The 121896-nt window shown below is 45.5% G+C and overlaps 3 protein-coding genes and 3 long non-coding RNA genes across 17 annotated transcripts in view; 4 read left to right on the top strand and 2 right to left on the bottom strand.

Annotated features, from left to right (window-relative positions):
• Positions 1-374: 374 nt before the first annotated feature.
• On the bottom strand, positions 375-18715 carry SPTY2D1 (SPT2 chromatin protein domain containing 1). Of its 2 annotated transcripts, XM_088175401.1 has the most exons (7): positions 18559-18715; positions 9416-9530; positions 6370-7929; positions 5413-5569; positions 5205-5282; positions 3884-3990; positions 375-1943 (listed from the first exon to the last, which is right to left on the bottom strand). In XM_088175401.1, exons 1-6 carry the CDS (start codon positions 18616-18618, stop codon positions 3894-3896), a joined length of 2067 nt encoding a protein of 688 aa, XP_088031527.1. In that variant the 5' UTR covers positions 18619-18715; the 3' UTR covers positions 375-1943; positions 3884-3893. The 2 variants fall into 2 exon arrangements, with proteins under 2 accessions (XP_088031527.1, XP_014731782.2); XM_014876296.2 differs by having other exon boundaries at positions 375-3990.
• A 5761-nt stretch (positions 18716-24476) lies between these two features.
• Positions 24477-36770, top strand: LOC148221676 (uncharacterized). 3 transcript variants are annotated; one of them, XR_015807477.1, is made up of 2 exons: positions 24477-25057; positions 26454-36770. It is a non-coding gene; the product is annotated as an uncharacterized LOC148221676 (long non-coding RNA). The 3 variants fall into 3 exon arrangements; XR_015807476.1 differs by having other exon boundaries at positions 26422-36770; XR_015807478.1 differs by lacking the exon at positions 24477-25057 and adding an exon at positions 25360-25537.
• On the bottom strand, positions 33264-47290 carry LOC148221675 (uncharacterized). Its single transcript, XR_015807479.1, has 3 exons — positions 45662-47290; positions 38553-38701; positions 33264-33610 (listed from the first exon to the last, which is right to left on the bottom strand). It is a non-coding gene; the product is annotated as an uncharacterized LOC148221675 (long non-coding RNA).
• Positions 47291-47603: 313 nt separating this feature from the next.
• Positions 47604-73041, top strand: TMEM86A (transmembrane protein 86A). 2 transcript variants are annotated; one of them, XM_088175400.1, is made up of 4 exons: positions 47604-47715; positions 61098-61362; positions 65519-65946; positions 72547-73041. In XM_088175400.1, the coding sequence occupies exons 1-3, from the start codon at positions 47695-47697 to the stop codon at positions 65944-65946; spliced, it is 714 nt and encodes a 237-aa protein (XP_088031526.1). In that variant the 5' UTR covers positions 47604-47694; the 3' UTR covers positions 72547-73041. The 2 variants fall into 2 exon arrangements, with proteins under 2 accessions (XP_088031526.1, XP_014731819.1); XM_014876333.2 differs by having other exon boundaries at positions 65519-73041.
• A 6279-nt stretch (positions 73042-79320) lies between these two features.
• Positions 79321-85289, top strand: LOC148221674 (nucleolar pre-ribosomal-associated protein 1-like). Of its 8 annotated transcripts, XM_088175396.1 has the most exons (9): positions 79912-80048; positions 80908-81024; positions 81930-82035; positions 82129-82245; positions 82884-83022; positions 83728-83921; positions 84150-84254; positions 84619-84737; positions 85109-85289. In XM_088175396.1, exons 3-6 carry the CDS (start codon positions 82030-82032, stop codon positions 83859-83861), a joined length of 396 nt encoding a protein of 131 aa, XP_088031522.1. In that variant the 5' UTR covers positions 79912-80048; positions 80908-81024; positions 81930-82029; the 3' UTR covers positions 83862-83921; positions 84150-84254; positions 84619-84737; positions 85109-85289. The 8 variants fall into 8 exon arrangements, with proteins under 8 accessions (XP_088031518.1, XP_088031525.1, XP_088031523.1 ...); XM_088175395.1 differs by lacking the exon at positions 85109-85289 and having other exon boundaries at positions 84619-84981; XM_088175392.1 differs by lacking the exons at positions 79912-80048; positions 85109-85289 and adding an exon at positions 79321-79468 and having other exon boundaries at positions 84150-84981.
• A 35862-nt stretch (positions 85290-121151) lies between these two features.
• Positions 121152-121896, top strand: part of LOC148221672 (uncharacterized) — a 3078-nt gene continuing 2333 nt past the window's right edge. Inside the window, exon 1 of the long non-coding RNA XR_015807458.1 lies at positions 121152-121585. This is a non-coding gene — a long non-coding RNA (uncharacterized LOC148221672). The remainder of the gene's footprint in view (positions 121586-121896) is intronic.

The raw sequence follows: 121896 nt of genomic DNA, 5'->3' as shown, positions 1-121896 counted from the left end.
GAGACAACCATCAAGGGAGTTCAGACTCCTTACATGGGAATATGGAAACCCAAGAAGGATGCTGCTTGTGAACACTTCAAATGCAAAAGATTAAATGCAATGGGCACACTTGGGTATATTATCATTCTAGATACATTTCCTCCAAGTACAGACTATGTCACAGCCTAAACTGCAGGAGACACCAGGAACTTTCAGATCTCTCCTGAAGGCTTAAGTGACTCCATTACATTTTTCATACCTTCTTACTGACTGCATGAGAACCATTCTGGGACAACATTGAGACTGATACTGCTGTATGTGAAAGCTCAGAGGAAACAGCAGAAAGTAATTCTGAGAAATCTTCCCTGAAAGTAAACCAATGAGAAATAGCAGTAAAATGTTTAATGCCTGTAATTTATTGTATACATACTCTGCAAAATGTATATGCATTTTGTGTGTGCTAAAGTATACACTTCCTTGACAGCACCAGAGGGCAGGTAAGCTATGTACGAGTTTTTAACCTGATTTGTCACATTATGTAAAAAGACACTGTGCACACATGATATCCCCAAAGGAAAAAAATCATTGGCTAAAACTAGAAGCACCCTTATTTACACACTAACACTTTAATATTGTGTCACACCCACTCACCAAAATAAATAGAAGTACATTCATCACAATTTAAACACCAGTCTCTCCATATATTTATTTCTGACATGTTTTGGTCTCCAGAAATATGCTATATCTAGAAATATGTATCACCTACTAGATTATGTTACAAAATGCAAAAAAAAAATAGAAAATTAGTTTTCCTGGACAATATTTTGGGCTTTACACAAAAATAAATCCAGATTTCCATAAAGATCTCATATACTTCTTGAAAGATTTTTATTTTAAAGCACAGCACAGAGTTGCACACTAAGGCTTCCTGTGATATGCAAAACCCTGGCCTCCAAAAGACATCGCTGTAAAGTGAAATACAGCTCAAGTGTAAATACAAGACATTTTCAAAAAGTAGTCATCAATAGAAAGTGCCCTTCATTGATTTAGCATTAGCAGTAAAGAAGTAGCTACCTTAATTGTGCAATCAAAGCCAGACCTGGAAGGGTTTTCTGAAAATTCTGTAATGTCACACTCTCAGGTTTAAGGATATAGAATCTGAGACAGCAAAACTCAAACTTTTTATCCTCCTACATTCATTATTTTTTTTTGACACAATTTAGTAAAAAGGCACATGGTCAAATGGTGAATTAAAAATCTAAAAACCAAACCAGAATTTCCTTAAATACAATTAAATCATTAGCTGAACATCCAATCCTGATAAACCAATGTAAGCATTCTTCCAGTTTTTCTTCACCTCAAATTCAGATGCACTTTGGAAGTACTGAAATACTGTCATTAGATGAATACTATTAATCTGGCAAACAGTAAACAGGTTTTTGGATACAAGGTCAGGAATTAAGAAATTAGTTTAGCTCCTTCCTAGATGACATACAAATATGCAACAAATATGCAAGCACATTAAAAGCCAAACATTTGTACAAAATAGGAAATCCATCAGCATCCCATGCCAATTATGAGAAAGTACTTCTTGACTGTAAAATTACAAATGCGTCCTTGAATAATTTTTCATATGAAATAGACAAAATTTAAGCAATGATCACTGTGTGAAGAAAGTTATATTGTGTCTTAGGGAGGCTAGCAGAGTACATTCCAGTCACCATACAAAGTGCTTTACAGATTATAACTGATCTTGCATGGTTAAATAATCAGAAAGTGGTGAAATAATCTGGTTTTACTTAACTTGTATTTGTCTGAAATGCAGATTTCTTTCCCAACTGAACCAATTTCAACTTAACATATTTCTTTTGCTTCATAAGAGACTTTTTTCTCCCCAACCAGGCAGGAAGTTGCTCACAGATGATACAGCTGTCTGGGCTGATGGACCTCGAGTCTTTCTCCAGCTAAAGAGAATTAAAAAGTACAAACACAGAACTTGATCATGGTCCCAAAATTCATTGTCCTGAATGCGTAATTCTAGAAACCAGGAAATCTCCAACAGGAAATTTGAGATGGTCCCAATGCAGCAGAGAATACAACAAACACACTTCTAGACAATGAGGTTACACTATCGTGCATGGTCTCAAGTGCCTACACTGAGAAACAGTTTTTGATAGTTAACAGAGAAAGTTAAAACTACAGAGGAGCAACAGTGGTATCTTCACCTGGGCTCCATGTTAGCTAATACTGAGATAATCTATGGAATCTAAATCAGTAGCTTACATCACTTGGTTTGCTGAGGCAGTGAAATGGTACACCATTGACAGAAAACATCTTAAAAAGGCAAAGCTGTTTTTTCTTACATTAAAAATCAGATGTTTAAACTTGAGCAGCTTCCAAGACTGTTCCTTACAGGTTGCTATCTGAACTGCTTCCTAGAAGCAGCACTGTTAAGAACAGCCCCAATAGAAAAGGTTCCTTTGTTGTTTTCCCACAAGGTAATTTTTCCTTTTTCCTCGCCCCCAACCAATACTCAAAGCCCTTTTTCAACTTTTTAAAGTATTTCTAACATTAAAATATAATGGCCTGAAGCAGCTGAAGGCAGATGCTACCAATGGAGTCCTGGAGCTCAAGGCAAAGCCTTGAGTAGTGACACTGGTGAGCACTGAAAGGCAACTTGGGGAAAAATCCAAGTAAAAGCAACACCAGATTTGAGCTTCAAGTCTCAGTGCAACTCCTGTAGACTTACATGAGCCCTGTGTCGATTGTAAACAAATTCAGTTACTGAAACAGCTTTTAAGTGCATAGTTAGAAATAATGTGCAAATATGGGCATTAAGGTAAGTAACTGAACTAACTCTTCTGCTACACATATTATTTTAGGTTTTTGGCTTGCTGAAATCAATCACAAATATTAACTAGTTAACAATATAACAATATATTAATACTGAAAAGCTGCAAATGCATTCTAACAAAACTTAATTCTGATGTTCTTTCTGAACAGTAAAACTGATTAGATAAATGACTGCTTCACATTTTAAATAATTTAACCATCAGATGTTTAATGCAAGAAAAAACACAATTTGTAAAAGCAGCAGAAGCTGTTAAACAAATCTGAAGGTTTACAGGGCAGGAGAAGAATCCCCAAGCATCTGCTTGAGCCCAAAAGCACAGGTTACATACAAACACTAGAAATTTCTGTTTTCAGGGTGTGTGTTTCTCATACTGAATTAGACCAGCACTGGAATTCCAGACACAGCAAAAGCCAACATAATCTTCTGGCCATATCCATCACTGCACAGTTTGCAAATGACATGCACTTTTCTGTTTAGAAATAAAGAGGCTCAAATTATTTTTATGGGTCCTCAAATCAGAAGATCTGCAGCACTTTATTGCCTTTAATACCTGTGGGCTGTGGCTGAATTTACACCCAAGCTGCTCCTGTACAGAAGGTGACATTTTAACACTTGGAGGCTCGTTTTGGGAGACAGGGCAAGATATAGAGCAATTTCCCCAAGTCTCAAGAAATATCAGGGAACAAGAATGCTATTCCTTTCTTTCAAGCGAATGCAAAACTGGTTTACTGGTACGTGGCCCACACAGTTCCAAGTCAGTGCATAGCTAGTCAATATTTCTGCTGGCATCTTGAACTGGTTTAATCAATGGAATTAATGTCTATTAACTTTATTCCATTTAATATGCATTAGTGCATTAATTTCTTCATAAAAAACAACCCTGGCAAGTATTAAAAATAAATATCTTATTTAGGTCAAACTAAAGCCTTGCTTTTCAGTACTTTAATCCCTTTAAATATTCTTTTGCTCTCTAACAAGCAAATGGAAACTGAAGTAGAATAAGAGATGTATGGAGGCAGAGGGGAGCAGAAACATGAACAAAGTCAACACCATAAGTCAGTTAACGTGTCCTCAGCTTCTTCGACTGCCTCTTGCGTTTCAGTTCTTCTTCTTCCCGTCTCAGTTCTTCCAGGTCTTCCTGAACACCGAGTCTCAAGCTGCCAAACAAGATTAAATCCTTTACACTGCTACTCAGGACACTTGAGGTTTTACTTCTACATGCCCGAAAAGCAATGCTAAAAGTACTACAGCTGATCTGAAGAATGATTTCATATCAGATCTTTAATTATAGAATGAATGCAGCTTTAAGAAATCAAGATTTTTTAAAATCTTAAGATCACAATCAAATATTTCAAGGGAAAAGGACACTTTAAACTTCTGTCAAAAAATAGAGATTGGATTAAAAAATTAATACATAGGGTCTTTTTTTCCTCCCAAAAATCAGCTACTGAAACAGATCCACTGAAAAAGTAAACCTGAATTTAACTGAATTTAAGTTTCTCATCTCCACTGCCTTTATGCTACATGTGTAGTTAAAAGCAAGTCAGAAATTCAACTCTGCAAATTCTCACTCTAAGATGTCAGAGAGTTTGGTTAGCAGCAATATCACTTTAAAATTCCATTTATTTCTCCTAACTCCACTTAAGACTATAGTTTTCCATGGGCTGCAGCTATTCCTCAGGACCCAGGAGGAATAAGGACACTGACTATAACTTCAAAGAGGCAAGTTTCTAATGCTCAAGGCACCTTCTGAATAACCATATATAAATTTCAGCAGAACAAAAGAATTTCGTGACACCATGCATTCCAGTATTTGCATTTTCTACAAAAAAATCCTTATAGCTTTCATAAAGTTTCTCCCACCACTCATTTAAAAACAAAGTATCAGTTTATGCCAAAAATTGTGCTAGCCCAAAGGCCAAAACCAACATGAAAATATCTTCATAGTTTAAATCAGTGACTACAAAAGCTTATCAGCATACATTTTATACTTTTATAGAAATAGACACACACATGTATAGATAAAAACAAATAAAATTTCCAGCTCTCAAACTAGCAGAACATTGTAATGCTTGGGACAAATGAAAGGATATAGAGTTTGAACTGAAATGTATTATTTTTAAAGTATTTTTGGAAATTAGTTTTGCTTTTTATTGGTTCTTAACTAGCAAGATAGACAAGGACACACGACTTATGTAATGTATCCATCACTGGCTATATGAATTCCATCTTTTACTTAAGCTTTCTTATAAAAAAACTGTAAGGCTTATTTACCTCTGCTGTAAAAAGAGTAGATATTTGCTAGCTTAGCCCTATGACTTCAGCAACAAACAACTTTGCAATTTGCATCTGAGTTCAAACCCATGCATACCTCCTAGCTTCTTCTTTCTGTTGCTCTCTCCAGCTGCTCTCCATATAACGTAAGGCATAATCACTTTCATCTTTGTACCTGAAAATTAAATATCAGTTTTCAGCACATTAAAAAAAAGCAGCTAATGAATTAATATGCCTTCTTAGGAACAATAATTACTTGTTCTACTGCTCGTTCTTCAGTATCTTAAAACCGTTACTTTTCTTACCTTTTCCGGTCATAGCCAAATATTTCCCGAATATGTTTTGATATTTCTTCTTGAGGTTCCCCTTCATCTTCAATGAAGTCATCCATTTCAGAGTCATATTCATCATCATCATCATCTTCTATTTGTCTCTTGTAACTAACAGGTGGTCTTCCAAGACCTAAATGACAGGACAGAATATGTCAAATCATTAACTAATAACACAAACATAATTTTAACTTAACAGTACTTCTCCTTGCTATACCTTGGGCATAGTCATTTTTTGGGCTTCAAGGTGGAAAACTTCTGCCTCAAGTTAACCAACATTTCTCAGAAATTCAGCAACAGGAAATACTTCCTCTGAGTTGTGCTGGAGAAGATTACCTATCAGTATCAGCAATGGCAGCCTGAGGAAACCACTCAGCAGATAACTGTTCTTTGTTCAGGGCTTTCCAGGCACTTATTCACTACATTCCACTCCACACTGCTTGCTCCTGATCAGAAATAAATTTTTAGAACGGCTTGTCACCACTAAGATAAATCTGCCACAACACTGAAATGTAAAACCTGTGAGTGATTTTTCATCTAGCCCTTCAAGCATCTGTTATTTAAGACACTACGACGTTTTATAGACCAACTATCAAGCAATGCTGGAAGCAAATCCTTCAATTCTTTTCCTTCAAACAGCATTCATATACCAGTATCCATCACAGGCTGCTTCAGTTTTTTTTATCTGCTACTTCACACCACCCTGTATTTCAAAAATTACAAGCATAGGTAAGCAAAAATAAAATAAATTTAAAGCTGCTATATTTAATTTTGTTTCAATTATTAAACTGTTCTTATCTGAGTTTCACTTGGGATTTTTCCAGTTCTTCTCTGCACTGGGGGGACAGGGCAAGCAAGCAGCTGCATGGTACTTAGTTGCCAGCTGGAGTTAAACCACAGCAGTGAAAAACTTTTTGTTCTATAAACGCATACCTTGTGGATGAAGCACAGGTCTATGTCCTGGAAAAGGTCTCATTCCATTCATCTGTCCGTTGCTAGGTCTTGTGACAAGGTTTTTAGAAGAAATGGTTTCTGACACGACAGTACACTTGGGTTTCACAGCTGTGCCCGGGCCGCTGCCTGGTCGCGCAGGTCCTGCGCTTGTGCTGATGCCCGGCCTCCCTGGTCCAGTGCCCAAGCTGCTGCCTGGTCGCTTGGCTCCTGTGCTTGGACTGATTCCTGGCCTTCCTGGTCCTGTTCCCAGGCTGCTGCCTGGTCGCCCTGGTCCTATGTTTGTGCTGCTGCCCGGCCTTCCCGGTCCAGTGCCCAAGCTGCAGCCTGGTCGCTTAAGTCCCACGCCTGAGCTGCTGCCGGGTCGCCCAGGTCCTGTGCTTGAGCTGGCCATCAGCCTTCCTGGCCCCACGCCTGAGCCACCTGCTGGTCGCCCAGGTCCTGTGCTTGAGCTGCTGCCCAGTCGCCCAGGTCCTGAGCTTAAACTGCTTCCTGGCCTTCCAGGCCCCATACCAGAATTGCTGCTTGATTGCCCCAGTCCTGCACTTGAACCACCTGCAGGATGTCCAGGTCCTCCTTTTCCTAAGCTGCTGCCGGATCGTTTTGCATTGGAGTTGATTCCATGTTGAAGGGCTGCAGGTTTTCCTGATTTTGCATGGGCAGACTTTTTCAGGCTGGATTCTTTTGCAGATGGCATCCTCTGAGCGCCGTTGACCATGGGTTTTGAGGGTGGCACGTGAGAGCTTGAGCCAGACTTCCTAATACCATTGACAGGTAATTTATTATGACTGCTACCAGTAGAGCTTTTTAAGGAACCATTTTGTGAGTTTTTTTCCATTTGATCAAGTCTAGAAGATGATGACCGTGAGTGTTTTTCAGTCAATGCTGGTGCTTTGGATTTCTTATCAGTACCACCCGTAGAAAGTGGCAGACTGCTTTTAGATGTGGAATGTTTATCTACTGAGCTTTTATTAAGTTTTGTGTTTACAGATGCTTTTTGAGAAGATAGTTTTTTTGAAGAACTAGATATCCCTGTAGGCTTAATCTCCTTCTCACTTTTCTTATGCACTTCTACTTTTTTGTTTTTGCGCCCTAAAAACTCCCTCTCTCTCAATTCTTCTGCTGTTCTAGGCCTCTCTTCTACCTTTTTGACTGGTTTTATTTCCACTGGTTCATATTGTTTCTTTTCAGCAAGTCTCAAGAGCTCTGCAAAGTTCAGAGGTGCTGGTGCACTTTTGGGAGGCACCTTTGGTTTCACTGCAACTTTGGATGGTTTCTCTTCATATTCTTCTTGCTCATGCTCAGATTCTGTCTGACTGTATTCAAGTTGCTCAGTTTCATCCTCTGTTGCATACTCAGCCTCTGGGACCTGAGCAACATTCTCACAAGCCCTCCTCTTTTTAGGCTTCTCTTCAACAGGAACACCATTATAGCCATAAAAATTATCCTTTGTTCGTGAGGCCATAGCTCTTGCCTTTCTGTCATGTTTCAGTTCAATACGCCTCGCCAAGAGCTGCTCTTTCTTCCTTCTTTCTTCCAGTGCTGCAAGAAAACCAGGAGAAAGCTACACAAAAGCACTACTTGTTATTTCAATATTTTCCAAACTAACAAACCACTTAGGACAGTAACTTAAGGATATCTGGCTAATAGCTATCCAAAACAGACCAGAAAGTGACCCCAGGTCTGCCAACAGGGCAGGCTAACCCACCTGTGTCAGCTGCTCCAACAAAGGCAAGCAATTGAGTGAAATGCTGCTATAACAAAATCCACTAAGGCTTTTTGAGGGAAGCAGCTTTCCAGGATGTTACAAAAATTAGGAAGAATCTTTGTATAAGAAGGTTGCTTTGTATAAGCAGGTACAGAAGTTATGGGATTTCTGCGTAGTGGAGGGAATTCTGTGACAGAGCAAGGGAATCTTGAGATTGTACAGAACTTACTATCAAATGTTTAAGGGAAGTTGAGGAAGAAGAGGGAATATGAGTATTGGGGGGATAAGAACTGGAAAATGCTGAAGTATGTGTGTGTAGAGGGATATAGGGGAGACACAGAGGCAGCTGAACACAGATAAGCAAGGAGCTGGTAATTACACAAGTCTGATAGGGCACAGGGCTCTATCTCCACAGTCTGTCCCTATATCCTTACTGTTCTGGCTTAGCTGTTTTCTGCATTAGTATGTGCTTGATCTCATGTCTGTGACCTGCTGACAACAGTCAGGCTGAACTAGCTGGTGAATGAGACATCTAAATGCCAAATACTGGACAGACCAAGGAGTGGGGGCTAAATACCAGAAAGACTCAGAAAAAGTAAAAAATCCTAGAAAATTGGTTACTCATACTTTGGGTGCCTATAAAAGGTACCATTCCTCGTCTGTGTTATTCTATTGTCAAGGGCTGTGACAGCACAGAGTGTGCCAATATGCCCCATGTGGAATTCATGCTTAGTCTTGCTTCTGGCTGGACGTGGCAGCAGGGATAAGGAACAGACTCATGACTGGCCCAGGTGAGGAAGAATAACCCGGGCCATCCAGTCCATCAGATTTGGTTACCTTTATCAAAACATTAACATCAGAAGCAATGCAGTACTAGTTTATTCCACAGACTATTTAAAGGAAATATAAAAGTGGAAAAATTGTACCTCAGACTCTTTAAAATTCACTGTATTGATACACTAGATTAAGACACAACAGCAACTCTTTCCATTTCTTCACAGAGATGAAGCTTTTCAAATTTAAGCTAATGAAAAATTGAGAAAGTTTTTTGCTCTTCACATTAACTGCTTTCTCAATCTCCAGCCATAAATTCTAATGTAGCTGATTAATGTTTTAACTCCTTAGAAAAGCAAGCAAACATCCCCAGCCCTTACTTAGTTCTAGCTTTCCCTCAGCATCAGGTCTATGCATAAATTGCAGAAACAGACGTGCAGCTGCATTTGCAATTTGCAATTCTTGCATTTGCAAGAACTTTGAATAAGGTGACATATACTAAAGAAGGAATGAAAGTCTCCCATAGGAGATATTTTGTACTTTTACCTTTTTTTCTCTTTTCTTCTTCTTGTCGCCTGAGAAATGCTTGCACTGCTGCAGACTCTACACCCTTGACTTTGGGAACTTTTTTGGGAGGACCAACGGCCAAACTGTACCTTTTCTGCAAAGAACAAATAAATATGTCAGAAGAGTTAAGAAATGTAAAAACCAGTCTTTAAAACTGAGGAGTTGCATAACTGTCCTGTGCTTCACTTAAGCACAGAGATGATACAGAGTAAATAATGAATTCCCACTGAAACGGAGGTTTGTGCTGGATACATTTGTCTCACAGTTGTACTTTCAGGCTAATTAAGGAGCAACCAGCTCCAAGTCCTTGGGAGAATCTTGCAAACTAGAAAGTGCCTGGTCCAAGGGAGTAGAGATGTCTTGAAAAATTTTTTGAAAAGTGGTTTCATAACCATCAGAAGGGCAAGATAATCAAAGTCAAGCACAAGATACTCAGCACTAAGATAAGGACAACTGTCATGTCTATACCACTGGCCAGCAGCCAACTACTTAATCTTATAAATATTCTCATCAGGATGGATCTGATTTGGGCTCTGCCTGAACTGCAACTTAACTGGATGCCAGGTGACCCCTTGAGCAGGGATGCTACTCGGGCAGAAAATCTTTACCTGAAACTAAGAGATCTTTCCTTACCCAAGGTGGAAAGATTCCTTACTCACAACAGATCCTCAGTACGTGACAGAGGATGTTGCATTAGTATTATGAAACTTTACTAATCCATCCATCCCATATTATTACAAACACTGTATGGATAATTCCATTAAATATATATCACTGACCCAGTCTCAGACTAAGAATGGATCCAGCCACTCCTACACTCCAAGTTTAGAGAGCAAAGAATCCACTCAGAACCTTGTGACTCAACAGGACTGTGCTTCTTGTTCTCTGCATTGGCAGGCTCTGAGAATTACTCTAAACAAACTAATTTGAACTCGCCTTCTTTTTTGTACATTTCTTCCATTAATTAATTAAATGAATCTTGCATTAAACTTATTAAACCTTGTCAAACCACTGTTGAACTTTAATAAATTCCAGTGAATTGTCAAATCATTATTTTATCTCAAAATACATTGCTGCCTGTCTTTTGAGTGAGATACATTCCACTCATCCACAACAGGAGCTCACTCAGCTTTTGGAAGGAATGAACAGGAAACCAGAAGACAGGTAGGGAAGCAAAATGAGTGAAACGCACTGGACTAATAAGGAATGCAATGGCTGCATTAATAATGGAATAAACGTATTTCAGTTCAGCCTTAGTCTTTGACCAAAAGGAACCAAAAGCAAACTACAGCCCAAGCTGCCAGAGTCAATTCAATTCCAGACTGCAGGTTTACAGCTCCCATTTTAGCTTGCTTGTAGACACTAATTTCAGTTTCAGGTTACCTAATTCAGTAACAATGGATAAATCAACTCAAAAAACCGAATTACTCAAAGAATTGGAATGGACTTCACCAGCATAATTAATAGGCTGATGTAAAACCAACAACACTGACTTTACCTCCTGCTGGCAGTGACCTTAAATACAATACTGTTGTACATCAAGGAGTCGGTGATCTACACAGCAGCTGACCTGAAACAGTGCAGGCCTGCACTCTGCTTATCACCTGAGACCAGTGTGACCTCAGCACTAACTGTGACAGAATACACAGCCCCCACCTGGCACCTGGCAATTACAGCACTTGCACATGGTGTAATTTGCCAGGAGAAGAGGCTCCAGGGAGATCCTGTTGCAGCTTTTCAGTACTGAAAAGGAGCTTATAAGAAAGATGGGGACAATTTTTAGCAGAGAAAGTAACGAGGACGGGGGTATTGGTTTTAAACCAAGAGAGGGTAGATTCTAACTAGAAGTTGTTTGATGGGAGTGGTGAAACACTGGCTCAGATTGCCAAGAGAGCCTGTAGATTCCCCATCCCTGGAAACATTCAAGGTCAGGTTGGACAGGGCTCTGGGTGACCTGATCTGTTTAAAGACAGCCCCGCCCATTGCAGGGGAGCTGGACTAGATCACCTTTAACAGTCCCTCTTCTATGATTCTGTATCTCATTATATCCTGAGGTGAAGCTGCACATGTTCATATAACATCCTTTTCCTTGGCAGAGGAAATGATAAATTGTGCTTATAACTTCCCAGGACATCCTGCAAAAGCTCTAAAGACTACAACACTGATTACATGCATCAAAGACAGGATTTGCTCAGCTTGTCATGCCTAAAGGTCTGTCCAGTGCTGTGCAACCTGAGGTTCCACCAACTGAACAGATGCCAAGTTATCTATGCTACCCCATTTTTTGCTTCTCATATATCCAATAAAGGTTACTCAAATCAATGTTAAGTGCCCAAGTGCCTCTTAATGAGTTCTATAACAACCACTTGCATTAATGTGCTACACCTGTTCAGACACTGCCTTTCACAAATGTATCAGGTTGTACCTAAAATGGGGAAGCAAATAATTTTTTACTTCTTCCCACAAACAAAATATAGAAGAAAAAACAAAGCAGTGAGAAAGAGAGTTGCAAAGATAAATACAATAGAAGGCAGTTAAATCCAGAAGAAGAAGGAAAGCGGAATACATCCAGGAACAAAAGAAACCCAAACCCGAGCTTTGAGAAGGTGGAGTTTTTTTATTTCAGATCTAAGCCAATAGATTAAACCAAGACATTAAAATTCTCACCAAATGAAAGATGTGAAAAAACCGACCGATATTAAAAAGTAACCCTAAAGAGCCACACAAGTCAGCATATCTACAAATATCTTCTGTCCTCAAAGATGATAGCATAGGGTTAAAATGTTTCTAAAATCATGGGAATTGCATACAATAGATTCAGGGGGTGGAAAGAAAGGTTTGGTCTGGTAGGCCTGGGAAAGGGAATGAATATTGAGCTTTGTCTTTTCTAGATCATGTGAAGCTACACCTGCATAATCATCATATGATAAACGATATGACTGTTAAATGTAACAATTGTTTGGTAATTGAATATGATTATTGTTTAATTGTAATAAGAATCATGAAAAATTACGTAATGGTAACAAGAATCATGAGAAAGGATATTTGGGGGGCATGATGAAAACGACAAAAATTCATGCTTGGATAAGATCAATGTATACAATAGAACAATATGGGTTTAATAATTAATATATAGTTATATAACGAAAAGGGTATAAAAATATTCCATCTGGAATCCATGTCAGTCAGATTTGGGTCTGCACCCCTGATTCCCAGAGCTCTTCAATAAAAGCATCAGCATATAATCATCCTGTGATTATGTGTTTCAATGCTAACAAAGAGACTTACGAAACTTAACTGAAATAATCAAAATAAAATATCTGGTAAGGAAATCCACATCCAAATGTTTTAGAAGCAATAATCAGGCAGGTTGGCAGCATAACTCCCTATAAATACATCAATATCACACAATGGAAGCCTTCAATCTTATTTCTGATTCATTTATCAGCAGCATATGACTAGATCCTGGGATTACTTTAATTACTAACATTTAAACCCATAAATGAGCTTGAATGTACGTACACTAAGAAGCAAGGTTTGGAGGCTCATTTCTAAACATCCAAAACTGGCTCCAAGAAGGGCAGCTACAATACCAGCCACTTGCAGTCTCCCTGAGCAGCTTCTGAAATGACCAGAGCAGAACTACAAGGTGCACTCTCCATATACATTGCATATTAAAACCTTCCATGTCACCTCATCACATCAGAGACCTGCGACAGCCAAGCTCATTTACTGAGCTTCATCTCTCTGCAAGAAAATTTACCACAGTCTGAGAACCGATTTTCTTGTTTGCACCAAAAGCACTCCAGGACTTGACTGCTCAGGAACCCTGAACTGCGATGCAGCACTGCTTCTCAGCTTTTGCTCAAACGTGGCCCATGGCTCTGTGTCCCAAAGAAATCTGGTTTACTCCATTTGAACTGGAACAGACAGAGGCAAAGCAATCCACACATTATCAGTCAAAATCCTGTCAGAAACAGGTTGATGCAAATTAGTACCTTAGAAATTATTTGCAGTATTCTGTAGTATACTCATCTTAGTATAATGATGTCTATGTAAATTATCTCACAAAATTAAATGCGTCATGTTTTGCCACTGGTAACCTAATTTGGCAAAGCTTCATTTAATTATTGTATTTCAACTGTATACTCTGTTTCAAAATTCTGTTTAAAAGACTGTGTAGGACTCAAGCATCTTTTCCAGCCTAAATGACTTTGTGCCTAAGGAGCACCTTTGAAAACTGCTAAACAGCAGGGACAAATGTAGATCATCTATTCTGTTGGGAAACCTTATAAAGAATTAAAGTGATGGGGAAGCAGTTTTCAGGTATTGTTTTGCTGCACTGTGACCAACAGCCCTATCCAGGAGCAGGTTTGTAAAGCAGCTTGACAGACAAGCTCTTTTCTGACTGCCTCTAACATGACAAATCATGCAAAATTTAAATTAAGTCTTCCTATCAGTAGCATTTCTTAATACTGAGTAACAACTGAAAACACAGCAAAATAATTAATAAATGAATACCCATTTTCTGTCCTATTGCTGATAGAAGTCTTGTTCACCTTCATTCAGCAACAGCATAAAATAACCTTCTGAAGCGTAGCCTTTTTAAAAGCACTGAACCATACACACGTTCCACAAACACTAATAAAGTGTTTTATATACGGTCTAAATGAATATGCATCAGACTGCAGATAAAGCAGGCAAAATAAGGCAGCACAAGTCACTGTATCATCCAAACAGCAGATGCACTATTCTGGCATTCAATAACTATTACTAAGTTGGTTAAATCAGAGGAATAGGAATGTTTAGCCTTTAGGAAAGAGCAGGTCAAGCTGTTCCCAGAACACTATTAGAGTAGCAAACAGTGATTATTTACTCTGAATCACTGATTTCCTTCAAAACACGGCACATGATCCTGATAGGTTTGTAGCTGCTTTGATGTCAGCATTCAAGTACCCAATCTTGGACTGTAAAACAGAATTTATGAAATAACTTTTGGCACCCAAATGAAGCCCCAAGGGGCCCAGACCAAACACCAGCGCCAGACACAAATAACAGCAGCAGAATTGCCTTTAACAATGGTCAATATTTACACAGGTGGCAATGCAAGATCAATGCAAGTGATCAAACCCGATTCTCAAGTGGAGCACCTATGCAGTTCAGTTATTGCAATGGGCTTGCACATGCAGTGCAAACAATTCCACTTGTCTTATCCACTGCAGTCAACTTGCAGGGGCTCTCACAGGATGGGGAGATTCTTTTACTTGCTTGTTTTTCACTAGCATGTTACAACACTGCCTATTCTTCCTTATCAGCTGCTAAGACATTTAACCCTCTCCAATGGGGAGTCCCTGTTTCCCCCTAAACATTCTTCAGGGTGTAACTTCCTGAGAGCATCAGGAATGGTTCACCCACCACAAACATCCTTGTTTGTGTCACTCCTCTTGCAATGTCAGTTCTTCAGAAGGCAGCTTTCCACATTGTCAGTGGGCATTTGTGTTCACTACCCAGGGGCCTCTGCCTTTCATCCTGAACTGCTATTTCCAAAGCTTCTGCTACAGATTCACCACGAGGTTCCCAGCAGCTGACTCTGCAGTGAGACTGTCTTAGAATACACACACCGTGATTTCTTAACTGCTGCTTTCAAGTTCTGCTGTCACAACATGCAAGCAGAACCTTTAGCTGGAAAAAATGCAGAGATTTCTTCTATTAAAAGTTGCTTTACACAGAAGAAAAAAAAACAAACAAACAAAACAGATACTTTATGCTTTCCTTTCTGTAGTGGTATTGTGGTCTCCATTTTCATCTGCTTTTGAAAAAAAAAAAAAAAAAAAAAAAATCAGGAATAGGAAAAGCTGGAAATGTTACTAGTCAGAATTTAAACCTTGACAGTCTGGAACTTTACTACCAGGTCAGTCAAGTTGAGAGCAAAAGCCCTCCTCACCCCTGCCAACATTTCACACTGTATATCTTGCAGCTTCTCCTGTGGGGGCTGATCCAATCCAAAGAATTTTAGGTCCCGTTTTGAGGCAAGTTTTAAGCACACAATAAATGCACACACATCAATTGATGGGAGTCTGGTCCTACAGCAGCAATCTGCACTTCACAGCCATTGCCATTATTTCTCATGCAGGGCTTCTCTTGCCTGTGGGCAAATGCTCGATAATTCGTAGATTAGAATTCGATGGGCAGGCTCTGTAACCCAAACTCCTCTGAACAAACTCTGGGATTCTGTGAAATGTTTCACTTCACAAATGCTTAATTCCTCTGGATGTTTATATCTGCCAGTTTCACTGGAGGCTGCATTTTATCATTCTGACTTAAAGTGAGACCTCACAAGTGCTGACGTGGATGATGAGCTCTTTCGGTTTTGCGTCACCTCTTTGTGGTTAAATTGTATCCGATTTCTGTAAGTTCTGTACACCAAAGTGTCACCCTCAGTTAAAAGGAATTGGGAGCAATATGAGATGTTTATACTGTCATTAATAGTTTATTAGAAACTACGGTGAAATAAAAGAATGACTTGGTTCCAGCGGTCCTCAGGGTTCTCTATTTTTTTTAAGCTACAGTAAAATTTCATAATTTAAAGAATAGCGAGAATAAAAATAACTGAAAGTGCTTTGCCACATCATATGAAACACGTGGCACAATACAGTATACCAATTTCTCAAAAAATGTGACACAATCTATTTAAACCTCTCTAAAATCAACTTAAATCTCGTAACTATTATCACCTCTAGTCAAAGCAAGACCACACTGAAAATCTAATGAACTGCTAATATGAACACAGGTAACAAGATACAGCAGTGAAACCCTTATGGAATATTAGATGACAAAATCTGGGGCTCTACTCAGCAACTGCTGTGAAGATGATTAGCAGCACATCATTAATAGCTTAGACAGTAGTTCATATATGTACCGTCTTATTTAGAAACAAGACCTGATGCAACTAACAGGGCACCAAAAGGCTGATTTCAGCAATGTTCCTTTTGAATCTGGATTTCCATAGGGAGATGAACAAGCAGAATTGTTTTTATAGGGACATGATGTAATAGCTGCTTTATCCAGGCCCCTCTTCAACAATACAAGGCCACATTATTTCTTGGAGTTTTTATATAGTTTCCACTTTGAACTAAACACTACCTGTATAGTGTGTGTATATATATTTATATATACTTTGAATATACACTACTTCTTCATGCCACTGTTTTTCATTACAGAGGGCATGGAATATTTAGTTAGGTGCACTGTAAAGTTTAAAACAAACTTAGAAATTCAGAAGATACGCTCATTAATGCAGGAACTAACATCATGGAAACCGGGTAATTTTATATACCAGTAAATGTTCAATTAGTCTATATAGTGTTTCTATTAAAAGTATTTAAAAATAATTATATTCTTCAAATATAAACACATTTAATGTACTAGCTTTAACACAGTGGAGTTGTTTAGATGTCCAGTGATTGTAAAATCTCCATGGGCTCTCTTTTAAAGCCCAGCAGCTGCAAATAGCTTCAAGCAGTACCAAGTGCAGCTCTGCTTTTGCTCAGACTGAGGCCAGCTTCAGACTTAAAAGCTGCACCAGCAATGTGCTAAATCAAACTATGTCAACTATGGATTGAATTGCACTCTCACTCCATGAGTTAATCAGGAATTAGCAAATCCTAATTCTGCCTTTTCTGAAATGAGCAGCTAAACTCTCATCCATTGCACAACAAGGAGGATCCTCTCCCTCCACCATCCCATCCGAAATGGAGAATAGGGCAGATATTTCATCAGTTCATCATCATGACTTGAAACTACGTGTGACAAAAAAAGCAATGGCACACACTAAAGCTGCATGGGGAAACTGAGAACGTAAAGAGAAGATTTAAACATCTAAAATAAGAATTGCAATAACTCAGTGACAACTTCATGAAACAGCTTAAGACCGATCAAATTGGCATTTAAATATCCTAAAGTAGTTCTAGATATTATATTATTTATGCTATGAACCAGATTCCTATGTAGGGTCAGAGACAAATTAAATGTGCCTAAATAGAAAAAAGTAGATTTCATGAGATTTTAAACCCACAATGGAATCTGATTAATTTCACATCTAACATATGGTAGGTACATTTTATTAACTAGTCATGCTATTAGTGAACATTACCAAAGTTTTACTAACAATATAGAGACACTGAGATATTCACTGGTTCTGATAATACCAAAATGAAGACATTGCACAACAGAGTAATTTTTTTTCCGGTTTTCCCACAGTTTTTGCTAAAAAACAGCTACCCCTCATTTACACTGGGTTTAAGCAAACTAAAATAAATAGAAACAAAACTCTAGAACGCTGTTGAAGAACAAACAGAAAAAGTGTCTCCCTAGCTGGTGACTACCAAGGAGAAAATATTATTTATAAAAATAAGCAGGCATGACTCATAATTTGGGTCCTCCCAGAGGAACGAAACCCAGGATACTGATGTATGAAAGGGCCACGTGCCCTTCCTCCTGCCACACTTCATCCAGGCAAGTCAGTGGGTTATTTCATACAGAATCCACATGTTACTGATAGCTTGAACTAAAACACAAACTGCTGAAGCACATATCTCAGAACAATATAAGCAATATAGTAAAAGCCTTCCGTCAAAGCTCCCCACAGCGCTGTCCTTCACGGCGCACAGAGAGACCTCAGACAACGCAGCCCATTCCCCCAAAACTTGTCACTTTGTCTCCGAGTCGCACTTGAGACGTGGCACACTTGTGTTTTCAGAGCAAACAAAAGGACTTAGCCGGCTTTTAGGCAGTGCCTTCCCCCGCAGCAGGGCTCTCTCCCGGGATCCTGGCACTGGCCGGCCGGGAGGCGCAATCCGCGGCTGCCCGCTCCCAGCCCGGGCGTGCCGGCACCTGTTGCCAGAGGGGGCCCGCTCGCCCCTTCCCCGCACACAGACGCTTCTCCAGCTGCCAGGAGCGAGCAGCCCCGGCCGGCGAGCCGAAAGGCCCCGCAGAGCCCGTCGGCGGGCGCTGCCCGGGCGAGGGCCGAGACAGGATGGGCAGGGCTTTCCCGCGGCCGCGGGGCCCTCCCGGGGCCCGACCCCACCGCGCCTCCCGGCAGCCCCAGCCGCCCCCGAGCTCACCGGCACCGCATTCAGCCCCTGCTGCTCCGAGGCCATCACGAGAATGTTGCGGAAATCCATGGCCGGACCGGAACACGGGGGGCTGCGGCAGCCGCCCCGCTCGCTGCCCGCTGCCCCCCGCCCCGCCGCCCGCTCGGCCCCGCTCGCTTCCGCCCGCTGCCGCCTACCCTTTATATAACCTCGCCTGGCGCCGGCGTCACTTCCCCTGTGGCGGAGCTTCGCCACGGCAAACGGGGCTGGCAAAAGGGAGGGATCGGGGAGCCGCGTCTGAGGAGCCCCGCAGGACAGCGGGGCCTCGAGCGGTGGCGGGCCCGCCTTTTGAGAGCCCCGGGGCAGGCCCGGCCTGGCCCGGCCCGGCCCGGCCCGGCCCGGCCCGGCCCGGCCCGGCCCGGCGCTTCTCGCCGCTCCTCGTCACAGCTGGCGCCGATGCCGGGGATTGTCCCTCCGCCCAGCTCGGCTTCACCCCTGAAACGCTTTAGAGAGGCTGTTTGCGAGGACGTGGGGTGACGGCTTCAGGATGACAGGGAGTAGGTTCAGATTCGGTGTCACGAAGAAATTCTTTACTGTGAGGGTGGTGAGGCATCGGGACCGCTTGCCCAGAGAAGTTGTGGGTTCCCCATCCCCGGAATTGGTCAAGGCCAGGTTGGATGGGGCTTGACACAACCTGGTCCAGTGCAAGGTGTCCCCTGCCCACAACAGGGGAGTCAGAACGATATAATCTGTAAGGTCCCTTCCGACCCAAACCATTCTATGATTCTGTGATTACACCGAATGTGTCAATAAAACCTAAAAAACTACTTTTTTCTTTTATTTTTTTCCAATAGCAATTCTTCATTTTTCAGTGACAGTGGGAATTGTGCGGTTTCGAAAAGAAAAAGCCTTTTGGGCCAATGGCCAGTAGCTCCAAGCACACCCTGACATCTGCCCCTGTCCCTCCTGCATTCCCAGCTGCCAGCTCGTCCCTGAGTGGACATCAGCTAGGCAGAAATCCTATAACAAAGGAGGAATATGGATTAAGTTTCCTCAGCAATCTTTCTTGGCTTATTGAGGCTTCGAACTTGGTGCTTGACTTGTAGGGGTGTCACGGTTACTTCAGCAATGCGCTCCCCGCTGCAGGAATACTGCCTGATAAACGGGGCTCCCAGGAGCAGTGCTGACCAGCAGAGTGGCCAAACAAAATGCTCTCTGTGTGTAGGTTTAAATATTTTTCTACGTCTGACCAACCAGAAAATTGTGCAAGAACACCAGCTGACTGGACTCTTCCCTTGCATTGGTTTCCAGCTCATTTCCTGGATCTGTTATCTGAGATCCATCTGACAAAAAATCCTCTACTCCACACTGCTTCTCATAAAAACGTGGGCACCGAAAGGAACCTTTTCCCCTTCATTTAATCCTTCTTTAACATAAATTCTTTAACACTGCTAGTACTTGACAACTCTTCACTTTCAGTTCCTCCGATACCTTCCTGCTTTTTCCAGTTTCCCTTTGCCTCTCCTGTGCCTTCGCTTTTTTTGTCATATCTGATCTTCCCTTCTGGGCATAGCTATAAGTCACATGCAGCCTGGTGTAAAGGTATCCAGGCCTTAGCTGATGGGAGGCACAGGACAATTTATCTGAGTCAGGCACTCCACAGATCATTTGCAGGGCCTTTGTAGTTCTAGATGTACAGGAGATCCAAGTTGTTCCTGTAATGCTTGCTCTGGTATCTCTGCATGGCATTATCTGTGAAGGGTGGACAGTCCTCCTGACCTACACTGCTTTTTCTTGGGACAGTCCTGATTTATCCCCTTATCCTGTAAGAACTTAATCCTTCTCTCTTTTCCCCTTTTTATTCCCATCTCAATTTATTGACTTTTTACTTCTGATTCAGACCTGATCACCTTTTCTGCTTCCTGCCCTCTTTGTATTATGAATTTCTTAATTTTAAGACTTCTTAGTGTGGCTCTCTTCACAGGCAGTTGGTGGTTCATCAAATTTCTTCCCATTTTTGGCATTGTGTTTCCCTCTGTGTTACTGTCTATAAGGTTGTGATGCTGGTTTTCTGGCAGTCTTATCTGCTACCTCATCACTGCTGTGGTGTTTTCATCAGAATTTCCCTGCTCCAGCTTGAATTTCTGGTATCTCCACTGTGTCCTTCCTTGAGAGGCTTTTAGTATGACTCAGGTTCCTGTATGACAAAGTACTGACAGAGCAGTGATTGCTCTTTGACTTTTGGGCATGCTCGCTTTGGTCCATGTTAGAGTTGGCAGGAACACTTGGCTAAATGCAGACTTCATTCTGCTGACTGTGATCCTCAGAATGAGTGGAGGAAAAATCTCTCCCTGCATCGACAAGAGGAGTCACAAGCAGGCCAGGGAATGGCATTGCAGCTGCAGTGTATTGCATGTCACTCTTTGGAAACCCTTAACCACAGTTGTTGCCTTTTCCTGTAAATGACAATGCTGTGACATCACATCCCTCAGCAGAGGGGATTTACCTCTGTGTTTCTCCAGTGGGAGAAAGCACTGTGTAAATGTGTGCTGTGGGCATTTTATGGGGCAGTAGCAAGCCACACTGGGCTGTGCTGGGATTCCCAGGCTGCCCCCGTGGCATTTAAACTCAGATCTAGCACAAGTTACACATCAGCACGCTGCCTTGATGTGGCCCAGCCTCTTCTTCTGGCAGACATCCTGCAACAAATGGGAACCTCCGTGCACATGTTTACAATGTGATGCACTGATCCAGACTAGGCTTGCCAGGACTCCCAAGCCCAGCTGGTCTGTCAGCAGCAAGAGAAGAAACAACCTTGTACCTTTAAGCCAAACTGATGTTTCTATACAATGCAAACCAAGATAGATAGAAAATGTTTCTTCCCCTTTCTGTAACTCTCTGATCTCTCTGATTCTCTGCATATTTAACATCATCCTAACTTTGAAAGAATTGTAAAAGTCTGAGAATTTAAACCTACATCTTCCAGAAAACTAATACAATGCCTCTCAGATCTCCCATCTCTTCCCTCAAAGCTCTGATTTGTCCTGCTGAAAAAGTTCAGACAGATTTGTTCTTTTTGTGTGTACATTTTTAAGCAAGAACTTAGCTAAGTTTTACTTTTCTTAAATACCTTCACTTTTGGATATTACTTGTGACTAGAACTGTTTAGAAAGGACTTAGACAATGTCAGACAATATTCCACCAGAAAGGGTCTGCAAGTTTGTAATCAGCTGTGCTCAACAATAGCTCAGCCCCAGCCATGCACACTTCAGGCATGTGACTAATCCTATTAACTTAAGTGAAGTGTATTAAAGTGTTTAAAGGATTAGAGTCTTAATTACAGGCCATCTGAAGAGGTCAAATATCAAAGGCTGTTCAGAGCCTGAGTTTTAGCATTTTCTGAATGAGTGAATGAGTAATATTTGTGTGCGCTCCCCTTTCCCCTTTTCACGCAGCATCCTTTCTGCTGTAGAGTTAAATGTGTGTTCCAATATGGCATTTATTAACTGACCTGAATCATCCTGATGTCCAATAGGCAGGTCTCCAGATCATCAGCTGGTTAGACATTAGCAGAGCTGCCATATATGCTCTAAAAAAGTTTAGCACTTGGAAAACATTAATTTGAACAATTTGAATAGCGTAGTGCCAGCCTACTTTATGGCTGTTTCTGATTTGAATTATTAATCAAAATAAAGACTTTTTAACCTTATGCTATATTAAATAGAAATGGAAAGGAAGAGCCTTGGGATGATAATTAGCTGGTCTTGACAATGTGTAACCTAGACATCTAACTTAGATGTATAAATAATGGTCTTTGGCTCCAAATAGGAATATCAGAAAACTGGGATGGAAATTGCTTTCTTCCTCCCACCCAAAAAGCAGGATGAATTCCATCAAGTAATTTCTGACAGACATTTGTTCAATCTGCATTTGAAACCCAGAAACCAAGGCTGTCATTCCCTGTGTTATTCTCTCACTCTTTTTTCACCTACACCTTGAGAAAGCTGTTTCTAACATCTAACCCAGATCTGTGTTGTCCACTGAGCCTTTTCAGCTGATGAGAAGACTTTATTGTCTTCTCCATTAGCCATACAGCACACATATTTAGGGCCCTCCTACTATGTCTTCCCTTTCTCTGGGACAAACCGCTCTAATTCCTCTAATGCCTCCTCATAAAACCTCTAATTCGCTTTTCCATCCCAAACAGAATACAATTCCCCTACGGAAGGTTTTCTAGCCCCAAGCATGACAATAGAATGGCTTCATTTGCCTGGCAAACAATATTCCTCTTTATGCAGCTCCCAGTGCTATTTGCCCTTTTTGTAGTGGCACGGCTGATTGCCGTTCTGTTTGTGACCCATGCTAACCGCCACAACACTTTACACAGTGATGCTGTCAGACTAGTAAGTCCCCAGCCTGCATTTGTGATGTTGGTTGCTCTGCAGAGAGTGAAAGCACATCTTCTGAATTACTTCCTTTCCCCCTACTGTAATTTGCCAAGCGTGTTGAGATCCTAGCCCTGTCCTCTGACACTTCCTGCCCTCCCAGCCAGTGGGGCTGGCAAGAAAGTTGTCTGCTCTGCCATCTAAATTATTTAATGAAAATATCAGATTTGTGACACTCCTGCAGAATTCTGCTTGCTGTGTCCAACCATAATTAACAACATGCTCATGTTAAATATTTCAGTCCAGTTTACAGTCAGTTCTGTACTCATCTATTTGTGTTTTTCTGGACTTGCTTGTGGGATGGATGGCCATGTGAGACAGTGTTAGGAGCTCTTCTAAAATCAAGAGATGGAAATGAGCCTGCTTGACATAATTTATTCTAGGCAAAGTAATCTCTGTGAGGGTAATTTATTTTCTAGGTACTTAAATATGTCAGTGGAGGGAGAGGTTTAACTCCAGCACCTCATTGTTTAATGACTCAGCAGGTCACAGAAGAGGTACAGCTTCTCAAAAAACGAATGAGGGCAAGAGAGAACTTGAATTTCTCTGTATGTGATTGAAAACACATCACATAACAGTTGTCACTGTGTTACATCACAAAACAGTTGTCATCTAAAGTAGATGTATTTCAAACTCAGAACAATCACAAAATACCACTTTTACATTGCTGTGCACTGGGGAAAGAAACAAACCATTGAGAAACAAACTTCCCTAGTCATTAAAAGTGATTTCAAGTAATTCTCTTGTGTTCTTTTAGGGCAATTTTCAACTTTGTGCTTTAAACAAAGGCAATGAAGCTTTTTAGCCCACAGATAAGTGGGAACACGGTTGCACTCCACCAAGCAGTTACCTGTGTCACACTGTGACTGCCTATGAGCATTCAGCATACCCCAAGGATCAATAAACTGTACCATGAGAGTGAAAAAACAGGAAAAATCCCCACATGAACAAAAAAAGTAGATCTGGCAGAAAGGGAGGATAATGATACTGAATAACACCACCTGGTGGAATAGCTGTATTTGCAAAGTATTCTCCCAATCAGAGAAGAAAGAAGATTAAGAATGGGAAAAAAACAAACAAAAAACCCCAACAACAAACAGACAAACAAAAACCCACAAAAAACAAAACCAACCAACAAACAAACAAACAAACACACAAAACTCCCCAAAACCAACAACAACAACAACAACAACAACAACAACAAAAAACAACCCAAACCAATTAGTTGTTTGGTTTATTCAATATTAAGTTAATGAAAGTATCTTTAAAGTGCCTGTTGTCAAAAATCCCAAAAGATATGTGAAAAAGACAAATATAACCCCTCAGTAATATGTATTAATACTGTTTTATGAGACTAACCTTCTTTCCAAAGATGCTAAAAAGAAGGCAATGAAAAAAATCAGCATTGCAGTAAATGTGGAAAACACAGTATTTAAATATTGAACAGCAGTCATGTACCCAGATATTACAGAGTTCATAAGAAAGCAAACAACACATGTAAGACAGACTGCAGAGCAGTAAGGGCTCTCTCTCTGTGACAGGATTAGGCTGATTTTAGGTTACTGGAGAAATATGAGACATCGGGAAGAGCATCCCAGACGAGCAAACAGGGGCTGAGAGACAACGGCCTCAGTTCAGAAGCCTTTCCAAGAGCTCCATCATTCCGTGCGGGCAATATCTCTGCCCTGGGAACTCCTCTGAACCAAAATCCCTCTGTCTGCACTTCATCCGAGCTCCCAGCCAAGAGACCATCTGCAATGTGGTCTCTGAGAAACGTGTATCAAAGAGCACGGGAAGCCCGAGCAGCTGTGAGTGCCTCATGTCCATCACAGACGCGCATGTAGGCTGGCTGTGCTTCAGGTATCCCCCCATGTCCCCATCTCACACGGCAGCCAGCATTCCCAAAAGGATGCCGTGCAGCGTCACTGCCAGCTGCTCATCCACACGCCGGCTCATACCAAAGGCAAAGGAATAAATCAGAGACGAGCTGAGAACAAGGCGAGGAGTGACGCAGCTGGGACGGGAAAGGAAGGCTCGGTCCCGCGGGAGGCGCTGCTGGCTAGCCCTGGCGCTGGGGACAGCAGGTATGGCCGGGGTGGGGACAGCAGGTATGGCCCCGCTGGGGACAGCAGGTATGGCCGGGGTGGGGACAGCAGGCATGGCCGGGGTGGGGACAGCAGGCATGGCCCCGCTGGGGACAGCAGGTATGGCCCCGCTGGGGACAGCAGGTATGGCCGGGGTGGGGACAGCAGGCATGGCCCCGCTGGGGACAGCAGGTATGGCCGCGCTGGGGACAGCAGGCATGGCCCCGCTGGGGACAGCAGGTATGGCCGGGGTGGGGACAGCAGGTATGGCCGGGGTGGGGACAGCAGGCATGGCCCCGCTGGGGACAGCAGGTATGGCCAGGATGGGGACAGCAGGTATGGCCCCGCTGGGGACAGCAGGTATGGCCGGGGTGGGGACAGCAGGTATGGCCCCGCTGGGGACAGCAGGTATGGCCCCGCTGGGGACAGCAGGTATGGCCAGGATGGGGACAGCAGGTATGGCCCCGCTGGGGACAGCAGGTGGCGGCCGCGCCCTTGGTCCAGCCCAGCCGCGCGGGGATGCTGCACAGGGGCGGGCTCAGAGCAGCATCTGTGCCCCTCCCCTGCTGCCAGCCCTGCCTGTTCACGTCGGCTGCTCCTCAGCCGCTTCCGAACGGCTCTGAAAGGCTCAGCAGAGCCCTCCCCCGCAGCCTTCCCGGAGGAGAGCTTCCCGCAGAACGCTGCTGAGAGATAAGTAAACATCAAAAAGAGCATCTCAAAGGTTTATCTGTTTCATTCGGAGCTCTTCCTAATCATATATGCATGTGAAGCTGAGAAATGTGTGTTTGCCACATGCAGTTGCAGATGGTTGTGGCATCTGAAGTAGATCAAATGGATTGTACATTTTCTCATATTGCTCAGAAGCCAAAATATCTTATTTTCAAATGCACAGAGAATTATTTGGATTTATTTCCCAGTTGAGAGCCTGATTTGAAGATTGATTTCATTTCTGGGGAAGGTCTATGTAATTTCTGAAAGTTAGGCTCCTACATGATTTTACAGATCTCTACTATATTACACAGGTAAATAAAAATATACAAAGCTGCTAAATGAAAGCAACTTAAAATTAGATGTTTCTTGAAATTGCATTCCTCTACTTATTGCACTCTTCATCTCATCCTCTCCCTGCCTTGAAGAAAATCTCACCCCCGTTCCCAAATACCCCCTACCCTCCAAGACTGACAAATCCAAACGCCTTTGTGTATAAGGGAATGAGCTCCAGAATCAAGGGCACAAAAATCCCTGCCCTTCCCTTGCAAATCAGTGTTATCCTGAGTTTTCTTTGCTCATGTTTGGCAAACCCAGATAGAAGGGGAAGTTTTATTTTATTTCAATCTGTTTTCACACCTAACTTTCTCTCACAGACTGTTTTTATTTCTTCTTTCACGTGTATGAGGATGGAGATGGTAGTGGCCGTGCAGCCTCATGGTGCAAGTCAGGAGCCAAGGGAGTCCCAGCACAGGCAGTGCCTTCAGCGACTGGGTCCAGCTCCTGGACATGGCACACAGACCTGGATACTGATAACAGGGTCCATCCACTGTCCCAAACCAGGCAAAGTTAATGAATCAAGTCCAGGGGACATGCAGGAGGGTCAGGAGAACAAGGTCACCAGAGACAAGGCTTGACACTAAGCTCCATGGTCCACCCAGGAGATGGGGCTGAGGACAAAGCTGCAGCTTCACCTGGGAGTCATGGCTGGACACATTCTAGCTCCAGTATGGATGTAGGAGTCAGGACTGGGAAAAAAACTGCCGCCAGCATAGACCTACAATCCACCCAGAAGCCAACTCTTTGTTTTCCCCGGTTCCTTCAGAAGCTCCATATGCCATTCTTTTGCTCCTTCATGGCCTTTCCTGACGATTTCACACTTTTACACCGCCATTCACACCCCATTCATACCAAGATTAATGCTTGTATGTCAAATCCCTGTGGCTGTGGTGCCACCCCAGAAGAGGACTCTTTGCCTGGCCAGGTTGTAGACAATTCAATGCAAACTGCTTCAGTCGTCGGCAGGAAGGTCACCAAAAGCTGAAAGCAGCAGTGTAAGATGCTACCTGTGGGAAGCAGATTTTAGCAAACAGGCTGCTGCCTCCTACCTGAGCTCTGTGTTTTGAGCGTAGCCCCCATATTGAGCACTTCACAGCAGCATAATCTCACACACAATTTTCTCAGCAAAGTTCTCTGCAGGCCTGAGCTGTATTTACCATGCAGTTCGCATAGTCAAACATCGAGTGTTATATTTAAACAGATAAACAGATTCCTGATTATCATCTCCTGGTAAGTCTGGCTTTGTGCAGTGTGCTGAGTCTCAGTGCATGGATTGTGAACTTAGACCTAAAGAACATAAGGTCATTTGGAGCAAAATAAGTACAGTTAAGCAAATATAAGGTATTTTCATTCCAATACACTCTCAGCAAACAATTTGGCTTCATATATTTAAGCTTTTATGCAATTTCTTGTTAGCTAAACTTATTTAACCACTATTCTGCAGCTGTATCTCAGATTTCCTAGAAGGAGGTTGTAATTTGTAGAGTATATTGTACTAATTTGATATAACTTTGAGAAATAAAAAAAATTGTGGCATTGTAATGAATGATATAATTTCTAATTTACCTTCAGAAAACCTATCTTAATAACTACATTGTACATTTCAAAGTATTACATTGAAATACACCACCATTTTATCCCTGGCACAAAAAGTTAAGGGAAAAGCAACCCATTTTGTCGGAGCATACCTTGGTAAATCTAATTCCATTCCATTAAATGAACAGTGCAAAGAGGATTGGAACTTACCATGAAGCACTGAATGAAAGGTCAGATTTGCAGCAAGCAGAAATCAACATTCTTGCATGGCTTAAGCGGATCTATGCCCAAATATACTAGTCAAGAATCTGGCTCATTAACGACTGGATGAATTACAAATAGAGCATCAAGCAGGAGTTTTAGTCTTAACACCTATTTCCTTGACTTGTTACCTTAAATCAGATTCTAAATATTCTGAAGACTGTTTGTTCACTGTAGCTGAAGAGCAAGCTAGTGTGGAATCTGGTTAAATTCCCTCTCTTGAAAGCCATCTTTTCAAGCAAGGTCTCTGCAGTGCTTCTACAGCTTGAGCACAATGAATTGTTGTCAGTTTTTCCAATCCATACATTTCAGATTTTGAAATGTAGCCTTTAGGGCAATTTAAATAACAAAAAACCCGTTGATTGATTGTCCAAGGTTTCGATGATTGGGTGGTGCTCAGCAGGAGATGATTTGGTGTTGCACACTCTCTCCCTTTTGAAGCACTTTGCTCCAGGTAGTGCTCTGTGAATGTTTAAAGAGCTGCAGCACAGAACTGAGCAAAGGAGGACTACAGGGAGTAGCAAGCCCATGCTAGGATTTGTGCAGAATTGTAGGAGACTGAAAAATCATCTGAGGGTTTTGCATCCGACATAGCTGTGCCAAGCTTTTCTTGGAGCAGGCATCCCACAAGCAATTATGGATGACCTAAGCCAGCACAGCTGCTGGGAGAAGAAACCTCTGCTCAGCCTGTATCCCTGAATTATTCGTGCTGTCATGAGGATTTGTAGAATTGCACAATAAAGCTGACCAGGAACCATCCAGTTGGAAACAAACCTAACAAGTTCATTCCCCCGAGGCCACAGCTTTCAGCAGTGCAGCCAGACTTGTTCATTGAACTCTGCTCTCCCTGTGGGCTGCAGAAGGAGGTTAAGGTCACTACTTTGCAGAAGGATACTTATCTGCCATTTTCACTGTTAGATGGGCTGAAGTGCAGCTGGGACAATGCATTGCAGGCCTGGAACACTTCCGTGGCCTGCAGCTGGGCATGGGGGAGGAGGGAGAGGGACAAGCAGGAGGGAAACCTGGGCCATAGGGAATGTCTCTCCCGATAAAAGATAGAGGAGATCATAGATCAAGCACTTCACCTTTGGGATCTTTGCCAGGTGCTGGCAAAGTCAAACTTGGTTTGTGAAACCCAAAAACTGCTCACAGATTTTTTTTTTTCCCCTGGGGTATCAACTGATGAATAATGAATGCTTTTATGCTGTGCCATTCTCTCAATTTCCGTTGTTGTTACTAAAGTTGTCTGACTTAGACAGGTTTTGTTCTGTCACCTTGGTTTCTGTAGCCAGATCCCCTAGGAAAGTCAAACTCCTGGATATCACTCACTGCCACAGAAAGTGAAAAATCACAGTGTTTACTGCATATTGCTAAAAGAAGTGAATAAAAGCTCTGAAAATAAACACCATTATTGATCAAAAAGGTAGTTTTTAACTCATAAAAGTGCATTTGAAGGAGTGTCCATATTTAGGAGCAGAATAGCCTAGTTGCAAGATTGTGCCATTTTATCTCAGAAACTTCGAGGCAGGTCTGTGGTTTGAAGGGAAACTGTGTGGAGAAGCAGCAGCCACTGCAACAAGCTGTGTTGATAAGCAAGCAGGAACTCCCTTATGGCATCCCTTACCCACCTAATCTTTTAGATTAATCAAATAGCAGAGGCCACTTCCAGATGTAAAATCTCTCTTTTCCACAGCCATTGGAGTTTTGGTCTTCACGTGTGTCTTAGTTAAATGCTCTTACTAATTCTGCTTCACTCGTATACATTCCCGGGCAATTTTCAGTTCAGTTAGTTAAATAAACCATAATTTCCTGCCTGAAATGTCAACTATTGTGGCCTAGGGTTCCCTAAGGGTCTCACTGCCTTTAGATCAGCTGCTTCACAATCTGAGCACCTCCTTCTTTAAAGCATTTTTGCTGCTTGCTTTTAACATGAGGACTTCCCTCACACAGGAAATCCAAGTCTTAAAAGTAAAGAAGAAGAATAGAGAAGTCATTCTCTTCAGCATCAAAGGGATTACAGGAAGCAGTGTAACTATGGCACTGAATTGTAGATCTAGCAAGATCCAGTTCGTGTCACTCAAAGGAGACATCCTTTGGGATGATGGGGGCATTTCACATGGCTGAGGGACATTGCAAAGTTATCAGTCAAGATTTATACTCACTCTTGGAAGCTGGAAGCCTCCATGATGTTACATCATCTATTTTGGACTGTATTCCCAGGCTTCCTCCCTGTATGGGTTTCTGGACTTCTGCTTTTTGGTAAACAACCCAAAAACGTTCTGAAGATCTTTGGACTGTCCTCCATAGGTGAGGAAGTCAGGGCTCCTTTATCAGGCAAACTGCTGACCCAACAACAAGGTGCAAAGAGCTGCAGATTTGGAAGGTGCAGTTCCAATTTTTAACTCTTTCCTGAGAATTAGCACACTAAAGGTGGGGAATTACCCTTACCCTCCTTCCTGGTAAGGAACAGCTCAGGTAACAGTCTCTCCTATTCGTTGCAAATACTACTCAGCACTCAAATAAATAAATAAATAAATAAATGCAGCTTTCTACCAAAGTGCTCCTGAAGGTGCTGAGCAGTGGGGCAAAGGAGCTGATCCCCTTTGGTTTGAGTGCTAGTGAAATGCAGAGTCTGACGGGCTTTTCTCTCTTAAAGCAGCTCTCGGTGTGGTTGTTTGGTAGCTCACAGCTCAGCCAGGCTGCAGGTGCCTTCTCTCCCCACCTCCCTTTGGATCCACCCAACCTGAGCCTGGGAGCGAAGGCCACAGAGCTGCTGGCATGTTTTGAAATATGATACAGGCAGCGGCATTAATCCAAACACTGATGGCAGTTCTTATGTAATGCAATAGAAACTCTACACGCCAGAAACAACAATATCTCTTTCTTACATGGGAGAATGAGTGGCTCTGGGACATTTTTTAAAATGCTCCTAATACATGAAGATTCCAAAAGCTGTCCTGTGGAGGGACCCACAAAGTTCTTGGAGCCCTGGTTATAGAGCTGGGCAGCTCCCCATCCACCTGTGGTAGGATAAGAAGGTCTCACCAGGCCTGGGTGTCGCCAGAATGGCCCCTGCCTGCTCCTCACCACCAGGTCCTTTCTTGAATGAGCTCAGTGATGAGCACAGTGCAGACAAATTGTGATGTCATGTTTATATACAACATGTTCAGAATTAAAGGTCATATCCCAAGGTCCTTAGTGAGGCAAAGCTCCTGGCCAGGTGTGTATTTCACAACCTAGACCACACTGGGCAACCAGTTTGTAGTGGGAGACCTCCCTGATTTCTGCAGAATTACCTGAACAATACCTGACTGAAATCCTGTCAGGTGCAAAAAGATGACCTTCCTGATACCTGCTCAGTATAAACTCTTGTCCCAAAGTTTTCCCAGAGCCCACACGAAAGAGCTAGCCCCTGGATCTTCTAATTTATGCTTTTTGAATGTAAACCAGTGAGAAGCTCCTAATGTACAGAGCAGATCCTCACAGGGCTGGAGAGCTCTCTGGACTTGGCCATGCCTTTTCCTGCACTGCTCAGGGGAAGGGAGCTGTTGCTCTTTCTTTGCTGGTTTCTAGAAGATTTCCATTTTCTCTACCTCACCCTGGTTGTCTTCAATTTTATGTCACCTCCTGGCAGTTGTGAGCTGCTGTGATATTAAAGAAAACACACTCCAGTAACAGCATCATCTTTCTTTCCAAGCTTGAGTGTTTAAAAGGGCTTGCTGCTTCTTGAATTCTCCATGTCAAAAAAATCCCACCAAAATCCACTTAGAAGCCTTATCACTTTTCCTTGTAGACAAAAAGATTTGAGGTCTTACACTGCTGTATAAATGAACATTGTCAAATAAAAACTTGGTACTAGCTCTACTGGCATTGAAATTCAAGTCTGTATCACGTGGGAGACTCAGCTTGAGAGGTACCTGTAAGTACTTAGGGAAAATATTTATTTTTATTTGGAATAAAAAGAAAATTTTACCTGGCTTTGTGACAGAGAAATTTGTTTCTGGAACTAAAACTGTGGTATGGGCTTGCTATTGTAATCTCTTCTCATTCAAATTTTTACCTGAAATACAGGGAAGAAAATAATTTACAGTCAAGCTGGGCCATGTTCAAGCGTTTGCTGAAAATGCCTGGGGAAAATTCACAGCTCTGACATTTAATGAGCACAACCGATGGCTCTCAGAAGTTTGACTGGCTGCCAGATTGATATGTCTGTGTATCCCATCAGAGGCCGTTATATCTCATTTAGTTTGTTGGATTTTTTTTCTCTCTGATCTCTGTTAAATTGATTTTTAGCCAGTTTGTTTGGCAATCGTGCTGAAGATCTGCAAAGTGGACACAAGATAGGAACAATGCTAAGCAACCAGATGTAAAAAGACTGGAGCAATAAGAACGCATATTTGTTTTTCACTGATTAAACATGATTTACCAGCTGGGAAACTGCCTTGCAGGATATACTGCAGTTCCATTAAACTAATCCAGAGCACAAACACATCACACAATGTGCCCTTACAAACACGCCTCCTGCAAATACCCCTGCACGCAGGAAGTGATACAGCAGGAACGGATTAGGTGACAGTCACTGGAGACACAGATGGGAACGAAGGACTGGGACATTACGAGACATAGATCATTTTTAGGTAGAGCTACATTTCCCCATGTGTAAGGGATCTCCATCCACCTGTCAGCAGCTGCTCTGAGATCCTGTAGTACCAGAGCTGGATGAAGAGAGAGAAGGGAAAAGTGCCAGAAAAAGAGATGCTGAAGACAGGACTTCGAAGGGCTGATCACCTGGAGTATTGCATAAAAGCCAAATTTGTGCCATAAGCACAAAATTGGAGGACCTAAATACAAAATTAAGACCCTAAGTACAGGCAGCTAAAAACCCTAAAGCCCTGATGTGGTGGATCATGACAGGTACTGCATTGTTCACGATGGAACAGAGCCTGGCCCTTCTCTTCTGTCAGGCTGTCAGAGAGCATTGCTCGGTTGGCCACCCCTACAGTAGCCAAAAAATGACTCCAATAGTTTTTCTTCTGCCTCTTCCAGGCCTCCTCTTCAGCTCAGTTATTCAGAGGAGAGCAAGGAAGGAGTCAGGAAAACACTGTCCCTGCCACTGGCAGCCCAACTGATAAGGTCCCTGGCTGCTGGCTGAGCTGCTCCCCCTCTGCTCAGGGTGCCCATTGCAGACCCCACCTGGAGCTCCCCTGACCCACCAAGGTGGGACAAACCCTGGACAACAGAGCCCTGGATTCAAGGCCTTAGGTGAGGTTACTTCCACCATCGAGTTAAAAGATTTTCTCCAGTGCTGTTTTATACTTGAAGGTCAGAAAATTTTAGGGATAAAAAATGGCTATTGCCCCACTCTTGGAAAGAGAATTTTTACTTTGCTTTGTAGGATTTATTTCTAGGCTTGTGACTTTGCAAGGAAAAAATCGATCAAAATCACATTGTTCTGATTCCCGTCACATCCTTTCTGTTCTTTTCCCTCTTGACTTTCCAGGCTGTTCGCAGTTGAAATCAATGCCATGCCACACTGAAAAGGCTGAAATTCTAGCTTTCCTAAGGGAAAATATTTCCCCACACATCCCTATGGGAGAGATTCAGGCATGTGTCCAGCAGCTTGGGACAATTCTTGGAGATGCTTCATCTTGTCTCCTTCCCCATGTTGCTCTGGACATGGTAATTCACAACCACAACAGGCTTCCATGCCTACAAATACAGGAATGTGACTAAGTACAGGGGCTTCAAAGAGCTGAGAAACAGGGGAATGTGGTGGTTAAAGGCTGCTGTGTTTTTTATGTTTCTGTGGTCTATTTTTAGCAGCTGTGGTTGCTGTGTATCACAACCCTAAGTCATCTCTGAACTTAGAGTCAAAAATACGAAACTGGAAAACAAGTTAATTGGATCCACAGACTGGCCAGAAAGGAATCCTCTCTCAATATTCATGGACCAAATAAACATAAACAACTGTAAAAATGTCTTTTTGTTCTTTGTGGCTAAACACAGGCCTTCTCTGCTGCTGATCCTTTGGCTGTACAGTAAACTGTCCCAGCATCTGTGCTGTGAGTAGCTGTTGCTGGGACTTTGAGGTTTTCCAGGTCAGCCCCACAAAAATGTTACGGCTCTTACAAAGTGCTAGGGGTGACTGCCAGGCTTTGCACCTCTTCTTTTATGCTTGAACCCTTTTTTCACTTAAATCATTGGTATGTCAGTGTACTTGTACTGAAATTATTTGTTTGCTCCTGATTTGCATCAGTGGAAGTCAGAAGAGCATCAGTCCACTTGTGCTCTGTTTTCTTGGCCAGTTTGAAAGAGAGTCTACTCAAACCAACACACTTCTCTACCTGGTGAAGCAATGCAATATCTCAACTTACAGGTTGCTCTGTTGCTTTTGTTCTTTGCTGTCTGTGCATGCAGAGAGGCTTTTTCCCACGTTTGCTATTTGATTTCATGTTTTCTTGTGCCCAGTCTGTCCCTCTGTGCCTCTACTTTTCAGTTACTGTTTTTAAAAATTGCTCCAACCCCTCTCTTTTGCCATCTCAGAGAAAAGGCACAACTGCATTATTGTACTGAGTGAATGCATTTTCTTATACATGTAGCTGAATGGGAGATTATTTAAATATCTTAAACACTCTCTTAATTGGAATAATGATGTGCTAGGAATGGGAGTGCAAGGAAAATTTATATTCAGGCTCCTAAATTTCAGTGAATGAGTAATCAACACTCCATTATTTCCTACAAGGTTAAACAATTTTTAAAAAGCAAATGGTTACCGTAAAAACACCATTTGACTGCACTAAAACAAACAAACAAATGGAAACCCAAATATGGGTATTCCTGATGATCTTTAGACCATGTGAGAACTTTGTGGATCCCATGGCACAGGAGAAGCTGACTTGGAATGCTGTTGGCTGATGCCTCAGGGCTGCCCACCAGCCTCTGCTCCATGCTTGCCCCATTCATCCTGTCATTCCTCACCTTGTGCTGTCCTGGTGCTGGTGTCAACACCTGTGCCCCAAAGCCAGTGCTCCTAGCCAGATCTGGGGGCGATTTGGGTTGAAAAGTAACCCAGCAATGTATATTTGCTTGTCTGTGTGTGTGACTGAAAGGCTCCATTTCCCCCTGTAAGGGGATTCATGGAAAGGCTGTACCAAGGTCTGTGCTGGCAGGAGGGCAGGCAGGAGCAAGGGGAAAATGGAGCAAGCCCGGGAGCTGGGGAGGAAAACATCTCTGACTGATATTGCTGCCAAATATTGTATCTTCTGGAGTCACTGCCTTAGACCAGAGCAGTTGCATTGGTGCCTGTAGCCTTTACCTAGCAAGGCTGGTCTGTCTTTACAGCTTCACTTATTATAATCAACAGGTTGGTCATTTTCATGGTCAGTTTATTGCTGTAAAGTCAATTATATGCAGTTATTCAGAAGTCAGTGTGTATTGGCCCAGTATAATCTATTTTATATACGAAATCTAATTTTCATGTCATCCTGCATATTTGCAATAATTACAAAACACTTTTAATCATTTACCTAGAAGAGCCTTCGAGCAGTTCTGAGTGATTAAGCATTGTTGCCACTACTCTCTTTTGCATTCTCCAGTACTATGCTTTTCTTTTCATTGTTTCTTTCCTGCCAATTGTTTCTGTAGTTAATATCATTGGGTTTGATCTGAAGCCCATGGAGGTGAATGCACAGTCCATCATTTACTTGAATAGGCTGGTGATCAGACTTGCTGCAAATGCTTTAATAGGCACAGGTTAAGGACTTGAAATGTAATCTGTGTTCCTACTGCAATTTCAGCTTGCTCCATCAGATATTTATGCAGAAATGGAAAACTCTCCTAGGCACAACACTGGGAAGTAGAGGTCTACACTACATTTATTCCAGCAGTACTTAAAAATGCCAACCATAGCACAGGTTGCCCTGTGCCTCACTCAAGCACCCAGCAAGAGAGAGATGGAGAGAGGCAAACAGGCAGTTTGTGGCAGAACTGAGGCTTAAATCCAGGTAACATTAACTGCAAGTTTAGTGTCTGTTCTCCCTGCTCTCTATTATGCCTCTCATTTTGCTGAGGCACAGCAGCACATGTACCTGTGCAATATTCTCTAACCCTGTCTGCCTGATAAAAACACAGGAGGCAGAATATTAACCTAAAAGGAAGGGCTGACTCTGGGGTGTTTCTATCAGCCCTGGTGCTGTTTGCTTGCACAGCAGTAATTATGGACTCTGCCACAGACAGCATGAATGATTCTTTCCAGTGACTCCCTGATAAGAAGACGCTGGAAGAGATCATGTGCACACGTCTCACAGAGCTCAAAGTTTTCTAATCCTTTTGCCATTCCACTTTTCAGCATTATCAGGTGTGCTGCAATACCCAGCCTTGGAGGAGAGACTTGAGCTGAAGGGATGTTTGCTGTCCAGTTTATCCAATCTTCCTTGAAAGCAGCAATCCCTTTTACTCCCAAAGGAGTAAAAATGTAAAAATTCGAGCTCAACTTGAAGTGAATCCTTGTTCCCACTAATTACTCAAAACAAAGCACAAGCGTTAGTGCACTGTCCCTTCTGGAAAATATACCATGCTCTCAAGTTATGGGAGTTAACTCCAAAGATAGTTTAACTGCTAAAAGAGTTGTATTTTTTTTTCACAGCAGCATCATGAGCACACATGAGTTATCATGAGATGAAAAACAGGCACTCAGCAGCAGATCCTGAAGTCAGCAGTTCTGGACAGACATCTGAGCTGATCTCAGCAAAACCACATTGTCATCTTCTGACTGTTTCCACCTCTTGTAAACAAATGAACATTAACCATCCAGAAGCTGTAAAAACTAAAAGCTTTTTTTAAAAAATTAAACCCTATTTTTAGAAATTAAGGTGTCTCAAATCTCTTCTTTAAGTTTCTTGAACTTTTGTAATTCACCCATTGATCTAAATGTAGATTCAGATATTTATGCTGGATTTATTTTGCATTACCCTCTGGCCACTTGCTGACTCTCTCTCAGACACTACATGAACTCTGGTGACAAATAGAGCTTCGTCTGTGCCAAACAGGAAAAATTTAAAACTATTTATCTGATATGACAGTATTGATAATAGTGCAGAGAAGCACTTTGGACTTCTCCTAAAGGGTAGGCTGATGTTCATTATCTTCTGTTTGCATTTGTTTTTGTTCCATGGAAGAGAGATTAGGAGACAGCCATCTTAGCTCCCTGTTTAGCAGTAATAAAGAAGATGGTAACACATTGTTTGCTTGATCAATAAGAGTGACTTTGGAATGCAATCTAACTTGCTTTCTGAGTAATTGAAGTAAATAGACTTCAGTTCCCAAATGCTGCCTAACTCCCAACTGCCAAAATAGGGATTTTTAAATTACTTGCCTCCTACAGCTGGTTAGTAATATGGACAGAAATTTGTAGGCACCATCCAGATCTTCCTTTGTAAAATAATTTTCCTTCATTGGTAAAAATCTTCAATAATCTAAATAAAAATCCCAGTGTAAGCACCTCTGTCTTGTAGAAGGTGAGGCACAGGACGAGCAGAAGTATAATGGAGATCACACAGATTGTGCAAGGTACAACTCTTGTATTCTTTCCTAAAATGAAAAGTACTTGCTAAAAAGCAATCCCTTGGTAAGGCAGTCAGTCACCTCAATAAGGGAGCCAGCAGTAACCACATTTTTATGTTTCTCAGAGCCTGAAATTGTTTTCCAAATACATCAGTTAATGTCAGCTTTGCCTACTTCTGGTCTTATTTCTAACGTTCCTCTGTATTTCGCCCACCGACCGATGTTTAAAGCCTGGACATTTTCAAGGGATAGCTCTATAGAAGCTGGAAAAAATCCCAAATCACTTTAACATAGTTGAATACTTGAAACAACATAAAAAATAATGATTGAATTACCTCACATCACCAAGTTCCTAGAACAGAGTTTTTGCAGGGCAAATGTAACCTTGCTGTTCTTCCTCTGCCCGCTGCTGTGGGAGTATGAGGTGGGTCAAGATGCAGCCCAACAGCCTGGTGCCAGCCTGGTACTACCACACTGCTGCTCAATCTAAAACCTCTTCTAGCCTTCTCTCTCTGCTCTTGGCACCTGTGCAGGTGGAAAGGACAGGTGCTGGCATCTCCCCTTCCCATCAGGGCACTCATGCCCTCTATTTGCAGCACTCGTCCTTCCTGTGCAGATGTGGGAGCCACAAACTAGAAAGTGCTTTGAAGTCTAATGGCTTGGTAGCACAGTGAAATGTTAAAAAGACCTCTAAGTCTGTCAGGGGAAAATCCTCGTCTTTGAGGCTGCTACCACAGGTATTTATGGTAAAGAAAGGCTGGTCCAAATTCAAGGCTATGCCTTCCAGATTGGTAGCTTAAAAGAGGCAAAGCACAGGGGAAGCACATGGCTGACCAAGGAGCTCCTCCCAAGCTTGTGTCCTGCAGCACCCAGAACATTCACAGACAGAAAAAAAAATGCTATTCCAGGTAAAGGGGAAATGGTAATAAATATCCTAAGCACCTCTCCCTTCCTGGTGTGTTGGCATACTGATAGTGTCTGAAAGGAATCAAACAGGATCCTGCCTCACTCCTCTTATCTGAACATCCTTCTGATCAGCAATGAATGTCACCCCAGGTGGCTGGATGGGTGCATGTCTGTCTGCACTCACCTGCTGAAAACTGCCACCATGCACTTGTGGCTGGAGGAGATGGAAGTCACCACACTGGGAGCAGGAGTTCCCAAGCTGGGGCATGGCATGACTGAACTGCACTGCTGGCAAAGTGCACAGAGTCTGACAGCCCATGAGAAGAGAAAACCCTGGGGGGATAGAAAGCAAAACAGTCCAAAAATAAGTGTAAGTGAAAGGGGTGTGCAAAGGCTCCCTTCCATTGGCTGGTAGCTGCAGGCTCATGCCTTCATGCAAGGGCACCTGGGGCTCACACTGATTTTGTCCTCTCCAGCAGCCCTGGCTGTGTGATACAGTTTTCTGCCTGCCATGGAGACAGTGTGTTGGTCTTGGATGAGGACAGCCTCTGATGTTTGGCCTGGGGATCATCCCTGTGCTCCAGAGCAGGGTCTGCACCACAATTCTGCACATGAGCAGGCACCTCCTCATTGGAATGGCTCCTTCCCGTGTGAACTCACTCATTGTGGTTCTCCCTGGGCTTCTTGTAGGCTCTTAGCAGGGCTGTGGGCTCCATGGCAAGATGCTGACACAGCAAGTGGGAAGGGATAGTGGAAAGACTCGAGGTCCAAGGAACCCAGCACAGCCACATGATAACAGACTAGCAGTAAATTTGTCTGCTGCTTGCAGGTCCACCTGCTTACTTCTACCAGTTTTACTGGGTCAGATTTGGATACGGCTGCAACATTCTGTTCCTCCATTTCCTTGTCTTAAATGTGAACATTTTGTTTCAGGACATGAAAAGGGACTGGGGTTTGGTTGCTGAAATTTCAGAAAGAAGGAAACATTGTGCCTTGTCTTTCCAGTTCTTTGTAATGACTTGGCTTTCTGGGTCTTCCCTGGGGGACTTTCCACTTCCTTCTGCCAATTGTATACAGAAATTATTTACTGATTCATATCCTGGACCCTGGCACCTGCTAATTAGGTGTCCATAAGGGCTGCAAGTAGGTATGTCCTATGCAGGGCTTCCAGAACTTACCTCAGAAACATAGTTAAGTGAGGATTTCCTTTAGTGCCAAAGTTCACTCAAAAATCTCCCTCCTTCATTTCTCTACCTCAGGCTACTCATTGTCCTCCTCCTGGACTTCTCCATCCCCCAAGTTTTTCTTTATAGTACAGCAGAGCTCCACAGAGACTTACATGGGCATAATCATGACATCAAGGAAAGATGCAGGAACAGCAAGGAGACAAGTGTCCATCCTCACTGAGTCTCTGCAAAGGACTTTTAGGTTCCAGTGATGTCTCCTAAGCTCCTGCATCTAAGCTTTGGCAAGACTAGAGAACAAAGCAATTTAGACTATGTCTCTTAAGTGTTTAATGGCCAAGAGCTGTTAAGTGTTTAATGTTCTCAGGAGAACCTGTATTAGCTGTACACAGTTTTATTGCACACCCTGTGGCTCTCCCCAGTGGGCCATGTAATGCAGGGGGTTCAGACCACTCTGTGTTACTTTCACACTCCTTTTTGTTCCTCTTATTTCCTGCTGACTTGACAGCTCTCGTGATTCCTGCCTGTGTCTGTGTAAAAACCAGCTGCTGATTCAGCTGTGGCTCTCGCAGGAAGGGGACCTGAGTTTGGGTTTTGAGGAGGCAGGCCAGGATCCTGGAGCCTTCGCCTGTCCCCAGGGGAACCCCAGAGCCAGGAATGAAGAAGAAGACAAGTTTTGGTTTCAATTCACTTTTTAAAACTAGTGCCTTTTCAAAAACCAGTTTCCATAGTGACAGGGAACTGTAGCACCATTGTAAAGGTCCAAAAAGCCCTGGCTGAGTATTAGCCAGAAATTCAGCAGTGTGGCCAGCTCCTGAGAAGCTTTCCCCAGCCCCTGCTGTGCTCACAGCAGGGTTCTGCTTCAAACACCTTTCTGCCCGCCAGCCACACTTTTGGCTGCCTGTGGGCTGTGCTACTCCTGAGCATTAGGGCTTAATCACAGGTAAAATGATGTTTGTCAGAAAAAGGAATTTACTTTGCATTTAGCACTTTCATAAAAAAGGAAAAGTCAGATTTGAAGACAGCTTTCACCCATTGTTTTCTTTTGCAGAATGGTGCAGAAACCATGAAATGTGTTCACGATCATCCATGGAGCCAGCAGAGACTGCCTAGGTCCTATTTAATTCTTATTTATTAGAACGTGCTGCCTCTCACCTTCCCTTTTGCTGTCATAGGGGGTACTTCCATCCATGCTACAATCCAGACCTCCCAAAAGGGCCTACGAACTCTCACACAATCCTGTTGTTGTCCTGGTCCCCACCACAACACACAAGAAGCATGCCAGAGAGAACATCCTCCCTGCTGGGCTCAGAGCCAGGTGGTGGAGGTGACAGACACCACCACTTCCTCATGCAGCTCCTTTGCCCTTATCCTTTGTTATCTGCTGGATTATGTTGCAGTCTGTAGTATGCAAAGATACACAACCACAGCACTCTTACAAGTTAACTCTCAGGTAAAGTTACAGGCACCTGTCAAGTGATTTTGTTACCTGTGGCTTTTAGGTAACGTGCATTATGCTTGTGTAGGAGGCAGAGAAAAGTGTGGCTGTGCTATTTTACAAATCTCAGGAAGCCTTTCAGTAGGTCTGGACTTAATGCCTTTCCTCAGGAATAGCTGGGACTGTAGGGGACTGTGGGCTTCAGTGAGGGTGTCTGTGGCCTGTGTGCCACCCAGAGTGCAGAGCCAGCCTGCCAGGCAGGGTGAAGATACTGCCCAAGGGACACAGGGACATGACAGCCTCAGCATGAACCACTGTGCATGTGGAAATTCCAAAACAGAGCCCAGACACTGAAGGCAGGACACCAGCCTGACTCAAAGCATGCACCAGCCACCTCCCCCCTCCCCAAACCAAGCACTGTTATCCCTTTCAGTTTTATGATAAACTGTAATTTTTCTCAAACATTTAACAATCATTATTCCCTTCCTACTCCTCCTATTTTTGCCTGCGTATCCATGCAACAATTTTGAGGCTGAGATCACACATAAGAAAACAGAATGGCAAGTAACATAGTTTTTGTTAGAGAGTTGAATGTTTTGCATGTTGCTTCCTGTTAAACCATTGGAAATGGCATACTCAAACAAGAAATTGTCCTTCTGGTGCAAGACCTTAACACTGATGCAAAAGGCCAAGTTCTGCAGGAAAGGAAAAAAGAAAGAGAGGCATATTTGGACTGGTTTTTATGCCAGTATTTTCAACATGAGGGTAGATGTACTGCACCAAGCTAAGGGTTTGTCTATCCTAAGGTTGCCAGTGGAGCCCCAGAAGAGGCCAAGAGGCCAGAGATATTTGCTTTGTATTTCCCAGCTTCCAGCAACCAGTAGCTCAGGGAATTAATCAGACAGAGGTGAAACCGTGTCTATTACCAGGACAAGCTGAATAAAATAAGAACTCTGCATTAATCATCAGGATTCACCAAAACTTGAAAAGTGCACCACTCTGACTGTCTTGTCATTGCAAGTGAAGACATTGTTTTAGGGAGCTACTTCCTGCAGGAGACAAATTTTTCCCTTGCTTCCTCAAGACCTTCAAGTGATCCCACTAAATTGTTAAAATTCCATTAGAAAGTGACTGCTGGGAATATGTGCAATAAAATAGCTGCTAAGATCAATGGCAGTCCTGCTGATTTAAAATCAATGTATTGCTTGCTGATGGTGCTGGCAGTGTTTTCCTCTGGGAAATGTAGCAGTGATTGGCTTTAAATAAACACAGTGGTAAAAAACTTTATCTGAACTCATTAGTGACTCAGACTCGTTTTAGATTAATCTAGAAAATGCCTGTTGCCCACAACAAGACTTGGAAGTGACAAGTGACTTTGGATACTGCTGTTTATAGCGGGACACTGGAAAGCATCCTGGAACAGAGCAGAACTTCTGAAAATGCTTTCTGAAAATTAGATACTTAGGGTACCTAGACCACTACCTGGTCTGAAAGCCACCAGTCACTTTTGAAAACATGACATGAACAGCATTAGGTTACTATGGCTCTAATGACCACCAGCCACCAGCAAGCAGCTTTGAGCTTTGAGTTGGGGTCCTCTCCCTCTTTGTGTTTAAAGCCTCTCTCCCACCATGAGTGTAGGAGCATCGGTGGTCTGAACGGTCAGGACTGACGGAGAGATCTCTAAAGGCAGGTGTTGGAACTTGTGGTTTATTGCAAAGGGTGTGGGTGAAAGGGCCCTGCTTGGACCTGCCAGCCACAGCTCAGAGCAGGCCTGTGAGAACAGGAGGGCAAGAGTAAAGATAGGGGTAAGAGAGTGAGGTGTAAGAGCGTAAGAGGTAGGAGGTAAGAGGGATAAGAGCGGTAAGAGAGCGAGGTTCCCGTTACAATACAATCAATCTTCTTCTGTGTTGAATATTCTAATTTTCACTAACCAATCTATTACAAGATACAAATCCTAAAGCATTTACATACAGCCTGTAAGAATCACTACATTACCATACTGTGTTACACTTTAAACCCTAGAAACTAGTCTTTGGACCCCCTCTGCCAAGCTAGTAGGGTCTTCCCTGCCCTTTGGACCTGTCTGCAAGCAGAGGGGATTGTTCAGTCAAGAGGGGATTATTTTCAGCTGGCCATACTACTGTTTTCTAGTTGTTCAGTAACTAAGGTTTGGTATCTCAAAGATGGCTTTCATTTTGCTTATAGTTTCCATATTCTCAAAATCTTTTGCCAGGCAATCATATCTATAAGGTTTTCCAATTTCATCTTCCCCAACAATGAGTAGTTTTGTCTCAGAGGCTCAGCTAGATTGTTTTAATGAAATTAGACATTTGCCCTACCTACACTCTGTTTTGTAACCTAACCATTTAATTGCATCATGCTTTTTCCTACAAATCATCTGATGATGATTCCCAGGACAAGCCTTCACCTCTTTTCCTGCATGTTTTAATACTTCACCTATTACTATATCCTGCTTGTAGATATCACTAAATCACGAGGGGATTGGTCACTACATAAATCAGAGCTCTTTTTTAAGGATTTCTAACCTGGCAAATGGAGCATGTGAGTGAGAAACAGAAGCATCAGAACTCTGCAGCCTACAGACTGTCCAGAAAGGACAGGCAAGGACAGAGAGCAGAGCGTTTGCCCTACATGTGAAAAAATAGATAGAATGCACAGAACTGTCTTTGAAAATCAGTGATCAAGAGGCTGAGGGCTGACAAGTCAAATCTAGGGGCAAGCCAACAAAGGAAAACTCATGTTTGGTCTTCCTGCAAAGCACCAGAGCAAGGGAAGCTGTTGATGAAGTTTTCTTAACTTTGTCTGCAGGAAACGCTGTGCTCCCATGCTCTGATCCTGCTGGGGCATTCCTTGCTATCTCTTGGAAAAGCAGCTCAGTAAGCTGTAAGCAATCCAGCAGACTCTTGGAGAGTGTTGAGGACGATTTCTTAATCCAGGTGACAGCTGGATCAGAGAAGCATTACCAGTCCTGTTGCTTATTAACAGGGATGAACTACTAGAGATGACAAAACTGGTGTTAGCTCAGACTGCAGCAATCCCGCCCTGGTGGAATTCAGTCTTGAACACCTCTCCTGTGAAGAAAGGCTGAGAGAGCTGGGATTCTTCAGCCTGGAGAAGACTTCAGGGAGACCTTCCTGCTGCCCTTAAGTTTATAAGAAATACAGAGAAAGACTATAGTGATAAGAGAAAGAGCAGTGGTTTTCAACCAAAAAAGAGGCTGGACTTAAATTGAATATACAGAGGATTTTTTTTTCTTTTTAATTATTAGAATGGTTATGAAAAGGGCCAGAGAAATTGTAAATGCCCCATGATGGAAGTGTTTGAAGTCAGGAAGGAGGGGGCTTTGAGCAACCTCATGTAGTGGAAAGTTTCCTACCCATGGCAGTGGCTTTGGACTGGATGATCTTAAAAGGTCCCTCTCAACCCAAGTCATTCTATGGTTCTATGATAAACTGTAAACAATTTAGATTTTGTGATTTACTTCTATGATGAATGGAATTATTTTTTAAAATGGAGACTATTTTTCCTTCCCTGTTAATGTTTATTAATAAGATTATAATGTATTTGTTTTGATGGTGATTAGGATATAAGCCAATAAAAACAAGGAAAATCCCGTAATGGACCTGCACTCTAGATCCTCCTCAGCTATGCACACGCTCATCCCCAGAAATATTAACTTTTCCATAAACATGGACACACACACATACACACGGAGCACTTATTAAGCCCATACAGCAAAGTGGTTTTATGCCTGAGAAAAAAACCTTTCAAATAGTTAGCCTATAAATAGATGATAAGCTGCCTTTCTGGTTCAGTAAATAGTCTGAAAAAGTGCTCTCAGGAGCACCAACAGAAAAACCCCACCAAAGGCATGGCATGCACAGACAAGACAAATTTGACTGTGTTATGATGGCACCAGTCCTGTATCCCATTTCCTTTCTTCATCTGATGCTTGGTGTTTCTACACTGGGAATGGATTTGAACCAGGATCTTTTCTATCAGAGCTTGAATTTAGATGGAATGTAAAACGCTGCAATATCCAAATTCCTACATTATATTCCAAGGTACTCCTAACTTAGATTGAACATAAAATATTTCTGTTATTTACATAAAATGTAAAATGATATGCAAGCCATTTCTGCTCTATCCAAATTACTAATTTATACTCTGAGGTGTCTCTCACTTATACGGAGCTACTTACCATTGATGAAACACTAATTTTTGTAGTAGAAATATGGACATAATCCATGAATAATCTTGCAGGTCTTTGAAAGAACATAAAATTAATCTAATATTAAATAAACAATAACAATTTTCCATTTTATATTCAGTTTGTAAAATCTTTTGTCATATGAGCCATCTCTTTATTACATACAAGTACCATATTTGCCATTTAAGCTTCTGAGTCTCTATTTTTAAAAGCTTTGTGGAAGGAATTGTCAGGAAACCCCGTAAGGTCAACCCCTTCCCAAGCAAAACTAATGAGACTGAGTTTCTCAGTGCCTGTTTGAGGTGGGGAAGTCAGGACATGCACACATTTTGCTCTTCACTTTTGATAGGCTACTCTGAGAAAATAACATTGCATGAAAACCCAATCTGAGCTGTTAATGTATTTTGAATGTTCGCATCAATAACACGGAGAAATACCTTAGATGTGAGACCAGATGAAGCTTCAGCTGGCAGCCACTGGAGACAGAAACTGCATTAGAAAAAAGAACTAATCCAAAGCTGCAATCTTGCCAGTATCCTCTCACACTTTTGGAGCAGCAGAAACAATACCAAATGCAAATATGCCTCTGTCCACTGCACAGGCCTGGATCATCAGAGAGATGCTGGGATAAGCAGATGAACATTTGGCTAAGGACCAAGGAGCAGGGCTGGTTTTTTTTGGTTTTTGTTGTTGTTGTTGGTGGTGGTGGTGGTTGTTTTTTTTTTTAAGTATTGATAAGCCAAGACACAATCAAGGTCCCAGAAGGATTTCCAAAAGCAATTAGGAGCCCAGGTTCCATGAGTCCATTGGTCCTCCTGAAAATTCTGTATGGTAGCAAATGAACTGCACCACTGAACATCAAAATACCTCTGTGTTCGTGCTGCTTCTGCTAGGGTCCTCGATTTCAGAAGGGCAAAGTCTTTATCACAAAAAGGTTAGAAATTTCTTCCCCTTTTTTAGTTCACCTACCTTCCCCCAAAATGGGAAAGCTTATCCTCTTCTTGCTTAATAAAATTGTTGCTGCCCTATGAACTATTTTAACTGAAACTGTAAGATGAGCACTCAATCCCCTGGCTATGGCCACCCAGATCTTTGCTTTATAGAGGACAATTTGCTTTCATTTGATTGAGGTTTACCTAGCATAGAATTCCCTGCAATGCCTCTCTGATCTCATAGTGCAGAGTTGCAGGGCCTTTTTCGGGGGGAGAAATCCCTCTTGGACTGGTAAGTGACGCAAAGGTTGCAGTGTCCATCCTGGTGCCATCCCATGGTGGTGGGCCAAACTCTGCCCTCTCTATTTACACATCTTTACTGACAGGAATTGTGCTGCCCATGTGGGACCTCGGGACTGCTGCTCATACACATTTTGTCCTCAGAAATGAGATACCAATCTATTGCATAAAGACTGCAAAAGAACTGCAGATTTTTTTTTTTTACTTTATAGAAGAAAGTGTTCCCTCAATGTGATAAATACTGAGCATGACTTTTGCTCAGGCTGCAAATAGCAGATTACTTAATCATCAACTATTTAAGTATTTGTTTTGTCATGAAGTGAAACCTGTGAGCAAGATCGTATTACATGTAAAGTGGCTTCCTGCACCCTTAAATATTAATCCTCAAGAAAAAAATATTAAAGGTAGTCCCAGGGTCACTTTGGTAAGTCTGAGCTGATGCATCCTACTATCTTGTATCTCACATTAAATGTTCCTTGCCTTATCTTTTTGCCGACGCCAAGATTTTTGCAGCATCTGATTGGCCTTGGCAGAAGGATGGGGATGGGGATAGGGATGTAAGCTGGGAGGGACCCAGTCTTGGGAGGGCACAGGGGCCATTACCACTGGCAGCAGGGACAGGGCTGGAAAATAGTCAGCCCTGCAAAGGAAAGGGTTTGCTAAAGACCTGTGGTCTTTAGATGGAGATGATGGGAAGTATTAAGGAGGCAATTGTGAAACGAGAGAAGTCCCTGAAAATGAAAAAAAATATGGAAACATGGGGTAGTGGAGACTCAGGGTGGAGGAGAAAGAGTGGAAGGCCGCAGGGGACTGTGCAAGAAACAGCGCTGCCTCTAGCCCATTGCCTGGTACCGCCGGTGCCAGCGCCACGAAGCCCCCGGGGCGCGGGGCTGGCCCGGCCTCGGAGCCCCTCGGCTGCCCTGGGGCAGCGCTGGCGCTCGGCACGGCCCAGGCACTGGCGGCTGCTGAGGGCGCCCGGCCAGGAGGCGGAGGCGCCGCCGGGGCCGAGCGAGGCGCTCGCCCTCACGACAGCAGGCCCGGGGCTGGGGCCGCCCGCTCCGACCGGCGCCGCCCGCCCGGGCGGGTCCGGAGCCGCCCCCTCCTTCTCCCCGCAGCGCATTCGCCGCGGGGGCCCCCCTCCAGTGACGTCAGCGCCGCCTAAAAATGCGCCCCGGCAGGCAGGCAGGAGAGCGAGCTGGACAGCGGCGACAGCAGCAGCGGGCCCCGCCGCCGCCGACATGGTGTCCCCGGTCACCGTGGTGAGTGCGGGCCGCGGGCGGGAGGGGCGGCGGGATTGCCCCCCCTCCCATGGGCTCCCGGCCGCTGTCCCGATCCCGGCCGCTGTCCCGCTCATACCCCGTGTCCCCGCTCCCGGCCGGTGCTTTCCCACTCCGGGCGCTGTCCCCGAGCGCGGCGGGCGCTCCTCTCCTCCGGCCACCGGCGGCCACCCCTGCCCCCGGGATGCTCACCCCGGCCTCCCTCGGCAGGTGTTGCTCCAGCGGTGCGCCTGCCCGGGCGGCTCTGCGCTGCGTCCTCCTCTTGTCATGTGTGTTTTTAAAAACATCTCCGGCACATCTGCTCTACGTGCGCTGCATCTGCTCAGAGCGGCGCTGTCCCAGCTGCCCTGGGCTCGCATCGCGGCAGTGCCCGGCAGCATCCTCCTGTCCCCGCCGCCTCTCTTGCTCTCGCAGGCACCTCTGCCTCGCCATCCGGAGGTGGCTTTACTGTCCAGGTTCTGGTTTGGGCTGAGGCGTGTGTTGACCTCGGTGTGGGGTAGACCTTTCCGTAGGCTGGGTGACCTCTCGCTGAGACCTCGTCTCGTCTGCAAGTCATCAGGCATTTCCACCACCTAACGACATGAGATTGGGATTGGTGTCACCTGCCTGTCTTATGGGGAGTCACGATGCTTAATTAACGTAACCAGCAATAAGGTAGCAACTCGCTGCTGTCCTGTCAGTAGGTGATGTGTGCAGCAGAACTCTTGGATTGATGGAACTAAGCTCGTAATCGAAGGAGCTGTGCCTTGTGCCAGCAATACAAGGAACTGCCCCTGCAGGTGAACAGGGGCTGTTCCAATGCTGAAAGAACCGCCAGAATAGCAGAGAACCTGCACTACATGCTGCTTTGCATGTTCCCCTTTCTAGAAAGTGAGGGTTTTGTTGGAATACCCCAGCAGACTTAACACATGCTGTAAGGATAACTGTTGGTGGGAAAATTTCCTGGTGCTTTGCTGTAGCACTGAACACCTACTGCTGATATCCTGGTTCCCTGTAGATCATTCTCATCTTGTTTTGAAATACTTTGGTTAAGGGCCAGGCTATTGCATATTCTCTGGAAGGTAGAAATCTTGTCCTGATCTTAACTCACAAAGCTGGCGTTCAAAACTTTTAAATTGCTTTGCCAGTTCTGCACAGCAGGCTGTATTGTTTGATCGTTTGGATGAATTTCCCCCGTTATTAACGTGTACCTGGTAAGTTCATCAGCAGCCTGGGGATGACTTTTATCTCTAGAGAGAGAGGGAAGTAGCTTGGAAATGGTAACATTGTAGTGCCAAACTTATTTTTTGGTGTTTTTCCAAAATAATTTAAAAGGTTTGGTATCTTTGTGCTTCTATGCCATAAACTAAATTCCCTCAGTAATGCTTTTCGTTATAGTGAACTGTGGATGTGTATCTTGGAATTAAAATCTCATGTTGGGACAGTACTGGAATGGCTCAGAAACTGACAGGATTTGTTTCACGGTTTGCAGTAGGCAGTACTTGGCTGTTGTGATAGCGCATCAGAGTGGTCTTGCAGAGTGTTATTTCAACCGAGTCTTGAGGCAAATGACTAAAGCACGAGTATGTGTTGGGAAGGGTGTACAGAGTTCAGACTGGAAGGCTTTAGGAAGATAAACTGGGGAGGAAAATGAAAAAACCTTATTTTCACACTTGCCCTTTTGACATGTATCAAAGCACATTTCTGCTCTGTCTGTATCCCTGATGTGAACAATTTACTTCTCCAAAGGCAACTAATGCAGGTGTGAAGCTATGGGGAGCTGGAGGGACAATAGGACTGGGAGCTGTGACCAGAGCTGCACCTGTTTGCCATTGCAATGGAGCTGGGAGGGAAGGGCGACTGATCCTCCACACAGCTCACAAAAAAATAGAGCTGCAAGCCTTTAGTGTTGTGAGGAACAATTTTTCTCACATCTCTGTCAGTGGTTGCCAATTCGCTGTTCCTTTGAAGGAGGGCACCATGCTGCTCCACGCTGGCTGTCCCGTGGCCCGGGAAGAGCGGCTGGAATTGATGTCTTGCAGCAGCCTGTGTTGCCCAGGCGCATGGTGTGGCCCTTGCACAGCTAGGGGTGAGGAGCAGGATGGCTCTACAGCTGGTGGGCTCCCTCCAGCAAGGCTCTTGCTTGCTGAAGGGAAGGGCAGTGGCCATCGGTCTGGCCACAGCTGGGTGCTCGCCTTGGGGCCCATCCCTTATCTCTGTACTGCAGTGCCTTTGCTGCATAGATAGACTAAGTCTTTGGAGCCAGCATGGATATCACTGCCATGATGGGGAGATTCTCTGGAGGGGCAGCACCTGAGGCATAATCAAATTAACCAGAGGAATTGATTTTTCTGTAGTGTATGTCCTCTCCCAGCACACTGTAGCATCAGCCTCAATGAGGAGAGCACCAGAAGAGCACATGTGAGAGTGACAGGATTTTTCTTGCCTCTCTTAAAGTGATGGGCTTTGTACAGTACTGCAGCAGGTGGCCTTGGCTGCTTACACACAACCTGCTTTCCTGTGTCTCCCCCTTTCCTTCCTTAGGACACTCTTTAAACAAGAGTCAAAACCCATGGACTCCAAGCCTGCTGTACAACCGATAGCGGGAAGGAAGGAGGCATGGTCCATGGAGAGGATCAAGCTAGGACTGCTTGTTTGTGCCAGCTGCCAGGTGTGCGTCCTTGCCTGGAGGCTTGGAATGTCTGCCCAGTGCACGCAGAGAGACCACAGCATTGTGCAGAGCTCGTCAAGCTGTGGTCTCTGATGCTGCACAATTCCTATGTGCTGAGTGGGGAACATGTCCACAAATAAACAAGTCTGATGTCAAAGTACCTTGTAACATATTGTGCCAGGTCCTCAGCTGGGATAAAGCTCTGGAGCCCGGCTGATGTCAGAGTCTAGAGGCAGGGAAGATGCATTTGTCTGCCATCCTGTTCCATCTGGTGAGCGATGCTCACTCTGCTTGGAAGTCACCTTGGAGGGAAGTTTTCACTGCTTACTCTGCTAGGCAAGCAGGAGCATCCTGCTTTGAAATTGTTATTCTTGATACTGCTCTGATTAAGAGCTGTTTTTTCTGCATAAAGCCATGTGGGCTGAGAGCCTGCAGTTAGAGCACAGTACTGATAAATAGCATGTTTGCTTCATGGATATATGAGGTTTAATTCCATTTTTGTTCAGGCATCACTGGTCCCACCTTAATAAAAGTGATTTTTGTCCAGCTCCCCCCACACCCAACACTATTGTCTAAGCAGTTTTTAGTGTGAGCTTGTGGGAGATAGCCCTTGCCTTTAGGGCCTTTCTGCCCAGCAGGCACCATGATTGCAGGAGCCACAAGTGTGCAGGAGATGAGCCTGGAGACATGCAGTCATTCTGACATTTACATAATTCTCCTTGCTCAGAGGCACCCTATTTTGTCCTTAAAGTTAGGACTAAACTTAGTGTCGAGCTTCACAACACTTTGAGGAAAACAGGGCATGGGAAATACAGATATTGATTGCCTGGGGGTAGATCTCTTTAGGGGGGAGTTATAAACGGTCTCAGTGTGTCTTTTGATTCACCTTGCTGCAATCCTATGTAAATGTCTTGTTTCTACCAGCAGGCTAGACTTCTCTCAAAAACTAATTCCTGTAGATTACTGCAAGACATGTTCTTGCCAAAACTGAGAAAAGATGAGATAACCCTTGTTACTGAATTGACCTTGAGACTTTTGTCAAGTTTGAATGAATGGTGAAGTTTCACGTTTTACTTCTCAGCAGATACCATCTTTGGAGGCAGATATGGCATCAGGTGGCATCAGGCATTAAATTTCCTGTTATGTATCAAAATGAGTGCCTTTCTGCTGGTCTCAAGTAGCTTCTGATTGAATCGTTGCTTGAGACTGAGGGAAGTTTGACCTTAAGCCAGCTGCTCATTTTTCAGCACATTCTAGGCACACCAAACAGATCCTCAGCTGTACGTGTCTCCCATGACTTCAGCAGAACTGGGCTGAGGCCATGACTTGGCCACTGTATCCCTATTTGCCTGTGTCTTTGATTTTTTAGGATATGGACAGCAGTGCTATCCAGAGCACAATGGCTTGTGCTCCATTGCAGGAGGAGCTAATCAAGTTTTGTGGCTTTTTCCTGCAACTCTGATATAAAAGGAGTGTGATGACCAGGTTATCACTTAATTGATGTTTTAATTAAAGTTTCCACTTTCCTTGGTTGCATCTCTGGATTTGTACCCTCAATATAAAGGGCGTAATCCTGGTAAGCAACTGCATACTCATTTATGAATGTGGTCTGTATTTGTTTATGCAGCCTGATTACAGCAGGGGTTTTGCAAGTAAAAGCCTTGGTGTACCAGTGTGAGTCCTGGAAATGTGTGGGTTAGTGTTTGTGCAGGTTAGTGTTTGCACCTTCCCACTCCACATCTGTTGAGACTGGCTGGGAAGATCCAATTTGTCTTCAGGTAAGTTGTGTCTGATACTGACCTATCCAGGTCGCAGCATCTTGACACAAGAATAGATATTGGAAATAAAATCTGTGGCTCTGCTGTCATCCTTTGACCTTAACACCCTCCTCTCTCTTAAGCATATTGATCCCATGATAACATGAGGAGGGCTGCTGCTTTTTTGTAAGGTATCAGAGCAGCATATCTCTAAATACACATCTTTATTGGGATTCATTGGTATTTTTACCTTCTGATTTTCTTTAATATCAGTATTTCCCAAGCTTTCAACCTGCAGGACATGATACACAAGTAGAGTAAATCATTTAATTCAGCTTTCTAGTAGGCATAAGACAAGCTGAGCAGTCTCTCCTGGGCTTCCCAGCACAGCCCAATTTGCCTTTGCTGGTATTATTGCAATCCCGTGTGAGGATTCATACAGCAAAAGTCTCTTGTGCAGAGCCGCCAGCTTTCCCAGACACTGGCAGCCGCCTTCCCCTCCTGTTTCAGCTCTTCCTTCCTGTTCCTTTTGCAAAAGCCTCACCTTTGCCGAGTGTGCACCAGTCTGTTGTGTGAGCCAGAAAGGTGAGCTGCAAAAGTGCCTTTTGAATGCCTGAGGCGGTGTCACCCTTGGCACATCTTTTTGGCAATGGCTGGTAGGGCTGTAGAGCCTGTCGTGTGCCTTCTGGGCCGCTCTCCTGGCTCTTCAGCTGTTCCTGCAAAGGGCTGTGACGGCACCAGTGCCTGCAGTGCCCTTCATTTAGACCCACGTTATTCCCCACAGATTGTAGGTAAAATGACATTTCTCTGCTGAAGAGGTTGTTTCTGGATGGAAGGGGCTCCCTTCCCTCACAAATACTAATCCCTGGTGCCAAAGCAGCATGGGGCAGGATACAGCTTTGCCAAGTGCCCATTTCCCTTCGTGCATCCCCTCTGCCACAGTGAAATGACAGAATGGCTAGGGCCCTCCAACAAGCACATTAATGTTGCAGTGGGTTGTGGAGTGCAAATAATGCTGGAGATGGAAAACTGCAAGTAGAAGATGGATTTCAGCCCTGGTAACAAAGCATTCTCTATGCAGATCTCTCTCTGCTGTTACCTGGAGATTCAGCCTGCCCTTGGTGCTGACAAGGAAAGAACTGACAACTCTCCCTGGGGTATTTTATTTTGGGTCTGCACCAGAGACTGGAGAGAGGTTCCAGTTTTGCCACATAGCTCTGGGGGCAGATGTCAGTGGGTGGCACTTGTCTGTAGCAATGGGCCTTGCATGGATGTGCTGCTTTTTGCTGTGTATCTGTGCCTTGCAGCTCGCATGTTGGGCTTACCTAAAACTGCTTCTTTCTGGGTAACAGAAGTCTGCACTCCCTTTCACAGAAAAGTGTGATATAAATAACGATGAGTCTCCTGAGAACAAGTGCTTGTAGTCTGGAAGCCCTCTCCAGGATAGGCTGTGGAGACTTTTCTGTAAGCAGTTAGAAATTTTCTGTCTGGATTCAAGTGTGACCAAATAATTGCCTCTTCCCATCCTGAGAGGAATTGCCTGGGACAGGTACGAACTGTGCATTTCAGGCTGCTGGCTACCTGGCTCCTGAAATTCCCTGTGGTTTCTCAGCCTCCTCCTGATGTCCAGGGTAGCAGTAGGGATGTGGCCCCAGCTGACCTCACTCAGGAGGAAGGGTGTGTGCCCTTGCTGTGGCAGCGCTGCAGCTCTGATGAGCAAAGTGAAAAGATAGACCCATTGTGGTTCAGGTTTTTAAGCATCTGCCAGGGGTTCTTTTGTGAGTCTTAGAGCAAAGGAAATGCTTGGAGGGGCTTGCTTTCTGCTACACAAAACGGAAGATCTGGAATCCCAGGAGGGAAAAGCAATCTTTGCTCTAAGATGTTTTCAGGCAAATACTGTATTTTTGCTTTCATTTCTGACAGCCATTGAACTATCCTGAAAGCACTAGTCTATGACAGTCCCTGCAGGCTTGAAGAGACTTTTGAATTCTTGACTAGTTCAATATTGTTAGTGCTTGACAGTGGCACATTATTGACCATACTCTCCAAAACTCCTGACGGCTATAGCATTGCTACAGATGTGGAATCAATCATTACTACCTCAAGTTAAGAAGAGGTTTTTAAAATAGCTCTGCTTGTGGTCCTGTGCCAGGCTGGTAGACAGGACAGATGATTGGTCATGGAAAAAAGAAAAACCACCCCCCAAAAACACAATAGCAAAAAAACATACTTCCAGGCTGAGTCTTCAGGGTGAAAAGTATTCGTCTGTGATTTTTTATGAGTTAATATCTGCTAACGAAAGGCTTCACCACCTTGAAGGCTTCCCTGCAGTCTCAGAAAGCCAAGAGCAGGTACCCCAGTGACTTTGTAAGGTATTGGTGGGTGTAGCAGTGCCTGACTTTGCCTGGCTTGATAGCAGTAGGTCCTGGGTAGTGCAGGAAGGTCCCAGAGATGCTGTTGCATAGCTCATTAACTAAGCTATGGTACAGGAGATAACTTTTATGTAACTTCCTTAACAGCTGGAGAAACACCGTGCTCCAGGTGTCTCAAGATAGCTTTGGGCTATGCCACAGTTTAATAGGCAAGTGGGAGTGGGCTCCTCTTGCAATATGTGGAACAAGCAGTGCCCTGATGCCGTGGGAAGATTTCCTTGGCTCCAGAACCTCCTCCATCTACTTTAGGCTCCTAAGGGACTGTTCCCTCACATTTCTAGAGCTTCCTACAAGGAGTCTTTTGAGGCAAGACTCCAGTTTCCAATTTGTGACTTCCTTACATACAGGGTATCTGCAGATGCATGTTTTTTATCTCACGGGTGTAGCAGCAGAGAGCTGCAATGTCCAAGAGCTCCCAGGTGACAGTGGCTACTGAGCCAGCCCGGCCTCATCAGTAGCCCTGTGAGCGTGGTCAGTGTGACTGCTCAGCACTTAGTGTGTTTTATATTCTTCTTCCTTAAGCACCTGACGACAAGATGAGGCTACTGTTTTACTCACACTGCAAAAGTAGTGTCTGCAATCTCCTGCAATCTCCTGCCACTGCCACAGCACAAGTGGTGAACAGGTGCTCCCCACCTTTCCTGCCACAAACCAGCTCCTTTTTGATGCTCAGCTGGGTGGCCACACCATGCCCCATGGTGCCCGGGCATGCAGCCTCGCTGCAGGGGCTCAAGCTGCCGTTCCTTCCACCTGGGAGAGGCTGGCGCAGGCAAACATTCATTGCCCTGCTGCCAGGCATTTGCCGGGAACTTGGTGCCGCAGATTTCCTCCCTTCTCTCTGCACATGACGGGAAGTTGCTCATCTGGAAGCAGCCTCGGTGCTGACAGGTTTTCATCCCCTCTATGGTTAATCTGGACATCCCGTTGAGTGTTAATGTGACTGCATGTTGGGTAGCATTTTGACTTGGTGCTGAAAATAAGTTTTGTTGTGGATCTTTTTCCTGCTGGAGCAGCCCAGCCATGCACAGGGGGGCCCTTGTTAGACGCCAGTTTGATTGATCCTCACCCACTGCCTGCTTCTCTGTGCCTCCACCAAAGGGCGACTTTCCTGTGCCAAGAATTTGTGCAGCAATATAGCTGAGATCACCACCCAAAACCTGTGAGGGCCCGTGCCAATTTTTAAATTGTATTTTTCTGGCAAATAGCCATAGCTTGGTCTTAAGAAAAAGAAGTCAAGTATTTCTAGCTCTCAACCCTGTGTTAGTCTGTTGTGGAGCAAAGCATTGAAGTACAGTTGGACCTTACTTTGCTTAACTGAGGTGGGGAAGAGAGTCCCCAGACTGCTGAGGTAGAGGGAGGAATGATGGAAGCCAACAAATCTGCCCTATTTTGCAGGAGTTTAAGAGACCCTGGGGGTGGAAGAGCTGCCTTGGACATTCATGTGTCTGAGCCAGGAGGATGGTCCTTTTGCAGGCTGGAAGTGTTCACGCAGAGTCCTGTTACTTTTGGCTTGTGCTGGACAGCAGAGGCTCCTGTCAGACAAATCCATGTTTTTTTGACCCCTTGCAAACAGGTCTGACTGAACAGCTGAGCATGAGCTGAGTTTCACTGCATTAGCCCTGTGGGAAAAACAGAGGCCCTGAGTTATGCTGGGGAGTGCCAGAAGCTGCAATAAAGACCTGGCAAAACTCATTGCATGGCATAAGCATGATGAAGCCAGGATTACCAGCATGTGAATTCTCCCACATGCAAAACATGTACCATCTTCTGGGTGATTTATTTGCTATTTTACAAGTCCATCTTAGATGCAGCCTCTAGTCTTGTCTCCACTTGAGGGGAGGAGGGTTTATCTATCACCCTGAATTTCCTGCAGCATGTGGAGCCTGTTCAGTAGCCATCTGTCTTGGATGCTTGGCCCTTGGCACCTTCAGCACAAACATAAACCCTCATATTAATTGCAAAAATATGTTGCACCAGGACAGTTTTTCAGGCAGGTTGACTGGCTGGTTCAGTAACTCTTCACCACCCTCCATAACAAGCACTTACTTTCAGTATTTTATTTAGGAACAACTTGGGACATGCACAAGCCAGTATCTTCCTTGACAAATGACAATAGGCAATCAGTTGTCCCCCATGAGCATGTTTGTTCCTGCAGGAGAGCAGAGCTGGAGAGCCTTGCAGGGAGCCACATATTCTGGGCAATGGAAAACAAGGGCCATGGGCTTGCAGTGGCAGAAATAAATATTGATTGGCACACAACTGGGAGTGAGAGCTATTGTCACGGTAGGGCAGAACCAAGGCAGGATCCACAGTGCTGGATGCCAAAAGCCAGGAGGAGCAGCTCACACACAAAATGGTACAAGGCTGATGGGAGGGATGGGTGGAGGACAGCAGCCCAGCTTTTTCTGGCCAGTGCACACAGCTGTGCTCAAGTGTTGCTCAGTGTGGAATATCTGAGGTATCATTTTTACAGCACTTTTCCCGGAAAGCAGCACTTTGCAGCCCAATGGCTGTGAGCCATATCCCCACAGCATGTTGGCACTCAGCTGGTGTCTGTATGCTCATTTTCATTGCAGGATGATTTAGGGGGCTTTGCAGAGAGAAGAACATTAGTTGATAACTCCACATTGTTTCCTGGGACCAGTGCAAGGCTTAGGAACAGTGAACTCTGTCCAACTTTAGCATTTCAATGCAACAAGCTTCTGATGTTCTTCTGTACGTCAGGAGGAAGATGTCTCCCTCCCTGTGGCAGCTGGATTTGCTTTCTCACTTGTGATACAGGTACAGACAATTGGCTCCAAAATGTTAAAGAAAATCAGGGCACTGTCTTATAAATGTAGCTCTGTGAATGGGGCTTATTCTGAAGTAGAGGAGCCAGGTGTAAATTTTTTGGTTTGATTATATGCCTGTAGCAGTCAGAACAGGCCACATACAGCAGTATCTCAAACTGGAGCAGAATGAGCACAGATAAAACAAGAAGCGATCCTGTAAACCTATGAACAGCTAGGGAGGTGGATATCCAAGCCCCAGGCCTCCAGAGAGCTGCATGTGCCACTACCATGTTCTGTTTGTTTGAAAATCACAGAATCACAGAGTGGTTGAGATTGGAAGGGACAATTATTGGAGATTCTGGAGATTATCTGGCACAAACTCTCTTGGTGAAAGCAAAGACACAAGTTCCTCTTAGTCTGCCTGAGTCTTGGAGGGTTTCATTGGATTTGGTTGGATACAGATAATTTAATAAATAATACTTCTACTGTAATTCTACAAATACAGAGATAGTGACTTTACAGCAGTTTAAACTAATTTTTAAAGACTCTAAGTAACTTCGTACCCATAGCAGTTGAGAAAAGCAGTTGAGAAAAGCCCTAAATTATGCTCCGTTTAGAAATTCAAATCTTGGAAATACTGCCTTGTTTTTGCATTCAAGATATTTTCTATACTGCATTTCAGCACAGAGTAAATTAGCAGTAGCAGGAGAAAGGATTTGGGAAGAAAAATGCAATAGAATTTGTAACAAAATGTCAAAACTCAGCTTAAAGCCGTGACAATCACACACATTAGCAAAAAGGATCTTGTCACCTCCATCAAGTACTTCCTTTTCCAGCCCCATGGTGCAGTCCCATCTCACATTTTTCTCTGAGACACAGGGACAAAAGACATGGATGGTTTAATCCAATTTATTCACGCAGACAAGAAATAATGTTCCCCTTCCCTGTGGTACAGCAAGTCCCATCATGGATTATATGCTTGGCTTTCCTCAAGCCACAGCTTCCAGTCATATTGGTACATGGTTTTCCAATACTAGTCTTGACTTGTCCTTCAGGTGGCAAATTGCCCCACCACCTCTTTCCAAGCCTCAGCCACTTGACCAAAGAGAGGATAATCCCCAGCCTCACCCTCTGGTTGCCTCAGTTTTTCTTGGAGGACTTTTCCAAAGTATTTCCACTCATGGGGCCCTCATCTTGGTCAGAGCCATAAAAAGGTTCCAGTGAACTGCAGCATTCAGTTATGAGCAAAGGCATGGTTGGAAATAACTCATCTGAAGTATACTTGGAGAAAAAAGTGTTAAGAAATGAAGTGTCAATGATGAGAAGCCTGTAGCCCTTCTATAAGTATGAGATCATTCTTACATGAGAGTGCTGTAACTCTTATGCATGAAAAGCTCCTCAATTATTATTAGGATGGAAATAATACAAACCATTATTCTAAAATAAAGCTGTCTGGGCTTGCAAAATTCACATTCAGATAGTGAGAAAAGGTAATTCTAAGCTTACCAAGCAAACATAATGGTTCTGCACAAGTTTGTATCTTAGCTTCACTAAGGCAAGGTTCCTGGTGAAATGACAAATGTAATTAAAACCTGTCTCATCATGTGTGCACACAGGAGAGGGCAAGCCATGATGGTAATTGTAACTGCTTGTAGCAGGTGTTTTCCTGTTAAGATGAGGCATTAAATAAAACCTACCATGTTTACTAACCCAAATACTCTCCTGTATGCTTCTATGCACTCTTTCCCCTACAATACTTGATAGTTCCCAGGCAGCCCCAGTACTGTGAGGAGACTACATGGGTTTTTATGACTTTTATTTCGAGTTCATTTACTGCCAGAATTTTCCCAGAGAATGCAGACAAGGAGTGGTAAATGTTGATTAATTTAGACAGCCTAACTAGGGGACTCACCACAGCTCGGCATGTAATACAAGAAAGTTAACAGCTTGCTGATGTTCTTTTGCTAGGGAATTGTGTAGCCTGGTTGTTTAATGGAGTGTTTAAAAATTGTGTTGGCAATAGCCTATGAATTATGTATATTGAAATACCTTATTTCCAAGAAACTGCTGATATGCTGGGGAAATTTCCATCAGATGTGCGAAAAATTTTGAAGGCCCTGTCTTCTTGGGATGCCCTTTATTTATACCCTCACTGCTTCAGAAATTGCATTCCCTTTTCAGATAGTGCATGTGAAGATGTCCTCCTCTGCCTCTGTCTTCCAACTCCACCAGACTCCATTTGCTTGTGCCCATCAAAGTTCTGGAATTTTTAAGAGATTAGGCTTTATCACCTGAGTACTGTAAGCATGGAATATTTCCTGTGCAATCTTCACCTGTTCTAAGTATCTGCACCAAGGCATCAAAGGGAGATGGACACCGGTCATGACAATGTCCCATGATGCAGGAAGCAGAATAAGGGTCAATTTTTTGGGGAGGGCGAAAGAGACAACTTGGATTTCACAGTGTGAAATCAGTTTGGATGCCTCCAAATTTTCCCCCATGTCCTCCTCCAGTGCAGGAGGCCTCTGTGTGCTTTGGCAATGACTAGTGGGAAGTCATTGTGATATGTAGCAAATAAATCTTGCTTGACCAAAGAAATGAGAAGACTGAGGGTGAATCCCTGCTTGCAGGGGAGCTCTGGGGGTTGCACTACCTTAGGTGCAAGAGGAAACAGGCCTCCTGTAAGCTTTAGGGCATAGCTCAGGCAGGCATGGAAGCAGTTACAGTCTTTTCCTTTACTCCTTGTTTTGGCCCTCAGATCTTCTCCGGGAGAAAATAAAATCATAGCTTTGCTTCTCGTAGCTTTGTTTCTCATGTGGAGTTTTCCCCACCTGCACTGAAATGCAGAAATGTGCCAGGAGGGCGGGTGAACACAATATGTGTCACTGTACAGAGTGGTCTCAGCTAAGGGTTTGTCAAGAGCAGAACCAGCTTGTGGAGCCCATAGCTCTGTGCCCTGCCCCTGCTGTGGTTTTGTTATGAGTAGCCAAGTGCTCATGCTGCATTTTTGTGTCTGTATTTATACAGTAGAGCCCTAAGTAAAAATATTTCCTGCAATATGAGTACTGTACTATTAGTGTAATGCTAGAACAAAGCGACACGAGGTTGATGTTGGTATTAGTCAGCCGAAGAAGTGACATCATCACCTGGGAGGTTGATGTGTTGAGTTTTGATGCTCGTGATGCCAACAGCAAGCACCAGGCATGAGGCTACAGGGCAGAGGAAAAATGGATTAGGAGAGAGGTTGTATCCTCAGGGTGATCTGCAACTGGCTAAGCAGCAGGATTTATGAAAATGGGAGAGAAGGTTTGTGCCTTTACTGGCTTGTTTGCTGCTGGGATATATCTGGGCATGCAGTATTTTCACAGCTCCTGGAAAGGTGTATAAAAGGGGTTAGCCTAAACACAACATAGGTGACAAGGAGCACCAGAGGAGTTTGACTAATGGTTAAATTGACTAAATATTTTCAGTGGAACAAATAAAGAGAAGAGGTTCTAAAACCTCCTTCAAATCCACCACCCAATGCCCATCCTGCCAACTGAGAAGTGTTTTCAGCAGAGAAGGTTGCAAAGGTCTAGGCAGGGGATCATTGTCAAGTTCAACCAGCATTTCTTGACATTGAAACACTGCCAGCTGACAGTATATGGAAGAGCAACTTTCAAAGGGAAGAAGCCAGTTCTGTTAGGAAGTTTATTCCACTGATGCTTCCAATGATCCTATTAATTTCTTGTTTTTTAATGTTTGTTTTCTTTAGGTGAAGAGTGAAGGCCCCAAACTGGTCCCCTTCTTTAAAGCCACTTGTGTCTATTTTGTCCTCTGGCTGCCAACTTCCAGCCCATCCTGGTTCAGTGCCCTCATTAAATGTCTGCCCATCTTTTGCCTGTGGGTTTTCCTCCTGGCTCATGGGATTAACTTCTTAGTGTCACACCGGAGTGCCAGCCGCATCCTAGCAGGACTCATATTCTCGGCAGTGGGAGATGCCTTTCTCATCTGGCAGGAGCAGGGCTACTTCATTCATGGTGAGTACAGTGTCAGTCCTAACGGGATGCCACATTGCCCAGCTGTTACCCTCTTTATTTAGTAATGAGTTACTGGGCCACATGTTTTGTTTATTCATGTACAGCTTAAGCCCTGGGCGCTGGGAAGCACTCATCCTTTGACTAAAATCTGTCATGGTTTGTGGAATCACATCATGGATGAGTCTTGCTCTTGAGCTTCTCTTGAGGTTAGAGAGGTAATTGGGTCAGGTTAGGTTTCCTGGGATGTGTCACAGCATCTAGGCTGGCTGGAGTTGAGAAGGTGGAATGTGAGAATCCCTGGGGAAGAGAAGGAAATGCTCATGGCACTCGTCAGTTCCCATGAAGCTACGGGAAATATTTACCTCCTATCTCTCTGCAGGGAGATCTGTCAGTCCTTTGCTGTGAGGATTGGGGATGGAACATATTGTCCAAAGGTCCTCGGTGGAGAACAGGTGGAGAGACATTCATGTTTTGACAGACAAGCCCATAGCCTGGGGGAGGCATTAAGTGGATGATAGAAACCAAAGCAGCAGCAATCTTGTCCTACTTGCAGGTTTATCAGTGTGAATCATGCAGCCTGTTGTACAAGACATGTCTGTTTTGCAAAACATTTAAATGATGGTCAGTCAAGGACAAACCTTACTGCAGTGGCCTGTCTTCTCTACAGAAAGATCCACATCTCTCTGAGCAAAATGAGCTTGGTTTGTTTTGCTAGTTTGCAGACGGGAACATAATGATTCAGATTAGTCATTTAAAGCCACGTTGAACCTGCCTGCAGCAACTCACTCCCTGGCTTGGACTGTCACAAGAAATCAGCAGCAGTTGAGTGTTTCACTGAACTGACTGGTGGGGTTTCTGAAGGTAATTTAACCAGCACAGGGATCACACATAACACCCACCCTTAACTGGCTGCTGTGACTGTCCCATTGGAAAACGTGATGAGACGAGGGAACTTTCCTGACTTGTGCTGTTGTCAGCTCTGAAAGTCAAAGGCATATTTTTTCCCCCTCTCTCTTGAGGCTAATATTTAGTTTTATTCTGGTATTCCCACAAGCTCTTTCTTTATGAGAAGGAAGTGTGTGCAGTGCCAGATATGAAAGGCCAAATGCTCTGAATCTGATTTTTATCCTGCTTCCCAAGGGTTTATCCCCATCCCATTAAAAGTTCATGTAAAAATGTTTACTGATTTTGCTGGGGTATGGATTAGGCCCTGAGGATTGGATCTATCTGGCTGAACCTTGGGTATGTTCCTGAGGAGCTCCAGCTTTCTTGAGGTGCCATCCCTTCTGTGTTGAGTGCTGACATTCCCACCCAAGGGCCTCCTCCCAACAGGAGTACCTGGCTCAGTCACCTCAGCCCAACTGCTTTTGTCTTCTGGAGTTGCTCGTTGAGCTATGGCTTGGGAAACATTCAAGGCCCAATCCTCCCTGTGATCATTTTTGTGCATGGACTGTTCCATGCTTCTCCATTCCCATGTAACTGGTATATCTCTGAGTTTCCTCTCCATGTTAGTGCTAGAGGAGGGGTAACCAGTCACAGCAATTCAGCATGTGGTTGATGTGCTTTAATATGCAAAGGAGTTGGGTTTTCAACTATAGTCTCACAACTGAGAAGTTCTGCTTTGTGGGTTTAGGCACATCTTTTCCTCTTATAAGGAGAAGAAAAGCTCTGTTGGAGCATCTTGAAAATCTCAGGTAACTGAGCTGAGTTGAATGAATAAACCTGGGAGCTGACTCCCTTGTTTGTGACAGCCTCACCACATATCACAAAACTACCTTCTGTAGCGAAGTGTTACTATTTGCATTTCAGATGTGAGCAGATAAAGTGCACTGCTCCACTTCATCCTTCACTTTGCCTGAAAAATGTATTTTCTCCTATTTAAAACTCATCGGGTTGCTGTTGCTGACAGCTGACAATATTTTTGACATCATCAGTTGTGGGAATTTGAAGTTTCAGGAGAGAAGAGGAATAACTGGATAAAAATCTACATTCTGTTCAATTTCTGCAGTTTTTGGACTAAAAAGGGTTGGAAACTGGGCTCATTTGAAAAGCTTTTGAGGCAATGAGTTTATAAAAGGACATTTGTTCATTACTTTATAGAGAAGTGAGAGCCTGGGAACCTACTTCTGGCACGCTTGACTTTTTTCATATTTGCTGTTTCAGTCTGCTAATAGCATGTTATTTTCTGACTAGTGTGTTACTGCATGTGGAAGATGCTTTACCATGTTGATATCCACCTCCTTTGATAGCAGGTAGTTAGAAACAGTTTATGCATTTGGTGAAGAAAGCAGAGACTAGCAAAAAGGCCTTATTACCAGCCTGAGGAAACCCAGAGGAAGAAAGTGGGAGAACAGGGCTGATCTCCCTGATGTGGTTAAGAGGGTCAAACTAAAGGCTGAGAAATGCATCCCCTTCCCTGTGCAGCCATCAGAGTTTTCCCCAGTTCCTGGTTTGATTTGTGGGTGTTGAATGAGTAAACCTGGGAGCTGACTCCCTTGTTTGTGACCAGCCTCACCACATATCACAAAACTCCTCCTGCCTTTCCATGCTCTTTGCCTGCCACATCCTGCCCTCTCCTTCTCCTCCTCACTGCCAGATGCCTGCATGAAGGACAACACATTCTTCAGTCCCCTGTTGCAGAATGCTCCATATACTGCCACTGAAGGAAAAAACCATTCCTCACTGCTCGGGCAACATATCCTTCTTACCACCTCACTGGGCTCTAACCTTTCCTGCACTATAACCTTATAAAAAGCTCTTGTCCTAAATCCCCTCTCAGTTTCTTCAGTGTTCTGTCCATGAGGTGCAATAGCTCTATGAAACATCAGCTCCTTGTTGTCCTCTTTTGTGCTTCTTTTCTTTCTCCTTCACACTGTCCATTTTCTCTAGCCTCACCCTGCAAAACACCAGACCCCTCCCTTCTGTGGATTTCTTCCTCATCCCACCATGGCTGAGCTCTCTATGGGTGTCTGATCTGGTCCTCCCCAAAGGGAGGGAGACACTTGGACTTCCTTGGGCTGCCTCAACACAAGAGTAGTAGGATGAAGCAACATCTGCCAGCTGCAGGTTTCTGTGACTGCCCTTTACACCAGCGCATCACGTGTTAAAAGTTAACAAGTGTCCTGCTGGATGACTCAGCTTCCCAGATCCTTTTCTCCATTTGATGCTGTAGAGTTGCATGAAGACTTTCAGCTCCTCTAATAACCCTGCCAGGATAAAGCTGGAGAGCCTGCAGCTGCACCATGTATGTGTCTGGGAACTAGAAGACCCAAGGAGCTGGGCTCTGTTTGTGGCCTATTATCTACAGTTGTCATGACAGCTTGGAGACAGCAGCTGTACCAACACATTGGGACATACTTTTGTCAAATGGATTAGTGGCAAGTGAATATCATATGGGCAACACCTTCCAACACCCACATCTGGCATTTCTCAGGGGTGTTGCACTTCAAAGGGAAGCCAGCATTTTATTTTCTCTGACTGATTCCTGGTAAGGTTCATCTGAGTCTTGCAAATAGCCAAAAAATTGTTGGCAGATCACATTGGTGCAGTCCCATATGAAATATGCCAGCTGCTTCTTTCCAGCTTAGGTTTCTCCCAGCTATGGGCAGAGATGGAGAAGCAGCCAGATTTAGTCCTCAAGTGCCTTTGGGATTGTGGCTAAATATGGGCAGGCTTTGTGTCAGTGTTCAGAGGGATTTGTGTCTTTTGTCACATTTTGTTCCTACACTGCTGTGGTTCCAGTCTTCCTGTTCCACATGTGACCTATGAGCAAAACACTACGGATAGTTAGAGGGGGTGATCTTTGGTCTGACTTCCTCTCAATGTTCCATCCAAAGCAGGGGAAGAGGAACTACCTGAAAAACAAGAACAATTCCTTCTCAGTCAGGTTCTATCAGTTCCACACAGCTTATCAGCAGAAAGGCTTTTCTCACAGCAGAGCTGTACTTGGCTGCAGCTGTAATTGTGCTGGGGCTTTTTTTTTTAGGTTGGGGGGTTGGTACTATCTACCATGTACAGATTTTTGTAATAAAATGGTCCCAAATGGTCAGTATGGTTATCACTGGTAGTGTTACTGGTAGGTAGCACTGCAAGGAATGTTTTCTTCTGCCAGTCACTGATGAAGGATCCCACTTTCTGTGTCAATGCCTCTCTTCAGGTCTGCTGATGTTCGCCATCACACACATCCTGTACTCTTCAGCCTTTGGCATGAAGCCTTTGGACCTCAAAGCCGGCTTGCTGATGGGCGTTGTTTCCAGCTCCTGCTATGCCTTCCTGTACTCCTACCTCTCGGGCCCCTTCACCTACCTGGTGGCCGTCTACATCGGCCTCATCGGCTTCATGGGCTGGCGGGCAGTGGCGGGCGTGCAGCTGTGCAATGACCTGTGGACGTGGACCAAGCTGTCGGCCTGCGTGGGCGCCATGCTCTTCATGGTGTCGGACCTCACCATCGCGCTCAACGAGTTCTGCTTCCCCGTGCCCTACTCGCGCTTGATCATCATGGCCACCTACTACGCCGCCCAAATGCTGATTGCGCTGTCGGCCGTGGAGACCAGAGAGGAAGAGGACTTCAGGAAGAGGAGCTAGGTGGAGTGCCAATAGTCTGTGAACACATGGGTTGTGTCTCAGGTGCTGTAGCTGCATTCGCCCCTGAGAGAGATCTCCATTTCTCTAGGCACACTGGTGATGTTGATTTTGCTTCTTTGAAGCATTACCTTTGGGAATTACGTTTTTTTTCATTGGCTTTCTCTGAATACAGCTTACTTCAGTGTGAAGTCCACATCAGAAAGCTTAGACTGTCCCTGCAGTAGTTACTCATTCAACTTTTTCTCCTTGGAAGTGCTGTACTACTGCATTTTACTTGTTAGTCTCGAAATTGATGCTGAATGTCTGGGAAGAGGAGGGCTGGTGGAAAGGAGGTTTGGCCATGCACTGTGCTAAAAGGCTTGCTCTTGACTGTAGGCAGACAGGCACAGATCTCTTCTAAATTCATAGGTAAAAGTTAATTTAACCGATGTTTGTCTCTTTTTGTGCATTACAAACTCAGTATGCAAACTGGAGCTATTCCCTGCTGAAAGGAAGCTTGGAGGGAGACTAAAAACATACCCAGATGGGAGCTGAGCTCTGGAATCAGTGGCAGCATGTGGGGCAGTACCCAGCAGAACCAGCATGAAGGCAGAACCCCAAGCAGAGGGCACAGAGCAAGAGGTGTGCTGGCAGAGCCGTGTGCTTTGATTGCAGTGATCACTGCTCCAGGGCAGGTCTCTAGGTGCAAGTCGTCATTGTTGCTTGTGGCACAACTGTAGAGAGCAGGAGTTTGGTGGGATTTCAGGGACATCTCGGTAGCCAGGCCTGCGTGTTCTCCTCACCACATGCACACAGTTACACGGTGCCTACAGCCACCAGTGAGATGTAATGGGTACATGAGGAACTTGGATTTTTAAAGCAGAACTTACTCATTCTCTTACTTAGTGTATGCCCTAATTATCCTTAGTATGACAGACAGGCATCTAATCTTTATGCCTTTTTTCTCCAATGTCCTAACAAGTAATATTCTATGTATCCATTAAGTTTTAATAGCATTTTCTGTAGTACTTTTAGTACTGCTGCCTGCAGTATCTTAAATCTTTGTGTGATCGTTTCCTGTGATCAAGGCCCTGATTTTGGATGTAGATTGCTGTGGTTTGCCAGCTGGTGGAAAACGATCCTCTTTACACCACTTCTTTTTTTCTTTAGAAAGCCCTTTTCAGCAGAGCTTCCTGAAAAGCACTGTCCTTTCTGTTCAACATGCCTGCCACTTCCTTCTCAAGCTCACATGGACTCACACAGACCCCTGCTAGCTTTTCCCTTGTGTTGAGAGGTGCTGAGTGGGTCTCCTGCTCCTCTCCAGCCTCACCTGGTGTGCCTGGCAGGGAATAGGCATTGCCTCCCCATGACTTCTCCATCAGTGCAAATGCAGCCAGTATTACAGAAATCTCGGTTAACCACCCTGACCCCCTGGGGGCATCTGCTGCTTTTCAGACAGGGATCAGAAAGGGCAGCTGCATTATGGAGAGGGAATGCACTGTAGGTAGCACAGCCCCATGTAATCCCTTCCCTTTAATGCTGTTATGTAATACTGTCAGTATTCATTCACTGGCACATCGGGGCCTGCCTGGAGTAAACAGCTAAGGGAATTTAGAGCCATAAACCATTTTCATTCATCAGCGTTGCTTATCTCCTGGCCACACATTGAACCCTGCACTGTAGCTCTCTGCAGATGTCATTTGCTGTTACTCAGCTTGGCTGTTTGCAGAGTGACCCAGCTAAGCATTTGGGGTGAGTCCCACCATCGTCCCAGCATGTGAACAAACAGCACACTGCAGTCTTTAAGTCCCAGCTCCTTGGCATGGGTCAGTCCAGCACACTCAGTCCTTAGCTGGCAGTTCTTCAGAGGAGCTCCCCCACATCCTGAGCTTCCCTTTGCTTCGAGGGAAATGCTTGCGTGATAAAGTAAGCTTTATTTAAAAGTCTTGAGTTTTGATTATTTTTTTCCTCTCTAGAAACGAGTAGTTTACCTGAAAATAGCTGAGTTGCTTTTCTGTGTGCTTTTTCTTCTTGGCTCGCTTTGCTGTCCTGCTCTACCATCAGCCACTGGATACTTGCAGAAAAGAGTCTTGATGTGTTATTAGGAGGTCCCTCCTCTCCACAGGCCTTCAGAGGTGCAGTTTCTGGTGGCAGAGGTCTCTAGGTGGGACAGGAGAAACTTGTGAAGCCTAAGTGGGCTGTTGTTCCCTTGCTGTCCTGGGGCAGATCACCTGGAGTGACTTGGCTGGGACACATTGGCCAGTCACATTGGCTCCATCCCAGTGCTGCAACAGCTTCAGCCTTCCTGGGAACACAAGGCAGAGCCCTCAGCATGCAAAGGAGAGTCCTGGTTGGCTTGGAGGCTTTCTGGCAAAGGCTCTTGGTCTTCAAAATCTCTCTCTGGCTCTGCATTCCTCTTTCTAATCCGTATTATTTGAATGAGACTATTTTCCTGGAGGCTCTTTCCTGCTGGGAAGAGACCAGCTGCTGTGGACTGTGATCTGACACAATTTTGAGATACCCAAATCCTCAGAAGTACTAAGCAGTTGATGGCAGGCTGTTAAATAACTTTTCTTGGGATTAAAACTGTTCCCTCAACCCCAGCGAGGGCAATCTTCACTTTGAAATAGAGCAAAAAAATGAGTGGTGTTCATATGTGACCATGTTGCTGTCCTGTTGCCTCTTTGCATTGTAAAACTGAGGTTCGATCCATTCTTCTCCTTTTCAGGAGCACAGTCCTTGAGAGTCCTTTGGCTCTTTAATTGGACATATAAAAGATGCAGCACGTTCACTTCAGCCTCTTTCTGTGGGCAGATCCTCCTTGCAAAGAACTCCCAGGGCCAGTCAAAGAAGCAGTGCTAATTACAACTTGTTTTTAAGTGCTAGTAATTCATCTGGGCTGTGTCACAGGGTGATGCTCATGTACAAATGACAGTTCAAGATGAACAAAGCCAGAAGATTTTAACTTCAAGCTTTATTCTTACTCTGTGCTGAATACCTAGCTTCTTACTCCTCCATATTGAGGCATCTGTAAGACCAATTGGTCTAAGAATTAATCTTACATGGCTTTTGAGTTGATTACTGAAGGTTTCATGTTGTCATCAGTGGAGGTAATTTATATATTTTTACACAAGCTTATAAAATTCCCAAGAGGAGCTTGGCAACTTGAAGTGGATTTTCAAAGTTTTCCAGTCCTGTAGCTTGACACTAACTCCTACATTTTCATCTTGCTATCATGGTGTTTTTGGGAGCTGTTCTGGAAGAAGCAGATCAAAGCAAACAGCAACTGTAGAGCTTAGTGGCAGGTGCCTCTTTGCTTGGTTTCTGAATACAGACAGGGTCTCTTATGCAGAGGCATCATAACTATCTTCTTGGAAGAGGATGGGAAGCTGCTGTCTTCTCATGACAGAAATCCTCCTGGGTAATTCTTCTGCCTTTTATCCATGCTCACTCATTTTATGGCCTTGGGTGAGTCACTTAAATTTTCTGGGGCCAGGTCCACATCTGGTGTATGAGGGCCAGTGCAATGCCGAGTTATTCCAGCAGGGGACCAGGCTCTCACCCCATTCTAAAGTGGAGCTATTAGCCCTTACCTACCTCACAAGGGTGTCGTGAGGATTGATGTTCATACAGCACTTTGAAGATGTCAAGTGCTGTGTTAAGTCGCAAGTATTATCCAACTTTAATGTTAAAATTGCTTTTAGGGACCTGCAGGACTTCTCTTTAAACATGGAATATGTGACTGCCTTTTCAATTTGCATCAGATAGAAAAAAAAATGCAAAATATTTATTCATGCTGGTTAACAGGATGGGCTCAACTACACTCGCACTCTGAGGGAGGTTTAGCTTAAAAATCGGAACTCTCTAATTTCAGTTTTGTAAATAGTTTTTAGTTCTTCTAAAAGGCTTGACCAAATTCTTAGATGTGAACCTTGTGTCCAACTTTTGCAGTCTGGTCTTGTCCTTCACTGTTAGCTACAGTAAGTATAATCCAACCAAAACAGAATATCTCACAGTCTGCTGGGGCTTTTGAACAAGCTGGAACAGAAAATGAAGTCATTCTGTTCAACTTTCAGGCTGCAGAAGTTCAGCTTGGTTTCACGAGGCAACTTTCAAAGGGATGTTTAATTTCTCTGATTGTAAGTTTTACTGGCTTTAAAATCAGCAGAGAGAGAAAGCCTTGATGGAATCAATAAGGTCAGCACATCCTTCTTGAATTCCTTTCTTTTCACCTGAATCAAGGAAGCAGTGGGCTTTGCAGCAGAGGAAGTGCTTGTACCACCAGTCCTATGGCCCAGAACAGAAGTTGATCTAGAAATACAGCTCTCAACCATCACCATGTTCTCAACTAAGATAAAAATGCTGCTGTTCACTGATCTAAATCTGGACCACAGCTAGAAACTACCTAGTTTTTGTAGCACTAGCTGTTGTACAAACACAAATGAAGGCAAGGAATTACACACCAAGGAATATGAACTGTGTACACGTGAAATGGACCATAATTTTGAAGCAGCTGCAGTAAAACCTTAATATGAACTCAGAAGCAAACACAATGCAAATTTTTATGGTTTCTTTAAAATATTTGATAGGTTCTCATTTTCTTAGTTTGGAGAAAAATTTCTTAATGTTATTTTATTTTTGCTCTTACTGTAAAGAATAAAAATACACAACTCTAGACGGACTACAAATGAAAACAGGCGGCCAGTTGTCAGGAACGCCAAAAATTCTGTGGCTTGTATTGCTTCTGTGGTGACACTATGCTGCTGTTCGGTGAACTACTGGAGTGGTGTGATGGCTCAAGAGTGAGGTGGTAGCATAGGATGCAGGGGTTGAACCACCAAGACTTCAGTAGGAACATGACTGGGCCAATTCGGATCAGTCAAAAGACAGAGCATACAGAAATAAAAGACACCTTTTCCTGACAGAAGAAAAGCAAGAAACCAAAACCAGCCCGTTGGGCAATGGTGCTGAATCACTATAAACATATTTATCTAGACCCTGCTGGTGCAGGTTCCTGCTGGACCAAGCCTTGCTCCTAATTCAGCTGAGGAGGCTTGCTCCAAGCCTATGGTGCTGGCAGGGTCAGGTCAGCAGAACCTGAAGCTTAGCTAAATAAAACACAAAAACCAGAAAGCAAAAACAAAAACAAGAACACCCCCCCCCCCCCCAACCCCAAAACTAAACAAACAAAACAAGAAAAAACAAGGAAGGAAAAAGCAAATGCCACCGGGCAAGTGTCAGTTCTGCCTGCCTGAGAATGCAGAGTGGCTGGTCTGTCCTGAACACTAACCTTTATCTTGGACCCGTGTGAGTCTCTTGCTCCAGCCCCTCTCCCACGCATTCCAGGCAGAGTGCACTGAAAGATATGCCTGAAACAGCTGCTCTCCTCTGGGGAGTCAAGCACTTTGCCATGTCTGAAAGTCTCTAGCACTTAGTTTCTTTACTGTGATTGCAAAGGTGACCACATACAGTACAGCCACTTGATCTGGGATCTTTTCTTAACACATTTTTATGCTGGTTTTACTATCTTAATTCTTTGTTTGGAATGTAATTTTTTTCTCATTTCTTCTGTGTGTAACAGCAATTAAAAATATTAATTTACTGGGTATTTTTACTGTGCAGATACAACATCTCTTTGCTCATTTTCTGTTTCTGTCACTGTTTCAGCACAGAATATGATGCCTCTGTGTGGTGGGGAGCTTTTTGCCACTGTTCTACGCACTGTTTATGCTGGAGCTGCTCAGCACTCCACTAAAGCTGAGTGTCACAGTCAGCCACAGGATTCCTCCCTGGGGAACCCTGAAAAACACCCACGTGCAGCCTACAGAGCACATCCAACACAAACCAACCAGGCACCTGGCTGGTGTTACACCACAACCCGGGTGCCCTGGGATGCCAATCTCTGGAGCAAGCTTGCCCCTTGCTACTCCATCCTGTCCTAGACTCGATGGCAATTTGTCCACACTTCCAGGGAGAAGGGAGCTTGCTGCAGAGGACTGCTCCAGGAAGACTGCTCACTGCCAGGAATTCCCAGACAAATGGCCACATCTCTCTTGCCCCTCGCCCCAGGAAAAATCTCCAGGAGGAAAGGTGTGGAGTAGTCTGCACATTTTTCTCTGGTTGGGGATCTGATGCCAGCTTCTTCAGCTGTTTGATGCAGTGGCACAGATATTTTGTTCATTAATCCTGAACCAGGCCATCTGTCACTAGTGGAACAGGTTTCAAGGATTTATAGCATAGAAACGTAGCAGGTGTAAGCGCTCCCCGTCAATTAAATGGATCTGCTTGCAGGCTTAATGGAGACTCCTTCATACTCCCCTTCTGAGGTGGAATGGTTCCTGATGTGAGAATTAATCAGTACCAGGCAGAAATACAACCAAATTATTTTCAGGGCAGCCTAAAGGGGTTAGCAGGAGGCAAAAGCGGGTGATTCTCTCTTCTCCTTTTTATTTGGTCTTTCATAATTCCTTTCAAAAACTTAGAGGCCTGCTGGGAGAAGCATCCTGTTTCCTCATACCTCCTTCCTAGCTCCAGATGGAACAAAAGTGACACAATATTCTCAGACTGTGTCTGAGATTCTCAGAACAGATTCTGACTCTGACTTCTGATTCTCTCACACAGATTCTCAGTGTGTCTGAGTGTTGGCCACTGCTATATTTTTATTCCACAACTGGGTCCTGGAAGATTTCAGTCTACATTAAAAGAACCAGCATCAATGTATGTACATTTGTGTTGATCTACCTACCAGCCGGTTCAGTGGTTCAGATTTTCTGCAATCCCTTATCTAGGCATGACCACCAGCAGTGAAGTTCCTGCACTTTCTGTGGCCAGCTCTTTGTAAAAGTGACTCCCTCATTTGCAAAGCTGTATTTACATTCTCGGTATTGTGAGGATTTAAGTATTTCAGATTTATGGTTTACTCTGTGTCTATATACAATCTCACACAAAGAAGCTTAAAATATCATGGAGCTCCTGCTGGTCTATCTGGAGAAAAGGAGGCAGAATCCAAGTTTCTTCTTGTACCTGGAAGCAGGATTCTCTCCAATCTTCGGCCCCTTTTATTACCATTAACATACATTAGCAGAGAGTATTAAAAACATCATCTTTAACATCCTACAGCGTGAGTTATACTGGGAATACTGGGAATGAAATCCTTTTCCCTGGGAAACAAAAGTCACCCTGCCATGTTCCTGGCATCACTCAGGAGGAGGCTTTTGACGCCCCAAAGGCAGCCAGGGTTCCAGGTGGTTCCAGCTGTGGTACGGGAGCAATCCCTGTCCATGTGGACTTTCAGCAGGCACAAGCCCGGATGGGTGCACAGCTCTCCCGAAATAAACTGTGGCCCTTTTCCCTGGGAAAACCAAACTCACACTCCCAGGTTCCTGAGATCAGTTTGGAGGAGGCTTTTGGCATTCAAACTGCTGCCAGGTTTCTAAGTGGTGACAGGTTGTTTCTGCGAGGTTTCCTGCCTTATTAGGAGAAAATAATTCTATGTTCAGGGAAAACATTCAAAGAATAGAAAAACAAAAATATAAAAATAAAAATATATTTGTATAAATATAAAATTTAAACAGATAAATCTTATCTATATTAAATATATAGTATATAATATAAATAATGCAAATAAAAGAATATCTATAAATATAAATTATAAATATGAAAATAGAAATATGAAAATAGTATAGTTTAAAATAAATGATTTATTGGTTTTTATTTGGTTGGAGGCTGGTTTTTTTAAATAAATAATATAAAAAATATACAAATATACAATAAATATATACAGACATAAAATTATAAATATATATGCATATCTAAATATATGTAAGTATAAATACATATAAAATGTAAATAAATATAGGTATATATGTATAGTATTTAATATAAATATTCTATATTATTATAGTGTATTTTAATATATAATATGCATAATATAGATATATGAATATAAAGTACAGCTATCAGTATGAAAACTATAAATAGAAAAATATATTTAAATATAGTTTAAAATAAAGGGAGTTTTAGTTTATTTGATTAGAGGTAGGACTTTTAAATAATAGCAAAATATAAAAACATAAAATATATATCTAAAAATTTATACATAAAATAAAAATAAATATTAGCAATATAAAGATATATATAAAATGAATAATAATATCGTATATGTGGTATACTGTAATAGAAATTAAATTGAATATATGAAATATGTATAGATCATTAATAGGGATATTAGATCGGCGATCGTTCGATCGCGCCTGCCGATCTGGGCTCGATTGCTTGGCACTGCTAGGCTGAGAAATGAAATTAATTAATAATAAATAAATTTTTAAAAAAATTCTTTAATTTTCTGTGAATTTGGGAATTTTTTTTATTCCCCTGGACCCCTCCCGAAATAAAATCCCTCATTTCCCACGGAATTGGGGATTTTGGGACCACCCACCCACTAAATGAAATCCTTTTCTTTCCATGGATTTGTGGATTTTTTGGGATCCCCCTCTCAAAAAAATTCCATTCATTTCCCGTGGATTTGGGATTTTCTTAGGGTGTTCCCCAGAACCCTCAATTTTTTTTCGGGATCGCTCCCTGAAAAATTCCCAGAGATTTCTCTCCAAAGTCCTGCTGATCCCAGGGACCCCTCCCCAAAATTCCGAGGCTCTTCCTCTCCAAAATTCCGTTTATTGGCGGGGTCCGGGAGGATTTTGGGGGGGTCGGGGGGGATTCTGGGGGGTCAGGGTGGATTTTTGGGGGGGTTCAAGGGGAACTTTGGGATCACTTCTGGGAGAAGCTGCTCTGGGATCCCAGGGGATTTTGGGGTGGGGGGGGGGGGGGTCGGTGTAAATTTGGGAGCGCCCGGGGATTCCGGGGGGATTTTCCCGGGTATTCCGGGGGGATTTCCCCAGGGATTCCGGGGGGATTTCCCCAGGGATTCCGGAGGGATTTTCTCGGGTATTCCGGGGACTCTTCTGGAACTGCTGGAGCGGGTCGTGCTCCCCGTAGGTCTCCCGGTGCCGCTCCAGCTCCTCCCGCTGCCGCCGCAGCCGCGGGGGCATCTCCAGGTAAAGGTTGGAGAAGAGCAGGTGAGGCGGCGGCTTCGCCTCCCGCTCCGCCTGCTCGAAGGCCTCCAGCACCTGCGGCAATTCCCCAGCTCTGGAATTCAGGGAATTCCAGGAATCCTCGCCTTTCCCAGCCCCCCAAACCGGCAGATTCCTGCCTCAAATCCTGCATTGTTTCGGCGGGCAATTGGGGTTTTCACTGCGATGAAATCCTGGCGCAGAATCTTGGTTATTCATCCCAAAAATCCCCGTGGTTTTGCATCCCCAGATTCCAGATATTTGCCCACCTCAACCCCCCTCCCTCCCCCCCCCAAAAAAAAAAAAAAAAAAAAAATCCCAGCTCAAAATCTTTGGGATCTCTCAAAAAAATCCCAGGGCCCCTTCCCCTAAATGCCAAAGCTCTCCTGTCCATGAACACCAAAAATTTCCCTCCCCAAATCCCAGTGTTACTTCCCCACAACCACAACATGACCCCAAAATCCCATAAATTCTCTCCTCAAATCTCAGGATTCCTTCCCCAAAATTCCTAATATTTCCTACCCCAAAATCCTTAAACTTCCCATCCCAGAATCCCACAAATCCCCCCCTCAAACCCCAGGGATTCCTCTCCAAAATTCCGAATATTTCCCACCCCAAAATCCCATAAATTTCACCCTTAAATCCCAGGTTTTCTCCACCTAGAATCCCAACAATTTCTCTCCCCAGATCCCAGGGATTCTTCCCCAAAATGCCGAGTATTTCCCACCCCAAATCCTTAAGCTTTCCATCCAAAAAATCCCATAAATTCCCCCCCTCAAACCTTAAGGACTCCACCCCAAAACACCGAATATTTCCCACCCCAAAACCCCTAAACTTCCAAACTAAAATCCCAGCGATCCTTCCCCAGAATCCCAGCGATTTCTCTCCCCAGACCCCATGGATTCCTCCCCCCAAAATTCCGAGTATTTCCCACCCCAAAACCCCATAAATTCCGCCCCCCCCCCCCCAAACCCTAAGGACACCACCCCAAAACACCGAATATTTCCCAGCCCGAAACCCCATAAATGCCCCGAAATCCCATCAATCCGCCCCAGAATGACCATTTTCTGGGAGCTCTCTCTCCAGGCCTGCTCCTGCTGCTCGTCCCACCAGCCCCTCCTGCCCAGGTAGAGGCGCAGGCGGGAGATGGGATGGTCCTGCCTGTCCCAGGAATTCACCTCGTCCACCAAGCGGTACGCTGAGCTGTCACCGCTCATGCTGTGGTGGCCAATCCTGGGGAAGAAAATCAGTGCGAAATGGGGGAAAACATCAGTGAGAAATGGGAAAAAATCAGTGAGAAATGGGGAAAAAATCAGTGAGAAATGGGGAAAAACATCAGTGAGAAATGGGAAAAAAATACATGAAAAATGGGGGGAAAAAATCCATGAAAAATGGGGGAAATAATCAGTGAGAAATGGGGAGAAATGGGGAAAAATCAGTGAGAAATGGGGGGGAAAATCAGAGAGAAACTGGGAAAAATCGGGAAAAAAATCCATGAAAATTGGGGGAAAAAATCAGTGAGAAACGGGGAAAAAATCAGTGAGAAATGGGGGAAAAAAATCAGTGAGAAATGGGGAAAAAATCAGTGAGAAATGGGGGGAAAATGAGAAAAAAAAAATCAATGAAAAATGGGGGAAAAAAATCCTTGAAAAATGGGGGAAATAATCAGTGAGAAATGGGGAGAAATGGGGAAAAAAATCAGTGAGAGATGGGGGGAAAAATCAGAGAGAAACTGGGAAAAATCGGGAAAAAGTCAATGAAAATTGGGTGAAAAATCCATGACAAATGGAGGAAACACAGTGAGCTGTTGTCGCTCGTGCTGTGGTGGCCGATGCTGGGGGAAAAAATCAGTGAGAAATGGATAAAAATGGGTAAAAAACCTCATGAAAAATTGGGTGAAGAATCAGTGAGAAATGGGGGAAAAAATCAGTGAGAAATGGGGAAAAATCGGGGAAAAATCCACGAAAAATGGGTGGAAAAATCCGTGAAAAATAGAGGAAAAAATCAGTAAGAAATGGGGAAAACATCATGGTGAAATGGGGAAAAAATCAGAGAGAAATGGGGAAAAATTAGTCAGAAATGGGTCGAAAAAATCAGTGAGAAATGGGGGGGGGAAATCGCTGAGAACTGGGAGGAAAATTGGAAATAAATCAGTGCGAAATGGGGAAAAAATCATGGTGAAATGGGGAAAAATCAGTCAGAAATGGGTCGTAAAAATCAGTGAGAAATGGGGAAAAAAATCATTGAGAAATGGGGAAAAATCGGGAAAAAATCCACGAAAATTGTGGGAAAAAATGCATGAAAAATTGGGGCAAAAATCAAAAACGGGGGAGGAAATGCACTAAAAATGGGGGGAAAATTTAGAGAGAAATGGGGGCCAAAAATCAGTGAGAAATGGGGGGGAAAATCGGGAAATATCCATGAAAATTGGGGGAAAAATCCATGAGAAATGGGGGGAAAAATCTGTGAGATACGGGGAAAAATCGGGAAAAAATCCACGAAAAATACATGAAAAATGGGGGGTAAAAATCAGTGAGAAATGGGGGGTAAAAATCAGGAAAAAATCCACAAAAATTGCGGGAAAAAATGCTTGAAAAATTGGGGAAAAAATCAGAGAGAAATGGGGGCAAAAATCAGTGAGAAATGGGGGAAAAATCAATGAAAAATCGGGGGGAATCAGTGAGAAATGGGGGGAAATCAGTGAGAAATGGGGGGAAATCAGTGAGAAATGGGGAAAAAATCATGGTGAAATGGGGAAAAATCAGTCAGAAGTGGGGGATAAAAATCAGTCAGAAGTGGGGGATAAAAATCAGTGAGAAATGGGGGGAAAAATCAGTGAGAAATGGGGGAAAAATGGGGAATAAATCAATGAGAAATGGGGAAAAAAATCCATGAAAAATGGGCAAACAATCCATGGGAAATGGAGGAAACACAGCGAGCTGTTGTCGCTCGTGCTGTGGTGGCCGATGCTGGGAAAAATTCAGTGAGAAATGGGGAAAAATGGGGAAAAAGCAGTGATAAATGGAGGGATAATTCAGTGAAAAACGGGAAAAAATCGGGAAAAATCCATGAAAAATAGGGGAAAAAATCAGTGAGAAATGTGGGGGAAAATCCGTGAGAAATGGGGAAAAAATCATGGTGAAATGGGGAAAAAATCAGTGAGAAATGGGGAAAAATTGGGGACAAAATCAGCGAGAAATGGGTGAAAAATCAGTGGTAAATGGGGGAAACATCGATGAAAAATGGGGAATATTCAGTGAGAAATGGGGGGAAAAAATCAGTGAGTAATGGGGGAAAAATGGGGGAAAAATCCATGAGAAATGGGTGGAAAAATCAGTGAGAAATGGGGAAAACATCATGGTGAAATGGGGAAAAAATCAGTGAGAAATGGGGGGTAAAAATCAGTGAGAAATGGGGGGAAAAATTCAGTGAGAAATGGGGGGAAAATGGGAAAAAAATCAGTGAGAAATGGGGAAAAAAATCTTTGATAAATTGGGAAAAAAAAATCATTGAGAAATGGGGAAAAAATCAGTGAGAAATGGGGAAAATTTGGTAAAAAATCCACGAAAATTGCGGGGGAAAAAAAATGCATGAAAAATTGGGGAAAAAATCAGTGAGAAATGGGGGAAAAATGCATGAAAAATGGGGGGAAATATCAGAGAGAAATGGGGAAAAAATCAATGAAAAATGGGGGTGAAAATCAGATCGGTGATCGATAGCTAATGCGTGCCTATGGATTAGATCGGCGATCGATTGATCGCGCCTGCCGATCGATTAGATCGGCGATCGATTGCGAATGCCTGCCGATCGATTAGATCGGCGATCGATTGATCGCGCCTGCCGATCGATCATATCGGCGATCGATTGCTAATGCCTGCCGATCGATTAGATCGGCGATCGATTGATCGCGCCTGCCGATCGATTAGATCGGCGATCGATTGCGAATGCCTGCCGATCGATTAGATCGGCGATCGATTGATCGCGCCTGCCGATCGATTATATCGGCGATCGATTGCTAATGCCTGCCGATCGATTAGATCGGCGATCGATTGATCGCGCCTGCCGATCGATTAGATCGGCGATCGATTGCTAATGCCTGCCGATCGATTAGATCGGCGGTCGATTGCCAATGCCTGCCGATCGATTGCTAATGCACACTATTTGCACACTCCTTGCACACGCTTTGCACTCATACAGAGGCAGGAGGTTTCTCAGTTCTGGTCGGGGTTTTTTGGGGCGTTCATTCAGGGGGATTTCCTCAAGGATTGGGACACTCCTTGATTCCATCCCTTGCCTGTCTCCCAAGCGCCACCCTGTGGGCAGAGCGCGGTACTGCGCGCCTGCCTCTCCCAAGATGGCGGCTCGGGTGTCGCTCCCCGACCTTCTAACTCTGGCTGCAAAAGGAGGGGGGCACAGCAAGGAGCCCGCTCGCTCTAGTGGGATGCCTGCACACGACGCCGACACCGATCCCACGGGTGCGATTTTCGGCGGCGTTTCCAATCGTGCGGACATCTCCTTCAGCCCGCTTCGGCCCGGGGAAGAGGGGCGGGGCCGCCAGCGATGGTCCCGGCGCAGCCCGGGCAGGCTCGGGGCGGAGCCGGGGCTTGGCGAGGCGGGGCACGGAGGTCCCGGGGACGGGACCGGGCGGGGCCGGGGCGGTGCTTTAGGGGCGGTCCCCAGTGGTCCCAGGCGGCACCGGGGGCGGGGCCGGGTGATCCCGGAGCGGTACCGAGCTGTGCTGGGGACGGTGCTGCAGGGGCGGTGCCGGGCCCGCCTCAGGGTGATTGAATGCCCAGAAATCGCCTCCTCTGCCCCGTGCTCACACTGAGCTGCGGGCTGCAGCGTGCTGTCGGAGCTCCGCACACAGCACGGATTTGGGCTTCCCCTCCTCTCAAACCCTCTCCCCCTTCTTCCTCCTCCTCATCTTCCTCTTTTTCCTCTCCCTCCGCCTCGCCCCCCTCCCCGGGCCCCTGACTCCCCCCGCGATCCCCTCCTCCGGAGGCGGCCCTTCCGAACCGACCCCCCCTCCAAGCCCCGGAGCCCGAGACCATTAAGGTAAGCTTTGGAATTGAAATATCAGGATATTCACTCTATCCCACTGGCCTGAAATTTCAGGATTGTACAATTTTTTCTTGAAGCAGTTACCTTTGCTGCAGGATTGTGTGGTCACCAGTCTCCTTTCCTGTGACTCTTGTTGAAATTTGCTGTCAGATAACCGGCTAGTAACGAAATATTTGACAGAAATCAATGCTGTGAACGGACTTCACTGCAGCAGTTGATGAAAGAGCGAAGAAAATGTCTGTCGTGTTTACGCACCCCCCCGAGGCTGAATGAATTCTGATACTGTAATAAATCAGTGCAGTTGGTGCCTGCAAAGGTCTTGACATTGATCAAGAAGATATTACTTTGGATTTTTACTTTTTATCAGTGTTTCTTTAATCTGTACTTCAGCACTCTAGCCTTTCATAAGTCTTCTCCGGTTTCCTCTGGCCCTGCAGAGTAGTCCTCTCTGTTATTGTCTGATCCCAGCTTTGATGCAAGGAGGACTTTTTGTCTTGAAAATTAGCATCCCCCTCCGCATATTTAAATTAGTTATTTGACTTTTGAGAAAAAGCTGGTCAGCTCGAAGTCCACCAGACACCAGAGGCTGCTGTTTTTAGCACCTTATTCAAAGAGGACATCCTTTAGTTACCTAAGTAGGGGTAGAGATTTACCCCTAGGAATAAGGAATAAATGCAAGCAGACTGTCCTGCCAAGAAAAAATCCAGTTACAGTGACTGAATTCGGGTTTAGTTGCCCTTGATCCTTGCAAGGGATTAAAGGCAGGTTCACTTGGTCTCCCAGCAATGAATGTCTCAACCAAAAGCCGCTCAAAATGTGCCGTTTTTCTGATGGGTTTGGATTCTTTTGCCAGGTGGGAACACGGACTGCTTGACTTTCCACTTCAGTCCTTTGCATTTTCTCTGAAGGGAAAGCAGGAACAGGGAAGTTGGGGCAGTTCCGTCAGCAGAAAGGCTGCTAAGAATAGATGGTAAGGACTTACTTTTCTGCACAGTGCCATGTAACTGAAGGCTCGTTTTTGGATTTCACATTCTGTTCCTGCCTGGTTTTGTGAGAGCTGCAGGTGCATTTCTGTTTCCAGACCCTGCCAAAAATAGTCGCTTATATTATAATGAATCCTTTTTCCTTCATGTTTTCTTGCTTTAAATGAATTACCTTGTCAGATTGATGTGAGCAGCAGTTATTTTTAGAGCTGCTGGTGTTGTACACGGAGTAACTGTAGAACAAATGAGTTGTGATGGCTTCCTTGTATTTGATGTGTGGAGAGGAGCAAAGGCACAGATTCATCCTGTGTAATTGCAGTCGTCCAACGTAGGTGCCAGGGTTGGCAAGCTGGGCAAGGTTTCCTCTCTTGCTGGGCCTTAGGGGGAGGGAGCTGAACCCTGGTGTCACTCGGATTCCTTCCTCTTCTCCCTCCTCCTTTCTTGCTTGTAGAGCTGGAGCTCGGGGTCACCGAGTTTGGGTGCTCGCAGTCAGGGCCTGAATTTGGAGAGCAGGAAAGCGGGGGGAAGTTTCTAGGCACGTCAAAGCCTGTCTCTAGGGTGTGGGACTTGTTGGTCTTCCTCACCACCCCCAGCAACTTGCACTTCTCTCTGGACCTTGCTGTGGTCACAGCCCACTGCTCATTTATGTGACTGTTCATCCGTCTGCCTGATTGCTTTAAGTACAAGTAGCCTGATTCAGGTTTAATTTAGCAATGATTTTCCTTTGTTTCATCGGTAGTTTTCTAAAACTCCCCTACAGGCTATTTTGAAGGTGCTTTTTTTTTTTTTTTTTAACTGCCTGTGATGATAGAAAGCTGTACGGCCCTCTGAAAGCAGTATAACCTGCTTTCCAGAAATTACAGAAGTAGGATTTTTATTGTCCACTATGCAGCTGAAGTCCCCCAATGAGCCTCTTGAACTGAGGGTGAGGAGAGCGGCAGATACGACTCCTCATCAACCTGCTCTTCTTTTCGTTCCTAAAAGAAGGAAGCATGAAGGTAACTATAGAAAAAGATCTGCATCCCTCGGGGTTTTGTATTTTAGGTGTTTTGAGGTTTATTTACACACCTTCTCCTTTGTTTCCTGGACAGGTTTTACGTGACAGTGGAGCGTTTGAGTACACGTGGAAGGAGCTTTCAATTTGGCTGGAGCACTTGGATAATACAAAAGAAGACCAAAAGGAAGCAGTGATTCAGTTTTTGGAAAAGGTAACGGTGTTCAAATCAGCTGGATAAAAAAATGCAAAGAATAGTGTTAGTGGAAACTGGAGGTCTTGTTGCTATTGTTGAGAAACCTGTCAAAGACCAGCGAATGAATTCTGAGAAAAGCCTTGTTTGGGATTCTTTATACGGAGGTGGCATCCTTCTTGTGTTCAGTGGGAGGGCAGCCAAATGATTTGTAGGAAAATGAAATCCAAAAAGATCAGCTGTTATTACAGCATTGTTGGTGTAAGGGTAGAGTGGTGTAGGTGTGGGTAGCTTTGATCTCCTCTTTAGGTGCCAACATTATCAGAGCTCAGTAGATGGTGGTCCTTGACAAGGAAAGGTGACACTTGCTGTTTACTCTTCAGGATGTTGAATGCCCAGTGCTTTGCCTCCACTGTGGTCTGCCCAGGTACTCGGTGTGTGGTCGCAATCTAGGTGCCAAGTTGTGGTGGGTTTTTGTTTTTCCATCAGTGTGGCCTGTAGAGCAGGAACTGTAGACAGAATCCTGCAGAAGTGCTATGGAAGTTGTCCTCATAAAAGCTGCCCAGCTTTCAGCACGTGGTCGTTCTCAGTACCGTGTGGTTCCCCTGCACTTGCCAGCCAGCAGGTGCACTTACCTTTCTCCCCACCTTTGCTGACAGATCCTGCTGAAGCTGGTGACCAACCCCTGTCCCTACACTGACAAGGCAGCAGACCTGGTTCAGGCAGCCAGCACGCTCCAGGTGGCTCTGTTTAAACAGGACTCTGATAACATCAGCATCCCCGTCTCTCACATTGATGGTATGTGGTAACCTGTCAACATCCCAACTCCATGACTTGGGGATACACTTTCTAGCCCTAATCAGCAAACTGATTAGGGGATGGATAACTCTGGCAATCCTGTTAAGTAAGGGCCCTCCAGGATTCAGCTCTCCACGTGTTCTTGGTATCAGAAGTCGAAGTGGAATTGCCAAGTTGCCGCTTTACCTCTGAAAGTAATTTCTGCCGTGGCTGTGCCACTTGAACGGTATTTGAAATCTCTCTTCATGCTCTTGCAGCAGCGTTTTTGAACTCAAATGGAAATCTAGCCCTTCTGCCTGGGACTGTTGACAGAGTCATGGAATCCCAGAGTGGTTTGGCTGGCAAGGCTCCTTAAATCTCATCCAGTTCCAGCCCTGCCATGAACAGGGACACCTTTCAGTAGCCCGGGCTGCTCCAAGCCCCAGTGTCCAGCCTGGCTTTGGACACATCCAGGGATCCAGGAGCAGCCACAGCTGCTCCGTGCTGGACAGCAGCATTGAAAGGCAGAGTGAAGGTTCAGCTGTAATTTAGGGGTTGCACTTAACGTTGTATTGCGTGACAAATGTGGCTTTCATACTTTTTTTTTTTTTTTTTAATTAAAAAGAATTAAAAAGATGCCTTGTATTCCTGGAGTGTTGCATTCTACGTCTGTTGTTTTTCCTGTTAGTCTGGATTCTTGCTTTGATGTTTTTCTTCACTTATTAGATGTCCTGGATATGGTGGATGTCCTGATCGAGGACAGTGATGGCTTTGATGAAGAAGTTGGGTTCTCTTTAAATGAAGACGTGATCATTTCCCTTCAGTGCTGTTGTCCCTGCTGCATTAGAAGCCAGGAATGAACAAGTCCACGTGGGCCTGGATGCTGATCCCTCTTGCTGGTCCATGACAGCATGTGACAGGTGAGATTTCCAGGTGTCTGATTTAGCAGGAAACTGGTTTGTTCCTTCTTGTGAGGAGGCTCATTGGCTTTGCATGGGCAAAGCCACTCCACGTTTTCCATCTAGGAACAGAGCTGGGGAGCTGTTTTAAAACAGAGTCCCAGAGGTAAACAGCTTGGCTCAGTATTTCTGTGTGGAAATAGAAGAATATCTGTGTCTTCTGATTTTTCTCTCGTCTTTCTTCCACAGGTGTTTTTGTATTCCTGACTTGGGTTTCCATCGGGGACACGTGGCTTGGAGCTCAGGAGCCGGATCTGTTCCTTGCCCACGGCAGATTGGTCTGCACTAGTGCAGGTGACGAATTACAGGATGGCTTGGGAACTCGGAAACAAGGAGAAGCAAGTCTTATGTGTCTTTGCAAAAAGATTTGGCTACCACAGGGCATTAATTCAGGGAGTTAAGACTTCATCTTTAACGTTCTGTGCTCTGCCAGCATCACTGCGAGCCCTGAAAGCCTCCTGAGCTGTTCTCATACAGACCTATCTTGTTTGGTCAAAAAAAAAATCTTAGTTTAGTTTCGTCCAAGAAATGTTACTACTCTGTGCGAGCTCATGGGGAAGCTTTTATTCGGCATCTCTCAGTGGGACATTGAAAGTCCAACTTCCCATTTCTTGCACAGTCTGAGAGGCAGTGTTACTTTCTATCATTTTTATCACAGGCATTTTAAACTTTTTGAGGAACCGGCAGGACTGTTTGTGTGGAGGCGTGCGGTTCACAGCCATCCTCTGTCCAACGTAGGATGGGAAAAAAAGGCTGGAGAGCTTCCTACAAGGGGCTGTAAGTGCAAATGACCAGGAGCCCGGGGTTTAGTCATGATGATTTAGTATTTCTTAAAAGACTCTGATTGATTTCATGATGCCAAAACCAGTATGAATAGAAGACTGAAGTTGGGAATCACGATGGTTTCCTTGGGTTTAAAAAGCTTTAATGGTGTTTCAAGACATTTGTATGAGACCTGGTTTGTTTTTTCTTACCCTTTTATTGAATCAAAAAAAAAAAAAAAAAAAAGCCTTGATCCAGCCTTGCTGCTGTGATGTGTGACAAATGCCTGTCCTCCCTCCACGTGGAACAGGTGAGAGGTGGAACTGAAGCCCAAAGAGTTTTCTGCCCACTGATAATATGTGAGTCATATTGGGAATTCTCTGCAGAATGGCAACAGTTGTTCTTGAATGTGGCCATGAGGGGAGTGGAACATGGCAGCCCGGGTCTGAGAAGGTGCAGTGCCAGAAGGAGAAGCTTTGAAATGTAAATCAGGATTGATTCAGGTGACTCGCGACCGCGTGCTGTGCCCAGGTCCTTGGTAGAAATACTGTGCAGGGAAAAGCCAGAGCTGCCTGTGCTATGAGCTGAATTTTTTATTGGGGGGGGGGGGGGTGTGAAATAAAAATGAGGTGCAAATGAGGGAATTGCTTGTGTGTGTGAATATTCTTGTCCTAAAGGAGTGCTGCCCGGTGCTCCTCCCTTCCTGTGCCCCTCTCCTGGTGAGCCTCTGTCCTGCTGGCCGTGCCTCTCTGTCTCCGTGCCTGTGCTGCTCCTTGCCCGTCTTTGCCCGCCCCGCACGGGCTGTGCTCGCTTCCTCTCTGGCTCCTGGGTTCCCTCTTTGTCATGGTACCCCTCAGTCCTTGCTGTGTGTTTGGCACTCTCTGTCTTTTCTCCGTCCTTCTCTGTGCCTCTGTGGTGCTCCCTGTGCCGTTGTTTCCCGTGGGATCCTTGTGTCCCGTTCACTGTCCCTGTTCATTTTTAATCCCTCCCTCTTGTGCTGCCCATCCAGCATGCAAGGGGTTTCTTTTCGTTTTTTGGTTATTTTTCGTTTTCATTTTTCTTCTTCTTATTTTTGGGGGGGGGGTTCCATTTCATCGTGCACCTTGATGTTGATTTTCTTCCCGCGTCCTCTCTGCTGCCCCTCCTCCTTTCTGCCCCTTGTCCCCTGTGTCTGCAGGGCTGGGGAGGAACTTCAACCCTTGTGGGGGTTGCCCTCCCTTTTCTGGTGTCAGCAGAGTCACTTTCTGTGGGATGGACACATGGGAGGGGTTGCAGTCAAGTGCCCTGCTGCTGTCCAGGGCAGTTGGAGTCGTTCTGTGCCTTCTTTGGGGTGAGGAAAAAAGGCTGCGGGGGGCTCCGACGTGGTTTGGGGCACCCCAAGGTCCCTGGGAGAGGGAGCCGGGCTGCGCTGGAGGAGCAGGTGAGTCGGGCATGGAGGGGGGGTCATGGTGGGTGCCAGAACATTGAGAGGGAGGGGTGGGTGTAGAATGCATGAAAAACAGAACCTTAAAAAATAGCTAAATATAGTCTAAAAGGAATGTTTTATTGGTTTGTGTTTGGATAGAGGTAGGGTTTTTTTAATAGATACTGTAAATATAAAAGATAAAGAATAAAAATATAGAAGCAAATATAAGAAACCAATATATAAATATATTACATTACATTATATTTTGTTATGAAAATAGAAATATATAAATATTTAGACTTTAAAAGGAATTTTTTATTGGTTTTTATTTGGTTAGAGGAGGGTTTTTTGAAAATAATATAAATAATATAGGCAAAAATATACAAATATGCAAAAATAGATACTGACATAAAATGATGATAACTATATATGCATATATATATGTAAGTATAAATATATAGAAGTAAATATAAATATAAAATACATGTATGTAGTATGTAATATAAATAATTTATCGATTTTAATATGTTATATTAAATAGTATGTTAGAATGTAAATAGCATCTAGTATATTAATATACTAGTAAAAACTACATTAAATAGTATATAAATATAGAATACACAATATAGACATATAAATCTACAGATATAAATATGAAAACTAAATAGAAAAATATATTCAAATATAATTTAAAATAATCGAGTTTTTTGTTTCTATTTGGTTAGAGGCAGAGCTTTTAAAGAAATAATATTAAAAACAATGAACCTACAAATATAGATGGATATAGATAAAATAGAAATAACATTAGTAATATAAATCTATGTATATAATGAATAATAAAATAATATTGTATATATGATAAATAGAATAGCAATTAAATTGAATATATGAAATATGTATAGATTATGACTATAAATTAAATATTTAAAAAATAGATGATTTATATATATAAAAGTTTTTTTTTTCATTTGGTCAGAGGCAGGGCATTTTTAGTTTGGGTCGGGGTTTTTTGGAGGCGTTCATTGAGAGGATTTTATGACGGGTGGGGACTCTGGTGCTTGGAACTCTCTCCCTTCTCTGTCTGTGAAAATTGGGGGAAACATCCATGAGAAATGGAGGGGAAAATCTGTGAGAGACGGGGAAAAATCGGGAAAAAATCCACGAAAAAATAGGGGGAAAAATCCATGAAAAATGGGGGGAAAATCAGTGAGAAATGGGGAAAAAATCAGTGAGAAAAGGGGAAAAAATCAGGAAAAAATCCAGGAAAATTGCCGGGAAAAAATGCATGAAAAATTGGGGCAAAAATCAGAAATGGGGGGGGAAATGCAGGAAAAATGGGGGGAAAATTTAGAGAGAAATGGGGCCAAAAATCAGTGAGAAATGGGGGGAAAATGGGGAAATATCCATGAAAATTGGGGAAACATCCATGAGAAATGGGGGGAAAAAATGTGAGAGACGGGGAAAAATGGGGAAAAAATCCACGAAAAATAGGGGGAAAAATCCATGAAAAATGGGGGGGAAAATCAGTGAGAAATGGGGAAAAATCAGGAAAAATCCAGGAAAATTGAGGGGAAAAATACTTGAAAAATTGGGGAAAAAATCATTGAGAAATGGGAAAAATCAGTCAGAAATGGGTTGTAAATATCAGTGAGAAATGGGGCAAAAATCATTGAGAAATGGGGATAAAACGAGTGAGAAATGGGGAAAAATCAGTTAGAAATGGGTCGTAAATATCAGTGAGAAATGGGGAAAAATCATTGAGAAATGGGGAAAAAATCAGTGAGAAATGGAGAAAAATCGGGAAAAATCCAGGAAAATTGCGGGAAAAAATGCATGAGAAATTGGGGCAAAAATCAGAATTGGGGAGGAAATGCAGGAAAAATGGGGGGAAAATTTAGAGAGAAATGGGGCCAAAAATCAGTGAGAAATGGGGGGGGGAAATGGGGAAATATCCATGAAAATTGGGGGAAACATCCATGAGAAATGGGGGGGTAAAAATCAGTGAGAAATGGGGAAAAATCAGGAAAAAATCCAGGGAAAATTGCGGGAAAAAATGCTTGAAAAATTGGGGAAAAAATCCGAGAGAAATGGGGAATAAATCAGTGAGAAATGGGGGGGGAAATGCATGAAAAATGGGGGGAAAATCATTGAGAAATGGGGCAAAAATCAGTGATAAATGGGGAGAAAATCAGTGATTAATGGGCGGGAAAATGCCATGAAAAATGGGGGGAAAAATTCAGTGAGAAATGGGGGCAAATATCAGTGATAAATGGGGAAAAAAATCAGTGATTAATGGGCGGAAAAAATGCATGAAAAATGTTGGAAAAAATCCGAGAGAAATGGGGGCAAAAATCAGTGAGAAATGGGGGGGAAAGTCGGGAAAAAATCCACGCAAAATGGGTGGAAAAATCCATGAAAAATGGGGGAAAAAGAATCAGTGAGAAATGGGGGAAAATGGGGGAAATCATCAGTGAGAAACGGGGAAAAAGGGGGAAAAAATCCATGAAAAATGAGGGAAATAATCAGTGAGAAACAGGGGAAAAAATCAATGAGAAATGGGGGGAAATTGGGGACAAAATCAGCGAGAAATGGGTGAAAAATCAATGGTAAATGGGGGTAAAGTCGATGAAAAATGGGGGGAATATTCAGTGAGAAATGGGGGGAAAAAAATCAGTGAGTAATGGGGGAAAAATGGGGAAAAAAATCCATGAAAAATGGGTGGAAAAAATCAGTTAGAAATGGGGGAAAAATCAGTGAGAAATGGGGGGGGAAATCAGTGAGAAATGGGGGAAAAAAATCGGTGAGAAATGGGGAAAAAATATTTGAAAAATTGGGAAAAAAAAATCATTGAGAAATGGGAGAAAAAAATTAGTGAGAAATGGGGGAAAATTTGGGAAAAAATCCACGAAAATTGCGGGGAAAAAATCAGTGAGAAATGGGGGAAAAATGCATGAAAAAATGGGGGGAAATATCAGAGAGAAAATGGGGAAAAAAATCAATGAAAAATGGCGGGAAAAATCAGATCGGTGATCGATAGCTAATGCGTGCCTATGGATTAGATCGGCGATCGATTGATCGCGACTACCGATCGATTAGATCGGCGATCGATTGCTAATGCCTGCCGATCAATTAGATCGTCGATCGATTAATCGCGCCGGCCGCCGATCGATTATATCGGCGATCGATTGCTAATGCCTGCCGATCGATTAGATCGGCGATCGATTGCGAATGCCTGCCGATCGATTAGATCGGCGATCGATTGATCGCGCCTGCCGATCGATTATATCGGCGATGGATTGCTAATGCCTGCCGATCGATTATATCGGCGATTGATTGCTAATGCCTGCCGATCGATTAGATCGGCGATCGATTGATCGCGCCTGCCGATCGATTATATCGGCGATCGATTGATCGCGCCTGCCGATCGATTAGATCGGCGATCGATTGCGAATGCCTGCCGATCGATTATATCGGCGATCGATTAATCGCGCCTGCCGATCGATTAGATCGGCGATCGATTGCGAATGCCTGCCGATCGATTATATCGGCGATCGATTGATCGCGCCTGCCGATCGATTATATCGGCGATCGATTGCTAATGCCTGCCGATCGATTAGATCGGCGATCGATTGATCGCGCCTGCCGATCGATTAGATCGGCGATCGATTGATCGTGCCTGCCGATCGATTATATCGGCGATCGATTGCTAATGCCTGTCGATCGATTATATCGGCGATCGATTGATCGCGCCCTGCCGATAGATGGATATACATAAAATAGAAATAACATTAGTAATATAAATCTATGTATATAATGAATAATAAAATAATATTGTATATATGATAAATAGAATAGCAATTAAATTGAATATATGAAATATGTATAGATTATGACTATAAATTAAATATTTAAAAATAGATGATTTATATATATAAAAGTTTTTTTTTTTCATTTGGTCAGAGGCAGGGCATTTTTAGTTTGGGTCGGGGTTTTTTTGGGGCGTTCATTGAGAGGATTTTATGACGGGTGGGGACTCTGGTGCTTGGAACTCTCTCCCTTCTCTGGCTGTCCCTGACAGGGCGGCAGTGCCGGGCTGAGTTGGGCGGCAGTGCTGCCGCCGTGTGGACACAGGCGGGTACTGCACCCTGCCCCTCTCAGGATGGCGGAAGGGCCCGCGGGCCGGGACCCAGCCCTGCGGCAGCGCTCAAGATGGCGGCCTCTCTAGGACCCCGGCGGATAGGCGTCTACATAAAACGCCTGTCCGCGCTCGCCGGCGCCCTCACGCCCGCGGCACCGCGGACCGCGCGGCCGTTGTCGGCACGCTCTGAAACATCCGGGAAAATTGTCGGCGAGCGGATCGGCGTCGGCGATGTAATCAGGCATCTTATGCCTACACACCGGGGTCCTGATTTTTTCCCGCCCTTTCTGCCGCCATTTTTGGCAGGTCAGCCGGGGTGCCGCCCGAGTCGCCATTTTGAGAGTGCGGACACACTCAAGATGGCGGCCTCTCTAGGACCCCGGCGGATAGGTGTCTACATAAAACGCCTGCCCGCGCCCGCCGGCGCCCTCACGCCCGCGGCATCGGGGACCGCGCGGCCGTTGTCGGCACGCTCTGAAACATCCGGGAAAATTGTCGGCGAGCGGATCGGCGTCGGCGATGTAATCAGGCATCTTATGCCTACACACCGGGGTCCTGATTTTTTCCCGCCCTTTCTGCCGCCATTTTTGGCAGGTCAGCCGGGGTGCCGCCCGAGTCGCCATTTTGAGAGTGCGGACACACTCAAGATGGCGGCCTCTCTAGGACCCCGGCGGATAGGCGTTTACATAAAACGCCTGCCCGCGCCCGCCGGCGCCCTCACGCCCGCGGCACCGGGGACCGCGCGGCCGTTGTCGGCACGCTCTGAAACATCCGGGAAAATTGGCGGCGAGCGGATCGGCGTCGGCGATGTAATCAGGCATCTTATGCCTACACACCGGGGTCCTGATTTTTTCCCGCCCTTTCTGCCGCCATTTTTGGCAGGTCAGCCGGGGTGCCGCCCGAGTCGCCATTTTGAGAGTCCCGACACGCTCAAGATGGCGGCCTCTCTAGGACCCCGGCGGATAGGCGTTTACATAAAACGCCTGCCCGCGTTCGCCGGCATAAAAATAAATATGCATAAATATAAACATAGACATAAACATGCACAAACGTTAACCTGCATAGATATAAACATAAACATAAACATAAACATAAACATAAACATGCAAAACAATAATAATAAATATAAATATAAACATAAATAGAAATAGAAATACAAACATTAATAAAATCAGTGAGAAAGGGGGTAAAATCAGTGAGAAATGGGGGGGAAAAACCATGAAAAATGATGGAAAAATCAGAGAGAAATGGGGGAAAAATCGGTGAGGAATGGGGAAAAAGATCAACGAAAAATTGGGGAAAATCAGTCAGAAGTGGGGGATAAAAATCAGTGAGAAATGGGGGGAAAAGTCGGTGAGAAATGGGGAAAAAATCAGTGATTAATGGGCGGGAAAATGCATGAAAAATGGGGGGAATAATTCAGAGAGAAATGGGGGCAAATATCAGTGAGAAATGGGGGGGAAAATCAGGAAATATCCATGAAAATTGGGGGAAACATCCATGAAAAATGGCGGAAAAAATCAATGAAAAATGGCGGAAAAAATCAGTGAGAAATGGGGAAAAATGGGGAAAAAGGAGTGATAAATGGGGGAAAAAATCAGTGAGAAATGGGGAAAAATGGGGAAAAAATCCACGAAAAATGGGTGGAAAAATCCATGAAAAATCAACGGAAAAATCAGTGAGAAATGGGGAAAACATCATGGTGAAATGGGGAAAAAATCAGAGAGAAATGGGGAAAAATCATTGAAAAATGGGGGATAAAAATCAGTGAGAAATGGGGGGAAAATGGGGAAAAACATCAGTGAGAAATGGGGAAAAAAAATCTTTGATAAATTGGGGCAAAAATCATTGAGAAATGGGGAAAAAAATCAGTGAGAAATGGGGAAAATTTGGGAAAAATCCACGAAAATTGCGGGGAAAAATGCATGAAAAATTGGGGAAAAAATCCGAGAGAAAATCCCCGGGAATCCCCGGGAAAATCCCCCCGAATCCCCGAGAAAATCCCCCGGAATTCCCCGGGAAAATCCCCCCGGAATCCCCTGGAAAATCCCCCTGAATTCCCCGAGAAACTCATCCCGGAATCCCCGTGATAATCCGTCCGCTATCCCCGAGAAAATCCCCCCGGAATCCCCTGGAAAATCCCCCGGAGTCCCCGGGATAATCTCCCCGGAATCCCCGAGAAAATCCGCCCCGAATCCCCTGGGAAGATTCCCCCGGAATCCCCGAGAAAATCCCTCGGAATTCCCCGGGAAAATCAACCCGGAATCCCCGAGAAAATCCCCCGGAATACCCGGGAAAATCCCCCAGAAAAATCCCCGGGATAATCACCCCGGAATCCCCTGGAAAATCCCCTAGGAATCCCCGAGAAAATCCCCCCGGAATTCGCCGGGAAAATCCCCCCGGAATCCCCGAGAAAATCCCCCCAGATTCCCCGGAAAATCCCCCCGGAATACTCTGCAATATCCCCCCGGAATCCCTGGATAATCCCCCCGGAATCCCCGATAAAATCCACCTGGAATCTCCAGGAAAATGCCCCGGGAATACGCGAGAAAATCTCCCCGGAATCCCCGAGAAAATCCCCCCGGAATCCCCGAGAAAATCCCCCCGGATTCCCCTGAAAATCCCTCGGAATTCCCCGGGAAAATCCTCCCGGAATCCACGAGAAAATCCGCCCCGGAATCCCCGGGAAAATCCTCCAGAAATCCCCGAGAAAATCCCCGGAGTTCCCCTGGAAAATCCCCCCGGACTCCCCGAGAAATTCCTCCGGAATCCCCGGGGAAAATCCCCCCGGAATCCGCGAGAAAATCCCCCCGGAATCCAGGCGAAAATCCCCCAGAAATCCCCATGAAAGCCCCCCCGGAATCCCCAAGAAAATCTCCCCGAATCCCCGAGAAAATTCGCCCGTAATACTCGGGAAAATATGCCCGGAATCCCCTGGAAAATCCCCCCGGAATCCCCTGGAAAATCCCCCCGGAATTCCCCGGGAAATTCCCCCCGGGAATCCCCGAGAAAATGCCCCCGGAATTCCTCGGGAAAATCCCCCGGAATGCCCTGGAAAATCCCCCTGAATTCCCCGAGAAAATCCCCCGGAATCCCCGGGAAATTCCCCCCGGAATCCCCGGGAAAATCCGCCGGGAATCCCCGAGAAAATCCCTCCGGAATCCCCGGAAAATCCCCCCGGAATACTCGGGAAAATCCCCCCGGAATTCCCCGAGAATATCCCCCCGGAATACTCGGGAAAATCCCTCCGGAATCCCCGAGAAAAAGTCCACCCGATATCTCCGGGAAAATCCTCCCGAAATCCTCGAGAAAATCCCCCCGGAATACTCGGGAAAATCCCCCGGAATCCCCGAGAAAATCCCCCCGAAATCCCCGGAAAATGCCCACCGGAATCCCGCGGGAAATCCCCCCGCAATCCCGGGGAAAATCTCCCCGGAATTCCCGAGAAAATCCGCCCGAATCCCCGGAAAATCTCCACGGAATCCCCGGAAAATCCCCCCCGGAATCCCCTGGATAATCCCCCCGGAATCCCCTGGATAATCCCCCCGGAATCCCCGATAAAATCCGGCTGAATCGCCGAGAAAATCCCCCCGAATTTCCCGGGAAAATCAACCCGTAATCTCCGGGAAAATCCAACCGGAATCCCCGGAATATCCCCCCGGATTCCCCGAGAAAATCCCGCCGGAATTCCCCGGGAAATGCCCCCGGAATCCCCGGGACAATCCCCCCGGAATCCCCGAGAAAATATGCCCGGAATCCCCTGGAAAATCGCACCGGAATCCCCGAGAGAAAATCCCCCGGAAAATCCCCCCGGAATCCCGGGCAAATCTCCCCGGACTCCCCGAGAAAATCCCTCCCGGAATTCCGCGGGAAAATCCCCCCGGAATCCCCGAGAAAAACCTCCCGGAATCCCCGCGAAAATAGCCCCAGACTCCCCGGCATAATCCCCACGAAATCCCCTGGAAAATCCCCCCGGAATTCCCGGGAAAATCCCCCGGAATTCCCCGAGAAAATCCCCCGGAATTCCCCGGGAAAATCCCCCCGGAATCCCCGAGAAAATCCCCTAGAATTCCCCGGGATAATCCCCCCGGAATTCCCCGAGAAAATCCCCCCCGGAATCGCCGAGAAAATCCCCCCGGAATCGCCGGAATAATCCCCTGGAATTCCCCGGGAAAATCATCCCGGAATCCCCGAGAATATCCCCCCGGTATCGCCGAGAAAACCCCCCCCGGAATCCCCGGGGATAATCCCCCGGAATTCCCCGGGAATATCCCCCCGGAATCCCCGGGAAAATCCCCGGAATTCCTCGTAAAATCCCCCTGGAATCCCCGGGAAAATCCCTCCGGACTCCCCGAAAAAATCCCCCCGGAATACTCGGGAAAATCCCCCCCGGAATCCCCGAGAAAATCCCCCGGAATTTCCCGGGAAAATCACCCCGGAATCCCCGAGAAAATCCCCCGAGAATTCCTCGTAAAATCCCCCCGGAATCCCCGGGAAAATCCCTCCGGACTCCCCGAAAAAATCCCCCGGAATACTCGGGAAAAATCCCCCGGAATTTCCCGGAAAATCACCCCGGAATCCCCGAGAAAATTCTCCCGAAATACTCGGCAAAATCCCCCAGGAATCCACGGAAAATTCCCCGGAATCCAGGAGAAAATACCCCGGAATCCCCATGAAAATCCCCCCGGAATCTCCGAGAAAATCCCCCGGAATCCCCGCGAATATCCCCCCGGAATCCCCGGGAAAATCCCCATGAATTCCCCGGGAAAATAATCTCGGAATCCCCGAGAAAATCTCCCCGGAATCACCGAGAATAATGGCCCCGGAATACCCGAGAACATCCCCGGAATTGCCCGAGAAAATCATCCCGTAATCCCCGAGGAAATCCCCCCGGAACACTCGGGAAAATCCCCCCGGAATTCCTCGTAAAATCACCCCGGATACCCTGGGAAAATCCCTCCGGACTCCCCGAAAAATTCCCCCCGGAATACTCGGGAAAATCCCCCCGGAATCCCCGAGAAAATCCACCCGGAATCCCCTGGAAAATCCACCGGGAATTCCCCGGGAAATTCCTCGCTGAAACCCCTGGAAAATCCCCCCGGAATCCCGGAGAAAATCCCTCCGGAATACTCGGGAAAATCCCCCCGGAATACTCCTGAAAATCCTCCCGGAATTCCCGAGAAAAATCCCCCGGAATTCCCTGAGAAAATCGGCCCCGGAATCCCCGGGAAAATCCCCCAGGAATCCCCTGGAAAATCCCCCAGGTATCCCCGATAAAATCCCCCTGGAATCCCCTGGATAATCCCCATGGAATCCCCTGGAAAATCCCCCAGGAATCCCCGAGAAAATATGCCCGGAATCCCCTGGAAAATCCCCCTGGAATCGCGGGGAAAATCCCCCCGGATTTCCCGGGAAAAATCCCCCCGGAATCCCCGATAAAATCTCCCCGGAATCCCTGAGAAAATCCCCCCGGAATCCGCGAGAAAATATGCCCAGAATCCCCGATAAAATCCCCCCGGAATCCCCGGGAATATCCCCCAGGAATCCCCGATAAAATCCCCCCGGAATCCCCCAGAAAATCCCCCCGGAATCCCCGACAAAATCCGCCCGGAATTCCCGAGAAAATCCCCCCGGAATCCCCGGAAAATCCCCGCGGAATTCCGGTCCATTTCTGTAGGAGAATAGTTTGTAAGGATAGTGCAGAAGGCACTAGTTGCCAACGAGTTACAGCTGTACTGACTAGCAAGGAGTGGAAACAGCCTTGCCTGCCCAGTGAGGCTGGTTGTTATAAAAGCGTGGGTCAGCTGGCTGCCAGTTTCACTAAGCACAGCTCCAGCTGGAGGTGCAGAGCCTGCTGCAGTGTGGGCTGGAGCCTGCTGGCTGTGCTGCGAGGAGGAAGGGACACGTGGCCGTGCAAGGGATGGACAAGGTGAGAGGATGCTGTGTGTGGGACAGACAGGCTCAGGTGGCTGGGGAAGGGACAGGCTGGGGTTTAGCCAGTCGTACAGAGGAGAGGAGGAGTCGGGGCTGTGTGGAGCTGCCTGTGAGAAAAGGAGTCAGAGTTGCCTCAAAGAAATCTGTGGAGAGAAGGCGTGAAAAGTGTGTAATGAAAGACTAATGTTGGTGCCTGTCATGTCTGTCTTGATATAATTGCTACACGTTTTCTCTGAATGCTTTAATTGAGACATAAAATGAAAACTTTATTGTAAGAAAGGAATGCATTTCTCACCAAAGTGGTGTAGGGTGGGGGATCACAACTCACAGATGGCCTGGAAGCGGAACGGCCACAGGGGTTACTGTAACTGGGCCTCCAGTACCAAAGCCCCAGTGGGTTTAAAGGCTAGAGCTGGGCTGGGATTAGCATGGGCTATGCAGCTGGGCTCGTGCACAGGTCTGTCAGCACTCCTACCCGAGGACAGTCCCTCACCTAGGGAGAGGTTCTAGGCCTGGAGATGAGGCTGAGTTTGGGAAGGGTGATGAGGACATGGTTAGGGAGGGATGTAAATGCATCTCAAAAGACTTAATTTTGAGGGGTGGCAAGCATTAGCTATAAACCAGTAAGTATTTACAGCTAAAGGCTGGAGGTGGGGGCTGTCTGAGGAGGACAGGACTGTTTAAGGCTGAAGTTGGAAGAGAAACCTTGGTGAAGCTTTTGCGTTAGAAACGGCCTCACCTGCCAAATCAGATTTTTGTCTTCAGGATTGCATGAGTGAGGATGCCACAGCCAAGGAAAAGGTTCAGGTTTGGGAGGCAAAGGCGAGTTAGGCAGGGCTGCAGGGCTGGGGCTTGGCTGTTTCCATACTGCTCAGGGCAGCAAAGGGTAGCTGGCTCACTGGGCCTTGGATCTAGAACTCTTTCTGGAACAAGGTGGAGAGCTGAGGTTCATGCAAGGAAGGGGCCAGGAATTCTTTGTCTGACTGGAAAATGCCAGAGGGGCAGTGTGTGACTCGGATAGGATGATATGTTCGTCTGGCGAGAGTCACAAAAGAATATTTTGGTTTACTGATAACTGGGCAGCTCAGAAGTTACTACTTGACTTAGTTGCTGCTCCCATCTGTTGCACACATAAACAGAGCAAAGCAGACGAATTCTCTCGGAGCCTGAGGTCTTTGACTGGCCCTCCAAAAATGCTGCCCGCTAAAAAACAGACGTGGGGGAGGAAAGTTGTCAGATACAATAGAGCAAGAAAAGGCCACGGGCTTCAAAGTGCCCTCCAGCAGACCATGCAAGTGACGTGTCTGGAAGTGAAACCAGCAGTCTGCTTCCCCAGCCTCCTGGAAGCCTCTAACAGCTACACAGGCAGTGAGGGGAGAGAACAATTCAACCTAAAAATAATTTTCAGTAGCGTTCTGCACTGCTGTTAAAAATACTGCAACCAGGGAATGTGGTGTGGTGATAACTATTAGGCCTGTAAGTCTGGTAACTGGGGCTTTTAGCTCAAACATCTCGGTATGGCTACTTTGAGCCTTGTAAAAGCTGCGTTAAGTCCAATTTCTTGGGTAGTTCTACTAGCTCTAGCCTTGCTTTTCATCCCCTCAGTAACAAAGCAACTCCCTCTCGAGAATGTTATTTACTTTCCATATTATGTGCCTACCGATTTCTGGAATTGCAAATGTCTTTGGACACATGCGTAAATTGAAGTTTCAAGAAAGCTGTCAAGCTAAAACAAAGGCTTGCCATAATGCAGAAGAAAATGTTTTATGGAAGAACTGAGAGGTCCCTACCTGGGCATAGAATTTGCTATACTAAGGTGTGTTCCAAACGGATCTGCCATCTAAACAAGCAGAAAAATAGTTGGAATGTAGTGAGTTCAATTGAACTATTGCTAGAAATAGGAATTATTAGCAGAGCTTGGAGCATGATATCACTAGCAGCAGTAAGACGCTTTTAGCTTGCTTCTCATAAATTACTTGTAAAAAGCATTTGTACCTAGTGTGTAGCAATTAATATTTCCCCATTTTCTTCCCCCCCGCCCCCCAGTCTCAGGTACTCCTTTTATTTTACCCTTTTCTGTCTTGTAACATCACCTTCCTTTATTTTATTCTATCTTCTGTTCTCAGAACATCGCAGCATCCTCTGTCAATGTGAAAGCATTTGTTCATCCTGTCTTGGAATGGCTGTCAATGTTGCCCTCTTCTGGATCACTTTTTTTTTTTTTTTTTTTTTTTTTTTTTTTTTTTTTTTTAACAATATGTTGCTAAATGTCAGGAAAATTAATCCACAAACACCAGCGGTTTATGTCCAAAAAGGAAACAGAGGAGTCCTTTTTGCTTTATTCGAATAAAGGGAGAGGCCATGGGACATTCCCCTGGGATCTCTCAAATTTTTGGAGGACGCAGCCTCCTTTTTATCCTATTTTCCCGGCCGCATTTCCCTCTCTCTTTTCCCATTGGCTGAGGTACTTGAGAGGCACAGACTTCCCGGAACGCCTGATACCTGAAATTCCCCTCTAATGTATAACCCTCCCTTTTAATTTTTAATTCTTATAGAATTCATCGTTTCCCCCCGTTGCTTCTTTCATCTTTCGATATCCAATTTCATTTATCAGCAGCCCTGCAGTTTGTTTGTAAAGGCAAATATCTCTTTCCATTCATCAATCAGTGGAATCCATCCCATTGTTTCTTTTATCTCTCAGTGCTAGCCTTATCTACAGGCTGATCCACAGCTCATTTGTAAAGACAAATTCAACATTCCTCTCAGCTAATAAATGAGAAGTTAGCTGAAAAAAGTAAAAACTGGATTTTTTTTCCGGTGTGTGTCGGACAATACAGTGGAGAGAATTTGCGGGAGGATGATCGAGGATATCCTATTATAATATCGTTCTCGGACATTTTACTATTTTAGATCATCAGTTGTATTCTGAAAGAAATCTATTTTAATGATATGTGTACGTTTGCACGAAGTTATAGTTAAATATAGCTTGCGGCTGGGCTCTTTAATGACTAGGGGTATTTTTGGTTTTAATTCAATATTTTATGCTTGTGGTGTGTAGTGTGCTGATTTATTTTTTAATGTTATTTACTACGTGCGCTTTTGTTTTTGAGTGAAGGTAACTTTCTGGATGGCTTTGTATTTGAGGCAGAATGAATTGAAGTAGGTTTTTAAAACTGATTTTTCATATGTACGATGGGGAGTTTAGTAGGGGCAGCTCTGATGGTGGGGGCTTGGTTGTTAATTTTATCAGACGGCTTTTGTTAGATACAGCTTTTAATTCTGGAAAGTTTTTTTTTCTAATGTCGTGCTTTGAAGGTGGTTTTCGAGGATGTATGGTATAGCTTTATTTTGTTTGTAGATGGTGTATGATAAGGGCTATGGTCTATTTATCTAATGCCATGTTTTTTCATTCAGGTGTTGATAAGGGAGTTCTTGAATGGCGTTTTGTGTTGTTTTTGTTTTTGGTGGGGCGTTGTTTTTAAAGGATACCTTGATAAGGTTTGCCGATGGCGTTCTAGCCTGTAGCATAAGGCATAGGGTAGTTTTTGAATTATTTTGTGGTGGCTTTGATTCTTGCCAGTATGTAGTGTTTGTTTGAGGTAATGCTGTGTAGCTAATTTCTGTTTTCTTATTAATATTAGAATTGGAGTGTTGTAGTATATGGGCTGTTATTATATCCTAGGGGTTCTATTTATTTGGTTTGATTGTTTTCTAGTTATGGATAATTTTTCTCAAAAAACCATTTTCAGGATTTCAGGCGTGACACAAAAGAACACTCAGATTGCTGGAAGGGAAACGTGTGCCCAGATTGTCTCGAAGCAGTGCTGCTGTCGGTTCTCGTTCAGTTGTGTCTTCTGAAAATGAGACTGTTGTATTCATTGCGCTGTGCTAAACACTTGTCATTCTCCCAATGCCAGGAAACAGATGAAGCTTGAAGAAAGAGGAAGGAATTTGGAAGCGTACAAACAAGCTGAGAAGAGGTTCAGAGATCAGGGTGCTCACTGGCAGCAGGGGCTGGGGTTAGGGCTGAGCAGGAGCAAAGCCGGAGCACATCAACCTCACCTCGTGTTTTCTCGGGGGCTTTATGGCCCTGGCAAGAGAGAGATGTTCACTGATGAGTCCCAGGCCGAGCCGTGAGCACAGCATGTTGTGTTGGAGCTGGGGTTTTTTTTTGAGACGTTCAGCAGCCACACTCTCTAGTCAAGAGTCCTGAGGTTTGTTGCTGCTCCACTTTCATCCTCATATCCAGCTTCCAGCCCTTTTCTTCTCTCTGTCCAGTGTGTCTTTTGTGTTCCTTTCTTGTCCTGTGTGCTCCCCATCCCATTCCCGTTCCCTACGGAGGGGGAGGGTGTGGAGACTGGGGGCTCCGACGTGGTTTGGGGCACCCCAAGGTCCCTGGGAAAGGGAGCCGGGCTGCACTGGAGGAGCAGGTGAGTCGGGCATTGGGGGGGGGGGGGGGGGGGGGGGGGGGGTCATGCTGGGTGCCGGAACATTGACAGGGAGGGGTGGGTGTAGAATGCATGAAAAACAGAACCATAAAAAATAGCTAAATATAGTCTAGAAAGGAATGTTTAAATGCTTTTTATTTGGGGTAGAGGCACGGTTTTTATAGCTAATATAAAAATAAAATATAAAGAATAGAAATAGATTGGTATACATGTAAAGTATCATGAAATATAAGTAGCAAATATCTATGAAAAATCTAGTGTATAACAGAAATAATGCAAATATAAGAATATGTATAAATATAAAATAGAGCTATGAGAATGGTTAATAAGAATGGGGTAAAAACATCAGTGAGAAATGGAAAAAAAAACACATGAAAAATGGTGGGAAAATCAGTGAGAAATGGAGAAAAATCAGTGAAAAACGGGGGGGGAATCTTTGAAAAATGGGGGAAAAAAATCAGTGAGAAATGGGGGGGAAAAAAAATCCATGAAAAATGGAGGAATAAATCAGTGAGAAACGGGGAAAAGTGGGGGAAAAAATAATTGAGAAATGGGGAAAAAATCAGTGAGAAATGGGGGAAAAAAATCCGTGACGAATGGCGGGAAAAGTCATTAAGAAATGGGGGAAAAATCAGTGAGAAACAGGGAAAAAAATCAATGAGAAATGGGGGAAAATTTGGGACAAAATCAGCGAGAAATGGGGGAAAAAAGCAGTGGTAAATGGGGGAAAAGTCGATGAAAAATGGGGGAATATTCAGTGAGAAATGGGGGGGGGGGGGGGGGAAATCAGTGAGAAATGGGGAAAAAATCCATGGAAAACAGGCAAACAATCCATGGGCAATGGCGGGAACAGAGCGAGCTGTTGTCGCTCGTGCTGTGGTGGCCGATGCTGTGGGGAAAAAATAAGTGAAAAATTGGGGCAATAATCAGTGATAAATGGGGAAAAAAAATCAGTGATTAATGGGGGGAAAAATGCATGGAAAATGGGGGGAAAAAATCAGTGAGAAATGGGGGAAAAAATCAGTGAGAAATGGGGGAAACATCATGGTGAAATGGGGAAAAAAAATCTTTGATAAATTGGGGAAACAAATCATTGAGAAATGGGGAAAAAAATCAGTGAGAAATGGGGAAAATATGGGAAAAAATCCACGAAAATTGCGGGAAAAAATGCTTGAAAAATTGGGAAAAATCAGTAAGAAATGGGGGAAAAAATCCATGAAAAATGGCGGGAAAAATCAGATCGGCGATCGATAGCTAATGCGTGCCTATGGATTAGATCGGCGATCGATTGATCACGACTACCGATCGATTATATCGGCGATCGATTGCTAATGCCTGCCGATCGATTAGATCGGCGATCGATTGGTAATGCCTGCCGATCGATTAGATCGGGCGATCGATTGATCGCGCCTGCCGATCGATTAGATCGGCGATCGATTGGTAATGCCTGCCGATCGATTAGATCGGCGATCGATTGATCGCGCCTGCCGATCGATTAGATTCGGCGATCGATTGCTAATGCCTGCCGATCGATTAGATCGGCGATCGATTGATCGCGGCCTGCCGATCGATTAGATCGGCGATCGATTGCTAATGCCTGCCGATCGATTAATCGATTGATCGCGCCTGCCGATCGATTAGATCGGCGATCGATTGCTAATGCCTGCCGATCGATTAGATCGGCGATCGATTGATCGCGCCTGCCGATCGATTAGATCGGCGATCGCTTTCCAATGCCTGCCGATCGATTGCTAATGCACACTATTTGCACACTCCTTGCACACCCTTTGCACTCATACAGAGGCAGGAGGTTTCTCAGTTCTGGTCGCGGTTTTTTGGGGCGTTCATTCAGGGGGATTTCCTCAAGGATTGGGACACTCCTTGATTCCATCCCTTGCCTGTCTCCCAAGCGCCACCCTGTGGGCAGAGCGCGGTACTGCGCGCCTGCCTCTCCCAAGATGGCGGCTCGGGTGTCGCTCCCCGACCTTCTAACTCTGGCTGCAAAAGGAGGGGGACACAGCAAGGAGCCCGCTCGCTCTAGTGGGATGCCTTGCGCACGACGCCGACACCGATCCCACGGGTGCGATTTTCGGCGGCGTTTCCAATCGTGCGGACATCTCCTTCAGCCCGCTTCGGCCCGGGGAAGAGGGGCGGGGCCGCCAGCGATGGTCCCGGCGCAGCCCGGGCAGGCTCGGGGCGGAGCCGGGGGCTTGGCGAGGCGGGGCACGGAGGTCCCGGGGACGGGACCGGCCGGGGCCGGGGCGGTGCTTTAGGGGCGGTCCCCAGTGGTCCCGGGCGGCACCGGGGGCGGGGCCGGGTGATCCCGGAGCGGTACCGAGCTGTGCTGGGGACGGTGCTGCAGGGGCGGTGCCGGGCCCGCCTCAGGGTGATTGAATGCCCAGAAATCGCCTCCTCTGCCCCGTGCTCACACTGAGCTGCGGGCTGCAGCGTGCTGTCGGAGCTCCGCACACAGCACGGATTTGGGCTTCCCCTCCTCTCAAACCCTCTCCCCCTTCTTCCTCCTCCTCATCTTCCTCTTTGTCCTCTGTCACTGCTGAGGCTCTGGAAAGAACTGAAATTCTGCAGGGAGAGATGTCCTCTCGTGGCCCCAGGGACTGCCTCGGCACGGGCCACGAGCGCCTCCGGCCCCTGCCTTCTCCTGCTTGAAAAGATCACCTGGAGCCCGAGCTCGGGGGGGTGAAATCAGCTGAAATCCAGGTAACTCTGTCAAGTGCCCCCCAGGGACATCGGCGGGGCTGGGGGATGAGGGTTTGAAACAGCAAATTCTTTGGAATATACACCTGTCCCTGTGCCGATGCTGCTGAGCTTCCTGCCACAGTATATCCCCACTCCATGAGGCGCTGTGAGGTTATGGCAGTGGGAATTGAGCAGGGAATTCGGGGCTATGGGCATAATTCACGGGAGCTAGCAAAGCTGACAGCCAACCCCAAATCGGGGCACAGCACAGAGAACAATCTGTGTGCTGCCCTGTCAGCTCAAGCTCCTGGGCTGGGAAGTATTGGGAGTTAAATGTATGGAATTACACAAATCACAGCAACTGGCATCACCCAGAGGGACAATCCAAGGCCCAAACAATTCCTCCACAGTCCACTCTGGGAAAAACACCCTGTGCCTGCCAGGAGCTCTGACCCTGCTTTTCCTACCAGCTCCTGAGCAGTGTCAGGGCCACCACGACGCCTTTAAAATCCAGATAAACCCCAAATCCTACACAGTGAATAATCCAAAGAAAGTACTGAATTGTTGTCATTAAAAGCTCAAAACTCATTAAGAATTCTATGACAACAGTGTAATGGACTCCCAGGAACCTCATGAATGCTCTCGGTTTCATTTTTGTGTATTTTTACTCCTCATTTGGCAGCTTGTAAAACTTATCCTGGAATTCAGAGGTCAAGCAGGATCGACTTTGGATTGACCTTCACCTCTGTTCCCACTTTGTGCAAACACAACTCGTGCCCAGGTGGGTGAACTCATCACCTCAGCTTTTCACTCCAGAGTATCCCCTCCTTATTTCCCTGTAGATGAACTCAGATCCACTCCTCACCTCCACTGGTCATCCAAGCGTCCATTCTGTTCCCCACAGGCCCTGGTGGCCCCAGGGAGCTCCCTTGGCCTTTCTCCTGCCCCTCTGCAGCCCGAGGTCGCTACACAAACAGTTCTTGTGTCCCCTCTAAATGACCCCGGGTTTTCTGCTCAATGAATGGCATGACCCGTGCCCACTGCTCATGATTCACCCAACCAAAATCAAGAGCAAATGTTGCTTGGGCTTTAAGAACTTGAAATAACTCTGAAGCAAAAGAAATCACCTTTTTCTTCTGGTTTTTATTTTTATTTTTTCATTTAAGATGCTGGACTTGCCTCTGTGGATGTGTGCTGAGCTCTCACTGCAGGGGACTGTCAGGCCTGAATGGCTGTGAGTTCGTGTTCTTCTCAGTAGGGAATCAGAAATTATTCTTAGACCATAGAATTGTTTTCTGAAACCTTTCCCCTTTCCTCTTTGTGCCTTTGAATTTTTCAGCTGTTCCCTGTTGTCACTTCCCCTGCCTGACTTCTGTGCAGCTCCTAGCTGGGAAAAACTGGGAAAACTTAGGGGGTACAGAGGTGGAATTTTTGGCTGGATTTTTCTAACATTTCTAATTTTGCTGAACTTATTTCCCCAGTGAGAAGAGCACGAACTCACAGCCATGCAGGCCTGACAGTCACTGCGGAAATCTGACACAGTATTAATAAGTAACCTTTCCTGAGAGCAGTCACCACCCCAGTCCTCCAGCCTTGTCAAATGTTTGCAATGAATGGACCCAAGTTCTAATCCTTAATCTAAATTTATGTCAGCTTTTGTTAGAAAGATACCGGACAGTAAATCATACAAGAGAATTTAAAAATTGCACAAAGAATAACCGGCCCAGACCAACCCAACCGCCCCATCAGTGCTCCACCCCAATTTTGGGAGAAACAGTGATACAGTTGATAAATACTCTCCTTCCACACTATTCAGTCCTTCACCGCACATCCCAGAGAGGAGTCCCTCAGACCTTGCTCCCCTGAACACCAGGAGAGCTGGAGTTTCACCCAGATCCCACATTCCCATGGCAGTTAATCCCAGCAGGGAGGCAAAGAGGAACCCTGCATCCTCTGACATAGCCACAGCACGGGCAGCACCAGAGCCCTCCAGGCTCAGACCTCTGGTGCTGAAGCCTCTGGCTTTGGCTGATCAAACACCACAGCTCTTGGCAAAGATGGCAGGAGAGTCGTGATTCTTCCTGTCCTGAAAGAGAGGAGGAAAAGAAAATTAAGTCGACTGCAGAAGGATTCCAGCTCTCAACTTCTGCTCTGATTCCTCACTCTGGGGTTTTATCCATGACAAGTGACACCAATTCAGAGTGCCCTTTTCCAGCATTTTTATTCCTAACTATTTCAGACATTAAAAGGATGCTCATTTCTCTTATTGTATTCTTTGCTTAATTTTATTAGAGGCATTTTCATCCAGACCCCACTTGTCAGTTCTTCAATCCTTTAGCACTGGACTTGGCACAAAGGGATACCCGTGGTGCTGCATCACAAGAAATCCCAAAGAGAAACCCCTTCCAAACCTGACGGAGAAAGCTTTCAAGGCACTCAGAACACAGACAGCTTTTCCTGCCTTGTCAGGCCACACAATTCTGTCCCATCCACCTGAACTGTGCAGGTGAGGAAAAGGCTTTCCTTGCTCCTCGGGAATCACTGTCTGAGACCACAGATGTCCATCCTGGCAGCACCTGGAAACAACGTGGGAAAGGCAAAATGAGAGTGTTTTCTATCAGAAATTACTACTACTACTAAAAATAATAATCAGAACTTCTGGACAAATTAGTAACATCACTTTGATATGAGAAATACAGGCCATGCCCATCTTCTAGCCAGGTGAAAACAGGAAGGAGAACTAGAGGAAAAGCAGAGTCCCTTATTTGATCTCTGGACACAAACTGAGGCCTTTTCCTGTGAACCAAACTCACCCTTCCAGGGTTCTGAGATCAGCTACGAGGAGCTTTTGGCACTCCAAGAGCAGCTGGGTCACAGCTGGATGCGGCTTGGGTCTGGGAGACACCGTGCTCCTTCTGGAATTATAGCACGCAAATGCCTGCTCCTGGCCCGGGCCCGGAGATAAATCTGTGGGGTTTTTCCCTGTGCAACATTGTTCACCCCTCCCAGGTTCCTGAGATCTGCACAGAGGAGGCTTTGGGCACCCCAAAGGCAGCCAGGGTTACAGGTGGGGCAGCTTGGGGCTGGGAGAAATCCTCATCCATTTGGAATTTTATCAGGCAGAAACCTGGCTGGGTGCACAGGTCTCTGGACACGACCAGTGGCCCTTTCCCCTGTGAAACAAAACTCACCCTGCCAGGCTCCTGAGACCACTTAGGAGGAGGGGTTTGACTCTCCAAGAGCAGTCGCAACGAGAGATGCTCACACAGAAGGCCATGCAGAAGAGGAAACGAGCGCACCCGCAGCCCCACAGGCGCGCCCCCAACGCCCCAGACCCGGCACTGCCAGCTCGGGCAGTCCCATAAAGCATCCCCGCCTCCGCAGCGGCGGGACAGGCGGGGCCCGGGGTCCCCGGGTCCGCACGGGCAGTCCCCCGCGTCCCGGCCGGTCCCGAGGGTCCCGAGGAAACCGAGCGTGCCCGGAGGCGCGGCAGGACGGCAGCGCAGCGCCGCCTGGCGGCGGAGCAGGAGAGCAGCGCCGGGCCCCATGGCAGTATCGGTACCCGTGCGCCCCCTGCTGTCCGCGGCGATGCAGCGCCCGATGCCGAGTTCCACGCCCGTGTCGCCGAGGGAGAGGGGCACCGCTGGCTGGGGCCTCCCCGCCGACACGGACAGAAGCCGAAGCAGAAGCCCCGGTGCCATTGGCGGCCCCTACCCAGCGGGCCGGGCTCCGCCGGGCCCGCGGCCCCGCGCGGTATCGGGTCGGGCCCGCTCCCGTCTTCGTCGCACCCGGGCCCTGCTCCTGGCATGAAGCGCGTCACCGCCCCGCGCCGTCCCGCCCCCCGCGCGTCATCGCGTGCGTTCGGCGGCCCGCCCCGGGGGCGGTGCCGGGGGCGCTACCGGGGCGGTGCCGGGGCAGTGCCGGGGGCGGCACCGGGGGCGGTGCCGGGGCGTTCCCGGTCGCCGTGCCGGGGTAGCCCGGGGAGCGGTTCCGGGAGCGGTTCGGGGGGCGGTGCCGATTGCAGTCCCGGTCACTGTCCCCAGTCCCCGTCCCCAGTCCTGGTCCCGGTCCCAGTCCCCGGTTCCGGTCCCCGATCCTGGTCCCAGTCCCAGTTCCCGTCCCGGAACCCGATCACGGTCCTGGTCCCAGTCCCCAATCCCGGTCCTGGTCGTCCCTGTCTCCAGTCCCCGTCCCGTCCCCGATCCCGGTCCCGGTCCCTGTCTCCAGTCCCCGTCCCCGATCCCGTTCCGTCCCTGTCCCAGGTCCCCGTCCGCGATCCCGTCCCTGTCCATTTCCCGTCCCCGGTCCCCGATCCCAGTCCCGGTCCCACGTCCCCGATCCCGATTTTTCCCCCCTTTCGCACTGATTTTCCCCCGATTTATCAATGATTTTTTCCCCATTTTTTTCCCATTTCTCACTGATATTTCCCCCCATTTTTCAGGGATTTTTCCCCCATTTCTCACTGATTTTTTTCCCATTCTTCATGAGTTTCCCCCGTTTTCACTGATTTTCCCCAATTCTCACTGACTTTTCCCCCATTTTCCCCCATTTCTCACTGATATTTCCCCATTTTTCATGGATTTTTTCCAGATTTATCCCCATTTCCCACTGATTTTTCCCCATTTTTCATGGATTCCCCCCCCCCGTTTCTTACTTATGTTTTTCCCCGATTTCTCATTGATTTCCCCCCCCCCCCCCCCATTTCGCACTGATTTTTACCCATTTTTCCCCATTTCTCACTGATTTCTTTCGCCATTTTTCATGGAATTTCCCCACCCATTTCTCACTGATTTTTCCCCCATTTCTCACGGATTTTTCCCCCATTCTTCAGGGATTTTTTTCCCCATTTCTCACTGATTTTTCCCCATTTCTCAATTAACTTTTCCTCACTTTTCCCCGTTGCTCACTGATTTGTTCCCCATTTTTCATGGATTTTTTTCCCCATTTCTCACTGATTTTCCCCCCCATTCTTCATGATTTACAGGATACTCTATCGTGAATGGAAAGCAATTAAAGGAAGGGGGGAGGTTACCAGCCACCTGGTCAGCTCAGACAGCAGAGCTGCACACGCTTGTGAGAGCCTGTGAATTATAGCAGGACAAGACATTAAATATATTTACTGATTCTAAATATGCATATGCGGTAATACATGCATTTGGAAAACTATGGGGAAAAAAGAGGTTTATTAAGCTGCAGAAGAAAGAAGAAAAAAATTGGTTTACAAGGGATGGCAAGCAGTGGATACCAAAAGCTCTAGCCTTACAATTGTTAAAACAACTTCATTAAAGGAGTCGTTCTGTGCCTTCTTTGGGGTGAGGAAAAAAGGCTGAGGGGGCTCCGACGTGGTTTGGGGCACCCCAAGGTCCCTGGAGAGGGAGCCGGGCTGCGCTGGAGGAGCAGGTGAGTCGGGCATGGAGGGGGGTCATGGTGGGTGCCAGAACATTGAGAGGGAGGGGTGGGTGTAGAATGCATGAAAAACAGAACCTTAAAAAATAGCTAAATATAGTCTAAAAGGAATGTTTTATTGGTTTGTGTTGGCTAGAGGTAGGGTTTTTTTATAGATACTGTAAATAGAAAAGATAAAGAATAAAAATATATAAGCAAATATAAGAAACCATATATAAATATATTACATTACATTATATTCTGTTATGAAAATAGAAATATATAAATATTCAGACTTTAAAAGGAATGTTTTATTGTTTTTTATTTGGTTAGAGGAGGGTTTTTTGAAAATAATATAGGCAAAAATATACAAATATGCAAAAATAGATACTGACATAAAATGATTATAACTATATATGCATATATATATGTAAGTATAAATCTATAGAAATAAATATAAATATAAAATACATGTATGTAGTATGTAATAGAAATAATTTATCGATTTTAATATGTTATATTAAATAGTATGTTATAATAGAATGTAAATAGCATCTAGTATATTAATATACTAGTAAAAACTACATTAAATAGTATATAAATATAGAATACACAATATAGACATATAAATCTACAGATATAAATATGAAAACTAAATAGAAAAATATATTCAAATATAATTTAAAATAATCGAGTTTTTTGTTTCTATTTGGTTAGAGGCAGAGCTTTTAAGAAATAATATTAAAAACTATGAACCTCCAAATATAGATGGATATAGATAAAATAGAAATAACATTAGTAATATAAATCTATGTATATAATGAATAATAAAATAATATTGTATATATGATAAATAGAATAGCAATTAAATTGAATATATGAAATAGGTATAGATTATGACTAGAAATTAAATATTAAAAAATAGATGATTTATATATATAAAAGGTTTTTTTTTCATTTGGTCAGAGGCAGGGCATTTTTAGTTTGGGTCGGGGTTTTTTTGGGGCGTTCATTGAGAGGATTTTATGACGGGTGGGGACTCTGGTGCTTGGAACTCTCTCCCTTCTCTGGCTGTCCCTGACAGGGCGGCAGTGCCGGGCTGAGTTGGGCGGCAGTGCTGCCGCCGTGTGGACACAGGCGGGTACTGCACCGTGCCCCTCTCAGGATGGCGGAAGGGCCCGCGGGCCGGGACCCAGCCCTGCGGCAGCGCTCAAGATGGCGGCCTCTCTAGGACCCCGGCGGATAGGCGTTTACATAAAACGCCTGCCCGCGCCCGCCGGCGCCCTCACGCCCGCGGCACCGCGGACCGCGCGGCCGTTGTCCGCACGCTCTGACACGTCCGGGAAAATTGTCGGCGAGCGGATCGGCGTCGGCGATGTAATCAGGCATCTTATGCCTACACACCGGGGTCCTGATTTTTTCCCGCCCTTTCTGCCGCCATTTTTGGCAGGTCAGCCGGGGTGCCGCCCGAGGCGCCATTTTGAGAGTGCGGACACACTCAAGATGGCGGCCGGTCTAGGACCCCGGCGGATAGGCGTTTACATAAAACGCCTGTCCGCGCCCGCAGGCATAAAAATAAATATGCATAAATATAAACATAGACATAAACATGCACAAACGTTAACCTGCATAGATATAAACATAAACATGCAAAACAATAATAATAAATATAAATATAAACATAAATAGAAATAGAAATACAAACATTAATAAAATCAGTGAGAAATGGGGTAAAATCAGTGAGAAATGGGGGGGAAAAACCATGAAAAATGATGGAAAAATCAGAGAGAAATGGGGGAAAAATCGGTGAGGAATGGGGAAAAAGATCAACGAAAAATTAGGAAAAATCAGTCAGAAGTGGGGGATAAAAATCAGTGAGAAATGGGGGGAAAAGTCGGTGAGAAATGGGGAAAAAATCAGTGATTAATGGGCGGGAAAATGCATGAAAAATGGGGGGAATAATTCAGAGAGAAATGGGGGCAAATATCAGTGAGAAATGGGGGGGAAAATCAGGAAATATCCATGAAAATTGGGGGAAACATCCATGAAAAATGGCGGAAAAAATCAGTGAGAAATGGGGAAAAATGGGGAAAAAGGAGTGATAAATGGGGGAAAAAAATCAGTGAGAAATGGGGAAAAATGGGGAAAAAGGAGTGATAAATGGGGGAAAAAAATCAGTGAGAAATGGGGAAAAATGGGGAAAAAATCCACGAAAAATGGGTGGAAAAATCCATGAAAAATCAACGGAAAAATCAGTGAGAAATGGGGAAAACATCATGGTGAAATGGGGCAAAAATCATTGAGAAATGGGGAAAAAAATCAGTGAGAAATGGGGAAAATTTGGGAAAAATCCACGAAAATTGCGGGGAAAAATGCTTGAAAAATTGGGGAAAAAATCCGAGAGAAAATCCCCGGGAATCCCCGGGAAAATCCCCCCGGAATCCCCTGGAAAATCCCCCTGAATTCCCCGAGAAACTCATCCCGGAATCCCCGTGATAATCCGTCCGCTATCCCCGAGAAAATCCCCCAGGAATCCCCCAGAAAATCTCCCCGAAATCCCCGGGATAATCACCCCGGAATCCCCTGGAAAATCCCCTAGGAATCCCCGAGAAAATCCCCCCAGATTCCCCGGAAAATCCCCCCAGGTTCCCCGGAAAATCCCCCCGGAATACTCTGCAATATCCCCCCGGAATCCCCTGGATAATCCCCCCGGAATCCCCGAGAAAATCCCCCTGGAATCTCCAGGAAAATGCCCCGGGAATACGCGAGAAAATCTCCCCGGAATCCCCGAGAAAATCCCCCCGGAATCCCCTGGAAAATCCCCCCTGAATCCCCGAGAAAATCCCCCCGGAATCCCCGAGAAAATCCCCCGGGATTCCCCTGAAAATCCCTCGGAACTCCCCGGGAAAATCCTCCAGAAATCCCCGAGAAAATCCCCCGGAGTCCCCGGGAAAATCAACCCGGAGTCCGATGAAAATCCCCCCGGAATCCCCGAGAAAATCCCCCGGAGTTCCCCTGGAAAATCCCCCCGGACTCCCCGAGAAATTCCTCCCGGAATCCCCGGGAAAATCCCCCCGGAATCCGCGAGAAAATCCCCCCGGAATCCAGGCGAAAATCCCCCAGAAATCCCTGTGAAAGCCCCCCCGGAATCCCCAAGAAAATCTCCCCGGAATCCCCGAGAAATTTCGCCCGTAATACTCGGGAAAATATGCCCGGAATCCCCTGGAAAACCCCCCCGGAATCCCCTGGATAATCCCCCCGGAATCCCCGACAAAATCCCCCCGGAATCCCCGGAAAATGCCCCGGGAATACGCGAGAAAATCTCCCCGGAATCCCCGAGAAAATCCCCCCGGAATCCCCTGGAAAATCCCCCCTGAATCCCCGAGAAAATCCCCCCGGAATCCCCGAGAAAATCCCCCGGGATTCCCCTGAAAATCCCTCGGAACTCCCCGGGAAAATCCTCCAGAAATCCCCGAGAAAATCCCCCGGAGTCCCCGGGAAAATCAACCCGGAGTCCGATGAAAATCCCCCCGGAATCCCCGAGAAAATCCCCCGGAGTTCCCCTGGAAAATCCCCCCGGACTCCCCGAGAAATTCCTCCCGGAATCCCCGGGAAAATCCCCCCGGAATCCGCGAGAAAATCCCCCCCGGAATCCAGGCGAAAATCCCCCAGAAATCCCCGTGAAAGCCCCCCCGAAATCCCCAAGAAAATCTCCCCGGAATCCCCGATAAATTTCGCCCGTAATACTCGGGAAAATATGCCCGGAATCCCCTGGAAAAACCCCCCGGAATCCCCTGGATAATCCCCCCGGAATCCCCGACAAAATCCCCCCGGAATCCCCGGAAAATGCCCCCCGAATCCCCGGGATACTCACCCCGAGATCCCCGGGAAAATCCCCTGGAATTACCAGGGAAAATCCCCCCGCAATCCCAGGAAAAATCCCCCCAGAATCCCCGCGAAAATCGGCCCCGAATCCCCTGGAAAATTCCCCCGGAATCCCCGGAAAATCCCCCCGGAATCCCCGAGAAAATCCCCCCGGAATTCCCCGGGAAAATCCCCCGGGAATCCCCGAGAAAATCCCCCCGGAATCCACGAGGAAATTCCCCCCGGAATCCCCGAGAAAATGCCCCCGGAATTCCTCGGGAAAATCCCCCGTAATGCCCTGGAAAATCCCCCTGAATTCCCCGAGAAAATCCCCCGGAATCCCCGGGAAATTCCCCCAGGAATCCCCGAGAAAATCCCCCCGGAATTCCTCGGGAAAATCGTCCCGGAATCCACGAGAAAATCCCCCGGAAATCCCCGACAAAATCCTCCCGGAATACTCGGGAAAATCCCCCCGGAATCCCCGGGGAAATCCCCACGGAATCCCCGAGAAAACCCCCCCGGAATACTCGGGAAAATCCTCCCGAAATCCTCGACAAAATCCCCCCGGAATCCCCGTGAAAATCCCCCCGGAATACTCGGGAAAAATCCCCCCGGAATTCCTCGTAAAATCACCCCGGATACCCTGGGAAAATCCCTCCGGACTCCCCGAAAAATTCCCCCCGGAATACTCGGGAAAATCCCCCCGGAATCCCCGAGAAAATCCACCCGGAATCCCCTGGAAAATCCACCGGGAATTCCCCGGGAAATTCCTCGCTGAAACCCCTGGAAAATCCCCCCGGAATCCCGGAGAAAATCCCCCCGGAATTCCCTGGAAAATCCACCGGGAATTCCCCGGGAAATTCCTCGCTGAAACCCCTGGAAAATCCCCCCGGAATCCCGGAGAAAATCCCCCCGGAATTCCCCGGGAATATCCCCTCGGAATCCCCGGGAAAATCCCCCCGGACTCCCCGAAAAAATCCCCCCGGAATACTCGGGAAAATCCCCCCGGAATACTCCTGAAAATCCTCCCGGAATTCCCGAGAAAATCCCCCGGAATTCCCTGAGAAAATCGCCCCGGAATCCCAGTGAAAATCCCCCCGGAATCCCCGGGAAAATCCCCCCGGAATCCCCGGGAAAATCCCCCAAGAATCCCCTGGAAAATCCCCCAGGTATCCCCGATAAAATCCCCCTGGAATCCCCTGGATAATCCCCATGGAATCCCCTGGAAAATCCCCCAGGAATCCCCGAGAAAATATGCCCGGAATCCCCTGGAAAATCCCCCTGGAATCGCGGGGGAAAATCCCCCCGGATTTCCCGGGAAAAATCCCCCCGGAATCCCCGATAAAATCTCCCCGGAATCCCTGAGAAAATCCCCCCGGAATCCGCGAGAAAATATGCCCAGAATCCCCGATAAAATTCCCCCGGAATCCCCGGGAATATCCCCCAGGAATCCCCGATAAAATCCCCCCGGAATCCCCCAGAAAATCCCCCCGGAATCCCCGACAAAATCCCCCCGGAATTCCCGACAAAATCCCCCCGGAATCCCCGGAAAATCCCCGCGGAATTCCGGTCCATTTCTGTAGGAGAATAGTTTGTAAGGATAGTGCAGAAGGCACTAGTTGCCAACGAGTTACAGCTGTACTGATTAGCAAGGAGTGGAAACAGCCTTGCCTGCCCAGTGAGGCTGGTTGTTATAAAAGCGTGGGTCAGCTGGCTGCCAGTTTCACTAAGCACAGCTCCAGCTGGAGGTGCAGAGCCTGCTGCAGTGTGGGCTGGAGCCTGCTGGCTGTGCTGCGAGGAGGAAGGGACACGTGGCCGTGCAAGGGATGGACAAGGTGAGAGGATGCTGTGTGTGGGACAGACAGGCTCAGGTGGCTGGGGAAGGGACAGGCTGGGGTTTAGCCAGTCGTACAGAGGAGAGGAGGAGTCGGGGCTGTGTGGAGCTGACTGTGAGAAAAGGAGTCAGAGTTGCCTCAAAGAAATCTGTGGAGAGAAGGCATGAAAAGTGTGTAATGAAAGACTCATGTTGGTGCCTGTCATGTCTGTCTTGATATAATTGCTACACGTTTTCTCGGAATGCTTGAATTTAGACATAAAATGAAAACTTTATTGTAAGAAAGGAATGCATTTCTCACCAAAGTGGTGTAGGGTGGGGGATCACAACTCACAGATGGCCTGGAAGCGGAACGGCCACAGGGGTTACTGTAACTGGGCCTCCAGTACCAAAGCCCCAGTGGGTTTAAAGGCTAGAGCTGGGCTGGGATTAGCACGGGCTCTGCAGCTGGGCTCATGCACAGGTCTGTCAGCACTCCTACCCGAGGACAGTCCCTCACCTAGGGAGAGGTTCTAGGCCTGGAGATGAGGCTGAGTTTGGGAAGGGTGATGAGGACATGGTTAGGGAGGGATGTAAATGCATCTCAAAAGACTTAATTTTGAGGGGTGGCAAGCATTAGCTATAAAACAGTAAGTATTTACAGCTAAAGGCTGGAGGTGGGGGCTGTCTGAGGAGGACAGGACTGTTTAAGGCTGAAGTTGGAAGAGAAACCTTGGTGAAGCTTTTGCGTTAGAAACGGCCTCACCTGCCAAATCAGATTTTTGTCTTCAGGATTGCATGAGTGAGGATGCCACAGCCAAGGAAAAGGTTCAGGTTTGGGAGGCAAAGGCGAGTTAGGCAGGGCTGCAGGGCTGGGGCTTGGCTGTTTCCATACTGCTCAGGGCAGCAAAGGGTAGCTGGCTCACTGGGCCTTGGATCTAGAACTCTTTCTGGAACAAGGTGGAGAGCTGAGGTTCATGCAAGGAAGGGGCCAGGAATTCTTTGTCTGACTGGAAAATGCCAGAGGGGCAGTGTGTGACTCGGATAGGATGATATGTTCGTCTGGCGAGAGTCACAAAAGAATATTTTGGTTTACTGATAACTGGGCAGCTCAGAAGTTACTACTTGACTTAGTTGCTGCTCCCATCTGTTGCACACATAAACAGAGCAAAGCAGACGAATTCTCTCGGAGCCTGAGGTCTTTGACTGGCCCTCCAAAAATGCTGCCCGCTAAAAAACAGACGTGGGGGAGGAAAGTTGTCAGATACAATAGAGCAAGAAAAGGACACGGGCTTCAAAGTGCCCTCCAGCAGACCACGGAAGTGACCTGTCTGGAAGTGAAACCAGCAGTCTGCTTCCCCAGCCTCCTGGAAGCCTCTAACAGCTACACAGGCAGTGAGGGGAGAGAACAATTCAACCTAAAAATAATTTTCAGTAGCGTTCTGCACTGCTGTGAAAAATACTGCAACCAGGGAATGTGGTGTGGTGATAACTATTAGGCCTGTAAGTCTGGTAACTGGGGCTTTTAGCTCAAACATCTCGGTATGGCTACTTTGAGCCTTGTAAAAGCTGCGTTAAGTCCAATTTCTTGGGTAGTTCTACTAGCTCTAGCCTTGCTTTTCATCCCTTCAGTAACAAAGCAACTCCCTCTCGAGAATGTTATTTACTTTCCATATTATGTGCCTACCAATTTCTGGAATTGCAAATGTCTTTGGATACATGCGTAAATTTAAGTTTCAAGAAAGCTGTCAAGCTAAAACAAAGGCTTGCCATAATGCAGAAGAAAATGTTTTATGGAAGAACTGAGAGGTCCCTACCTGGGCATAGAATTTGCTATACTAAGGTGTGTTCCAAACGGATCTGCCATCTAAACAAGCAGAAAAATAGTTGGAATGTAGTGAGTTCAATTGAACTATTGCTAGAAATAGGAATTATTAGCAGAGCTTGGAGCATGATATCACTAGCAGCAGTAAGACGCTTTTAGCTTGCTTCTCATAAATTACTTGTAAAAAGCATTTGTACCTAGTGTGTAGCAATTAATATTTCCCCATTTTCTTCCCCCCCGCCCCCCAGTCTCAGGTACTCCTTTTATTTTACCCTTTTCTGTCTTGTAACATCACCTTCCTTTATTTTATTCTATCTTCTGTTCTCAGAACATCGCAGCATCCTCTGTCAATGTGAAAGCATTTGTTCATCCTGTCTTGGAATGGCTGTCAATGTTGCCCTCTTCTGGATCACTTTTTTTTTTTTTTTTTTTTTTTTTTTTTTTTTTTTTTTAACAATATGTTGCTAAATGTCAGGAAAATTAATCCACAAACACCAGCGGTTTATGTCCAAAAAGGAAACAGAGGAGTCCTTTTTGCTTTATTCGAATAAAGGGAGAGGCCATGGGACATTCCCCTGGGATCTCTCAAATTTTTGGAGGACGCAGCCTCCTTTTTATCCTATTTTCCCGGCCGCATTTCCCTCTCTCTTTTCCCATTGGCTGAGGTACTTGAGAGGCACAGACTTCCCGGAACGCCTGATACCTGAAATTCCCCTCTAATGTATAACCCTCCCTTTTAATTTTTAATTCTTATAGAATTCATCGTTTCCCCCCGTTGCTTCTTTCATCTTTCGATATCCAATTTCATTTATCAGCAGCCCTGCAGTTTGTTTGTAAAGGCAAATATCTCTTTCCATTCATCAATCAGTGGAATCCATCCCATTGTTTCTTTTATCTCTCAGTGCTAGCCTTATCTACAGGCTGATCCACAGCTCATTTGTAAAGACAAATTCAACATTCCTCTCAGCTAATAAATGAGAAGTTAGCTGAAAAAAGTAAAAACTGGATTTTTTTTCCGGTGTGTGTCGGACAATACAGTGGAGAGAATTTGCGGGAGGATGATCGAGGATATCCTATTATAATATCGTTCTCGGACATTTTACTATTTTAGATCATCAGTTGTATTCTGAAAGAAATCTATTTTAATGATATGTGTACGTTTGCACGAAGTTATAGTTAAATATAGCTTGCGGCTGGGCTCTTTAATGACTAGGGGTATTTTTGGTTTTAATTCAATATTTTATGCTTGTGGTGTGTAGTGTGCTGATTTATTTTTTAATGTTATTTACTACGTGCGCTTTTGTTTTTGAGTGAAGGTAACTTTCTGGATGGTTTTGTATTTGAGGCAGAATGAATTGAAGTAGGTTTTTAAAACTGATTTTTCATATGTACGATGGGGAGTTTAGTAGGGGCAGCTCTGATGGTGGGGGCTTGGTTGTTAATTTTATCAGACGGCTTTTGTTAGATACAGCTTTTAATTCTGGAAAGTTTTTTTTTCTAATGTCGTGCTTTGAAGGTGGTTTTCGAGGATGTATGGTATAGCTTTATTTTGTTTGTAGATGGTGTATGATAAGGGCTATGGTCTATTTATCTAATGCCATGTTTTTTCATTCAGGTGTTGATAAGGGAGTTCTTGAATGGCGTTTTGTGTTGTTTTTGTTTTTGGTGGGGCGTTGTTTTTAAAGGATACCTTGATAAGGTTTGCCGATGGCGTTCTAGCCTGTAGCATAAGGCATAGGGTAGTTTTTGAATTATTTTGTGGTGGCTTTGATTCTTGCCAGTATGTAGTGTTTGTTTGAGGTAATGCTGTGTAGCTAATTTCTGTTTTCTTATTAATATTAGAATTGGAGTGTTGTAGTATATGGGCTGTTATTATATCCTAGGGGTTCTATTTATTTGGTTTGATTGTTTTCTAGTTATGGATAATTTTTCTCAAAAAACCATTTTCAGAATTTCAGGCGTGACACAAAAGAACACTCAGATTGCTGGAAGGGAAACGTGTGCCCAGATTGTCTCGAAGCAGTGCTGCTGTCGGTTCTCGTTCAGTTGTGTCTTCTGAAAATGAGACTGTTGTATTCATTGCGCTGTGCTAAACACTTGTCATTCTCCCAATGCCAGGAAACAGATGAAGCTTGAAGAAAGAGGAAGGAATTTGGAAGCGTACAAACAAGCTGAGAAGAGGTTCAGAGATCAGGGTGCTCACTGGCAGCAGGGGCTGGGGTTAGGGCTGAGCAGGAGCAAAGCCGGAGCACATCAACCTCACCTCGTGTTTTCTCGGGGGCTTTATGGCCCTGGCAAGAGAGAGATGTTCACTGATGAGTCCCAGGCCGAGCCGTGAGCACAGCATGTTGTGTTGGAGCTGGGGGTTTTTTTTGAGACGTTCAGCAGCCACGCTCTCTAGTCAAGAGTCCTGAGGTTTGTTGCTGCTCCACTTTCATCCTCATATCCAGCTTCCAGCCCTTTTCTTCTCTCTGTCCAGTGTGTCTTTTGTGTTCCTTTCTTGTCCTGTGTGCTCCCCATCCCATTCCCGTTCCCTACGGAGGGGGAGGGTGTGGAGACTGGGGGCTCCGACGTGGTTTGGGGCACCCCAAGGTCCCTGGGAAAGGGAGCCGGGCTGCGCTGGAGGAGCAGGTGAGTCGGGCATGGGGGGGGGGGGGGGGGGGGTCATGGTGGGTGCCGGAACATTGAGAGGGAGGGGTGGGTGTAGAATGCATGAAAAACAGAACCATAAAAAATAGCTAAATATAGTCTAAAAGGAATGTTTAAATGCTTTTTATTTGGGTAGAGGCACGGTTTTTATAGCTAATATAAAAATAAAATATAAAGAATAGAAATAGATTGGTATACATGTAAAGTATCATGAAATATAAGTAGCAAATATCTATGAAAAATCTAGTGTATAACAGAAATAATGCAAATATAAGAATATGTATAAATATAAAATAGAGCTATGAGAATGGTAATAAGAATGGGGTAAAACATCAGTGAGAAATGGAAAAAAAAACACATGAAAAATGGTGGGAAAATCAGTGAGAAATGGAGAAAAATCAGTGAAAAACGGGGGGGGAATCTTTGAAAAATGGGGAAAAAAATCAGTGAGAAATGGGGGGAAAAAAAATCCATGAAAAATGGAGGAATAAATCAGTGAGAAACGGGGAAAAGTGGGGGAAAAAATAATTGAGAAATGGGGAAAAAATCAGTGAGAAATGGGGGAAAAAATCCGTGACGAATGGCGGGAAAAGTCATTAAGAAATGGGGGAAAAATCAGTGAGAAACAGGGAAAAAAATCAATGAGAAATGGGGGAAAATTTGGGACAAAATCAGCGAGAAATGGGGGAAAAAGCAGTGGTAAATGGGGGAAAAGTCGATGAAAAATGGGGGAATATTCAGTGAGAAATGGGGGGGGGGGGGGGGGAAATCAGTGAGAAATGGGGAAAAAATCCATGGAAAACAGGCAAACAATCCATGGGCAATGGCGGGAACAGAGCGAGCTGTTGTCGCTCGTGCTGTGGTGGCCGATGCTGTGGGGAAAAAATAAGTGAAAAATGGGGGCAATAATCAGTGATAAATGGGGAAAAAAATCAGTGATTAATGGGGGGAAAAATGCATGGAAAATGGGGGGAAAAAATCAGTGAGAAATGGGGGAAAAAATCAGTGAGAAATGGGGGAAACATCATGGTGAAATGGGGAAAAAAAATCTTTGATAAATTGGGGAAACAAATCATTGAGAAATGGGGGAAAAAAATCAGTGAGAAATGGGGAAAATATGGGAAAAAATCCACGAAAATTGCGGGAAAAAATGCTTGAAAAATTGGGGAAAAATCAGTAAGAAATGGGGGAAAAAATCCATGAAAAATGGCGGGAAAAATCAGATCGGCGATCGATAGCTAATGCGTGCCTATGGATTAGATCGGCGATCGATTGATCACGACTACCGATCGATTATATCGGCGATCGATTGCTAATGCCTGCCGATCGATTAGATCGGCGATCGATTGGTAATGCCTGCCGATCGATTAGATCGGCGATCGATTGATCGCGCCTGCCGATCGATTAGATCGGCGATCGATTGGTAATGCCTGCCGATCGATTAGATCGGCGATCGATTGATCGCGCCTGCCGATCGATTAGATCGGCGATCGATTGCTAATGCCTGCCGATCGATTAGATCGGCGATCGATTGATCGCGCCTGCCGATCGATTAGATCGGCGATCGATTGCTAATGCCTGCCGATCGATTAGATCGGCGATCGATTGATCGCGCCTGCCGATCGATTAGATCGGCGATCGATTGCTAATGCCTGCCGATCGATTAGATCGGCGATCGATTGATCGCGCCTGCCGATCGATTAGATCGGCGATCGCTTTCCAATGCCTGCCGATCGATTGCTAATGCACACTATTTGCACACTCCTTGCACACCCTTTGCACTCATACAGAGGCAGGAGGTTTCTCAGTTCTGGTCGCGGTTTTTTGGGGCGTTCATTCAGGGGGATTTCCTCAAGGATTGGGACACTCCTTGATTCCATCCCTTGCCTGTCTCCCAAGCGCCACCCTGTGGGCAGAGCGCGGTACTGCGCGCCTGCCTCTCCCAAGATGGCGGCTCGGGTGTCGCTCCCCGACCTTCTAACTCTGGCTGCAAAAGGAGGGGGACACAGCAAGGAGCCCGCTCGCTCTAGTGGGATGCCTGCGCACGACGCCGACACCGATCCCACGGGTGCGATTTTCGGCGGCGTTTCCAATCGTGCGGACATCTCCTTCAGCCCGCTTCGGCCCGGGGGAGAGGGGCGGGGCCGCCAGCGATGGTCCCGGCGCAGCCCGGGCAGGCTCGGGGCGGAGCCGGGGCTTGGCGAGGCGGGGCACGGAGGTCCCGGGGACGGGACCGGGCGGGGCCGGGGCGGTGCTTTAGGGGCGGTCCCCAGTGGTCCCGGGCGGCACCGGGGGCGGGGCCGGGTGATCCCGGAGCGGTACCGAGCTGTGCTGGGGACGGTGCTGCAGGGGCGGTGCCGGGCCCGCCTCAGGGTGATTGAATGCCCAGAAATCGCCTCCTCTGCCCCGTGCTCACACTGAGCTGCGGGCTGCAGCGTGCTGTCGGAGCTCCGCACACAGCACGGATTTGGGCTTCCCCTCCTCTCAAACCCTCTCCCCCTTCTTCCTCCTCCTCATCTTCCTCTTTGTCCTCTGTCACTGCTGAGGCTCTGGAAAGAACTGAAATTCTGCAGGGAGAGATGTCCTCTCGTGGCCCCAGGGACTGCCTCGGCACGGGCCACGAGCGCCTCCGGCCCCTGCCTTCTCCTGCTTGAAAAGATCACCTGGAGCCCGAGCTCGGGGGGGTGAAATCAGCTGAAATCCAGGTAACTCTGTCAAGTGCCCCCCAGGGACATCGGCGGGGCTGGGGATGAGGGTTTGAAACAGCAAATTCTTTGGAATATACACCTGTCCCTGTGCCGATGCTGCTGAGCTTCCTGCCACAGTATATCCCACTCCATGAGGCGCTGTGAGGTTATGGCAGTGGAATTGAGCAGGGAATTCGGGGCTATGGGCATAATTCACGGGAGCTAGCAAAGCTGACAGCCAACCCCAAATCGGGGCACAGCACAGAGAACAATCTGTGTGCTGCCCTGTCAGCTCAAGCTCCTGGGCTGGGAAGTATTGGGAGTTAAAT

This window comes from Sturnus vulgaris, chromosome 18 (genome assembly GCF_052056855.1).
Source record: "Sturnus vulgaris isolate bStuVul1 chromosome 18, bStuVul1.hap1, whole genome shotgun sequence".
Classification (NCBI taxonomy): domain Eukaryota; kingdom Metazoa; phylum Chordata; class Aves; order Passeriformes; family Sturnidae; genus Sturnus; species Sturnus vulgaris.
This window is presented reverse-complemented; position numbering and strand designations above follow the sequence as displayed.

Excerpts from the sequence above, each read along its gene's own strand:
- TMEM86A (XM_088175400.1), top strand. The coding sequence starts at position 47,695 with ATGGTGTCCCCGGTCACCGTG. Across the intron at positions 47,716-61,097 it reads TGGTGTCCCCGGTCACCGTG|GTGAAGAGTGAAGGCCCCAA; the intron begins GTGAGTGCGGGC and ends TGTTTTCTTTAG. Across the intron at positions 61,363-65,518 it reads GCAGGGCTACTTCATTCATG|GTCTGCTGATGTTCGCCATC; the intron begins GTGAGTACAGTG and ends GCCTCTCTTCAG.
- LOC148221674 (XM_088175396.1), top strand. Across the intron at positions 82,246-82,883 it reads TGATTCAGTTTTTGGAAAAG|ATCCTGCTGAAGCTGGTGAC; the intron begins GTAACGGTGTTC and ends CTTTGCTGACAG. Across the intron at positions 83,023-83,727 it reads CCCCGTCTCTCACATTGATG|ATGTCCTGGATATGGTGGAT; the intron begins GTATGTGGTAAC and ends TTCACTTATTAG.
- SPTY2D1 (XM_014876296.2), bottom strand. The coding sequence starts at position 18,618 with ATGGATTTCCGCAACATTCTCGTGATGGCCTCGGAGCAGCAGGGGCTG. Across the intron at positions 7,930-9,415 it reads AGAAGAAAAGAGAAAAAAAG|CACTGGAAGAAAGAAGGAAG; the intron begins GTAAAAGTACAA and ends GTTTTCTTGCAG. Across the intron at positions 5,283-5,412 it reads TTTGGCTATGACCGGAAAAG|GTACAAAGATGAAAGTGATT; the intron begins GTAAGAAAAGTA and ends TTTAATTTTCAG.